Source organism: Sphaeramia orbicularis, chromosome 12, assembly GCF_902148855.1.
Source record: "Sphaeramia orbicularis chromosome 12, fSphaOr1.1, whole genome shotgun sequence".
Lineage (NCBI taxonomy): Eukaryota > Metazoa > Chordata > Actinopteri > Kurtiformes > Apogonidae > Sphaeramia > Sphaeramia orbicularis.
Window position 1 is genome coordinate 66,768,189 of NC_043968.1, and position 144,179 is coordinate 66,912,367.

Sequence of the window (144,179 nt, forward strand, 5' to 3'; positions counted from 1 at the left end):
AAAAAAAAATCACGATTATTTTAGCAGTAATTGAAATCACGATTATTAAAAACGATTATTTGTTAACCTTAAAGTTGTTTATTTTTTTCTTGCAAAACAATGTAAAATATACTCTTTAAACATAAATGAAGCTTTTAACCACTAAAACAAAGTATTTTCACTTTTGTACTAAACAAAAAAATGTTTGAAATCAAATAAGTGTATTGTAAATTCAAGTATGTTCCTTTTGTAAACAAATAGTGCACTGGAATTAAACTGCTATAGACTTGCCATAGAACTGTAGCAATAAAAAACACAAAAACTCACGTAAAGTGCAAATTATAAATTCAAGTATGTTCAGTGTAGTATGAAACAGTAAATTCAGTGGCGTGCTGTGAGGTTTCAGTTAAGGCCTTCTGTATACATCAGCCATCTACAGGGTGGTCCTATAAGTCTCCATACATAGGAGACATAATACATATGGTTCTAACATGTATTTCTTTATATTTCTTCTTTATAGTTCTTCAGCAGTGGAGGATACGCATTGAAATGTGTTCCCGACAAAATGGCAGTCATATAGATCATATTATAGAAATAAAAATGGTTTATGTCAAGAAACGTTTATTTTTCCTATGTATGGAGACTTATGGGACACCCTGTAGAATACGTACGTTAGGGTTATACGGGTTAGGTTAGGTTAATACGGGAGTTACAGCGTAAAGAGATTCAGAGACTGAAGATTGCATTGCGGATGAAGTTGTTTTTATGCGTTTTAGTTTTTCATAAGATAAAGAATATGATAAAGGTGGCGGTGGTTAAACTTTAAATGGTTAAAAAGGTTTGTTGTGTTAGCGGTCGGTGCGGACACAACTACGAAACACTTTTTGCACGTGATGTGTTTTTGCTCTTCGTCTTCTTCATCAAACCCAAAGTGATTCCATACAATTGAATTGGACTTGCCTTTTTTGTTTACCAAGCACTTCTGCTGTGATTCTCTTGCCGTTTTTCCAGACCGCTAGGTACAACTTTCCTCTTGGGGTGGACCTGCCGGCTAGCAGCAGCAGTAGGTTAGAGGGGGGCAGGGCAGAGCAGCTCATGGTAGCTTGCGTGCGCGTGAATTAAAACAACTCAAAATTAATAATCGTTTTTTCTCGATTACATAATTTTTGTAATTGTTGCGTGTAATAATCGAAATCGTAATTGAATTTCGATTAATTGCACAGCCCTAATGGACAGTGTTAATTAATACTGAGTACTGGTAGCAGTAATGGATAGTGAATTGTACAACAAATTATATTGCGCCTTATCAGTGTGTCATTATAATTATTTAAATATTCTCAACACAATGCATCTGGTGATGTTTATAAAATACAGAATTGTTATTTTAAAGTACTCATGTAAATAAATGTCATTAGATACCAGGGGTTTTTCTAGAAAAAATTAGTAAGAGGGAGCAGAGGTAGGCGAGGGAGCGAAGCGACAAGGGGGGGGGGGGGGGGGATGGTGCGCGATCTGAAAAGATGCCAATTCGTGCCATTTTGAACCGTCAGAACGGTCTACCTTCTATGTTTACGATAGTTTTGGAATAATTATATAATTTTTGATGACCAGGCACATTGTCATGTGTTTTTACTGTGGTAGTTTCACCTGGAAACGATCGTTTTTGGAAAGATTGTGTGTTGTGTAAGTACTGTGTCGCAGGGGTTTCAATAATTTTCAGTGTAGACGGTTATTTGTTAAAAGTAGGTGGCTCTTCCCAGATGGCAGGGTTGGGTCCAGGGGCAAGGGGTATATGGGGTGGGGGGTATACGGGGCGCGAAGCCAATATCCGATATATCGTCCGATAACAGATATATCGGCCAATATATGAAATAAGAGCATTGATATACACAGGAAATATACTGTACATGAACATAAATTCTTATAATACCCAAAATATGATTCAACACAAAGAAGCAGAAGACTACTAAATTAAGATAAGGAACTTTAATTAGTAACACTGTCAACATAAGGACTGTAAACCCACTGAAAAAGCAAACTGTAAACACAATGATAAATCAGTAAATTTGTAGTGTTCTTTGCTTTGCTGATGCCGGAGCCCTGGCTAACTCTTGCACTGCAGATGTTGCATCTAGCGCTCATGGAGTCTTTTGTGAAGTGGCTCCACACCTTACTCTTCCCCTCTGCCTGTGAAATGAAAATGTATACATTTAATGCACTTTGGTAATTAGCATAGAATTTGATTCCACAGTTGGCCATTTTAAAATAAAAACAAGTGGCTGCATTTTGCTGAAAGTGATAATACATAGGCTAATGTGAGGTGTTTTTAAGCTAATACATTGTGTTTTTAAAAGGCTTATTCACAAAAACATCTTACCAATATCAATTAGTCATATTTACTAGCTAATGAAAAGTTTCATCTGCAGCCACTGGGTATTTGCAAACCGCTCAAAAATAAATGCTGAAGCAAACATTACAAAGAGAAAAAAAGTTGTCTACAAACAAAATAAGAAATAATCAAAACATGCATCACATTATTAAACTTAATACAAGGGACTAAACTACATTTTATGTAACAATGTCGCTGCTTTCAAAACATGCAATACATAAAATTACAACTAAATACATTACTTGGAACCTTTTCAAAATTATTTTAATGAAGACGTTAACTTGTGAATTTATGAGCCCTGGAAAAACCTGCCTGACAGTATGAAGTGAAGTGGGATGTTGTATAGTAGTCTGATATTAATGATGGACATGGGAGTGAACAGTTGCATATATCTGTATTTCACAAAGATGCAACTTACATAACTTTAAAACACTGTGTAATAGTCTGATATAGGGCTGCTCGATTATAGGAAAAAAAAATAATCACGATTATTTTAGCAATAATTGAAATCACGATTATTAAAAACGATTATTTTTTAACTTTAAAGTTGTTTATTTTTTTCTTGCAAAGCAATGTAAAATATACTCTTTAAACATAAATGAAGCTTTTAACCACTAAAACAAGTATGTTCACTTTTGTATGAAACAAAAAAATCTTTGAATGCAAATAAGTATACTGTAAATTCAAGTATGTTTCCTTTTGTAAATAAATAGTGCACTGTAATTAAACTGCTATAGACTTGCCATAGAACTGTAGCAATAAAAAAAAAAAAAAACTCACGTAAAGTGCAAATTATAAATTCAAGTATGTTCAATGTAGTATGAAACATAATAAATTCAGTGGCGTGCCGTGAGGTTTCAGTTCAGGCCTTCTGTTTACATCAGCCATCAAGAATACGTACGTTAAGGTTATACGGGTTAGGGTTAGGTTAATACGGGAGTTACAGCATGAAGAGATTCGGAGACTGAAGACTGCATTGCGGACGAAGTTGTTTTTATGTGTTTTAGTTTTTCATAAGATTATGATAAAGGTGGCGGTGGTTAAACTTTAGATGGTTAAAAAGGTTTGTTGTGTTAGCGGTCGGTGCGGACACAACTACGAAACACTTTTTGCACGTGATGTGTTTTTGCTCTTCGTCTTCTTCATCAAACCCAAAGTGATTCCATACAATTGAATTGGACTTGCCTTTTTTGTTTACCAAGCACTTCTGCTGTGATTCTCCTGCCATTTGTCCAGACCTCTAGGTACAACTTTCCTCTTGGGGTGGACCTGCCGGCTAGCTGGCAGCAGTAGCTTAGAGGGGGGTGGGGCAGAGCAGCTCATGGTAGCTTGCGTGCGCGTGAATTAAAACAACTCAAAATTAATAATTGTTTTTTCTCGATTACATAGTTTTTGTAATCGTTGCGTGTAATAATCAAAATCGTAATTGAATTTCGATTAATTGCACAGCCCTAGTCTGATATTAGATAATGGTGGACATGTTGATTAACAGTTGCATCTGTGTTTATCTCACAAAGATAATTTACACACTTTAAAAATGCTGTGTAATTGTCTGATATTAGATAATAGTGACATGTTGATTAACAGTTGTATATGTCTTGTTTATTTCACAGAGATGCAACTTACATGACGTTAAAACGCTGTAATATGCGCTCTAAAACTTGCGTGAATAAAAACTAGAATGTTCTCCTTGGCGTACCCTGACAGCATGTTTCCACAAGGCAGTGCAGTGGAGCTGAAGATAAGAGGAATGGCACATTCTGTGGTCTTTAACACAGTGGAGTTCATTAAACCAAACAGAAGCGGTAGGTGGCAGTAATGAGCAATCAGTAATCAGTTACATACCTACAGCACCAGACGAGAAGAAGAAACTCTAACAGAAGCTCACACGTGCATCCAACATGTCTTCCTACTGTGTTGTTGTGCGGTCAACTTACTCCAGCTAGTTTTTTTTCTGCCGTTGTATTTATCGGTTTGTTAACTAAAGGTGTTGGTCGCAGTAGTAAGGAGCAGCTGAAGGGTCGGGATGGCCCAAAGAAAGAAAAAACTTACGAAGAAGAAGAGACACGCCGCTAACAGGGAGCCGGAGGCGGACTCTGGTGTTGGAGACTTTGAGATGGCAGCCGAAATAAAGGACGATGACGTGGTGAGACATGAAAATAGTAGCGCTCATATTCGCGATACTATGAATTCTGATAAATTCACAGTTTTTAGAAATGTCAGTTAATAATGTCATATATGTGGAAACACAGCTATTAAACAAAGCTATACTTAAATTGTGTAATTTAAGTATAGCTTTGTTAAGAAAAACCCTTGAGATACAACAGTGTGTCTTTTGTACCTCTGTTGTCAGATTTTTAAATAGTGGTCAAAAGTGTCACGTCAGAGATGTCCTATCAGAGATAATGACTTTTCACTCTCAACAGCCCATACTGCCAGAGAAAGTACAAAAACCTGGTGTATTTATGCTTTAATTACTTCTTAAGACTTAGACCAGGGGTCGGCAACCTGTGGCTCTTCAGCCTCCTTGTCGTGGCTCCCTTTACTGCGGTCAAGCCAACTGCGATTCTTCTCTGCATGGTCAAGCCAGCTGCTAGCATTTTTCTTGTGTGCTACTCATTCAACAGTTATGGTAGATGAGCTGCATGGAGCGAATGTGCCTTCTGGACAACAATGGTAAGGGCTCATTTATGCTCTACGTTAAAGACGCAGATGGATATGGACGGAGGGTTCTGTCCGTTCTTTGTATATTACTCACGTAGTTCTGTCTGTTTTTCTGGGAGCTTGCGGATGTGAACCAGACGGAGAATATAATATAATATAATACAACTGGGAACTGTGGAGGCAATGTTGAGTTTTGAAGAGATTCATTTCCATAAATAGCAATACTTTTCATAGAGCGACTGCATGAGTATGAGTACTTTTGGGGTAATCCTACAACCGATTCCCTTTCAAGCTACAAAAGTGTATTTTTTCATCTGAAATAGGCTTTAAGACTAAATTCAATGATGAATAAAATTATTTTTTCCAATAAGTACCTTGTGAATTTGGTATTTTTGGTATTAGTACTTCATATACTATTAGCACAAATACTATGAACTACTTTTACTTTGTACTTTTGGAGTAATCATACTCAAAAATCCCTTCCAAGCTCCAAAAGTGTTTGTTTTTTGGTCTGAAATAGGTTTTAAGACTAAATTCAATGATGAATAAAATAATTTTTTCCAATAAGTACCTCATGAATTTGGTATTTTTGGTATTAGTACTTCATATACTATTAGCACAAATACTACGAAATACTTCTACTGTGTACTTTTGGAGTAATCATACTCCAGAATCCATTCAACACCGCACTTCTGTTTGTTGTATTCAGTGGTTGTAACAGATAAAATGTAAAAAAAAGATTAAAACTTTCAAAAGTTTATAAGTTCTGTTATTTTTTGGGGGCTTCAGATGATTTTTTTTGGTGGAAAAGGGGCAAAATGGCTCTTTTGATAATAAAGGTTGCAGACCCTGACTTAGACCTTACAATATGAATTGCACAGGTATAGATTAATGAAATTCCAAAGGGAAATTTTAGTTTGAGTTTTAGCCTAAAATACCAGAGGCCAAAAATGTCCTGTCAGAGAGTGAACTGTAACTGATTGCCATTCCAACATTTATTTCAGTATAAAGTAGCTCCTCGTTTTGGATAATCCCTTATGGTCCAGCTAAAGCAAAAATGAATTTAAAAGTAAAAATGTGGGTCATTTAGCAATCTGTCGAATTGTCTCTAAAATGTCCTGTCATAGAGATTTCGAATACCGTGTTTTGACTCATATAGAGAATCTGTGGAGGTAGCTGAAGACCAGAGTGATGGATATAGAGCTGCAACAAGTACTCGAGTAATTCGAGTAGAAAAAATCCTTGAATCTTTTTTTTTTTTTTTTTTTTGCCTCAAGTATTTGTTTAGTTATTAATTTCGTTAAGCAGCTCCAGCTTGGACCGCTGTTCTCTGCTGGGTCCTGGTGCTTGGTGCCCCGAACGGACACGTTCTTCCCCAGCCACAGCACACACCGAAGCTGCACACCCGGACACACACCCTCCGTGTGAGTCAGAGGAATGAGCAGTGGACCTGGTGAGGAACCAGCTGTTCATCCATGCGAGTGTCATGGGTGAGTTTGAATATCAGTGGAGTCACAGTGTCCACCAGTCCACACCTGTCTGAAGGCTGCTGGCTTGTCCGTGCGGCACCGCTGCCACTGGGATAGCTGGTCATCAAACCAGATCGTGGCATGGATAGGTTAGTGTGGCTTTAGGGGCATGGTGGAGCAAAACGCAGACCAGTTCGTCTGTTTGTCCACATGGTGCGGGTTGCCTGGTTGTGGGAGTGGTACACTCCTGTGGCAGGAGGAGGACCAAATACTAGGCCTGTAACGGTACACAAAATTTTCGGTTCGGTACGTTTTTGGTTTTCAAAGCCACGGTTCATTTTTTTTTTTTTTTTTTTCGGTTCGGTACGGGAAGAAAGAAAACCCCTCAAAATGTCTATTAATGCATTTATGAATTTTTTGACATTTTTACCCCAATTTTTGGAAACAACAGAATATAGAAAAACATGAATAATTTAATTCTGCTGCTACAAATCAAATAGAAAGTAAAATAAATTTAGTAATGTTAATAATTTATTTTAAATATTAGTATTGCATTTTTCCCTGAAAGGTAGTTTCGAACAAATAAGAAAAATGTAATCCCAGTTCTGTCAGTTCACATTCTGCATAGAAATAACAAAAAAATTCCACATGAAGTGCAACATTAACAAGAGGGTAAACTGGTATTCTGTTTAAACAAACTGAAGAGAAACTTTGATGTCCCAAATTATCCCAAATTATTTATTTTAGGACAGAGAACAAACTGTTTAGGACACTGTGTGTATTTGTGTGTGCCTGTGTGCAGGGGGGATTTATTTTTTTTTTTGTCGGAGCCTGGGGATGGGGGGGTGCGCAGTTATATACCTGGGAGTGCGGTCCATAACTAACATTACGAACGCTGTCGCGAAACGAAAGTGAAATGTTGACATACTTTCAACCTTCTATTTATTCCTCTATTATACAGCATGTGTGATAGACAGACAGACAGACAGACAGACAGAGCTAGTCTAGGTGTTTTAGAACTACCGTAGTTCACAGGGGCCAAACAACGTCCGTCTTATTAACGTCTCTTTCCTCGTTGTCTTTCACCTGAACCCGAACTGATCCAGACTGGACTGTAATGATGGTGGAGGGTCTTCAGTCTCTTCTTTCCAGGTTCACATCATATTTGCTGTTTTTTTTTTTTTTCAACCTTATATCAGCTACTATTTCATATTTTGGGTCGATGTGTGCGTCCTTCAATATGTCCATGTGAAACTTGCAGGGATTTAAGGTTCCGGATCGAACGACGTCTTTCATTCCTTTTTCTTTTTCTCATCATACTGTGCCGTTTCGGTACAGTTGTGTACCGAACCAAACAGGTGCGTACCGAAACGGTTTGGTTCGGTACGTGTACTGTTACAGGCCTACCAAATATGTGCTCAAATGTGGGGTCGGTATTGGTCCGGTCCTGGACGGAGCATTTTCCCTGGAGGTTGGTATAGTCCACGGTCATCTGGACTATCTCATTAGTGAGATAAAAGTTGAAAAAAATCCTCCAGGCTCCTGATCTGGGCCACAAGTCTATAAGGTGGGTCCTGCAATCACCATAGCGGAGGGAGCGCACGGCATCTCCCCGCTCCTAGAGATCCATCACCTGCGTGAACCTCCTCAGTGCTGAAATCTCGCTCCATCGTGTCAGGTAGTGATACAAAGTAAGAAATGCCCATTTCTTCTAAACTGCACCTTTTCAGATCAACCTTTGCAAAGACATGGAGGTTTTCCTTATGTTCATGTGTCTTTCTGGTGCTGGTACATGACCCCTGTTCTTCTACCTCAGTGCTATGTAATACTTGTGTGTATGGGGCCCTCTGGAGGTTTGTGCAATGTGTGTTTCACAATAACAAAATAGCAGAGGGATTTTGATCTTTTGTTTAATAAAAAAAAAGAAAGATGATAATCTACACATGAAATGGAGTGACTGAACAACAGCACACTCTGAAGGCCTCATGTGCGTTTTTTACGCATGGGGCACAAAGTCATTTAATGTACACACCACGTAGGTGTGCATGCAATAGTATTGTTAACAAATGCAAAAAAAAAAAAAAATTAAAAAATCCAATTACTCGAATAATCGCTGAAATTTTCGGTAGAATACTCAACTTAAAGAATCAATAGCTGTAGCCCTAGATGGGTAGGAGACCATCCAACCTGACCCAGTTGGAAGCTTTGGCCTAGGAAGGGTGGACCAACATCCCACAGGAGACATAAGAGTGCTTGTGGACACTAACAGGAACCATCATCAAGAACAAAGGCTACTCTACTACCAAGTAAACCTAGGGTATGAATAATTTTGAACATGGCGTTTTTTGGAAATCAATTAACAAAATACTCCTGAAATGAAGTATTTCTTCAAGTATCATTTGCTGTTATTTCTTCACTTGTGTATCACATATAAGTCACAAACAAACTTGACGAAACTCATTCATTTTATCACAAAAACAAAAAGATCACAAAAAATGGCAGGGGTATGAATAATTTTGAGGATGACTGTATTTAAACCCCTTGTCCTTTATTAGTCTTTGTCCATTTTGTGAAACTCTACTAATCTACGTTTCATCTCCAGGCAGTAATAAGTATATGGTTAGAAATTACTAGTATAGATCCACAACTCCCCCCTTTGATCCCATCTACATGTGATCACTATCAGTAAGTCACAAAGCATTAACTTCCTCAAAAGGCGCAGGACGCTACCCATTTCAGCAGTCTGCAAACATGTACATATAGGATTCATTTAGAACAAAATAATCTTACATAAAACATAAATCATAGTAATGTCACTTGACATGAGTAACTTCCATTGTTAACTGATTATCCAAACCCTTGATTAGTCTCTTTTGCCCAAATCACATAATAAATCAAAACTTAGCATATCTTCTGATCTCAAAAGTATGAAGCCCGAAAGCCCACATGCAGTTCTTAGTGCCATGTCACAACTATATGTAATAGTTGGAAAGTTATTAATGTGGGAAAGACGACCTCATCACACTGCTGCACCCAACCATCAGCCACGTCCCATTAAGGAATCCCTTAACGGGCACCCTTGAGATCAGACCAGATTATGTGTGATTACAAACATATGTAAATGGATTAATTTTCAAAACCTCAAATATATTTAAAAAATTTCTAGTCTCTCATAAACAGATTCCAAATGGACATAAAGAACATAAAGGAGTGAATTGAAATCTTGGGGCCGATTCTCCGCAGTCATGTTATCACGACTTTCTTGGTGACAGGTAGAATTTGGCATCTCTTTATGTCCACGTGGCGATCCAGAGAGACACCAGAGGTCTACAGACAAACAGATCAGCATACATGTAATTTCTCATCATGTAAATCTAAGATATTCAAAACCATCATAATAGGCCATGGGCCAGGATGGTCCCTCGTGCACCCCCCCCACAGTCCTATAAATTTGGTATCATTGGATTCCTTGGGATGTCTAGATTACAAATATAATCAGTAACAATAAAAAAACTGGGACTCAATGTGACATATTAACAGTTTTATTGACCTACCATAAAAATACAAAATAGGGCATCTCAAAAATCACTTTTCTCTTCAGATCACAGTGTTATTTGAACCAGTTAATCTCCAACATGATAATGGCCCCCCCAAAAAAATTTCAGCAAAATCCGTCAATGTTTGACCCCCCCACACCGCAAAGTATGAAGGGCCCATCAAAAAACACCAAAAAATGCTGTTTTTAAATGCATTACCAAGCTTAATGGATACTAAATGGATACTAAAGTGCCTAAAGTAAAGACATCCATACTGCGTCATGTGTGGTACCTGACTGAGTCTCTTGTGGTACTAAGTCTCTTTGATAACTAAGTACCAATAGAAACCAAAGCAGCCATGGCAAGACAACTGCAGGCCAACCCCAAAGCTGCAGTATTCACATGGCATGGACAGCAGCCTGACCTGGATGACCTTGTGGGACCCCAGTCCTGGCTGATATTTGACCTTGTAGGCATGGATGGGGCATGGCTGGAAGCACCCACAGAGCAGTGGGAGGAAGAGCCACAGTACAGACAAATGAGGGCTACTGTCTCGGACATGATGGTGCAGTGGTTAGCACTGGTGCCTCACAGACTGAAGATCTTGGGTTCGATTCCAACAGCAGTCCATGGTGGGACCTTTCTGTGTGGAGTTTGCATGTTTTCCCCGTATCTGTGTGGGTTCTCGCTAGAGCCCGACCGATTAATCGGCTGGCCGATTAAAGCTATACCTACCGATGTGGCATTTCTCACAGCACTTAGTAAAAGTTTGAACATGAACAACCCGCCTCCCTCCAAAGCCCCGCCCCCTTCCCTCTGCCTGAGCACTGAGGCTCCTCCTCCTCTCTCCTCATCTCATCTGATGCGCGATGGAAACGGAGGAGGAAGCAGAGGCGGAGGTCCGGTCCGTTTTGGCGTGTCCGCGGACCCCTCCCTCAGTAATCAGATGCATCATCCACCTGCCGTGGACCCGCGGCTCCTGTTCCATCAGTAGACCTGGTCTGTGCAGTGCTGGGTCAGTGTCTTCACTGCAGTGCCCAGGGGATGGGCGCGTGCACTGTGAACGCGCGGCCTCCGCAAATTTTCCGTGGACATTTGAGGTTTCATAGTCCATACAATTATCATCCTACATCATCTTACGTTGTGTGACACCATGTACATGTACCTGTATGAGTCCCACCATCATAAAAGCTGACCTTTATGCAGACCTGTTCAGTCCAGCACAGCTGACTTCCAGACTTTTATCTCCATCTTTCATTCATCAGACTCCCGTTTGTGCCCCTCAGTTGTCGTTTCTGTTAATAAATTTTTTAAATTTTTTCCCTTCCACATGTGCATTTGAGTTCTATCCAAACACATCCTAGACTGTGGTCAGTGACAGGAGAAGCAGCACGAGTGAAGCGTCAGATTCAGAGGGACACATATCGGATGTGAGACGGTGATAATGGATCGGATGCTGGACTGCCGTAATGGATGATTGACAGGAGGCTCAGTCAGGTTCGGCCAATTATTTCATTCGGACCGACTAAAACGATTGGTCAGACTTTTATTAGAAATATATGAGAATTAAAAATTTTTGAGTTTCAATACCTGGTGGATTTCTTTTACATGTTAGTTTGACACATACTTATTAGGAGCATTTTAAGATGACAAAAGAAGAGTGTAAAAATGCCACATCATACGGTATAGCTTTAATCGGGCCGATTATAGCGTATCACCAATTAATCAACATCAGCCAATATGTAGCCGATATATTAACTTTTTTTTTTGCTGCACGGAGATTCTGTCACTCGCTGCTCCTGTGTGTGTGTGTGTGTGTATGTGTTGCCTGGAGAATAAGAGGAACTTTAAAGCAAGTTGATTTCACTTTCACTCCTGCTCGGACAATGACGCTATCACCCCCCCACACACAATCACATAATAACCCTCCTGACCGCTACCGCACGCTCTGACAAGGATGGACCGCTAATCCCCCCCCCCCGTCTTATGAAGTATTCACTCCCCGACACCACCCATGTCCGTGCACTTCCTTTCTACCTCACAGTTTAATTCTGCCAGCAGGCCTGGGTGTTAATAGTGTAGGGGAGACAGGGGACAGTTGTAACACGGGTCAGTTGTAACTCTTGCAATTGCTCCAATCAGGAACAACTTAGGACTCACCTAATTCACTCTGCACATGCTCAGTTTAGTCCTTAGTCCACATAAGAAGTTGTAGTGCTGTGAGGCAGACACATCAAAATTTGCGAGGGAAAATATAATTGTGTGGTAAGTAATATTTTTTGCTCTAATTATTTTTGTGATAGCATAGTTTGCATTTGAAAGTTGTGTAAATTATATTTGTGAGATAAACAAAGATTTATGCAACTGTTTATCTACCTGTCCACAATTATCTAATATAGATAATTATATCCTGTGTAGATCAAGTGTTCTTATTTCATATATCGGCCAATATATCGGTTATCGGCCGATATATCGGATATCGGCCGATATATCGGATATCGGCTTTTTTTAGCCCCCAATATCGGTATTGGCATCGGCCCCAAAAATCCCATATCGGTCGGGCTCTAGTTCTCGCCGGGTACTCCGGCTTCCTCCCACCATCCAAAGACATGCACTGATAAATTAATTGGTTAATCTAAATTGCCCATAGGTGTGAATGTGAGAGTGATTGTTTGTCTCTATATGTCAGCCCTGTGATGAACTGGCGACTTGTCTAGGGTGTACCCCGCCTTCGCCCTTATGTAGCTGGGATAGGCTCCAAGCAACCCCTGTGACCCTAGTGAGGATAAAGCGGGTTCAGATAATGAATGAATGTCTCGGAGCTACTTGTCGTTAACGATGCTGCGGAAAGAGGTGTTAAAATGTTAAAATTTATTTAAATACCTTAAAGGTGGGGTCTGAGATCTTGGAAAAATGGCTCGAGCTAGCTACATTTTGAAAATACTCAGTTCAAAAGTCCAAACCCCTTTCTTCAGACGACCCTCCTAAGCCACACCTCCAGAGTGGTGGCACGCGCAATGCTTGTTTCCGAGGGTTCACGAGCGCTGCACGGCATCAATTAGCCGTGAGGCTCTGCTCTGCTCCGTACCCGGGTTGGGCTCCAATGCCGTCTATGGTCCAGTTCGGTCCGGCCGAGCCGTCTCCGACACCGGCTGAAGCTCCGTCACCTGCTCCAGTCCCCTGCTCCGGTCCTGTATGCCTCGGGCTTCTACCCCGACTACGGCCCCGACTGAGCCTCCAGCTCACGTATCCATGCATACCTCATTCAGTTTCCTCTAACACCTCCACGCTCTTACAGAACAGCCCCAGTTCAGACCTATGTGACTAATGTTACATTTCCTAGTGGTTTATGTTAGTGACAAAACAGTTTGCAGGTGAACTTTCCATCCTAATATAACTAATATAGCCAAGCTCTGGCTACGCTTCCTGTACAAGGCTCCAGAGTTTGATAGACATATCACCGTTCAGTCATTTTGAGTGGGCGCTCAAAATGATTGGATGGTGTTTTTTCAGTCCTGCCCGTTCCACAGGTGACTGATTTTTAAAAAATTTTTTCGTTAGAGCTTTTAATTAATTAGTTGTAATCGGGGTGGGAAGGGGATTTTAAGGAATATAATAAAAAATTCTCCAGAAAAACATCTCAGACCCCACCTTTAAGTAAAATGTGACACTATCCCTCTGCTAAAAATGAAAATCAGTGTCAGGGTGATAACATCTGACTTTGAGCATCAAGTACTGAAATATTTTTGAGAAACAAATATTCAGTCCTTAGACACAAACATTTCTTGTCTTGGTCAGACTCAAAATATCACTGCAAATAAAAGATATCAATGGATAACATAGATGAAGAGCAACCCTAAACTGTTTTAGGTTTACTAATTGGACGTATTGAGACATATTAAACATTTCATATGGGTGAAAATTCTGGCAGAAGATATGTTCATATCAAAAGTTCTGGCCTGTTAACACCCAAAGCATGTGACATTTTAGTTTCATGTCAAGTTATATAACAAATAATTATGCAACCTTCAGTATTCATTTCTCCATTTTATCCATAACTCATTGAAACATATGCTATCTTTGCCAATATCTGTCCAACTGGATTACTTTTTGCAGGAGATGGAAGCTAAGACACTGAGCTTTCTTGCTGTATATATATTTTAACCAAATGTATGGAGAATTGTGAAGAACAAACATTTATTGAGGTCATGATCATGTATTGTGATATGGGTGTTTGTTTATACCATGGCATACTTTACTCTAGTACAGGGGTCAGCAACCCTGGTCCTAGAGAGCCACTATCCTGCATGTTTTAGATGTTTCCCTCTTCCAGCACACCTGATGGTCATTATCAGGCTTCTGCTGAGCTTGATGATAGGCTTATCATTTGAATCAGGTGCGTTGGAAGAGGGACACATCTAAAATAAACAGGATAGTGGCTCTCTAGGACCAGGGTTGGTGACCCCTGCTCTAGTATATCTCTAGACACAATAACGATAGATGCATTATTTAAAAAGTAAATGATATGACATACAAGTAGTTTTTACTTGGTGCTTTATATGTTCAATTATCTAAAAAGAAAATGAGGATTTTATGAGTTTTTGTATCAAATGGTAAAATTACAGATTTTCCATTTAGCCATTTTGTATGTTATATGGTAGGTCAATAAAACTGTTGATATGTCACAGTGAGTCCCAGTTTTTTAACTGTTACCAGTTATATTTGTAATCAAGACATCCCAAGGAATCCAATGATACCAAATTCATAGGATTGTGTGTGTGTGTGTGTGTGTGTGGGGTGTACGAGGGACCATCCTGGCTCGTGGCCTATTACAGTACTCCCCCGTTTTCCATTCTGCTGCTCTTGGGGGTTCTGGGTCGGGTGGCGGTGGACAGGACTCATCAGTCGACGCCTGTGCAATCCGTTGGGCTCCTTGGACTCTTGTGCGTTTGTCTCCCCGTTAGCAACATGTGTAGAGAGTAACAAGTGGTGCAGTTCACACTGTTCCTGATGTCCATAAGGACAAAAGCTGTGACCCAATCAAGTTTTGAAGTTTGCCAAACCTTAACCAGTTTTCTTTTCGTAGTTGCATTCATTCGTTCTACAACACCTTGGCTAACTGCATGGTAAATACTGCCTAACTTCTGTGAAATGTTAAGAGGTTTTAACACACCCTGTACCATTTTAGCTGTGAAATGACCACCATTATTAGATCCGATTTGAAACTGGACACCAAAATGCGGAATTGCACCACGCGCTAGTCAAGCGACAGGAGCCGGTTTCAAAGTCTGTGGAACTACTTGAGTTCCTTCAGTTGTAATTTTAGTGTAGCCTCTTGCATTTTACTTAAGTCGTCACTTTCTTTTTGTTTTTTCTTCTCGGAACTTGGCTGCATAGTGCTGACAATGTGCATCAAAGTCTTCTTCTGTTTTCGAGCACAAACCCACGACGTTGGCCAGGCGGGTTTGGACTGACTTAGGCATGCCTTTTACAAGAGTGATGAAGAAGAGGATGGTGCTACCGGTACCTTGATGTACAGGTTCTCCAGTGGTATCATGAAACAGGGCTTTTGCTCTTTGTTTGTAGGAGAAATAGTCTTTGCTGTTTTTCATCTGTAGAGCCATTAGAACTTCAGGAATGCATGTGGGTACATTTCTTTCATGACACATAAAAGCTGGGCCTTAATTGTGTCGAATGGTGTTGTAGTCTTAATTGGAAAGCCGATGCGTCTAGGCACTTCTGTGCGGGCTTTGTCTGTTGTGGCCTCATCTGTTGCTCTTGTGATCACTGCAGCGACATCTCCCCAACACAGTTTATCTTGAGTGGTCAATGAGGTCAGAGCTCTGAAGAATGCTGGCGCACCTTGGGTCAGTTGTGGCAATGTCAGCATCAAGCCCTCGATGTCTTTGAAGGCGAATGGCATGTAGACGGTTTTATTATCCGCAGTCATTCTGAGAGGGTATGCCCTCACAGCAGGTGCTTCTTCCATAGCAGTAGGACTGTCTTCATTGGGTAGTGCAGGTACAGGAAATGAGTTCAAGTCTCCACTCATAAATGCCTTATCGATCTGTTTCTCATCCACCATACCAGAAAACTCTCCTGCTATGAATTGGGGTGCTGCGGATCAGGGTGTTGATGTTGTTGTTCTTGGCCAAAAGGGGTTGAGGCCAGTGGCACTCATATAGTCGACTCCTCTTTGTATTTGGAGATCTTTTGTTGTGGGAATCTTTTGATTGTCTTTTGATTGCCTCTTTGCCTCTTTCTTCTGCATTTTCTTGATAACTTCTTGTTCCTTTACTTCCAATAGCTTTCGTGGCCTTTGCGTAGTCTCCGGGTCAGGGGATTCTGGGCTGACGTCATGTCCTGTTGCAGCCATGGATGTAGAACATGAAGGGAGCAGTTGGCCAGCTTGTGGTGGTACTGTTTGGTCCATCATGGAGACTGTACTATACCATCTGGAGACTGTACTGGTCAATGCCCCTACTTGTTCTTGCAGGTTCTTTATCTGCTGCTGGGTCGTATCCATTCCTGTCTGAACCATTGTCAGAGATCCACTGAGGGTGGCGTGTTGGACTGGCTCTTGGGATGTAGATGAACAGGGTCTTGACGGATCCATTGTTGTGTGTAGTGGAGGTGGCTGAAGTTGGATTGGAGTTGATGGGGCAGATACAGCGTGATCCTTTGCTGCCCTTTTTTAATCTCGTTTACCTCTGTGTAGGGTCCTTCTGTGTCAGATTGAGGATAGAACAGGCTTAGGTCAGGCATGGGTGGGAGAGATTTTCGATTCAGGGACTTTTGATTTTGATTCAATGACTTTGACCTTTGTCTTGTCTTCTTCGTCATCCTCTTCTTCTTCGTCAGCTTCATCCTCATCTGTGTCATACTCGTCGTTTCCTTTTGCTGTGTTAGCTTTATACTGGTGTCCAGAATGTAGACAGCCTGAGTGTCGTTGACCGAAAGTGACTGAAGGGCATTTGACGGATTTCTTTGCCGTCCTTTTGACACTGTTGAGGGGCATGACGTGTTGTTTCATATTCTTTTGGTTTTACTGCCAGCATGCTGGCGAGGTGTTTGCTTTCATATGTTGTCACGATAGAGCGTGCCATCTTGTGTAGTCTTTCAACAAACCATTTCATTTCTTCACTTCATCGTAGCTTCTGAACATCGGTGACCCTACCTTTAATCATCCACGTGGGGTTAGTCTGATAGCGCAGGACCTTTCCTCGGTGGTACTCCTTAATTGAGTACCATTGTTGTTCTGTAGGGGGCGATGCTTCTGGACCGGAGTGAACCAGCGTCTTCTATGCATATTTCTTGAATAAGTCTTTCATTAGCTGAACTTGTTTCTTCGCTGCTTTAGGATCGGGTTCACTTGTGAAAATACTGTTCTCCAGTTCTTTCATGAAAACATCCATTTTGAGGAAGGAGGAGGCCATTTTGTTGACAGGTAGAGTGTTCTGTAATGATCGAAACCGGGAAGTCACAATGAAGACACAACTCGTGTCAGCTTCCAATGTAGAGTACACAGTAGTAGAGGGCTTGTTGTATAATTGAGTTAATTAGCTCCCTTAGTAGTAGATTTCAGAGATGGCAAGATTACCCGAGGAAAAACAAACAAAAATTGAATATTTGCAACAGCCAATACCAATTTTTCAATAGTTATTTCTATTGAATTACTGAATAATAGTGGATAAATGATTCTGATTTAGAGAATAAGAGACATAAAAGTGAAAATAAGAAATGGAAAAAATTAAAATAAAGATAAAATGATCCAAAAATTAAAAGGATAAAAAATGTAAACGAAGTGCAATTGGAGACTCCATTTCAGAATTAAGATTAGCCTATCAGTGATCCTAAAAGAGCTCAAAACAGGATAATCAAAAATAGCTAATTCCAATTTGTACAATAATTGCCGACTACCAAATTACTGAACAAAGTGAATAAATAATTCAGATTTAGAGAATAAGAGACCTAAAAGTAAGAACAAGGAAAGGAAAAAAATAACTAAAAACTAGAAGCACTCGGAGAGCGCAGACCTCCACCAAGGCTGATCAGTGACCCCCCCCCCCCCCCGAGGGCCCCCCCACCCCCGATCATCACCAAAATTTAATCATTTCTTCCTTATCCCATTTCCAACAAACCCTGAAAATTTCATCCAAATCTGTCCATAACTTTTTGAGTTATGTTGCACACTAACGGACAGACAAACAAACAAACAAACAAACCCTGGCAAAAACATAACCTCCTTGGCGGAGGTAATGATCAGAAAATGAAAAGACAAAAAATGTTAATGAGCTACAGTTGGGGACTTCAATTCAAAATTAAAATTTGTGATACGGTTAAATAAGGTTTGGATTATCAATAAGCCTAAAAAATTAAAACTCAGCAACACCTAAGGTGAAAAAGAATTCTAAGAGTAGGCCTAAGGGCTATGAACAGTGATAAAACCTGATAAAACAAGATAACTGGCACGGTAGACAAAAAACTACCAGGAAGTCTCAAGGGGTTGGGAAGGAACAATAAAATCTGATAAAAAAATAATTATATAGCAAATGGCCAACCTTCAGCTGCAAATCAGTGCTTGTCTTCTAATCACTAGTGAGGCTAAAATGCTGTAAAACGACAGAAAAACAGCAATAGAATCGAAGTGAGCAGTCAAACAAAATTAAGGTAAAGATTAAATACCTCCAAATATTACATGGATCAGAATACAAATGACCAGTTGACACTAAAAATCAAGGAGAATAAAATGAGCATAAACCACACGTAGGCTTAGGAAGTCAAAACGGCAATAAAATCTGAGTGATTTAATCACCCAGTAAATAATTATTTCTAAATAGATGAGTTTCAATGTTTACTAACAACAGTGATGCGCGTGCACCTTGGAGGCAACAACACCAGTACCAGCTACCAGCCGGCTCACATACACCTCCAGGCTCTCCCCCGTAACTCGTGAATGAGCGAATATGTTAGCTCTAAAACTGTCCATTAACTGTTTCTGTCCAAAAGCCGATCCCGTCTTTTCTTTCATTCTCTTTTTCATCGGGATAGGCTGTCCCATAGTAGAAAAGCAGACTGTCACAGATTGGCGAGGAGCAGAGGTTGCGCTAGACATGTTTATAGTCCATCATTTTGATGGAGAGGATCGTAAAAATTCTGTCATAACATATTATTATCCGTCATTTCAAATTTTTATTTTTTAATGATAATGAGACATATTTAGTAGTATTTAATGTTCAAAAACATCTCAATGATGCAGCAGCTGTAGTTGCTGCTGGCTGATAAACCAACGTGATATCACGACTGGCATAATTCTATACGCCACTTTTAATTGGTGTGTTATCTGTAGACATTCTAAGCTTTCCTTGTGTTTGTTCACGCAGTGTCAATCCCATGCACTGAGGGTTAGGGTTCAGGTTCTGTGAACCAGAGATCTGGGCACAAACTGACATGCCACAACACATGAAAGGTAGAAAATGCGTACATATAGCACACAAAATGCCATCAGAACTGGCGTATAACTTTCTTGTCCATCATCCTTCACCGCATCAGTCCCTCTTTTTTCACCGTATTTATCAGTGCCATCACATTTACTGGGCTTTAAAAGAACTAAGGAGACTCGGCTGTCTTCACAGTTTGCGCTAGCAAAGTAGTGTCTAATTTTGGCTAAAGTTAGCTAAACAACAATTACCCTCAGTATTTTAATCTGTCAAAATGACGGACGGCCTTCAGAATTTTCCGTCATTTAAAAAAAAAATCTGTCAATGGCGGAATATTTTCGGTTAATGTGACCTCTTTATGGTAGATCTCCAGTACTTACCAGATCTGAAGTGTGCACTGCACAGACCAGCATTCTGAATTTCCTCCTCAGACCAGCTCTCCCGTCTTAATGCCTGCAACCATAACTTTCGCCGATTTTTCTGGAAGGGATGTTTGCCAGCAGGAATTCTGTAGAAGTTTAAATCCTTCTGTGTGTTCTTTCTGTTCTGACAACCCACAGCACAGTAAGACAACGGCATTATTCACACTGGCAGTCAGTGCTTTGCTACGAACTGGGCGTGCTTTCTGCCTCCAAGGTGCGCGAGCCGCATACGTCCTACGTCATCATGAAACTGATCTATACTAGAGAATTTTAACGGTCAATCAAACGCAAACAGTAAGTAAGGTTAACCTAAATCAAAGAGAAACGAGTAAGAAATTCTAAATATTAAAATTGGGAATACACAAACAACCAATAATCAATACTAAAGAATTCTATCTGCATAAATCAATACAGATCAATAACCGAAGATTCAAAAGTGCCTAAAGTGGCAACGATCTATAAATTGATTATAAAATGCGATTACTAGAATTGACTGAATCAAAGATCGATACTTAGAAAAGTAGGACAGTATAACAAATCGATCAACTTAAACAGATAAACCAATGCTAATCAAATCTATAAATCAATTATAAGTGCTTAGACAGCAATAGAACAATTAATAGGATTAACTGAATCAAGATTGATACTTAGGGAAATAATGCAGTATAAAGACAACCAATCAATCAATAAACTCAACAATAAAACCAATGCTAATCAAATCTATAAATCAATTATAAGTGAATCACGATAATCAATACTAAAGAAATCTATCTACATAAATTAATACAGATCAATAGCTGAGGATCCAAGGCCAAAGTGACAGCAAATCTATAAATTGATTATAAATGCATAGATAGCACAGATCAATTAATAAGATTAATTGAATCAAAGATCAGTGCTTAGAAAAGTAGGGCAGTATAACAAATCAGTCAGTGAACTTAAACAAATAAAACCAATACTTATCAAATCTATAGATCAATCATAAGTACATAGACAGCAACAAAACAGTCAATAGGATTGACTGAATCAAGATTAATGCTTAGAGAAGGTAAGGTAGTATAAAGACAACTGACCAATCAATAAATTCAAACAATAAAACCAATGCTAACCAAATCTATAAATCAACTATAAGTGCATAGACTGAAATAGAACAGTCAATAAGATTAACTAAATCAAGATTAATACTTAGGGAAATAACGTAGTATAAAGACAACTGATCAGTCAATAAAATCAAACAATAAAACCCCTGCTACTCAAATCTATATATCAATTATAAGTGCATAGACTGAAATAGAACAATCAATAAGATCAACTGAATCAAGATTAATACTTAGGGAAATAATATAGTATAAAGACTACTGAGCAATCAAATGAACCCAGACGAATAAGACCAATGATAATCAACTCAAAGCTGTTTACAAGTGATTATTAGGCCCGAGCCGAGTAAAGCCGGCGCAGGGCCTATTGAGTCTGCAGTGGGCGCATGGGGACAAAATCGCCAGTGGCGCGGTTGCCTTTCGCCACTGTCGCCACTCTCACACATATTCACATTCACGGCACTGAGACCTTTCCGACGATGTATATGACATGTGCACAAATCGCATATTTACACCTGCTCAGAATGAATGGGAGTCAATGGGACATGCCCAGTCGGGGTCAGTCATGTGGGTGTAAGTGCACGACACGTGACCTCTGACCCCACAGACATGTGGGGGACCTCGAGAGCTTTGACATAAGGCCAAATACGTGGTTGCCATAGAAACGGCTATATTGTTCTTGCTCAGATTCTTATTATTTTTCTTTATTTATTTATTAGGCCCGAGCTGAGTAAAGCCGGCGCAGGGCCTATTGAGTCTGCAGTGGGCGCATGGGGACGAAATCGCCAGTGACGCGGTCGCCTTTCGCCACTGTCGCCACTCTCACACATATTCACATTCACGGCACTGAGACCTTTCCGAAGATGTATATGACGTGCACAAATCGCATATTTACACCTGCTCAGAATGAATGGGAGTCAATGGGACACATCCAGTCGGGGTCAGTCACATGTGTTTAAGTGCACGACACGTGACATCTGACCCCACAGACATGTGGGGGAGCTCGAGAACTTTCAAATAAGGTCAAATACGTGGTTGCCACGGAAACGGCTATATTATTCTTGCTCAGATTATTATTATTATTTTTTTTTTTTAGGCCCGAGCCGAGTAAAGCTGGCACAGGGCCTATTGAGTCTGCAGTGGGCGCATGGGGACGAACTCGCCAGTGACGCGGTCGCCTTTCGCCACTGTTGCCACTCTCACACACATTCACATTCACCGCACTGAGACCTTTCCGACGATGTACATGACATGTGCAAAGGTCGCATATTTACACCTGCTCAGAATGAATGGGAGTCAATGGGACACGCCCACTCGGGGTCAGTCATGTGGGTGTAAGTGCACGACACGTGACATCTAACCCCACAGACATGTGGGGGACCTCGAGAGCTTTCACATAAGGCCAAATATGTGGTTGCCATAGAAACGGCTGTATTGTTCTTGCTCAGATTCTTATTATTTTTCTTTACTCTTTTTATTTTTTTTTTTAATTTATTTTTCTTCTCCTGCTCTTTGAGCTCAAATTTGACCCCCTGAACACTTACGAAAACTCACCAAATTTTGCCTAAAATTCAGAAGTGCGAGAAATTTAATTTACATATAGGTTTCGTAGATGTCGGTAAAGAAATGTTACCGCAGCGCCCCCTTGAAAAGTGGAAATGCATTACGCCAATGGGAGCATGTCCAACGTAAAGTTTGTTGTAGAGCCACGAAAATTGGTACACAGATTCATCATGACGAGACAAACAAAAAAATATTATTATGGCCACGCCCCAAAACCAACCCTTAGTCGGCCATATTGGATTGAAATTTCCAAAATGCTGAGTCAGCGTTTTTGCTGACGTCGTATTTTAACTATCTCCTCCTTGCCCGTTTGGCCAAATGAGCTCAAAATCGGTGTACAGTATCTAGAGAAGTGGGGCATCAAAAGTTAGCCGAATTTTTTGGATAGGTGTCACCGTTTTTGTGTGACGACGTCGCAAACTTTGTAAAGTTTCTTTGTGAATTTACCATTACAAAAATTGCTTCAGCTCAGACATACAAACACCAGTTTGGCTGAATTTAGACTCAGACGTCTATCTCCCAGGCCTACACCCATTTATTAAAAGAAATTGAAATTTCGCACTATAGCGCCCCCTACAAATGTACATTCACAAAAATGACATCAGTTCGGACATACGAACACTGATTTGGCTGAAGTTTGACTCAGACATCTGTCTCCCAGGCCTACACCTATTTATCAATAGAAACTGAAATTTTGCACTACAGCGCCCCCTACAAAAATTTTTCATATTTTTTTATTAAAATTGCTTCAGTTCGGACATGCAAACACTGATTTGGCTCAAATTTGACTCAGATGTCTATCTCCCAGGCCTACACCCATTTATCAGAAAAATTTGAAATTTGGTGCTATAGCGCCCCCTACAGATTTACCTTTACGAAAATTACTTCACTTCAGATATACGAACACCAATTTGGCTCAAATTTGAATCAGTTGTCAATCTCCCAGGCCTACATCCATTTATCAGAAGAAATTGCCATGTCGCTCAGTAACGCCCCCTACAAATTTACCTTCATGAAAATTGCATTAATTCAGACATATGAACACCGATTTGGCTCAAATTTGACTCAGTGGTACATCTCGCAGGTGTACACCCATTCAGCGGAAGAAATTTAATTTTAGCTGCATAGCGCCCCCTACAGATTTACTTATACAACAATTTCTCTAGTTTGGACATACGAACACTGATTTGTCTCAAATTTGAGTCAATTGTCAATCTCCCAGGCCTACGCCCATTCATCAGAATCAGTATCTAGAGAAGTGGGGCATCAAAAGTTATTTTTTGGATTGGTGTCACTGTTTTTGTGTGACGACGTCGCAAAATTTGCAAAGTTTCGTCACGAATTTACCATTACAAAAATTGCTTCAGCTCAGACATACAAACACCGATTTGGCTCAAATTTTACTCAGACGTCCATGTCCCAGGCCTACACCCATTTAATAAAAAAAATTGAAATTTCGCACTATAGCGCCCCCTACAAGTGTACATTTTTAAAAATGACATCAGTTCGGAGATACGATCACCAATTTGGCTCACTTTTGACTCAGACATCTGTCTCCCAGGCCTACACCTATTTGTCAAAAGAAACTGAAATTTCACAATACAGTGCCCCCTACAAGTTTTTTTTTTTAAATTTTTTTTAGTAAAATTGCTTCAGTTTGGACATACGAACACCAATTTGGCTCAAATTTGACTCAGATGTTGATCTCTCAGGCCTACACCCATACATCAGAAAAAATTGCAATTTGGCGCTATAGCGCCCCCTACAATTTTACCTTTACGAAAATTACTTTACTTCAGACATACAAACACCAATTTGGCTCAAATTTGACTCAGTGGTACATCTCGCAGGCCTACACCCATTCAATGGAACAAATTGAATTTTGGCTCCATAACGCCCCCTACAGATTTATTTATACAAAAATTTGTTCAGTTCGGACTTACAAACACTGATTTTTTTCAAATTTGAGTCAATTGTCAATCTAGCAGGCCTACACCCATTCATCAGAAGACATTGAAATTTGGTGCTAGAGCGCCACCTGCTGAACGATGAGCATACTTCTACTACTTCTTCTTCTACGGGACGTGCCCTTGGCGAGGGCCTTTAGATGCCGCTTGCGGCTTTAATTATACTTCTAACTTTTATGGCCAAAACTTAAGGAGTACGACTAGGGGACCCGGAAAGGCCCAAAGGTCAATGTTTTATTCCAAAAAGCCTCACCAGATGGAGCCAAAGCCTGCCTTGCACAAATGAGACTGTCTGCTGATTTCTGTCTGTCCTAACTTAACCGGATAGGTTTTGAGCTCAATACCTCAAGAATACACTTAAGAATGCTTCAAACAGAGGTACAGTAATCTGTTACGTCTGTTGATTCGTACCTTTGTATTACCCGTAATCACCTCTTAAACATAACCACAACAGCAATCTTTCAGCCGTTGAATTTACCAACAGCAATCTTTCAGCTGTTGGCCCAAAATACCTTAGTTCCCTTGAAAATACCCAACTAGCGTCTTTCACCTATTGGAATTGCAAACAGCAATCTTTCAGCTGTTGGCCCAAAATACCTTAGTTTCCTTTAAAACATAACCACAACACCAATCTTTCAGCTGTTGGCCTAAAATACCTTAGTTCCCTTTAAAACATAACCACAACAGCAATCTTTCAGCTGTTGGCCCAAAATACCTTAAAATTATCCAACTAGCGTCTTTCAGCTATTGGAATTGCAAACAGCATTCTTTCAGCTGTTGGCCCAAAATACCTTAAAATTAACCAACTAGCATCTTTCAACTCTTGGACCAGTTCCCTTTTTCAGAAAAACAAAAATACTTTAAACTCTAAACAAAAATAATAAAAACAAACAGCTCTTTCAGCTGTTGGCCAGTACCGTAGTTCCCTTTAAACAAAAATAATAAAAACAAACAACATATGAACAACGTAACTACACATACGTCCACTCCACACTCTGAATGCAAATATGCATGTAAGTTTTGGCAAACCTCAAAATTTAGAATAGTCAGTATGCAGAATTCAATTTAAACTGGTTCCTGCTTTCTCACCTACAGTCTTATACATAGACTCACTTAGAGACACTGTGGGGGCTTGTCAAACACAGAATTCTTCAGGTTTCTTCACGTTCTTCCTCCAGAGATGTTTTTCTGGGTTGTTTGTTTCTTCCTCTCATACTTCCTCTCTCTGACCTGTTACTGGGCACAATAATGCACCGTCAGCCAGACATCAGACAGAGTGATACGAGGAAAAGAAAAGGAAAAAACTGCTCTTCTCTTCTTCCTTCTCTATGAGGTGCCCGCATCCTCCACCAAACAGTCATATTTCACAAAGACCAAGTGAAATTAAAGCCGCAAGCGGCATCTAAAGGCCCTCGCCAAGGGCACGTCCAGTGGAAGTATGCCCATCGTTCAGCAGGTGGCGCTCTAGCACCAAATTTCAGTTTCTTCTGATGAATGGGTGTAGGCCTGGGAGATTGACAACTGATTCAAATTTGAGGGAAATCATTGCTCGTATGTCCGAAGTAAGGACATTTTTGTATAAGTAAATCTGTAGGGGGTGCTATGCAGCTAAAATTAAATTTCTTCCATTGAATGGTTGTAGGCCTGTGAGATGTACCACTGAGTCAAATTTGAGCCAAATTGGTGTTCGTATGTCTGAATTAATGCAATTTTCGTGAAGGTAAATTTGTAGGGGGCGCTACTGAGCGACATGGCAGTTTCTTCTGATAAATGGGTTTAGGCCTGGGAGATTGACAACTGATTCAAATTTGAGCCAAATTGGTGTTCGTATATCTGAAGTGAAGTAATTTTCGTAAAGGTAAATTTGTAGGGGGCGCTATGGCACCAAATTTCAAATTTTTCTGATAAATGGGTGTAGGCCTGGGAGATAGACATCTGAGTCAAATTTGAGCCAAATCGGTGTTCGTATGTCTGAACTGAAGCAATTTTAATAAAAAAATATAAAAAATTTTTGTAGGGGGCGCTGTAGTGCAAAATTTCAGTTTCTTTTGATAAATAGGTGTAGGCCTGGGAAACAGATGTCTGAGTCAAATTTCAGCCAAATCAGTGTTCGTATGTCCTAACTGATGTCATTTTTGTAAATGTACATTTGTAGGGGGCGCTATAGTGCAAAACTTCAATTTCTTTTAATAAATGGGTGTAGGCCTGGGAGATGGACGTCTGAGTCAAATTTCAGCCAAATCGGTGTTTGTATGTCTGAGCTGAAGCAATTTTTGTGATGGTAAATTTTCGAAAAAACTTCGCAAAGTTTGCAACCTCGTCGCACAAAAACGGTGACACTGATTCAAAAAATTCGGCTAACTTTTGATGCCCCACTTGTCTAGATACTGTACACTGATTTTGAGCTCATTTGGCCAAACGGCTTAGTAGGAGATAGTTAAAATACAACGTCAGCGAAAACGCTGACTCAGCATTTTGGAAATTTCAATCCAATATGGCCGACTAAGGGTGGGTTTAGGGGCGTGGCCATAATATTTTTTGTTTGTCTCCTCATGATGAATCTGTGTACCGATTTTCGTGGCTCTATGACAAACTTTATGTTGGACGTGCTCCCATTGGCGCAATGCATTTCCACTTTTCAAGGGGGCACTGCCGCAACATTTCTTTACCGACATCTACGAAACCTATATGTAAATTCAATTTCTCGCACTCCTGAATTTTCGGCAAAATTTGGTGAGTTTTCATAAATGTTCAGGGGGTCAAAATTGAGCTCAAAGAGCAGGAGAAGAAAAATAAATAAAAAAAAAAAAAATTAAAGCCGCAAGCGGCATCTAAAGGCCCTCGCCAAGGGCACGTCCAGTGGAAGTATGCCCATCGTTCAGCAGGTGGCGCTCTAGCACCAAATTTCAGTTTCTTCTTATGAATGGGTGTAGGCCTGGGAGATTTACAACTGATTCAAATTTGAGGGAAATCATTGCTCGTATGTCCGAAGTAAGGACATTTTTGTATAAGTAAATCTGTAGGGGGCGCTATGCAGCTAACATTAAATTTCTTCAATTGAATGGGTGTAGGCCTGCACGATGTACCACTGAGTCAAATTTGAGCCAAATCGGTGGTCGTATGTCCGAAGTAATGCAATTTTTGTGAAGGTAAATTTGTAGGGGGCGCTATTGAGCGACACGGCAATTTCTTCTGATAAATGGGTGTAGGCCTGGGAGATTGACAACTGATTCAAATTTGAGCCAACTTGGTGTTCGTATGTCTGAAGTGAAGTAATTTTCGTAAAAGTAAAATTGTAGGGGGCGCTATGGCACCAAATTTCAAATTTTTCATATAAATAGGTGTAGGCCTGGGAGATAGACATCTGAGTCAAATTTGAGCCAAATCGGTGTTCGTATGTTCGAACTGAAGCAATTTTAATAAAAAAAATAGTAAAAATTTTTGTAAGGGGCGCTGTATTGCAAAATTTCAGTTTCTTTTGATAAATAGGTGTAGGCCTGGGAGACAGATGTCTGAGTCAAATTTGAGCCAAATCGGTGTTCGTATGTCTGAGCTTAAGCAATTTTTGTGATGGCAAATTTACGAAAAAACTTTGCAAAGTTTGCAATGTCATCGCACAAAAACGATAACACTGATTCAAAGAATTCGGCTAACTTTTGATGCCCTACTTCTCTAGATACTGTACACCGATTTTGAGCTCATTTGGCAAAACGGCTTAGTAGGAGATAGTCAAAATACGTCAGCGAAAACGCTGACTCAGCATTTTGGAAATTTCAATCCAATATGGCCGACTAAGGGTTGGTTTTGGGGCGTGGCCATAATAATATAAAAAATAAGACAAAAAAAAATTAAAGCCGCAAGCGGCATCTAAAGGCCCTCGCCAAGGGCACGTCCAGTGGAAGTATGCTCATCGTTCAGCAGGTGGCGCTGTAGCCCCAAATTTTGTGTCTTCTAATGAATGGGTGTAGGCCTGGGACATTGACAATTGATTTGAGACAAATCAGTGTTCGTATGTCCGAACTGAACAAAATTGTGTATATATAAATCTGTAGGGGGCGCTATGAGCAAAAATTCAATTTGTTCCATTGAATGGGTGTAGGCCTGTGAGATGTACCACTGAGTCAAATTTGAGCCAAATCGGTGTTCGTATGTCTGAACTGATGCAATTTTCGTGAAGGTAAATTTGTAGGGGGCGCTACTGAGCAAAGTGGCAATTTGTTTTGATAAATGGGTGTAGGCCTGGGAGATTGACAACTGATTCAAATTTGAGCCAAATTGGTTTTCGCATGTCTAACGTGAAGTAATTTTCGTAAAGGTAACATTGTAGGGGGCGCTATGGTGCCAAATTTAAAATTTTTCTGATAAATGGGTGTAGGCCTGGGATATAGACGTCTGAGTCAAATTTGAGCCAAATTGGTGTTCGTATGTCCGAACTGAAGCAATTTTAATAAAAAATATTAAAAATTTTTTTAGGGGGTGCTGTAGTGCAAAATTTCAGTTTCTTTTGATAAATAGGTGTAGGCCTTTGAGACAGATGTCTGAGTCAAATTTGAGCCAAATCGGTGTTCGTATGTCCGAACTGATGTCATTTTTGTAAATGTACATTTGTAGGGGGCGCTATAGTGCGAAATTTCAATTTCTTTTAATAAATGGGTGTAGGCCAGGGAGATGGACGTCTGAGTCAAATTTCAGCCAAATTGCTGTTCGTATGTCTGAGCTGAAGCAATTTTTATGATGGTAAATTTTCGAAAAAACTTCGCAAAGTTTGCAACCTCGTCACACAAAAACGGTGATGCCGATTCAAAAAATTCGGCTAACTTTTGATGTCCCACTTCTCTAGATACTGTACACCGATTTTGAGCTCATTCGGCCAAACGGCTTAGTAGGAGATAGTTAAAATACAACTTCAGCGAAAACGCTGACTCAGCATTTTTGAAATTTCAATCCAATATGGCCGACTAAGGGTAGGTTTAGGGGCGTGGCCATAATAATATTTTTTGTTTGTCTCCTCATGATGAATCAGTCTACCGATTTTCGTGGCTCTACGACAAACTTTATGTTGGACGCGCTCCCATTGGCGCAATGCATTTCCACTTTTCAAGGGGGCGCTGCCGCAACATTTCTTTACCGACATCTATGAAACCTATATGTAAATTCAATTTCTCACACTTCTGAATTTTAGGCAAAATTTGGTGAGTTTTCGTGAATGTTCAGAGGGTCAAAATTGAGCTCAAAGCGCAGGAGAAAGAAAAATTAAAGCCGCAAGCAGCATCTAAAGGACCTCGCCAAGGGCACGTCCAGTGGAAGTATGCTCATCATTCAGCAGGTGGCGCTCTAGCCCCAAATTTTGTGTCTTCTGATGAATGGGTGTAGGCCTGGGACATTGACAATTGATTTGAGACAAATCAGTGTTCGTATGTCCGAACTGAACAAAATTTTGTATAAATAAATCTGTAGGGGGCGGTATAAGCCGAAATTCAATTTGTTCCATTGAATGGGTGTAGGCCTGTGAGATGTACCACTGAGTCAAATTTGAGCCAAATCGGTGTTCGTATGTCTGAACTGATGCAATTTTCGTGAAGGTAAATTTGTAGGGGGCGCTACTGAGCGAAGTGGCAATTTGTTTTGATAAATGGGTGTAGGCCTGGGAGATTGACAACTGATTCAAATTTGAGCCAAATTGGTGTTCACATGTCTAACATGAAGTAATTTTCGTAAAGGTAACATTGTAGGGGGTGCTATGGCGCCGAATTTAAATTTTTTCTAATAAATGGGTGTAAATGGGTCAAAATTGAGCTCAAAGCGCAGGAGAAAGAAAAATAAGACAAAAAAAAATAAAAATAAAAATAATAATAATCTGAGCAAGAACAATATAGCTGTTTCTATGGCAACCACGTATTTGCCCTTTTTTGAAAGTTCTCGAGGTCCCCCACATGTCTGTGGGGTCAGATGTCACGTGTCGTGCACTTACACCCACATGACTGACCGTGACTGGGCATGTCCCATTGACTCCCATTCATTCTGAGCAGGTGTAAATATGCGATTTGTGCACATGTCATATACATCGTCGGAAAGGTCTCAGTGCCGTGAATGTGAATATGTGTGAGAGTGGCGACAGTGGCGAAAGGCGACCGCGTCACTGGCAATTTCGTCCCCATGCGCCCACTGCAGACTCAATAGGCCCTGCGCTGGCTTTACTCGGCTCGGGCCTAATAAGACAAAAAAAAAAAAAAAAATAATAATAATCTGAGCAAGAACAATATAGCCGTTTCTATGGCAACCACGTATTTGCCCTTTTTTGAAAGTTCTCGAGGTCCCCCACGTGTCTGTGGGGTCAGATGTCACGTGTCGTGCACTTACACACACATGACTGACCCCGAGTGGGCGTGTCCCATTGACTCCCATTCGTTCTGAGCAGGTGTAAATATGCGATTTGTGCACATGTCATGTACATCGTCGGAAAGGTCTCAGTGCCGTGAATGTGAATATGTGTGAGAGTGGCGACAGTGGCAAAAGGCAACCGCGTCACTGGCGATTTCGTCCCCATGCGCCCACTGCAGACTCAATAGGCCCTGCGCCGGCTTTACTCGGCTCGGGCCTAATAATAATAAAAATAAAAATAATAATAATCTGAGCAAGAACAATATAGCCGTTTCTATGGCAACCACGTATTTGGCCTTATGTCAAAGTTCTCGAGGTCCCCCACATGTCTGTGGGGTCAGATGTCACGTGTCGTGCACTTACACCCACGTGACTGACCCCGAGTGGGCGTGTCCCATTGACTCCCATTCATTCTGAGCAGGTGTAAATATGCGATTTGTGCACGTCATATACATCGTCGCAAAGGTCTCAGTGCCGTGAATGTGAATATGTGTGAGAGTGGCGACAGTGGCGAAAGGCGACCGCGTCACTGGCGATTTCGTCCCCATGCGCCCACTGCAGACTCAATAGGCCCTGCGCCGGCTTTACTCGGCTCGGGCCTAATAAGACAAAAAAAAATAATAATAATAATAATCTGAGCAAGAACAATATAGCCGTTTCTATGCCAACCACGTATTTGCCCTTTTTTGAAAGTTCTCGAGGTCCCCCACATGTCTGTGGGGTCAGATGTCACGTGTCGTGCACTTACACACACATGACTGACCCCGAGTGGGCGTGTTCCATTGACTCCCATTCGTTCTGAGCAGGTGTAAATATGCGATTTGTGCACATGTCATGTACATCGTCGGAAAGGTCTCAGTGCCGTGAATGTGAATATGTGTGAGAGTGGCGACAGTGGCAAAAGGCAACCGCGTCACTGGCGATTTCGTCCCCATGCGCCCACTGCAGACTCAATAGGCCCTGCGCCGGCTTTACTCGGCTCGGACCTAATAATAATAAAAATAAAAATAATAATAATCTGAGCAAGAACAATATAGCCGTTTCTATGGCAACCACGTATTTGGCCTGATGTCAAAGCTCTCGAGGTCCCCCACATGTCTGTGGGGTCAGATGTCACGTGTCGTGCACTTACACCCACGTGACTGACCCCGAGTGGGCGTGTCCCATTGACTCCCATTCATTCTGAGCAGGTGTAAATATGCGATTTGTGCACATGCCATATACATCGTCGGAAAGGTCTCAGTGCCGTGAATGTGAATATGTGTGAGAGTGGCGACAGTGGCGAAAGGCGACCGCGTCACTGGCGATTTCGTCCCCATGCGCCCACTGCAGACTCAATAGGCCCTGCGCCGGCTTTACTCGGTTCGGGCCTAATAAAGGGATTGTCTCAAAAAAGAAGGATGTATTCGGCACACAGGGTAAAAACAAACACAGCAGTCAGTGTCCTGAATACCAAATGCCTCTCTGTAACCAGGCTTTTTCAAGGAATCATCCAAGTTGTACGCGTATGTGTTTGCGTAAATGGTACATAAGTCCATGTCTCAGCTGGCACCACTGCGTCCTTGAAGAAGCCTTGTCACTGTAAGATGGCTTTTCACAGCTTGTATGAACTTCATACAGAGTAAAAAGTATGTACAGAGTTCATCTACTGCATAGTATGGATGAATGTAAGAATATAGGTAAAAGAAAGTACTAGTATGGATCCACATGCTTCACCAGATTTAAAAATGACTATTCAATGGTATAGAATGGCTACAAATCTGATGCTGTATAAAATGACCACAAATATACATTTTTTCAGTCTCTGATACAATGTGGATATATGTGAAGTATGTACAGCAGGAAACAGAAGTTTCAGGGAAAAAACAGCTTCTATAAACCAAAGTGGTCATTTTTAGTGTGACCTCCTTTTTGCTCTTAACATGTCCTTACACTTTTCTTCAGACAGTGTGATATTTATTGGATTAATGATTATTATACCAGGTTTCATTCAACATATGTCAGATGTTTGTATTTTTGTGCTGCTTTTTTCATGGGGTCATGACTCTTTACCAGCTTTGTTATTAGATTTTTTTTTTTTTTTTTTAAATCTGGCTCAACTGGTGGAATAAATTTAGCTGCGAAACTTCCACATGAAGAAAACTATTCTTAATTTTTGAAAGCCTTGTGTAATATTCATTTGTTTTGTCCTCAGCCAGGGAAGAAGCTGCCAAGGTTCCCCGCCTCGTCTGACTGCCTCTCAGATGTGGAGCCTGACACCAGGGAGCTGGTCAGGGCTCAGAATAAGAAGAAAAAGAAGTCTGGAGGATTTCAGTCCATGGGTGAGAGGGCACTGGTCACGGACTATAAAACGTTTTGTACCATTTGTTGAGACATATCAAATTAAACAGGAAATCAAAATTAGGTGTTACAAGTTAAAATAACACTTTGAAAATTTCAGGTCTCAGTTTCCCAGTGTACAAAGGGGTAATGAAAAAAGGTTACAAAGTCCCGACTCCAATTCAGAGAAAGGTAAGCCACCTCAGAATTATGCCAATCAGGCACTCTGTGTCGGACTTCACTCCTCAGTTTCCTTTTCCTGTGTCTCAGACTGTCCCAGTCATTCTCGATGGTAAGGATGTGGTGGCCATGGCCAGGACGGGCAGCGGTAAAACGGCTGCCTTCCTCATTCCCATGTTTGAGAAGCTCAAGGCCCCTCAAGCCAAGACAGGGGCCAGGGCCCTCATTCTGTCTCCCACCAGAGAGTTGGCCCTGCAGACTATGAAGTTCACAAAAGAGGTTAGACCCGCACACCGAGCAGGAGTTCACAAACACCTGTCACATTTAAAGAACTTTACTAAGTTAATGTTTGAAATTATCTACATTTTTATTTGTATGAACAGGTAATGAAGCCACACCCATCATATCAGGGATTTGTTCCAGTAATATTTTTACTTTCAATATTATGTATTTAATTTCTAATACGTTATGATATAATTGTACATGTATATTTCTCTATTCTCATAATATTGTGATATTTGTTATTGAAATATTCGGATTTTATTGTTGTTGTTTTTCTTTTTAATATTATAACTTTATATTTGGACTTTCTTTGCTGAAAATATTCTAACTTCATTTTCATAATACAGAAAATGAAAATCTGAGATTAAATTCTTGCAATTTTTTGACCTTTTTCACCCAAAATAGATATAGTTTTTCTTATACAGACTTTTACCCCCCAATGCTACGACTTCCCCTAATTCTCCTATTATTCTGACCTAATTCTGGAAACTCTTTTCAATCGTTAGTGTGCCCAGATACTACCTGGTATTTGTTGCCTCTCTGTAGTGTTCATTCCCTGACCCTCTCCCTCTGTGTTTTGGTTTATAAAGTTGGGAAAATTCACTGGACTGAAGACAGCGTTGATCCTTGGTGGAGACAGGTATATAGCCTCTCTGCTGTTCTCTGCAGTAATACACAGTAGCTTTTCTCTTGATATAATATAAGGATGATGAAAATATCTCTTTTCCAGTATGGATGATCAGTTCGCTGCCCTGCATGAAAATCCAGATATGTAAGCACTCGCGGAGGCAATGTTTTGTTAAGAGCTGTATCTTTACAGAATGTTCATTAAGTGCTTATCTCATTCCTCTTCCGTCAGAATCATCGGTACTCCTGGTCGTCTCATGCACGTCGTCAAAGACATGAACCTGAAGCTGAACAATGTGGAGTATGTGGTGTTTGATGAAGCGGACAGGTGAGAGATGAATGTGAATGTCTTATATTTGCACTTCAGAGTATGGATTCACCTGTACATATATGTGACTGTGTCCATGTTCTCTCGTCCCTAAGGTTGTTTGAAATGGGTTTTGCTGAGCAGCTTCAGGAGATCATTCGGAGACTTCCAGACACTAGACAGACTCTGCTCTTCTCTGCCACATTACCTAAACTACTAGTGGAGTTTGCCAGAGCTGGTATGATCAGTAGGACTATTTTCCTTTCGATTTGAAACAAACCTCCATCCTGTTAAATGTCTCGGCTGCTTCAGATAAATCCTGCACAATGTAACATGCTCTGGAATATGTTCACATTACATTTTGAGAATCTATACAGATTTTAAATCATAATCAAAAGATTAAAATGAATTAATCCTCCAGTATCCTGCCCTGAGAGGTGTTGCCTGCGCAGTGCTAGAGTTATGTCAAATTGTTTTTCATACACTTTGTTTTTAACGTTTTAACATTTTTTTGCATTTCATCAACTTGAGCAGTAAACAAAAACATTGATTACTCAATAACTCCCATATTTTTAACCTTTTAAACGCCATGTTTGTAATGTAAACAAACCATATTTTTTGATGAATATACTACATAAAAATTAGATTATTTATTATTCTTTTAAATTTTTGCAGGCGGGCACATCTCAATGATTAACAGCAACATTGGTTAATTTGCATGATTATTTTTTGTGCTAGGTCAAATGTTAAATGCTAACATGTGTCAATGTGCATTTTTTTACTCACTTGGGAGAGGGTTTCTGGTGTTGTAATTTTCTGTTGTTTACAATGTGGTAATTTTAGTGGCTGGGTCAGAATTTTTAAAAAATTATGCAAAAATGAACAACTTTTGAATTCTGACCTAATACAAATTGTGAAAAATAATATTACCTTTTATAGCATGAAGTGCAAAGTGCACATAATCTGCTCAACCAGATACGGAAAGGTTAAGATAAAAATTATTTTAAGACACAACAAGACTAAATGACAACGGAAAACTCTAACAAGACGGAAGAAATAAAATTACAATTTTAGATACAAACAGGAATGCGGCACCTCTTTAAAATAAACAAAATGAGTCAATTATTCAGGAAGATTAAAGTGAAGTAAAAGTTAGTTATTTGTTGCTTCAACCTCTTGTTTATGGTCAAAATCAGACAGTATTTACCAAGCAGTAGGACATACCAGAAAATCTAACTTTCATATGCAATTACTATAAAGATAAAATGTTTGTTCAAGATCAAAGCATACAATAAAAAGAGATGAAGAAGAAAAATAACACATTTGGAAACATTCTTATCAAAGAATAAGAACCATATAAACCCTAAATGCAAAAGGAAGCTATATCATAATGACAGTTAAAGTTTTGTCCTCAGGGTTAGTCTGGAGTGTTTTTGTTGTAAATATTTTTATTCAGAAGTTAGTTACAAAAACATCTGTTATTACAATTTGTCCACATTTCGAGAAATACACACAGAGTGAGCAAACCAAAAGTACAACAAAGGAAAGCAAACATAACAAACACACAATTTAACAACCCTCATCCCCCACCCCACCCATCCCAGGACTTATGACATATCACACCGAGGGAGGCCACAATTTGTAACTATATTCAGGTTAAGTTATCAATATATTGTTGAAGGGGATGCCAAATCTGAATAAACTGGTGTAGTTTATTTAACAATGAGAACCGGATTCTCTCCAGGTGAGAGAGTTTAACCATTTCTTCCAGCCATAATTTAACTGAAGGAACTTCAGATTTTTTTTCCAGAAGAACAAAACAAGCTTTTTTGCTATAAGTGCATAAGATAGCAGTTAGAGGTGGTGTTTGTTAAGTTGTGAAAATTGATTAGAGGCTCCAAGTACAATCAAAAGCGGATCAGGTTTAAACTCAATATGAAGCATATCTGTTAGAGTTTTAAATATGTTAATCCAGTGTGGAATTAATTTAGGACACAAAACATAACTATGAAGAGTGGGTTCTTCAGTAAGGCGTTTGTCACATAATGGGGAGACAGTTGGAAAGAGTTTGTGTAACTTTGTCTTTGAGTAATGTAGTCTGTGGATGATCTTAAATTGGATAAAATGGTGGATAAGCTGGTGCCTTGAATTAGCAGAACATTTGTGAATATTCTCTAAAGCATTATCCCAAAGTTCATCATCTAACTCCATATTCATATCCTGTTCCCAGCATGTTTTTATACCTTGCACAGAGGGTGATATTCTGGATAATAGTGACTTGTAGAGTTGAGATAGTAAGTGCCCTTCCTTGCTTCCCAACTTAAAAAATTCATTGAGCTTAGAAGGTTTTATTCTCTCTAAGGTACGAACGTGGTCTCTAACATAATTCCTAATTTGCAAATATCTGAAATGGTTGTTTGTATGGAGGCCATATTTAGCCTGAAGTTGGTTGAAGGAAGCGAAGCTCTCATCTATTAATAGATCTCCAACAGTCCGAATTCCAAGTTCTATCCAATGTGTAAAAACCAAATCTAAAGTGGAGGGGACAAAGGAGGGATTCCTTGCTATTGGTAGGAATGTAGAAATTGGTTCAATGTCAAACTGAGATTTAATCTGGTTATAGATACATATGATGTTATGGGTAATGCAATTATTATTATATGCTGATTTGTCCAGTTTTATCAGTGATAAAATAAGAGCGCTAATCTCATGAGGGGTACAGTCATTCCTTTCCATCTTGATCCAGGTAGAATGAGTAAATGTATTATCAACCCACATTACAATAGTGCAAAGTGCACATACATAATAATCAAGGGAGAAATTTGGGAGAGCCATTCCCGCCTCTGATTTCGACTCACGGAAGTGATCTTTATTAATTCTGTGGGCTTTATAGTCCCATAAAAATGGGATAATTATTGAGTTGAGGTTCTTAAAGATTTTTTTTGGTAGAAAGATGGGAATATATTGAAATAGATAAAGGATTTGGGGGAGACATACTATTTTTACGTCTGGAGTGTTTCTGAGCAATATGAAGTTTAAAAGGATCATTTTAGTACACTAGACCCAGTCTAATACCATAAACGTTTTATATTTTTAGGACTCACGGAACCAGTGCTGATTCGTCTGGATGTGGATTCAAAACTCAGTGACCAGATCAAGGTAATAAACAATGCAAATACAATGCAATGCGTAAATAAATCCAGCCTGTTCCTTGCTAAATATTAGGCGAGTGTAATGTGTTGACCTTGTGCAAATTCAGGAAGATGCATCTAAAATGTGCTCTGTAGGAATTCAGTAAAATTTTACCTCAGACTTGGGCTGTCTGACTGCTAGAGGCCTCTTCAGAGCCAACTGGAGCTTCACACGTGGACAAAATTGTTGGTACCCCTCTGTTAATGACAGAAAAACCCACAATGATCACAGAAATAACTTGAATCTGACAAAAGTAATAATAAATAAAAATTTTATGAAAATTAACCAATGAAAATCAGACATTGCTTTTGAATTGTAGTTCAACAGAATTATTTTACAAAACAAACTCACGAAACAGGCCTGGACAAAAATGATGGTACCCTTAATTTAATATTTTGTTGCACAACCTTTTGGTTGGCAATCACTGCAATCAAATGATTTCTGTAACTTTCAATGAGACTTCTGCACCTCTCAGTGGGTATTTTGGCCCACTCCTCATGAGCAAACTGCTCCAGTTGTCTCAGGTTTGAAGGGTGCCTTCTCCAGATGGCATGTTTCAGCTCGTATCACAGATGTTCAATAGGCTTTAGATCGGGGCTCATAGAAGGCCACTTCAGAACAGTCCAGTGTTTTGCTCTTAGCCGTTCTTGGGCGTTTTTAGCTGTGTGTTTCGGGTCATTATCCTGTTGCAAGACCCATGACCTGCGACTGAGACCAAGCTTTCTGACACTGGGCAGCACATTTCTCTCTAGAATACCTTGATAGTCTTGAGATTTCATTGTACCCTGCACAGATTCAAGACACCCCGTGCCAGATGCAGCAAAGCAGCCCCAGAACATAACCGAGCCTCCTCCATGTTTCACAGAAGGGACAGTGTTCTTTTCCATGTATGCTTCATTTTTGCCTCTGTGAACATAGAGCTGATGTGCCTTGCCAAAAAGTTCCAGTTTTGTCTCGTCTGTCCATAGGACATTCTCCCAGAAGCTTTGTGGCTTGTCAACATGCAGTTTGGCAAATTCCAGTCTGGCTTTTTTATGATTTGTTTTCAACAGTGGTGTCCTCCTTGGTCGTCTCCCATGAAGTCCACTTTGGCTCAAACATCGACAGGTGGTGTGATCTGATACTGATGTACCTTGACCTGGGAGTTCACATTGAATTTCTTTGAAGGTTGTTCTGGGCTCTTTTGTTACCATTCGTGTTATCCGTCTCTTCAATTTGTCATCAATTTTCCTCCTGCGGCCACGTCCAGGGAGGTTGGCTACAGTCCTGTGAATCTTAAATTTCTGAATAATACAGACCTGATCAAAATCTTAAGACCAGTTGAAAAATAGCTAGAATTTACCTTTTGCACATTTGGATCTTAATGAGGTTTTAAGTAGAGCTACAATATACAAAAGCAAGAAGGGGGAGTGAGACAAAAAGCACTTTGAAAAAGTAATTTATTGAAAACAACAAGTAAACTGAAATCGGCTGTTTATCAGCTGATCAAAAGTTTAAGACCGCAGGCTATAAAAGCCAAAATCTGCTCAAAATTCTCATTTTCTGTCGGGCATTCACACGGTCATGCCCTCCTGATGGCTAAAGCTAATACGCTTTCTCTTCTTCAACATGGTCGGATCGTCGAGCTGCATAAGCAAGGCCTCTCGCAGCGTGCCATTGCTGCTGAGGTTGGATGCAGTAAGACAGTCATTCTAAATTTTTTGACAGATCCTGAGCATTATGGAACAAAAACGTCAAGTGGTAGACCCAAAAAAATTACACCTGCGCTGAGCCGGAGGATCCGATTGACTGTCTGTCAAGACACAGGGCGGTCCTCGACCCAAATTAAGGCCCTTACTGGTGCCGACTGCAGCGCAATAACCATCAGACGGCATCTGCGGGAAAAGGGTTTCAAAAACAAAAAGACCTCGTCTCCTACAACGCCACAAAACTGCCCGTTTAGACTTTGCCAGGGAGCATCAAACATGGGACACTGAAAGGTGGAAAAAAGTTTCTCTGATGAGAAAAAATTTAACCTTGACGGTCCAGATGGCTTCCAATGTTACTGGCATGACAAGGAGATCCCACCTGAGATGTTTTCTACCCGGCACAGTGGAGGGGGGTCCATCATGATCTGGGGTGCTTTTTCATTCAGTGGAACACTGGAGCTTCAGGTGGTGCAGGGTCGTCAAATGGCGGCTGGTTACATGCAGATGTTGCAGCGGGCATCCCTCATGACTGAGGGCCCTCGTCTGGGTGGTAACAGCTGGGTTTTTCAACAGGACAACGCTGCAGTTCACAATGCTCGCTTGACGAAGGACTTCTTCAGGGAGAATAACATCACTCTTTTGGACCATCCCGCATGTTCCCCTGATTTAAATCCCATAGAGAACATTTGGGGATGGATGGCAAGGGAAGTTTATAAAAATGGCCATCAGTTCCAGACAGTTGATGCCCTTCGTGAAGCCATCTTCACCACTTGGAGCAATGTTCCCACCAGCCTCCTGGAAACACTCGCATCAAGCATGCCCAAACGAATTTTTGAAGTGATTAACAAGAACGGTGGAGCTACTCATTACTGAGTCCTACTGAGAAAATTTTTTGTTCTGGTTTGGAGAGTTTTTTGTAATTTTTTGAGCGATGGTCTTAAACTTTTGATCAGCTGATAAACAGTCTATTTCAGTTTACTTGTTTTTAATAAATTACTTTTTCAAAGTGCTTTTTGTCTCACTCCCCCTTCTTGATTTGTATATTGTATAGCTCTACTTAAAACCTCATTAAGATCCAAATGTGCAAAAGGTAAATTCTAGCTATTTTTCAACTGGTCTTAAGATTTTGATCAGGTCTGTATGTACAGCTGTAGTCACAGGAACATCAAGCTGCTTGGAGATGGTCTTATGGCCTTTACCTTTAACATGCTTGTCTATAATTTTTTTTTCTAATCTCCTGAGACAACTCTCTCCTTCGCTTCTTCTGGTCCATGTTAAATGTGGTACACACCATGTCACCAAACAGCACAGTGACTACTTGTCACCCTTTAAATAGGCCAACTGACTGATTACAAGTTTGAAGACACCTGTGTTGTTAATTAGAGGACACACCTTGGTTGAACATGTCCTTATGGTTAAATTATTTTCAGTCTTTTCTAGGGGTACCGGCTAGACCTGTTTCGTGAGTTTGTTTTTTGAAATAATTCTGTTGAACTACAATTCAAAAGCAATGTCTGATTTTCATTGGTTAATTTTCATAAAATTTTTTATTTATTATTACTTTTGTCAGATTCAAGTTATTTCTGTCACCATTGTGGGTTTTTCTGTCATTAACAGAGGGGTACCAACAATTTTGTCCACGTGTTGTATCTGTTGGGCAAAACACAGGGAGGAGGTCTGTGTATTTATGTCAACAAAGGTTGGTTCATGAATAGTTTTCCCATCCAAAGCCACTGCTCTGAGGCTGTTGAATTCTTCGCCATCGGATGCAGACGCCACTATATTCCATGAGAACTCAGTGGCTGTTTACACACCTCGGAGCGCTAATGCTAACTCCTCGCTAGTGGACCTAAGCGACTATATTAGCTCTGTACAAAATAAACGCCCGGAGGCACTCTACATCATCATGGGTGATTTTAGCCATCTAAGTCTGATGGATGTTTTACCCAGTTTTTATCTGTATGTCACCATCCCAACCTGTGGTAAAAACACACTATTTAGACAAAGTTTACACAAGCATCAAGGACTCATACAGAGCCATCCCCGTCCCCATATTGGCCTCTCGGACCACTTCTCTGTCCTCATGGCCCCTACATACCAGCCTATCTTAAAAAATCAAAAAGCTGGTTCAGAAATCTGTCACTGTGCGGCCAGATGATGCTGCAGACATATTACAGGATTGTTTTGAATGCTCAGACTGACAGATTTTCAGGGAGGCAGCCACTCATGAGGGAGAAGTAGACCTGGAGGAGTATGCTGCATCAGTCACTGACTACATCAGGAAGTGCACTGAGGATGTCACCATCAGGAAGACTGTTACTGTCCAGGCTAACCAGAAGCCTTGGATGAATGCTGAGGTTTGGGCTCTACTAAGGACACATGACACAGCTTTCAGGTCCTGTGATGAGCAGCTACTCAGGGAAGCAAGCCTTCGGCCCCTAGCCCCCCACCCCCCCACCCCCGATTGCCACCAAAATTTAATCATTTCTTCCTTGTGCCAGTATCAACATTTCTTGAAAATTTCATGAAAATCCCTCCATAACTTTTTGAGTTCTCTTGCTAACAAACAAACACGGGAGGCAGATCTGTCTTGGTGGAAGTCTGCGCTCTCTGAGTGCTTTTCTTGTTTTATATCAAGTAAAGACATGAGGATCCTGTTAAGTAGTGGGCGCTAATTGGCTAATTTGCTAGCATCAAACTTACTTATTTTCTCATTTAATACTTGTAACTTCACTTATCAGTTCCATCCTCTGCCACTGTACTACATCATCACATGTGAAGTGATTGAATATTTCCATCAAAAACTGTGCTGTCCATCTGAGAATCTCCATTTTCGTGTTTCCCTCTGTTTACACGCAAACGTGAAAATGGAGATTTGCTGAAATCTCCACTTTGTCCGGAGTTTTTAGAAACCTTTGTATTTGGTGCATGTGCACGTTGTCATGTAAACAATAGGCACAAAGGCAGAGAGAAGTCTCTGTTTTCAAAAATACCCATCTACTTATAAATGATAGCATTTGTCATTAGTATGGACAACCTTAAGCCTCCACAGCCTCTCCTGTCTCTCCTCAGCTGTCATTCTTCCATCTGCGAATGGATGACAAGCCAGCACTGCTGCTTCACCTCCTGAGGAACGTGGCAAAGCCACAGGAGCAGACAGTGGTGTTTGCTGCCACCAAACACCATGTGGAGTACCTCAAAGAGGTAACACCCCTACATTTTATTCAGTCTCACCTTGGTATCGAGCTCTTTTTCAAACATGTGCTTTGTTTTTGGTGAACATCTATTTTTGTGTGCAGCTGTTGTCTTCTGAAGGTGTAGAGTGTGCATACATCTACAGCGCCCTTGACCAGACTGCCAGGAAGATCAACATAGGCAAATTTGTGCACAGGAAAGCGATGGTATTGCTTGTGACTGATGTTGCTGCTCGTGGTATAGACATCCCTCTGCTGGACAATGTCATCAACTACAACTTCCCCTCCAAGGCCAAGCTCTTCCTGCACAGAGTTGGTGAGTGGATTATTCTCAGAATGGGTTGTTTTATCAGAATTGAAATTTAGCATTTTAGCAAGATAATCCTTACCACTGGTGAATTCAAAATTACAAGTGTGTTGTGTTTAAGTGTTTTTGTTGTTGTAGCAACATGAAAAAAGGCTGACACAATTTATTGTGACCTGCTACTACTTGGGTAAAACTGTTTTGGATGTGTTAATTCATCTGCTACAGCATTTTTTTTACACATTGTACATACAATAAATATGCAAAATCATCAGCTGACAGCAGCAGAATGATAATAGAAGTATTGTTTATCATTCACGATAAATCCCTCATTGTTCTCTATCAGTGACGTGCGGTGATCTACAAATATATGAACCCAAAAGAGTGTCTTTTTCACCATTTGATTGACAACAGTTAACAGGTTATGTTTCATATCTCATATCAGCATTCTTTACACATGCATACATGACGCATATTTCATTTAAGGTCAGAATTAAATTTTCAATCAAATTATGTTGGATATGTAATCTTCCATTTTGAGATGAACCCATAAAGGCCCAAACATCCACTGGCAACCAAAATCATTTACTGATACAAAAAGTTCAGTACCTGTTGATCCACTAGTCCTATCAATACATGTAAATAATTGGTGTAAAATGCAGTCATCTTTTTATGGTCATCAGATATGACCCATTTGGACATTCAGAGGCTCCGTAGTGAATGTGGAAACACTATCACCTTCCACAACATTAGCGTCTTTTACACAGTACTTCTGTTGGGGGAATATTCCGCCTTTATTCCTGAATGACATCTGTGTAAACAAAATGGTAGGATTATTTGGTTCTACCTTTATCGCGGCTCAGTAACTCCTCTGGAGGTAGTAACAGAGCCATGATAAAGGTGGGATCATGATTCCGGAACGCTATGTAAAAGGCACACCTCTCGTTCCGCAACCAAGGTGTGACATTTAGATGATGGCAACCCCTGGCACGGGAGAGACAGCAGGTGTATGGAGGCACTGGCATGATTCTGGCCATGTGCCATTTTCACACAGGGCACGAAGCCAGTGGCACCGGACATGAAGCCAGGCTGGCACAAAGCCAGCGTCACTGGGCCACAGAATCCATGCCAGTGCCTCCAAATGCGCCCGCTGTCTCTCCCCTGACTGGGGGATTTAAAAATGAGCATTGCGTCACCGCCCTTTTGATTCTGGAAGGCAGGCTTCACTGTGTAAAAGTCCAGCCTGCCTCACCTCTGTTGCACCTTTGGCTTGGCTGTGTAAATCAGTCAATGGTGGAAAAAAGGTGGGATCACCATCTCACCTTTTTTGTTTGGAATCTCTGTGTAAAAGTGGCTGTTGATTCACCAGTAAATGGACCACCATCACCAATAATTTGTCAAACCCATGGAGTTTGACAAATGACAGTGGATGGAGACACTTGTTTTATGTTCAGTTAATGATATATTTTACTGAAAAGTCACTTTTTCTTCAGTTTTCTTTGTTTTTGATATATTTTAAAACTCAACTTTAATTTGAGCTTTTATGAATATCTACACGATTAATTAACTAAATATAGGAAAATACCTAATTTTCACTGAAAGATGCAAAATACAGAGGTTAAGATCAGAATAAATGTTGATAAACCACTTAAAGTGAAACTGTACGATGTGGCATTTTTACGCTTTTCTTTTGTAATCTTAAAATGCTCCTAATAAGCATGTGGTAAACTAAAATGTAAAAGAAATTCACCAGGTTTTGAAACTCAAAAATATTTAATTCTCATATTTCAAATGAAAGTCTGACCAATCATTTCATGTGATCCGAATAAAATAATTGGCTGAGCCTCCTGTCAGTCATCCGTTACCGCCGTCCCGCATCAGATACAGGTGCCTATGAATCTGATGTTTCACTCACACCTCTCCTACTGTCAAGGGATGTGAATGAATAGAACTCAAATGCATGGTGCTGATGGGAAAAAAAAGGATTTCTTAACAGAAACAACAACCAGGGGGAAGAAACAGCGAAACCCAATTGCAGCAGTCAGAGTCTGGTGAATGAAGGATGGTGATAAAGTCCAGGAATCAGGCGTACTTGACTTTGCAGACACATCCACACATAACTCAACTTTTACAACTAAGCAGACTCCGTGTACACATACTTGGTGTTACACAATGTAGAATGAGGTAGGATAATAAATGTATCAACTATGAAACCTCAAAAATGTCCACAGACAGTGCGTGGAGTCTGCGTGCTCACAGTACGGCACAGTTCACCCAACTGTGGAACGTTTATTGTAGGTGATGAGTGCAGTGAACACAATGATCTACAGACCAGACCCTTGAATACAGGGTCTCCTAATGATAAAGGAGCAGCAGGTGGATGATGGTTTATCTGATTGCTGAGGGTGGGGCCCTCGGCCACGCTGGAGCAGACCGCACCTCTGCCTCTACCTCCGCTCCCACTGTTATAGGTGTGTTATAGGTAAGAAGGGGAGCGTCAGAGCTCAGGCAGGGGTAAGTGGGCAGGGCTTTGAAGGGAGGTGGGTTGTTCATATACACATATTTACATGCTGTGCAACATGCCACATCAGTAGGTATAGCTTTAAGAAAGGCTAAAAATAGAGAAAAAAGACATTTGGGAACTGACATAAAAGTATCACTGGGTCTTTATGGGTCAAGGTGGGGAGAGAAGAAGAAAAAACCCAAATCGCTGCACTTCACTTGCGCAGTAGCAAGAAGAGCCTGTGGACGCACAAGTGCCCTCTGCCATGATGCAGGAGCACTGGCTGCCTCACCGTGTGTTTTATATATGCAGTTTTGTGATTAATCTGCAAGACTGAACAAGTTACACACATGCGTTTTATACATTATCCAGACAATGGAATGGCAGGGCATATAATCAGTGTTTGAAACTATTTTATTGGTGATATACAGAGAGACAGCAACACACTCTTAATTGGATGGCATGCCAGCACAGTTTGTGAAGGATTACGTGATGAGACGGAGCTTTCTGCTGCACTGTGTCTCTCTTCGATGTATTTGAACAGGAAATGCAGTAATTCTATAAAAATAATCAAAATCATTGGAATCACATGGAAAATAAGTTTATAGAACAGATCAGAAGACAAATATGAACATTCATTTTATTTTATCATTATTTATTTATTTTCATAATGACAGGTGGGGCACAATCTACCCTGGCTCCCCTGACCGCATATTACTGCTCTTCACCATGCTGAAAAGTTCAAAGGTTATTTTCATCAAAAAAAATCTTCCTAGTTCTCCGGTGGAAAATACGACGTGAGGGGGTGCTCATGAGCAATTTTCAAGTTTGTAACTAGTATTTACCAAAATTCCCATAGCACATGAAGACAGATGCCACTGTAGTTTATGACCTGTCAGATGAGTGGTCACATAAATTTAGGATTAACTTTTACCTCAATTCATAATCTAGTATGATATAGGTAATATAAGGATGTCATAAGTTTTTTTCATTTAATACACAAGTTTAATTATGCATTTGATCATTTTATCACTCAGTCAAATTGTATTTATATAGTGCCACATCACAACAAAAGTTATCACATGACATTTAGAGCTGGTCGAACCAGACTCTTAAGCTAATTCACAGACACCAACAGAATTCTCCAGGAGCAAACACTTGGTGACAATGGTGAGGAAAATCATCCTTTAACTGGCAGAAACCTGGTGCAGACTCCAGCTCTGGAGGATGGTTGTCGGCTTTGACCAGTTGGGCTTAAATAAAGAGCGTTAAAGAAAGAGAGCGATTGGGGGAGGGGGGAGAAGGGGGAGACTCATGGATGCACAGCAAACTGAACTTTAACTTTTAAAAACTATAATTGCTGTTATTAGTACAACTACGAATTTAAATAACTAATACAGTACAGTGTATGATTAAGGTTTTTTTTTTTTCCACAAAGTTCTACTGCTACAGTGGTTTATATGATCCAGACGTGTCATGTGTCATGCCTCTATTACACATCAAATTGCTGAAAAGATTGTTGAAAAGACCACAGCGCTAAAGCGGGGTACACACTTAAAGATAATCGGGCTGTTTTTGTCCAGATGTTCCCTCTTCCCAACCAAGGATGGCAAATGCCAGATTATCTTATGTCTTATAAGGTTATCCTAGAAGATTGTCCTGTGGTCTGAGGTGTGTTAACAGTGAATTTGTCCCGATAATTGTCTCTGCAACGGGTCGGGGTCGACAATCGTAAATATTAAACTTGTTCAATATTTATGATGAAAAATCTTCATGTGTATGGGGGAAGCTGACAACTCCTGAGCAGAGTCCTGCACGGGTCCACTTTTCCAAACCTGCACCCGCCCATACCCATGTATATTAGACTTATATATATGTATATGTATGTGTGTGTGTGTGTATGTATATATATATATATATATATATATATATACAGTACAGGCCAAAAGTTTGGGCACACCTTCTCATTCATCGCATTTTCTTTATTTTCATGACTATTTACATTGTAGATTCTCACTGAAGGCATCAAAACTATGAATGAACACATGTGGAATTATGTACTTAACAAAAAAGTGTGAAATAACTGAAAACATCTCTTATATTCTAGTTTCTTCAAAGTAGCCACCCTTTACTCTGATGACTGCCTTGCACACCCTTGGCATTCTCTTGATGAGCATCAAGAGGTAGTCACCTGAAATGGTTTTCACTTCATAGCTGTGCCTTGTCAGGGTTACTTAGTGGAATTTCTTGCCTTATTGATGGGGTTGGGACCATCAGTTGTGTTGTGCAGAAGTCAGGTTGATGCACAGCTGACAGCCCTATTGGACAACTGTTAGAATGCATATTATGGCGAGAACCAATCAGCTAAGTAAAGGCAAACGAGTGGCCATCATTACTTTAAGAAATGAAGGTCAGTCAGTCTAGAAAATTTCAAAAACTTTGAATGTGTCCCCAAGTGCAGTCGCAAAAACCATCAAGCGCTCCAACGAAACTGGCTCACATGAGGACCGCCCCAGGAAAGGAAGACCAAGAGTCACCTCTGATGCTGAAGATAAGTTCATCTGAGTCACCAGCCTCAGAAATCGCAAATTAACAGCAGCTCAGATTAGAGGCCAGATGAATACCACACAGAGCTCTAGCAGCAGCAGGGCTCAAAATTAACTTTTTGACCTAGGAGCACTGTGCTCCTAACCCTAAAAAGTTAGGAGCACAGGCTAAAATCTAGGCGCACCACTATTATATAAAAAATTTGGAGAACAAGCAAAACTCTTGGCCATACCAAGTAATATTCCTATATGTATTTAAGCAATGTTAACAACCTAGAATAAAGTATTTGAATAGAGTATGAAAGAAAAAGCTTACATTGACACAGGTGCAAAACAATTGTCAATGTGTGGTATATACTTTAGTTGGTTCTTGGAGAAGAAAGACGAATCACACCATTATTTGCAACAACCAACTTTTTTATTTCATGGCCTAAAGGCCCTTAGTCACTGTGGTCTACACCACGCCTGAAGTCAGGTCTCCTTGACCTGGTGCCCCTTAGTCACTGTGGTCTGCACTACGACGCCTGAAGTCAGGCCTCCTTGACCTGGTGCCAGAGTGTAGGTACTTCCTGACCGCTGGCAGTGCATCGAAGTCACGCAGTGTTGGACCATCCGCAGAGATGCGCACGCGAGGGGGCGGGGACTAGATTTTCCGCTTCAGTCAGCGGGGCGTGGAGCTTGTTTATTTTCAGCTGACGAGTTACTTCTGCAGCCATTATTCTAGGCGCACGTATTAATTTTCGCTCATTTTAATATTGGCGCACCGTGCGATCGTAATCTCAAAAACAGTCGCACTACTGAAATTCTCAGGCGCATGCGACCGTAATTCAGTCGCAGTCACGAGCCCTGAGCAGACACATCTCTACAACAACTGTTAAGAGGAGACTGCGTGAATCAGGCCTTCATGGTCAAATAGCTGCTAGGAAACCACTGCTCAGGAGAGGCAACAAACAGAAGAGATTTATTTGGGCCAAGAAACCCAAGGAATGGACATTAGACCAGTGGAAATCTGTGCTTTGGTCTGATGAGTCCAAATTTGAGATCTTTGGATCCAACCGCCGTGTCTTTGTGCGACGCAGAAAAGGTGAACGGATGGATGCTACATGCCTGGTTCCCACCGTGAAGCATGGAGGGGGAGGTGTGATGGTGTGGGGGTGCTTTGCTGGTGACGCTGTTGGGGATTTATTCAAGATTGAAGGCAACCTGAATCAGCATGGCTACCACAGCATCCTGCAGCGACATGCCATTCCATCCGGTTTGCGTTTAGTTGGACCATCATTTATGTTTCAACAGGACAATGACCCCAAACACACCTCCAGGCTGTGTGAGGGATATTTGACCAAGAAGGAGAGTGATGGAGTGCTGCGCCAGATAACCTGGCCTCCACAGTCACCGGACCTGAACCCAATCGAGATGGTTTGGGGTGAGCTGGACCGCAGAGTGAAGGCAAAAGGGCCAACAAGTGCTAAGCATCTCTGGGAACTTCTTCAAGACTGTTAGGAAACCATTTCAGGTGACTACCTCTTGAAGCTCATCAAGAGAATGCCAAGAGTGTGCAAAACAGTCATCAGAGCTAAGGGTGGCTACTTTGAAGAAACTAGAATATAAGATATGTTTTCAGTTATTTCACACTTTTTTGTTAAGTACATAATTCCACGTGTTCATTCATAGTTTTGATGCCTTCAGTGAGAATCTACAATGTAAATAGTCATGAAAATAAAGAAAATGCAAAGAATGAGAAGGTGTGTCCAAATTTTTGGCCTGTACTGTGTATGTATATATATATATATATATATATATATATATATATATATATATATATAATATGATGCTTTTTCTTGGTAACTTTTCTTACGCATTTTCCCCTTCTGTTTGTGTTTCTAAGATGGGCAATAAACAAAGTCAATTTCTCATTATATGTGTGTCTGAAAAATGGCATTTTAATTTCAGAATGTTCTGTGGATACATGGCTTATGGAAAGTTTATCACGGTATATATTTGGGTGACAATATCAAATGTGCGCAGGGTCAGGACTGCACAGAATCCATGTTAGACAAATAGAACTGTCTTGTTATTGAACTGTCTTTGGTATTTGCTGTATGGAATTTTCTTTGCAGTGTCTTTTTGTTTTAGCACCAACAAGTTTAGTACACAGTCAGCTAGTTCTGTTTTTACCCAGTTTGATAAAAAAAAAAAAGTGCTACAAGTAATTTTAATAATGACATGTCTGACATGTTAATCGTACCTCTGTGACCATCTGTCTTTTCCCATCAGGCCGTGTGGGACGTGCGGGGCGCAGTGGTACTGCATACAGTATGGTTTGTCCTGATGAGATGCCTTATGTTTATGACCTTCACCTCTTTCTTGGAAGACCTGTTCAACTCGCCACATCTGAACACACACAAGGTAGGCTTGTTTTGGAGAATTTGTTAAAGAAAGAAACATTCACAAAGGAACAGTCAAGGTTCTCATGTCCATGAAAAATCTGTAAAAGTCATGAAATTTCATTTTTGGGTGATTCTTCGACTATGGGCACTTTTATGTTCTTTGGTCATATTTTTAAAAATACACATAATTTTTTTACGAATTCCACTTTCTTTGTCAAACTAACAATAAAACCACCTTCAGAAAATGTACCCCCTTTCTATTATGATTTTTCATACTTTTCAACATCCTTAGACATGTCAAAATGACAGTTTTCTCCTTGTCGCACACCCAGACTTTTGAACTTCAACAAAGAAAATTTAAAAAAAATGTAATTTATTTGAAAACTACTGATGTAGCTGAATTAAGTGTCAGTAAAATAATTCAAATATAATATTGTGTTTAATGTGAGACAGCCATCAATATTATTTTTTCATCCAAAATATAGCTGTCGCACAGTTTCACAGTCATTTCCACCACAGCACCGTATTAAAAAAAAAAAAAAAAAAAAAAATATATATATATATATATATATATATATATTTATATATATATATATATATATATATATATATATATATATATATATATATATATATATATATATATATTTTTTTTTTTATATATATATTTATTTATATTATATATATATATATTTATTTATATTATATATATATATATATTTATTTATATTTATATATATATATATTTATTTATATTTATATTTATATTTATATATATATAGATTGGGCCTGTAACAGTACACGTACCGAACCGTTTCGGTACGCACCTGTTCGGTTTGGTGCACAGCTGTACTGAAATGGCACAGTATGGTGAGAAAAAGGAATGAAAGACGTCGTTTGATGCGGAACTTTAAATCCGTGCAAGTTTCACACGGACTTAATAAAGGAGCACACATTGACCCGAAATATGAAATAGCAGCTGATATAAGGTTAAAACAAAACAACAAATATGTGAACCTGGAAGGAAGAGACTGAAGACCCTCCACCATCATTACAGTCCAGTTTGGATCAGTTCAGGTTCAGGTGAAAGACAACAGCGAGGAAAGAGACAGTGATAAGACAGATGTTGTTTGGCCCCTAGGAACTATGGTAATTCTAAAACACTGACACTAGCTCTGTCTGTCTGTCTGTCTATCACGCACGCTGTATAGTAGAGGAATAAATAGAAGGTTGAAAGTATGTAAAGTTTCACTTTTGTTTCACGACAGTGTTCGTTACGTTAGTTATGGACCGCACCCCCAGGTATATAACTGCGTGCCCCCCCACCCCCCGGCTCCGACAAAAAAAAAAAAAATCCCCCGTGCACACAGTGGCACACACAAATACACACAGTGTCCTAAACAGTTTGTTCTCTGTCCTAAAATAAATAATTTGGTTCATTGTGTTGTCAAAGTTTCTCTTCAGTTTGTTTAAACAGAATACCAGTTTACCCTCTTGTTAATGTTGCACTTCATGTGGAATTTTTTTGTTATTTTTATGCAGAATGTGAACTGACAGAACTGTGATTAGATTTTTCTTGTTTGTTTGAAACTACCTTTCAGGGAAAAGTGCAATACTAATGTTTAGAATACATTTAGTAATATTAATAATTTATTTTATTTTCTATTTGATTTATAGCAGCAGAGTTACTAGGGGGCCAAGCCCGCTGGAACTGTGGAACGGGGGACGCGTATGTCAGCATACGCGTTCCACAGTTCCAGCGGTGCTGTGGAACCCTATTGTTTTTGTACGGATTTTTATTATTCATCATCTTCTTTTTATTTTTCTCCCGCTAAAACTGTTACTGCAGCCTAAACCGTACATGGTATGGTGGTGATATTTGGAGGGTTGGTCCAGACCCCTGCACGTAACTGAGATGCAAAAATGCACATATATCCACCAATAGGGGGCGCTATAATCAAGGATACTGCGTTTTGGTCTATAACTCCCACACCGTATGTCACACATTCAAAAACCTTACATCCTTGGATTCCCTGAATAGTACTGAATCACGTGAGCTAGGCCACGCCCGTTTCCGCCACGACTTCTTTCGCACAAAATTGCGAAAACTGTAAAACCTACTTTTTTGAACTCCGACTTGGGATTTTGTCCGATCTGCATGAATTTTGGCACATACACTCTTCTCATGGGCCTGATCCAAAGTTATCACAAGAATTTTGTTTGGTTGCAAAATGCGCATATAATTAAAGAACAAATTTCTGTAGCTAGCTAAAAAAATGCTAACCCTTACATATCTCAGTCAAAGTAAATGCTATCAACACCGAATCTTAGATCCTTGGTTCTCATGTGACTGTGAGGGTATGAGCCTGATTTGGTGAATGTTGGCCACTATGGGGTGCTGCAAATGTGGAAAATTTATATCTCCTAAACAGCAGCACCGATTTCTACGAAATTTGGTGGGTATGATGAAGGGCCTTTCCTGAGGCCATATCTCTAAGGTGGGCATGGCTGAACAATGTGGGCGTGGCTTATTGCAAGTTAAACAACAAACATTTCCTACAGCTGAACTGTTCTGCTGAGGGCTGTGAAATTTCTATGGACCCTATAGAATAGGACACAGATCTACCAGAGCAAAAACTGTGGATGTACTCCACTAGGTGGCGCTATAACGGACAAATACGCGTTCTTGCCTCTAACTTCCACATTTTAAATGACACATTCATAAACTTTACATCTTTGTATTCCTTGGATAGAGATGAGTCTTCTGACATAGGCCACACCCACTTCCTCTTCATATTTTTCTTTCTAAGTCGCTACATATTGAAAACATACTTTTTCGAACTCCTACTAGGGTTTAAGCCCCATTGGCTTCAAACTTTGCACATACAATCTCCAGAGGCTTCTGATCTAAAGTTATTACAATCAGTTTGCTGTTGTAAAAAATTTGCTAGGTATAAATGAACAAATTTTTTTGCTAGCGAAAAAACACATATTGTTGCATATCTTTGTCAAAATAAATGCTATCCACATCAAAGTTAATATACTTGTTTTAGAGGTCAACCAGAGCCTCTGTACCAAATTTGGTACAAATCAGAAAAAAGGGGGCGCTATAAAAAGAGAAATATCAAATCTCAAAAACGTTGGTCCGATTCGCACAAAAATTTGTGAGTAGGATGGGGGGTCACTCCTGAGACCAGCTGTAAAGTTTGGTAATGATTGGTCAACGTGGGTGTAATTTATTACAACAAATCCCAGTCCCACACATTCCTCCTTTTGCATTCCTAATGCATTGGTCCCATTCGAGTGAATGCAGGGAATCCGGCTCAAACTGTTCCTGCAGCTTAAAGCGTACATGGTAGAGCGCTGACATTTGGAGGGTTGGTCCAGACCCCTGCACGGAACTGAGACGCAAACAATTATATATGTCCACCAGCAGGGGGCGATATAACCAAGGTATATGCATTTTGGTCTATAACTTACACACCGTAAGTGGCACATTAAAAATCCTCATATCTTCAGATTTCCTGAATAGGGTTGAATCATGTAGGCATGGTTAGGCAGACTTGGGGGATATTTTTTTTTCCATCAAAATTGTGAAAACTGGAAAACCTACTTTTTCAAACTCCTACTTGAGATTTTTCCGATCTGTGTGAATCTTGGCATGTGCGCTCTTCTCATAGACATGATACTAAGTTATCAAAAGGATTTTGTTCGGTCAAAAAATGTTAAAATTATTAATGAATAAATTTCTGTAGCAAGCTAAAAAAAATGTTAACTATTACATATCTCAGACAAATTAAATGCTATCAACACCAAATATTAGATACTTGGTTGACATGTCACTGTGAGGGTATGAGCTGAATTTGATGAATGTTAGCCTCTATTGGGCGCTGCAAATATGTAAAAATTTTTTCTCTGAAACACCTTTACAGATTTCAATGAAATTTGGTGAGTATGATGTGGAGTCACTCCTGAGACCAGCTGTAAAGTTTAGTAATGATTGGTCAACGTGAGTGTACCACACATTCCTCCTTCCACTCTACTGGTGCATTTGTCCCATTCCAGTGAATACAGCGGCTCAGACGGTGGAATACTAACTACAACTGTAAACCCTTATGAACGGGGCCCAGCCTCCACCAGCTCAGCCCCAGACCCACGTCCTTCGGGGCTGACTTCCGTGGGCTCTGTGGGGCCTGGGGTCCGAGTGGGCGGGGAGGCTTGGCCCCCGTTCATAACTGCTCGCAGTTCTAGTATTATTCCTGTTTTTCTATATTCTGTTGTCTCCAAAAATTGGGGGAAAAATGTTTAAAAAATTCATAAATGCATTAATAGACATTTTGAGGGGTTTTCTTTCTTCCCGTACCGAACCGAAAAAAAATGAACCGTGGCTTTGAAAACCGAAAACGTACCGAACCGAAAATTTTGTGTACCGATACAGGCCTATAATATATATCTTAGAGCTGGGCAAGTTAATGCGTTATCACTGTGTTAACGCATTCATTAAATAACGCCAACCATTTTTTCATCTCCCGTTAATGCTGTTCTGCCTTTCAAGCAAGTCTTAGTTCATTTATACATACGGACTCTTATTTTGAAAGTCATGATTTTATTTTGGCGCTCCACACGCACCAAGCCCTGGTGCCGGTGTAGCTGAGAGGAGAAAAGTGAGCGAACTTTCCAAGTAATGCTGAATCAAACTTTAACTCCTGCAGAAGCAACGCCTGTATGTATCAATCATTCTGTTGTTTACTAAATAATTTCACATGCAAACGTACCGTTAGAAACATGTTTATGACGTTATTTTTGATGTGTTTATTACAATGTGTTGTTAACATGTTTGAGCTAATTCGTTTATGCTAGCAGTCAGAGATGGGTTGCTAATTTTTTATGCAGGCTCATGTTAAGTTTATGTAAATTCATTGGTTGTGTTTAGGTATAATATGACAGCCTTTGAACTAACCTTTACTTATTTACGATGTGATTGTTGTATTAGCAGCAGAGGTCGTGTTAACCAAAAATATTTTTGGTTAACACGATGGATTTTTTTTTTAAATGACGGAAAATTCTGGAGGCCATCCGTCATTTTGACAGATTAAAATACCGAGGGTAATCTACTGTCAACCTTTCCTGCTCGGCTCGTCTGACCATAGTCAGCGAGCACAGGGGAGATTTCCTCCAGGGCCGATGTCGGGGTTAACTCCCTTGCCAGTAGTTGAAGACAGCAGCTTTTATTTTATGCACAGTATATCGATGTTTGTACACTTTTTCCTTTTGTCCCTCGTACACACTCATACTCAAAACTGCCGCTCCCTCACCTTGCTCAACCACTCACACCATATGCACGCGCCACACACCGCTCTCGCACTTAAAGGAACACACACACACACACACACACACACACACACACACACACACACACACACACCAATCTCATAACACTACCAAAGAAAGTTTTCACACAACAATGTGAACAGATCCTGTTCACAGAATCGCTGGTCTGTCTCTCTCTTAACAAGGCGTCCAACAGTCCATAACAGTATCCTACCTGTATAGAACCCAACAGCACCACTGTTCACAACTATACTGAATACAACAGTGGTACTTCAGTCTCATGACTCATCGTTAGTTCACCTTTAGTAGACCCCCTGTCCAGTTGATGGTGAGTATGAATATTAATCAGTCAGTGTCAAGTCTTGTGTCGTTTTGCTGACTTTAGCCACAATTACATGCTACTTTTCTAGCGCAAAATGTGAAGACAGCGGAGTCTCCTTATTTTGAAAAGCCAGTAAATATGATGGCATTGATAAACACGGTGAAAAAAGAGGGACTGATGCGGTGAAGGATGACGGACAAGCAAGGAATACGCCAGTTCTTATGGCATTTGATGTGCTATATATACGCATTTTCTACCTTTCATGTGTTATTTGATGGCATGTAAATTTGTGCGTAGACCTCTGGTTCACATAACCTGAACTCTAACCCTCAGTGGATGATAACACACCAATTTAAAGTGGCGTATATAATTATGTGAGTCTTGATATCACATTGGTTTATCAGCCAGCAGAAACTACAGTTGCTGCATCATTGAGATGTTTTTGAACATTAAATACTTCTAAATATATCTCTTTATCATTAAAAAATAAAAATTTGAAATGACAGATAATAATATGTTACGACGGAATTTTTACGACCCTGTCCGTCAGAATGACGGACAATAAAAATGTCTACCGCAACCTCTGATTAGCAGTCAGTTTAAGTTTATAATAAGTACATCTATGCATTCTCCGTGAATATGCATATCATTAATAGACATAACTAATTGAATTATATTGTCTATTTTATAGTTTCACTCTGTCAATCTGCATGATGTCAAGTATGTACATTAAAGCTGCAAACTTCAAATAGGACATATCTTGCATCGTCAATTCAGAGTTTAGCTCACTGTCTAGCTCAGACTAAGTACAGACATCTTAGCGAGGACAGTACACTCCTATTCTTCTGCCCCTGCTTGTGTGCGTGTAGCGATTAGCTCGGCAGATAGACAGCAGGTTTCCCAAGAAAAGCTGGACGCCCAAAACTTCTGTCCAAATCTTTTACTTGAGACTCACTGTAAAACTGCAACATACATACAAAATATGTCTCAGTTATGTTCATTGCCTTAGTACATTTACACGGCATTATACATTTAAATGAATGGGAAAAAGATTGCTAGCTCGATGCTAACTTGAATGGGAAAATCCATAGACACGCTAACAGTTAGCATTTACAGATTAATTTGATTTACAACGTCTTTTTATCCAGCAACAAAGGTTCACATCAGAGATATTTAATACTATTCATTCTTACAACATCTGAAAATAAAATACTCTCAGGCAAACATTTTTGGGGCCATACAAACAGAGTGAAAGAAACGTGTCTGTTAGTTCCTTCTTATTGTCCGCACTGACTACGGGAACATCGCAAGGACAAAACATACATTAGTGCAACTTATTCCGACCACTAGAGGGCCCCCTTCGCTTGCTTTTAACAACTGAACATCACATATTATTGGGCTTATTAGTATTAGTACTTATTAGTGGGCTTAAGACTCCTGTCAATCACTCACAAGTGGAAATAAACTGGTGGGGACATAAACATGGAAAAAAGTACTGGTCTTTTCCATGGACATTTTCATTTTAAATGTCTTCAGAGGGTGGGTTTGAGAAGGACAAAGTTGTTTGGAAGCACTGCAATGTGGAATTATTTTTTATCACTGGATTACTTCAAGTCTGAAATATCACTGAAAGGAAATACACGCTGTTGATGCTGGCAAACCCCCCCCCATATAACTATGCGATTAGTCACAGAAATCCACACGATTAATCGCGATTAAAAAATTTAATCACTGCCCAGCACTAATATATCTATATATATCTACATATCTATCTATCTATCTATCTATCTATATATCTATGTATATATATATATATATATATATATATGTGTGTATATATATATATATATATGTGTGTATATATATATGAGATTGTATGGATGGTTTCTGTGTTAGTCTACAGTGACATCAGAGCACATGTTGGACATGGAGGGAATTTTCAGTTTCATCAGCAACTTTTAAATAAAAATCAAGGTACAGTACAGGCCAAAAGTTTGGACACACCTTCTCATTCTTTGCATTTTCTTTATTTTCATGACTATTTACATTGTAGATTCTCACTGAAGGCATCAAAACTATGAATGAACACATGAGGAATTATGTACTTAACAAAAAAGTGTGAAATAACTGAAAACATATCTTATATTCTAGTTTCTTCAAAGTAGCCACCCTTAGCTCTGATGACTGCTTTGCACACTCTTGGCATTCTCTTGATGAGCATCAAGAGGTAGTCACCTGAAATGGTTTCCTAACAGTCTTGAAGAAGTTCCCAGAGATGCTTAGCACTTGTTGGCCCTTTTGCCTTCACTCTGCGGTCCAGCTCACCCCAAACCATCTCGATTGGGTTCAGGTCCGGTGACTGTGGAGGCCAGGTCATCTGGCGCAGCACTCCATCACTCTCCTTCTTGGTCAGATATCCCTCACACAGCCTGGAGGTGTGTTTGGGGTCATTGTCCTGTTGAAACATAAATGATGGTCCAACTAAACGCAAACCGGATGGAATGGCATGTCGCTGCAGGATGCTGTGGTAGCCATGCTGATTCAGGTTGCCTTCAATCTTGAATAAATCCCCAACAGCGTCACCAGCAAAGCACCCCCACACCATCACACCTCCCCCTCCATGCTTCACGGTGGGAACCAGGCATGTAGCATCCATCCATTCACCTTTTCTGCGTCGCACAAAGACACGGCGATTGGATCCAAAGATCTCAAATTTGGACTCATCAGACCAAAGCACAGATTTCCACTGGTCTAATGTCCATTCCTTGGGTTTCTTGGCCCAAATAAATCTCTTCTGTTTGTTGCCTCTCCTGAGCAGTGGTTTCCTAGCAGCTATTTGACCATGAAGGCCTGATTCACGCAGTCTCCTCTTAACAGTTGTTGTAGAGATGTGTCTGCTGCTAGAGCTCTGTGTGGTATTCATCTGGTCTCTAATCTGAGCTGCTGTTAATTTGTGATTTCTGAGGCTGGTGACTCAGATGAACTTATCTTCAGCATCAGAGGTGACTCTTGGTCTTCCTTTCCTGGGGCGGTCCTCATGTGAGCCAGTTTCGTTGGAGCGCTTGATGGTTTTTGCGACTGCACTTGGGGACACATTCAAAGTTTTTGAAATTTTCTAGACTGACTGACCTTCATTTCTTAAAGTAATGATGGCCACTCGTTTGTCTTTACTTAGCTGATTGGTTCTCGCCATAATATGTATTCTAACAGTTGTCCAATAGGGCTGTCAGCTGTGCATCAACCTGACTTCTGCACAACACAACTGATGGTCCCAACCCCATCAATAAGGCAAGAAATTCCACTAAGTAACCCTGACAAGGCACACCTATGAAGTGAAAACCATTTCAGGTGACTACCCCTTGATGCTCATCAAGAGAATGCCAAGGGTGTGCAAGGCAGTCATCAGAGCTAAGGGTGGCTACTTTGAAGAAACTAGAATATAAGAGATGTTTTCAGTTATTTCACACTTTTTTGTTAAGTACATAATTCCACATGTGTTCATTCATAGTTTTGATGCCTTCAGTGAGAATCTACAATGTACTTCATGTAGTCATGAAAATAAAGAAAATGCGAAGAATGAGAAGGTGTCCAAACTTTTGGCCTGTACTGTAAATATTGCTTGATCAGGTCATAAATTTATTGCATGTAATTTCCAAACATGTTGTACCTTCATAGGTGTTTTCAAAAAAAAAATTTTTTTTAATTGAATAAATGTGTTTTGCATGTATGAAATGCTAGTATCAATTCAAAGCTAATCAGCTAAGATAGGCTGGATTTTTTCACAAAATACTGTTGAAATGGCATTTTCACCACTGTCATTTCTTCCACATTTTCTTGTGGTGGAAATGACATTTAAGGTCCAAGTGATATGGATTGTGAGAGTAGATGTGGTATACTTTTTAATGTTACACATTAAATTAACTTTAATAACACATTAATAACATAGTTATATGTTATATTCATATATCAGTTAAAGTTTTTAAAAAGATGCCACGTAAGACAACAGCAGAAAGGTCACAGGACTATAAGGACAAAATAAAAGCCGACCACATCAAGAGAGACTAAAAAGACAGATAAAGAGAGACACTTGAAGCACTGTTGTCACCATTATTTGAGAAATGTACAAATAAATACTGTTTCTCTACATTCACATTAATTATTTGTCATTTCCACAACACTGTAATTTCCACCACAACAAACATTTTTTAAATATATTGTAAAGATTCACACCACACCTAAAAAAATCTGACAGTTTATAAGGTCATGATCCACTTCACATAATAATTCAAGTTATTTATTCTCTATGAAGCACCTATCCAAGCAATCTTAAATTTTAGATGGTAGCAGGTGTACAATTCAACAGTTGATCTTTAAGAGATTTAATTTATTTCATTCATAAATGTATGATTATTGTACATTATGGAAAAACTGATAAAAAAAATGTTACAAAAACGGGTCTTAGACAATTCTAGAGTAGTTTGTTATTTATAATCAAATAACAGTTTTATATTGAGATGTGGTGGAAATGACATTTGTTCAACGCAGGTCAGAAAAAATTTACAAAATTAACAATTTGTCTTTTAAGTTTGTCCTCTCACAGATCTTAAAATTGCAGTCTATTTAAACTTATAAGTCTGAGTTAGGTGAGCTTTGAACATTTTTTTTTTTTTTTATTCAAGTTCACAAAGGTAAAAGTGCACCTAATTGAAGAAATGCCCTTTTACATTTGAAAGCAGCAGACAGTTGCTGTATGAAAATCTTTTGTTCTATTGCTCAATCCAGAAACGCTGGACTCACACTCACAGGGACACTGATTTTTGCCTCATAAAGCTGTGAGTTGGAAAGGTTAATTATATGATTAAACTCGATTTCAGGGATATAATGGTTTTACCCCGACCACCGCCTCTTTGATCCGCTTGATTATTCTGCCACTATTAGGTTGATGTAGCTCAAACTGAGTTCATACTGATTGTCTAACAATTGTCATGGTTAGATTTAGATGTAGCAGAGGATTGGGGGGATTTCGGGGATATACCCTTGCTGTCGGCCCTGACAGTATAAGCCTCGTTTGTCTGTTGTTTTAGTTTAAAAGCACTTTAGGGTTTCACTTCTTCATGGAAAATAACTGTTTTCGACTAGAAGAATAGTAGTGAAAATATAAGGTACACATAAATAGATATTGATTATTAGGTGGTAGGGATGTGCGATATGACGATATTAGATTGTGAAGGATTAGAACGTATCGACGATCTGACAAAACAGAGAGATTGTGGAATCGGAGGGGGTGGGGGTGGTTATACGGGGTTGTGTTCCGTGCCGCATGTACCCCACAATGAGTACGCGCAGTGAAAGTGAAACTTAAAATGGCAGGACAAGTCTATCCCACAGATTCAGATGTACTTGACTCCGTGGATGTTAGTGCAACCTGTTTTAAATATGAAATTGGTACGCTCAATTATGAAACCTCAAACGTGCAGAGTCCACACAGTACGTGCATAATATACCCCACCTGAGTCCTCCACATGTGGGTCCGTCCTGTTATACTCTTAGAATAATGTATGTCAACACTACGACAATCAATCAGCTGAGGAGACAGCATCCCAAACAGTAAGAGTCAAACTGGACTGGTTCTTGGCACATGTTGGCAAAATTGCACAAACTAAATTAGAAATGTTCTGGAAGGTTCTTTGGGCTAAATTATTTCTTTTCTTTTAGGGCTGTGTTTTACATAGGGAAATTGTTTGGTTGCACTGTTCAAAAACTTGCGAATTAGTCCAAACTAGAAAAGCACTCAAAAAGCACAGACCTCCGCCAAGGCAGATCAGTGACACCCCCCCACGACCACCACCAAAATTTTATCATTTGTTCCTTGTGTCAGTATCAACATTTCTTGAAATTTTCATCCAAATCCGTCCATAACTTTTTGAGTTATCTTGCACACAGACAAACAGACAAACCAACCCCGGCAAAAACATAACCTCCTTGGCAGAGGTAAAAATCGTGATAAATTCGAGATCGTGATTTTATTTTTTTAAAATTGTGATGATTTTCTTGCCATATTGCCCACTTCTATTAAGTGGTAAAACCATGACAAAACCTACTACCAGGGTGTAAAATTAACACCTGCCAAGCGGGTGAAAAAATAGTTGGCTGTGTAAAATAAAAATGCACACCCGCCAGTGGCTGATGGAGAATTTTTAAATTGCATGTGAGTTTTTGTTTTAATACATTTGATCATTTCTGCTGGATCGTCATAAATAGGTTGCTGACACAGACTCACACATGTCTGACTCAGGCTGGTGATTACCTAAGCCAGAGTCAGTGATACTATAACCTGTGGCTGAGTGTGCATCCAAGTTAATATTCCTAAAATGACCGGCTTCCACTACCCACCTTGGAGAGTGTCCACAACCAGACGGGCCAATTTCTGTGCAACACAGGCTTGACTATGAGGCCGGGAGGACCTCCCACAGAGGGGTTTTCCCCACCCTTCCTCCGCGGAACTGGTGCGAGTGAGTTTGAGATGCTCCAGCTCCCACCGGGGCCCACAAGACGGACCTCAGCGGTACTCTGTTCTGGTACTCGCAGTCCCTGCTCTGAAAAATCTCTCTCATCCACTATTACTTGATAACACAAAATTAAAAGAAAATCAATCAAATGGCTTTTTTTTTTTTTTTTTTACCAACCCTAGTATTCATATAGCATTCTAGAAAAATATGTAAGGTCTGTGAAGTTAGTTTCATTTAGACTCAATCCCAGTTGATGTTTTTTTTTTATTATTATTTTCCCTTTTCCTGGGGGTTAAATAGAATGTTCCTGTTAATGCTGTCAGACAGACATTTGACTCAATGTCAAAGGTTGCACTTTTGAATATTTTTAATACATGCTGATTGATGTAGCAGTCATCTTGAAAGGAAATATAACCTCATAAAATAGCAATAATCAAATTTTATCCGTACATAACTGTATTCTTTAAGTGATACTTAAGCGTGATTTTCATAATAACGTATGGTACATATTTTAAGTCAAATAAGGGATAATTTTTTAATTTGGCCTGTGAAAAATATTTTTGGCCGGTAAATTTTTGGAGGTCACTAGCCAACGGCAGATAGGTACAAAGTTAATTTCCCGCCCTGCCTACTACTATTCTAAAATACTACTACTTTAGAAGAGTAACCACTGTGAAAATAGAGTTTTGTTTTTCCAACTGTGATTTTTGGGCTCTCTCTGGGCTATCTCTTGGTGGATTGTCTTGTTTTGTTACATTTGCTGAACCATTGTGGAAATATGATAATAATAAGATATAATATGATCATTAATATTTATTTTACATGTTAAAAGTAACTCTGAATATACTTTAGTAGCTGTTAATACAGTTGGTTGACCCAGTTAATAATTACATGTGGGGAAATTCTGGCTTTATTCCATGTGTCTCAATATAATGGTATCCTTTCCTCCAGACTCAGATGGGGTGTTGGGACGCGTGCCTCAAAATGTCCTGGATGACGAGGGCTCTCATCTGATCACATCCCACGAAAATTCCCTGGACCTGCAGAACCTCCATCGAGTCTCTGAGAACGCCTATAAGCAGTACCTCAAATCCCGGCCGAATCCTTCCCCGGAGTCCATCAGACGGGTCAAAAACACAGACCTGTCCAGCTTGGCTGTCCATCCCTTACTGGGTCAGTTTGAACAAAAGTGAACTATGATTCTTACACTTATGGTCAGATAGTGGTTTACAATGGCATGTACATGTTCTTATTTTAGGGTCAGGATTGGAGAAGATGGAAGTACAGCGCCTTCAGATTGTTGATGCCATCAAGGGCTACAAATCAAAATCAGTGAGTTATAGTAGACGAGAGTGACACTAACAATGCACTTAACACATGATCAGACTAATATGATTTACATATTAGAGCGCAATTTATGATTAATAATTCTTACGTGTGGCAAGAATAGGATACCAAATTATTTATTAATTGAGTGTTGATTTATTGATTAATTTAATTATAGATTTATAACCAAACTTAAACTTAAATCAACTCAAAACAATAATTTGGAAATCTTGCATAGGTGATAGTTCGTTGACTGCACAGTGAACCCATGTGTGAATAATAGTACACAAAGCACAACTGAGGCAATGGATTTATATACATATAAATACTTTATTAACTAAACTAAGACACACAAATAACATAAAGACAAGAGACAAATACAACCAAAGGAGCAGGAGATTATGGACAGGAGAATATGTAAATTAAGTTGGCAGATAGCTATATTCAAGAGATTATAATGTTAGTGAGGTTACGTTGAGGTAAACCTACTTAACTTGGAATAACACCAACTCAGATAAATCAGGAGCAAGTTTTCTTACAAGTTGTTGCGGTGCGGATGCAGCAACTGGCACGGCCTTGACGGCGGATGGATGAAGTCTTCTGACGTAGTTCGAAGCAGGAACAGGCTGTGAAGCGACGTGCTTGCGCTGGAGGCCTGAAGGTCTGGAGTTCTGAAGTTCTGCTGGCTGGAGGAGGTTCACAGCTGGCTCTGGCGGCTGGTTCTGGAAAGCTCACCAGGAGAAGTGGAGAACAGCGAAGATGATAAAGCTCTTTGGAGAGCTTAGAGGATAGAACAGCTCTGAGAGCCAAGGAGATGGTCAAGACTCCTTGGAGAAAGCTCTCTGCTCTTAGGTGAGAGCCTAGAAGATGGACAGGACTCTCTGTGTAGGTGAGAGCTCAGAAAAGGTAGAGAAAGCTCTTTGCGTAGGTGAGAGCAGCAAGGGTGGAAAAAGCTCTGGAGAAAAGTTGGTTTCATTCACTTTTATAGTTCTGTCCAAAAACCAACCCGGAACGCCTTCCTCATGAATATAGATGAGTCATCGATGCCTTGGGGCGTTGTCTTCTTTGTCTGTTTTGAGCGGGAAACCGCCTCCTTTTGAATATTCAAAAATATCACGTTTCTCTTCCCTCTTGGGAAGACAGAGGGGGAGAGGACTGTGGCTTAGCCTTGTAAGAAAACTTTGCATCCTCAAATAAGATCCTCAAATAAGATCACTTAAACTTTATACATCACCTGTAACCTCACTTAAGCATCAGTAAAATAATAGCATGATTATTCAGACATGCTATAAGCAGTGATACTCTTACTTTCACATAATTCACCGTGAACATGATCAGGATACACACATGTGAAACCACAGGTCAGGCAAATGGCTTAAGTATTACATGCATAAAAGAGTTAACGTGCTGAGTTAATCAACATTAACACATAATGTAATACATTATTAACATGGCACATATAGTGATTTTTGTCATTCAGTCCTTTGTTCGTTTCTGGGTTCATCTTCACCTCGGGATAAGCAACATGATGAAAACAGATGTTGAGAGGACAAAGTCGACCAGTTGTAAACACCAGTTTATGAGTCCTCAATTTACAATGGCCGAGGAAATGGCTCTTGATGAAGAACAGATGACAATAGCTGAGGAAGTATTTTTTTAAGTCCATTAGGCTCATTCCTTACGATCATCTGTCTTCGTAAATGTCATTTGCAAAGGATGTCCGGGCATTGACCTGCTAAACAACCAATCAGCATGGTTGTTCAGGAATTTGGTTTGACACGGAGAGGAAGATAATATAATTTATAATTCTGTTTTTGAGTCTGTTCACTCACTCCACCGTCATCCGGCTACATCCCCCCTTTTCGACACGATGGTCCCGCGTCCGGGGAGTGTCGTGGCGAAGTCCAAAGTCTGACGGGAGTTGAGGTGAACAGGTGCACTTGGGTCCAGATGTAGTGGAGACAGGAAGGGTCGATGCAGATGCACCATGGGGCAGGAGCACCTGAAACAGTGGAAAACAGACACCACAGGACAGGAGCAGGTGTCCTCTGAGACGGCAGGAACCAGGAGTCCGGTGAGCCAGGAACTGGTGGATCTGGAACCGCAGCACACTCGACAACCGTGCTTCTGACGGTACCTGAGTTGGTGTGTTTTCCTGTACTATTGGTACATAATTCTGGACGTTTGAATTAGTGGGTTAGTGTCACAGACACAGACAGGAAGAAAAACATACACCTTCGGTGACAGAACACACACACTCTAATTTACCTAAGTAATTAGTAATGTCAGAAAAAGCAAAAAAAAAACAAAGGTGTCTAGGTTGGACACGCGAGGGTAAAATTTAGCATAAGGAACAGAGGTTTGGTTAAAACATAGAAACATAGGTTAAATTGTGAGTATTATTTTCTCTGTTTCATGACTTAATTATCTGATTTATACAAGATTGTCTTTTAAGTCAAAAATATCTTGGACTGGTTTCCTCGCGGCTGGGGACTCGGATGTCCCTGTTGTTTTACGGCAGAAGATTCGGGGGTACCGTAATTTGAACTTGGTTATGCTTTGTTTAAGTAGATAGGTTTTCTTACGATGAAGGTAAGTTAATTTGAAGGACAGTAAATATGCTAGGCTGATGAGCATGTGAGAGGAGTTTCTGATATGTTAGTATCAGTATTACTTACATGCAGGGTAGCGTCTACGGTGGTAAGGTCAACGGTCTGAGTTCCCTCGAACTGAAGCTGTTGTTGAAATTTCGGGTCCACTTTGAATTTATATTGATTGAAGAATTGGGACACTTCAATTTTGCTTTCACAAGCTTCAGATGGTATATGATACTTAGGCGGAGCTTCAGCTCTACACCGAGCATTATCTGACATGGGTTTTTAAACCGCAAATCCCCTCCGTAACATCTCTAATGAACGGCTTGCTGGGGCACAGATAATGAATGTCTCTTGTCAGAGTACACATATGTAGGTTAGGAGCCAAATACGGCTAGGGTTGCTATCATGGTATGCAACCACCAATGGGATATTAATCCACACATAGATGTCTTTCCTGCCAAGTGCCAACATTTACCACATCTTTTAAGCGATAAATGTTGCGGAAATTGATGAGAGGCAGGGTGACTAAAAAGTCTACTTCATGGAACTCAGGGTTAACATATAACACCGTAGCGCTAACAAGAGAGTAAGCCAAGTGGGCTTGGATAGGACTGACTGAACCAGATAGGGCGTTTTTCAAAACACCCTCGACCATGTAGAGAGGTACTAGGTAAGGGAAAATTCTTCCCATAGCTAGACTGTCTACTGAAAAACTGATTTCACGCAGCATGTCGTTCGTGAGCATGGAGACGACCTGCGTGTGAGCGTAGTCATTTTGTACTACGGAAAGAAAAGCATTCACAGTGCGCCTGCTTTGATTAAGGGTTACACTGTGGGTGTTAACCAGATAGATAGTGCCTCTAAGGGTTTTACTTAAATCTTAACGATTAATAGTTTGTTTTAGCATGCCTTGGCGGATGAGGGGAATTACGGCTTGTAATTCAGTGATTTGTTATTTAACAGTGTTAAGGCTAACAGCATTAACAGTTGATGCCAAATGATAAACAGGAAGCCTAAGGCAGTGGTAGCACCATCATTCTCTGAGGACACAATACAGAGCATGATTAATTTTGTAAGTGGGTTACGAGTTACCTGTGATTGAGGCTAACTCTATAACGAACATTTATATGAGAACCTGAATCATAATTGTATAAGGATTGGTTTTAAGCTGTCATAGATTTTGTGTAAGGGAGAAAAAAAACTGACAGTTTACATGATACAGGTTGTTTTGGATGAGATTAGCTTCACCCCCCTTTAGTTACACTGACTAGTTTCGTCGAGTCGTTATGTCTTTTGATTTGGTTTTGGTCATATGCCACCACATCGTTGTGTATGTGTGGCCAGTAAACGATCCGCCGCAGGGCGTCGGATGTTGCTTTGACACCTCGGTGTTTCACGCAAGGTGCGTCATGAGCATATGCTACCATTACCCCCCTTTGGCTACGAGGAACCACGGACCGAGAAGGGGTGTGGTTCTCGGAGACACACACGAGCTGGTCTTTGACCAGACGCAGCTTGTGGTGAAGCGACATGAGGTCGTCGAGGTCAGGGTCAGATGTCAGATAGTCAGGTGAACTCGGATTGGCCGTAGCATCAGAGAGTCACCGGATGACGTCTGAAAGGGTGGGTTGGGAGGGAAGTTACAAGTCATGAAATTGTCATGGCTAGGCCAGGGGTGCATGAATGGCCCTGGACCTTTTTTGGTGGACCAAAATCAAAGTTGCTTTGGAAGCATCAAGAAGAGGCGTGGCCTCTAAGGACAACCCAAGATTGTAATTGTCTGGCGAGGGTTGGAAAAAAGGCATGAAAATGCGGTGCCACCCGGCATGAGTGAATGTCGAGCCGGATGGGAATGTTTTAGTTGATGCTGGAGCAATAGCATAATCTTCACTTATGATATGGACTGGTTAGCCTGACATCAGGTTTTTTCGGGTCTAGGGGGCATGCATGGCGTTTAGCCCCTGTAAAGGACCAAGGTGAGATGGTTTCCTTGAAGATTCAAGCTGCACACGCCTCTGGCGGTGCTAAAGTAGGAAGACTCAGTGTTTAATGGAAAACGGAACGACTTAGGGATTCGCTAGAGGTCGTTTTGTTTCCGTTGAATGGTTCTCAAAGAAAGCAGAACTGATGGCTTGACTTGTCAGCCTAAAGTGTGAGGACAGCGTCCTCAGTTGTCACATTTTGAAGTAGGACTCCCCCCTTCGACCAGTGGATCATCTGGTGAATGGTGGGGGTGACAGATTAATTTGGTTCAGGGTGTAACCCTGAACCGAAGACTGTGAAGACGAAAGTGCTGGGAGAGGTCGTCGGACCTGTGCCCAGATTTGGAACCGTTGATAAACGATCAATGGCTCGAAACAGTTTAGTAGGTCTTGGCCTATAAGAAGTGGAATTAACTCCACAGAGAATATGTAGACTGGATGGACCAGTTGCATGGGACCGATGGTCCAATGTAGTAAAACCACTGAATTTAAGAAAGTGGCGTAAGGGAGAAAATTTGTTCCCAAAGAATAGCGTTGCAAGTGAAATGTGCAACCAGCTTCCTGAGTCAAGGTTTGAAGCTGAAGGAATAATGTACTTGACATGACTGAAACGTCTACTGCGGTGTCAACCAAGGCTTCATAGGTTAACATACTTGGCAGTGAATGCGCCAAGAAGTTGTTGAAAAGAAGGACGATTATTAATGGCAGAAATGCCAATGCAGGTAGGTGAAGTGTTGGGGTTTTCCCAAACTACCAAGACGGTAATGTCGGGCACCGACAAAAAGCTGTTAATTAATGTTGTGTTGGTCTAGAGTGGTCATTGCGTGAGTCATTTGTCTGGGCCATGCCTAGTCATAATGATGGCTTCGGCCTTTTTTGTCATAGCCATGGTCACAAAGGACTTGGGCAATTATATCGCGTAGTTCATCGTCTCTTCTGGAGGAAACGTCTGGAGTGATTGATTTCGTCCAAGGTTTCTCCGTGGGAGAGAATTTGTTTCTCTCTTTGTCAGGTCGGTTAAAAGAATTTGGGTAGTCCCGACGCTGGTTAGTCTTTTGTTTTGACCGTGGTTGTAACCTTGGTTGGTTGCCTCGATACGGTCCGTTCTGAAATGGTCGTCTTTGGTCAGACGGAAAAGAAGTCTGTCCCTTGTTTTTAGGGAAAGGTCTGGACTCCGGTCGTTGACCGTTGTTTAGATATGTTTGTGGACCCCCCTTAGGCTCTATGGCTGCATGGCGGGTCAAGTTAAACACAGCCGGATCGGAAGGTCGGTGTGCGGACTTTTTCAGTTTAGCAAAACCTTTGGCCGCTAAGTCACGTAGTTGTGAGCTGTTTAGCGTTTTGGGACAGGCCGCTACACCTAGTTGATGGCTTGTGTTTGGATGGAGGTTCTCTACAAACAAGGCTTTAAAGCTTGGGTCTTCCTCCATTTCAGGCTCATTGCGAGCTCCGAAATATGCTTTTCTCAACCGCGTATAATACGCTTGAGGAGGTTCTTGTCTGCCCTGTTTAACTCGTCTGCTTGTTGTTGGTTTTGTTGTTGCAGCTGATCGATGCTATCTTGAGCTGCTAACAACTGGGATTTGAGACTTACTATTTGGCTCAAATCTTGGGTTCGCTCTTGGTGGAATTGATTCACTTTATCATCAAGTTTTTGGATTTTAATGTGAGCTTGTTCCAACAGGGAGTTTGCTCTGTTGTGGTCCAGTTGGAGTTTAAGAAACTCTTCTAAAGGAGGTTGCGCAGCGACGTCAGCTAAGGTTATTTCTAGCTCGTCTATTTTTAAAGTGGCTGCTTGTAGTTCTACATCCTTGTCGAGGATGGCTTTCTGATTTGCTTTAAAAGTTATTAGTTTATGGATTTCTCTGCTGGTTGCAGTACCATGTAGGGAAGGAGTGAAACTCCTTAAGTCTGGTTCAGGCTGGGCAGAGGAAGGTCTTACTTCTTCTCCAGGCAGCTGACCTGACAGATATCTCAGTCGTGACTCAGCGTCGGTGCGCTGAGCTTGGACGTCGAGCAGTTGTGCTTCCACTTTTTGGAGACGCTCAGTTACTTGAGTTAGCTGAGCTTTCAGTTGTGTTTGGTTGCTTTGTTCAGTGATTCGCTGTGCTTTCACTCTATCATAATCTTGGTCTATGATCTTTAATTGGGTAACCACATTGAAAAACATAGGTAGGAAATCTTCAGTTAGGGTATTGATGACTTGGGTCAAAGTACCAATATTGCCATACTGGCTTGGACTCTCGGCGTATTTTGCCATTTTGAGAATTGAAGGCTTATTTGATTTTATTATTTGCTGGATGGCCTTTGGAAAGTATAAGTAGTTAATGCGAAAAGGAAAAAAAACAATAAAACACAAAAACAAAAAATGTAAAATGATTAAAAACTTTTTTTTTAATATGAGAAAAAAAAAAGAAATTCCTTTTATAAAATAACTACTTATAAATTGTTCTTGTACTTAAAGTACTTCTTTATAAAACGTGTTATTGCTAATCTAAACCTTTGTGTCAGTTGGTTTTATTTTGGGATTTAGATTTGAATTGTAATTAAGCTTAATTTAATTAAGCTATTGTTGTAAGCCCTATAAAATATGATTAAAATTGAGAATGTTAAATAGTTAACGAATTTGTAAATATAAAGGTGAAAGCACACAAAAGTCCAAATTGTTTTGATTTTGAATTTAAAAGAAAATTGTGTAAATTTGTAAAAAGTTAATTAATTAATGAATCAATTAATTAATTAATTTCGTTTTAAATGTTGATTAAAGAGATTAAATGCATTAAGTTGCAGTTCATTAATGATTGTTAATCTGTTTGGCTCACTGCAGACTGTCGTTTATTTTTGTAATTCCACTTTGCGAACATTAGGGGCGCTGTTAAATTGTGACCACAGAGAAGAGTTCTGGCTACTTGGTTAGCCACAGGAAGTTAGCCTTACTGGGGTTCCAGAGGCTTTGCCTCAACCAAGATGGCGGGGGTACGTCACCGGAAATGACAAGGCTCTATGTCAGCGATTACGTCACTAACAAAAATGGCGGCTTACGCCCAACAAAGTTTACGCTAACGCTGTTAGCTTCAACAAACACGTTTGAAACAGTGTTTAACAATGCACAAAAGTACGGTCGGGGTGTCGACACGTTACTTTACCACTCAGCACACACGTGCACGCCCTGTCTTGTGCCGCGGACACAAAGACATGCGTTTTACACGCACAACAAAGGAGTAGCTCGAGGCTACCAGTTAGCAAGAGCTAAAAACAAACCCTACTTTACTTCAGGCTTTACAAAGGAATCTCACAGGCTTTACAAAGGAATCTCACAGTTTGTACAACTATTCCAACACTAGTATACAGTGACTGGGATTCGTTCCGACGCAGTATTTAACGTGCGCGGATATTTTAATCAACCTCCGTTGTGTTGGACAACGTTTGAAACTTTCTGGTTAGCTACTCCGAAAGTTCAAAGAGGTTATGTCAAAAGTTAGTTTCCGACTAGAATTCATAGTCTGGAATAACCTTTGACTTCAAGGCCTTTAACAGATGTGATGCGGAGAAATTCGTCCGCCACCACGCATGCAAAAACAAACAGCAGCTTGTTCCCTTGAGACACAAGCTATTACACACACGGTCAGAGCCGTGAATATGCCGACATACAATTAGCTAACGTTAACTCCGGCTAGAATTCGTAGCACAGGCTAACTCAGACTTCAGGATCCTTTATACACATACGGTACAGAGAATTCGTCTGTTACCCAGTGTAATGCAAAAACAAACAGCAGCTTGTTCCCTTAAGATACAAGCTATTACACACACGGTCAGAGCCGTGAATAGGCCGACACACAATTATCTAACGTTAACTCCGGCTAGAATTCGTAGCACGGGCTAACTCAGACTTCAGGATCCTTTACACACATACGGTACAGAGAATTCGTCTGTTACCCTGTGTAATGCAAAACAAATAGCAGCTTTTCAGCAAAGGCACAAGCGCTATCACACACACACGGTCGGAACCGTGGGTAGGTCAACACACTTATTTAAACTCCGGTTACAACCGGGGCGTTACAAACTCCGTAAAAGAAGTTACAGATCTGTTTAGCTGTTTAGAAGTGTGTATCAGCTGTTCAGTAGCCTAGCAACGGCACCACAAACAAAGAACCACGTGGTCGGAGCACACGCACACAGACTCACAGCAGCAGCAGACAGAGAGGGAGGGGGGAGAGCGGCTTCGAACGATCGTCAGAGAACACAACAATAAACCTCAATACTTGTGTACTGTTTTTCACCACAGGTTATGAATTGTCAGCCTACCCAGGGACGCCAAAACTGTGGCAAGAATAGGATACCAAATTATTTATTAATTGAGTGTTGATTTATTGATTAATTTAATTATAGATTTATAACCAAACTTAAACTTAAATCAACTCAAAACAATAATTTGGAAATCTTGCATAGGTGATAGTTCGTTGACTGCACAGTGAACCCATGTGTGAATAATAGTACACAAAGCACAACTGAGGCAATGGATTTATATACATATAAATACTTTATTAACTAAACTAAGACACACAAATAACATAAAGACAAGAGACAAATACAACCAAAGGAGCAGGAGATTATGGACAGGAGAATATGTAAATTAAGTTGGCAGATAGCTATATTCAAGAGATTATAATGTTAGTGAGGTTACGTTGAGGTAAACCTACTTAACTTGGAATAACACCAACTCAGATAAATCAGGAGCAAGTTTTCTTACAAGTTGTTGCGGTGCGGATGCAGCAACTGGCACGGCCTTGACGGCGGATGGATGAAGTCTTCTGACGTAGTTCGAAGCAGGAACAGGCTGTGAAGCGACGTGCTTGCGCTGGAGGCCTGAAGGTCTGGAGTTCTGAAGTTCTGCTGGCTGGAGGAGGTTCACAGCTGGCTCTGGCGGCTGGTTCTGGAAAGCTCACCAGGAGAAGTGGAGAACAGCGAAGATGATAAAGCTCTTTGGAGAGCTTAGAGGATAGAACAGCTCTGAGAGCTAGGGAGATGGTCAAGACTCCTTGGAGAAAGCTCTCTGCTCTTAGGTGAGAGCCCAGAAGATGGACAGGACTCTCTGTGTAGGTGAGAGCTCAGAAAAGGTGGAGAAAGCTCTTTGCGTAGGTGAGAGCAGCAAGGGTGGAAAAAGCTCTGGAGAAAAGTTGGTTTCATTCACTTTTATAGTTCTGTCCAAAAACCAACCCGGAACGCCTTCCTCATGAATATAGATGAGTCATCGATGCCTTGGAGCGTTGCCTTCTTTGTCTGTTTTGAGCGGGAAACCGCCTCCTTTTGAATATTCAAAAATATCACGTTTCTCTTCCCTCTTGGGAAGACAGAGGGGGAGAGGACTGTGGCTTAGCCTAGTAAGAAAACTCTGCATCCTCAAATAAGATCCTCAAATAAGATCACTTAAACTTTATACATCACCTGTAACCTCACTTAAGCATCAGTAAAATAATAGCATGATTATTCAGACATGCTATAAGCAGTGATACTCTTACTTTCACATAATTCACCGTGAACATGATCAGGATACACACATGTGAAACCACAGGTCAGGCAAATGGCTTAAGTATTACATGCATAAAAGAGTTAACGTGCTGAGTTAATCAACATTAACACATAATGTAATACATTATTAACATGGCACATATAGTGATTTTTGTCATTCAGTCCTTTGTTCGTTTCTGGGTTCATCTTCACCTCGGGATAAGCAACATGATGAAAACAGATGTTGAGAGGACAAAGTCGACTAGTTGTAAACACCAGTTTATGAGTCCTCAATTTACTATGGCCGAGGAAATGGCTCTTGATGAAGAACAGATGACAATAGCTGAGGAAGTATTTTTTTAAGTCCATTAGGCTCATTCCTTACGATCATCTGTAAATGTCATTTGCAAAGGATGTCCGGGCATTGACCTGCTAAACAACCAATCAGCATGGTTGTTCAGGAATTTGGTTTGACACGGAGAGGAAGATAATATAATTTATAATTCTGTTTTTGAGTCTGTTCACTCACTCCACCGTCATCCGGCTACATACGTATTTAACTCGTAACAGCCCAGTGCTGCTTTTGTGGCAGTTCCAAAATTAAATTTTCCCTCTATTTAACCTTAAGTGATTTCTCATCATTTATTATAATATTATCCTCTATATTTTTGTGTTTTTTCAGTTAATATCAGGTATTTTCCTATGCTGATCATGTAGATTTTCATAAAAATTAAATTAAATTTGAGGGTTATTATATCAGAAACAGAGAAAACTGAAGAAAAAGTGACTTTTCCAGCAAAGATATCAATAACTGAATGTAAAAACAAGTGTCTCTATCTACTGTCATTTATCAAACTCCATGGATTTTACTGGTGAATCAGTGTTGTAGAAAATGACAGTGTTTCCACTGTCACTATGGACTAGGGATGGGAATCATTAAGAATTTATTGATTCCGATTCCATTATCGATATTGCTTATCAATCCGATTCTCTTATCGATTCTCATTGGGTGAGGGAATAAAAGAGTACAAACGGGTGTGTTTGCATTAACTGTCTTTTATATTTCCATGTCTGCACAGAAAATATAATGTATACAGTATGTACAAATAATAACAGATGACGCCGGGCATACAGTGAAAGTGAAACTAAAGACGCTTTACTAATTCCTCTATTGCTGCATTTCTACTACGTGGAACCAGTTCCACTCGGCTCGGCTTGTCTCTCCTGTCTCTCGCACCTCATTTCCTTTCCCTTCTTACCTTCGGAAACTTGTATTTGAGGAGTTACGACGTTTGTTGCCCACACCGGGACCGGCCCGGCGTTCACTCTACCGCTACATTCACAAGCGCTGCTCAGTAGAGTATCAAATACGTTACATTCCTGTAAATGATTCACATGCTGTGGCAAAATGTTTGAGGGTATTGGAGGGATTCCACCCTTTTGAAGACATGGAAGGTTTGCAAGTGTTCCAAGTAAGTGGACCTGATGTCATTTTAGACCGTTTCTGCCTCAACGCCATGTTGGCCACGTTCTGACCAAAACAATGCAACATACATGTGACGTCATTGCGCATGCACAACGAAGGCAGAATCGATAAGCAGAATCGTTAGGCAGGCAAACATCCAAGGAAATCGAGCTACTGGGAACCGGTTCTCAAAAAGAACCAGTTCTCGATTCCCATACCTACTATGGACCCTCTGAATGTCCAAATGGCTCATATCTGATGACCATGAAAATATGACAAACTGCATTTCATACAAATTATTTACATGTATTGATAGGATTAGTGGAACAACAGGTATTAAATATTTTACATCAGTTGATGATTTTGGTTGCCAGTGGATGTTTGGGTCTTTATGGGTTAAATATTACGCTGGGGGTCCTGGCATTAAAAACTATTCACAAAAGACAGATGCAAGTACAGATGCAAATGCTTTAATCAAATTTCTTTTATAAATACATTGACAATTAGACAATTATTTTATCTTCTAGACGCAATTTCTCATTACACTGGTTCAATGTGTGATCCTCTTCCTCCTAGACCATCTTTGAAATCAACTCCAATAGTAAGACACATGCAAGTGTGGTAATGAGAACCAAACGCTCCAAAGACGCACAGTTGGTGAACAAATTCAACAAGCAGAAAGAGGACATGGCTGCAGAGAGTCGCCAACAGCAACAGCATGTCATCCCCAACACCACTATGATGGCTGACGATGATTCCTTTAACACAGAAGATAAGGAGGATGAGACTCTTAAGGTAAGAAACTAAAACATATCGTGCTTCCAAGATAGGATTTTCTCTGAGACATGAATATACTGCAGAGCCATGGGGTTCTATGGTGCCTAAAGTGATGTCAGGATTGAATGTGGTTTAGACATTGGTATGTCACTCAGGGAAGAGGAACGGCTGATGAAATGTCACAATGATGCCTGTTAGTTGGTGGTCGTGTCCTTCATAGTCCAGGCAGGAGTCCTTGTACCAATCAGTACATTCTTGAGTGGATCTATGTATGTGTAGGTTGTGTCATTTAAAAAGGTCCCATCCCCTACTTGTGGTTCAGTACTACTATCTGTCTCAGATATTGAGATCGGAAATCCTGTGCCTTCTACTTAATAAGGTCCCCTGATGGGACCTTATTATCAATTTAAAATTAGGGCTGTCAAAATTAACGCGTTATTGCGGATTAATCCATCATCATAATTAATCTGATTAGAAATTTTAATGCTGTTAACCCATCTGCAGTGCAGAATGGGTATGGTTACATGATGTTTTTTGAATCCGATTTACTTTTCCAGAAGAAATTAATCCGGAAGTAAAGTACTTTCTCTTCTGTTTACATGGAAATGTTAAACCCGAATAAAGGTTTACATGAGAAATGTTTATTCTGTTCTCGCAGCCCTTCTGTTAGCTTAGTTTAGCATAGTCACTGCATTTCCATAGTCACACGTAGCCAGTTTTTAAAGGTGATTTGCAGTCTTTTGTAAGTGATTTGTGAAATCTGACTCTCCCTAATTATTTCTTTAGATCCGTGACTTACTGCACTCATATAATGTTGGGACTGTTGTGTTGACGGAAGTTGGAAAATCTTTTTGTTGGAAGGGATGCATGCGCTAAATTAGCTTTGCTTTACCGTTTTAACTTTGCATTAGTTTTTATTTCCTAAGATTTTGTTGCTGCAGTAAGTCACATTGCTATGATTTGAGCCTCAATTTGTGATCACATTGACCCCACCGGACCAAAGTAATGATTAGGGAGAATTTCACAAAATCACTCACAAAATACTACAAATCACCTATAAAAGCCCGGCTATGTCTGACCGTAGGAATGAAGCGATTATGCTAAGCTAGGCTAAGCTAACGGAAGGGCTGCGAGAACAAGGCAATCGGTGCACTGCAGTGCAAATTGTTTTGCCCACTTATCTAACTCATTAGTGCATGGCAAATGAATTAATAAAAAACAAGTGGTGAACTATTTCTTCAGGGTATGGACAGGACAAGACAGTGAGCATGTACAGAATGGCAGGAATAAAGTCCAAACGGAATAAAGGGTTTACATGTCCGAGGAATAATTTAGACCGGATTCAAAAGTGGATTAAACCAGTGACTTTAATAGGGTTTAAATTTTATCCGAACTTTTCTTTTTCAACTGGAATGAGGTGTTTACATGGGCATCTTAGATAGGATCTAACCTTTAATCAGTTTAAACCAGGAATAAAAGTATAAATGCACGAAGTGACTCTGAACCAAGGTTATAATCGTTAACGAAAACGAACAAAATGACAAAAACTAATATTGAAAAAACATTTTTGTTAACTGAAAAACTCTAATTAAAAGAAAAAAAGCGATAACTGAACTATTGTGAGCTTACAAAACTAACTTAAACGTATAAAAATTATGGATAAAATTCCCTTCGTTTTCATCTTTGTCAATGTCGGATTGATATCAAATTGATTTATTTCGCTACAGCAATTTGAGCTGGCAGCACCATAGGACACTACACAGTCCGTCATGTCTGGCCACTTGTGGTTTCCAGTCGTCTTCTGGTCCCCACTCTACCTGGAACATACAGACTAAAGCTGGGACAAAGCAGTAAGTGCTGTATGAGATTTACTTTAGTAATGTGTGGGTCGTTTTTTTTTTTTTTTTTTGCGTTCACAGTGTGTGCGTGAGTGACAGAGACAGAGTGGAGCTGAATGACAGACAGTGTCAGACAGGTATTTGAACTAAGCATCCAGGTGAAGGTTGGAGAGTTTATCACCATGAAAAGGCCTTCCAAGCCCTTAGCTGCACAGTTTAGAAGAGGAGAAAAGAGGAGGATGAAAACTAATCCAATTACAGAGGTGTGTAACCTGTTATACTGTTAAAAAACGTTTGATGTTACTAGCTACAGCTAGCTGAATTGAAATGAAGCAAAGTTGGCTAATAATGGAACTGGAGATGATTAACTTATGAGATATCTGCAAAGGTGTGGTTTACTGCTGCTGAACTGGGTTATATATGTCTCTATGCGGTTTAACTGCTGGTTAGCTGGTTTATATATGTTTCTATCTGGTTTAACTGCTGGTTAGCTGGGTTATGTATGTTTCTATCTGGTTTAACTGCTGGTTAGCTGGTTTATATATGTTTCTATCTGGTTTAACTGCTGGTTAACTGGTTTATATATGTTTCTATCTGGTTTAACTGCTGATTAGCTGGGTTATGTATGTTTCTATCTGGTTAAACTGCTGGCTGCTTTGTGCTTCTCCTCTCACGCTTTGCACATCTTCGCATTGTTTTCACGTAAGTGACGTTGTGTATGGATCGTACCCCCACCCCCCCAACCTGCTATAGGGAATTTATACATCATAATGTACATGTGTTTGTGTCTCTGCTCAGTCAATGAGCCGCCCTAACCTGACCCCTAAATAAAGTGTCCAGGGTAACCCACTGATTTGCGCCTTGTTGAGCCGCATTATGTAATAAATTCCCATTATGTAATAAAAGTTAAAAATGTAATAAAAATGTCACGTCATCTTGTAATAAAGCCGCAATATGTAATAAACTGATGCATTTTGTAATAAACTACCTCAGTGCATTATGTAGTAAATTTTTTCGCATTTTGTAGTAAGTTATCACAATTTGAGAAATTTATTACAAAATGCACTTGACACATTTTTATTTTCAGGAAAATGTAATAACATGGTTCATTATGTAATAACGACACTCAAGTAGATTTTTTTGCCCTCTTTAATTGAAGTAGCCCTGCAGATTAGTAGCTGTAGTAGTGGTAATGATAGCCTACCTATTACCATTACATTCGCAATTAGTCCACACACTCCAACATGCACACACAAAGTAGAAAATGCTGATGTTGAACAATAAATGGATTTATTTCTAAACAAAACTTTTTTAAGGCAAATTAAAATATTTTGATCAATATAAGGTTTCTATGCCAGTTGAAGAAAAAAAAAAAAAACTCAGGAAAGTGTCTTTAACAATGTAAACAACATTTCTGGATATAAAAAAGAGCTAAACTGTCACACCTTTGGTGGCTAACTTGTAACTAAAATGTATTTTGCCGATAAACACACAAATCAGTGTCAAACACATGTCTAAATTACTACTACTACTATTACTTTCCAAAAGACGTCTTTAATTTTAAATTGTCTATGACTAGTATGCTTGATTAACAGCCATGCCATAATCTACTTGGAATTCTTTGCTAAACAGCCCCTTAAGTCTTATTGCCACACCACTGGAGCATCCTGCTGCTTTGTACAGTTTTTGTACACTAATTGTGTGGTCTCCAGTGTATTCCAATTCAATGCTTATATTTAACGTTTCCCTTAGATAGATGTATAGATGGAATTGAGCCACAAGGTGCTTGAAAAGATCAGACACTCTGTTGAAGGTGCCAAACATTGACATGTCATCTTCAAGGGTCATTTGGATTATTGTCGTCAAAATTTCTGTTGGCACAACAGGTTGATTGAATTAATGAGGCTGGACAGACTGGGCGTGCAGGTTAGGAGAGACAGGAAAAACAGGTGGGAGAGGTATGTTCTGCAATATAGTCACAGATTGTGGGTGATCTGGGTGACAGTTCTCTTGATAATTATCATGGTGGTCCACATCCTGATTACTTAACTGGTTTGGTTCAAGGTCTTCTGATGAATCTAGCTGGACACTTTGAAGCTGAATCTTATTGATGTTAATTTTCTTATTTGTTTGGTTGTTTCTACTCAATGGAAAAATCCTCTCTGCCTGAACGGTCAAAATGTTTTCAGTAAAGGATGAGACAGGACCCTTCAGTCTCAAATAGTGCTCTCTATGCCCTTCTGCTATGTGCCCAAGGACTAACGATGGACTGCTGTCAGAATACATGTTGGATGGAGATATAATGGTGGCAGTATTGATACCCAGTGAGGAAACAATTAGAAACTGAACATTAAACATTTCAGCAGCTCTTAGCAGTGTTATGTGGTCACCATAGGTTCCATTTTGTGCCATTCTATCCAAATATCTATCCAAGTCATTTCCATCAACAAAGTTTGACAAAGGTGTTCCATTTTCAGTGTGAGGATTATACCTGAGATCCACGTATTCTGACAGCAGTCCGTTGTTAGTCCTTGGGCGCATAGCAGAAGAAACACAGAAAATCGACATTTCTATCAGTTTCCTCGAGCCAGGACCACTTGTACTTATTTTTGATTGGTCATATTCACTAATCTTTGAAGGCTCACTGAAAATGTTGTGTTAAGGCGGCCATACACTGTGTGATTATTTCGATCGTTGCACGCAGCTCCATCTCAAACTGTGCGAATCAGTCGTATAATCAGGCTCACGATTCATGTTCTCACACTGCACGGACCGACGCTCGTATGCGACCTGACTGCTCCCACTGTAGGACTATACGCCAGAGGACGCACGACACGTTTGAGTGTTGTATCCGGAAATACAACGTTAAAATACCAAGGAATCCGTAAAAGTGCATAGACGATTGTGCATTGGCGTGAGTCACGAAATGGTAGTGCTAAACAAAAACCAACGAGCCACTTTGGTAATATGTGCCATTATCTGCGGGGAATCAAAAAAGAAGAAAAGACAACGATGTGTTTGGTGCAGGAGTTGGTTGTCCAGACGTGGACAGTATAGGCTGTCATCCTACAGCAAAGAGAACTAGAGGTAAGCTGCAACAGCCAAACTGCACTAGGACAATAGCCAGCTACTGTTAGCTTGTACACTACTGTACGCGTCTGTGTTTGTGCATGCACAGTGTGAGAATTTGAGGCACACCGGTTCGTGGCACTGCTTTGACAGTACGATACACTCACGAGGAGCGAGCAGGATTTCAAACAGCTCCGTTTTCCTTGCGAACACACGATTGCTGGTCGTGAGGTGCTAATCGCTTCTCTTTACCCCATGTACACTGCACGAAGCACGACACACGATTAGAAGCACGTCGGACCCGATCCCAGAAAGAGTAGCACGAGTGAGAAATAGTCTCTAAACTCGCACAGTGTAAGGCCGCCTTTAGGAGTATGTGAACACTGAATACATCAGAAGAAAGAACAGAACTTCAACTTTTAAACACAAAAAACAATTTTATTCTATATTCATTCATTCGTGAGATGTACACATTAGAATATTTGTCATTTTCAGGAAAAAAAAATTAATTTTGAGCAAAAAACTGAGAAAATTGCGTTGTTTTTTTTTTTTTCAAAGACATTGATTTTCAAGATAAAACTGATTTCCTTTTTACATTTTTGACTCGTTCTTACTTACAAACAGTAACACCATATTCAAAATCACAAAATAAAATAATACTAACAACAATAATAATAACGAACAGCTCTAAGATATCCCAATATTCTATAAAATGTTAGGGGAATCCACACCAAATTTTAGACAAAACATCTTCTAAAGCACCAGGTTCCTTATAAACTTTACACATTTACATACATCAGTTATAAGTCTTCCACATATTAGTTTAGCTTTTTGATATAAACACTTCAGTATTCCTTATTTTCAAGAAAAAAAAGAAACAAATGCACTAAATACTGTAGATTTCTGGCCTTTCCTTGGCTGCACCACGTCCTCCTGTTGGACCACCGGCTATGTTTGATCTGTAAATAATTATATGGACATCTAGTTATTTTTCGATATATGAATATATGCATTTATTTATTTCATACAAAAGGCAAATAAAACAGTGTCTTACCTGTGTCCCCGCTGGCATTATGGAGCTTAATATGGTTGGTGTCCACAGTGTGAATCTGAACTCACTCTGTCTCACAGATGAACACTAGCTGTCCTTTGTTTGTCCTACCTCTGCTTGTCTGTCTTCTCCTTGAATGTCCACTATAAATGTCTCTTTTCTCTTCCTCCTGTCTGTCATTGTCTCCGTGTTGCTCCCCTCCCCCTCTTCCTCATCTCTGTGTCGGACCTGAGCCGATCCGTGTTTTCCGTGTCTGTCTCCCTCACCTTCTATTTCTCCGTTCCTGTCTCTAAAAGGTTCTTCTGTAGCTCCATCACATATTGAATTGTCAGACTCTGTCTCCATAATCATGTTTAAGGCTTTTGAAACTGCGTGCGGTTCCTGCAAAGTCGGCATTTCCTCATTCAAAGTGACTGGCGTTGTATGTGTTGCTATATGGGATACCGTGATTCGAAAACTACAACTATAACAGTGAAAACATGGATTGACGGAAAATCTCGTCATTGGCGAAGAAAGAGTTAATTTACCGAAATATATGCTCAGTTTTCGGAAAAAAACTGATTTTGGTAAGGGGGTGCTAGCCAAAAGTATGACAACGCAGCGCCCCTGTTCCCCGGGTGAAAAAAAAAAACCCTGGACACTTCATATTGATTGAAATATATTCAGCATAATACATTTTAGTTGCAAGTTAGCCACCAAAGGTGTGACGGTTTAGCTCTTTTTTTTATATCCAGAAATGTTGTTTACATTGTTAAAGACACTTTCCTGAGTTTTTGTTTTCAACTGGCATAGACACCTGTAACAAGAATTGGATACCAAATTATTTATTAATTGAGTGTTGATTTATTGATTAATTTAATTATAGATTTATAACCAAACTTAAACTTAAATCAACTCAAAACAATAATTTGGAAATCTTACATAGGTGATAGTTCGTGGACTGCACAGTGAACCCATGTGTGAATAATAGTACACAAAGCACAACTGAGGCAATGGATTTATATACATATAAATACTTTATTAACTAAACTAAGACACACAAATAACATAAAGACAAGAGACAAATACAACCAAAGGAGCAGGAGATTATGGACAGGAGAATATGTAAATTAAGTTGGCAGATAGCTATATTCAAGAGATTATAATGTTAGTGAGGTTACGTTGAGGTAAACCTACTTAACTTGGAATAACACCAACTCAGATAAATCAGGAGCAAGTTTTCTTACAAGTTGTTGCGGTGCGGATGCAGCAACTGGCACGGCCTTGACGGCGGATGGATGAAGTCTTCTGACGTAGTTCGAAGCAGGAACAGGCTGTGAAGCGACGTGCTTGCGCTGGAGGCCTGAAGGTCTGGAGTTCTGAAGTTCTGCTGGCTGGAGGAGGTTCACAGCTGGCTCTGGCGGCTGGTTCTGGAAAGCTCGCCAGGAGAAGATGGAACAGCTCTGAGAGCCAAGGAGATGGTCAAGACTCCTTGGAGAAAGCTCTTTGTTCTTAGGTGAGAGCTCAGAAGAGGTGGAGAAAGCTCTTTGCGTAGGTGAGAGCAGCAAAGGTGGAAAGAGCTCTTCTCTTTGCGTAGGTGAGAGCAGCCAGGGTGGAAAAAGCTCTGCTCTGTGAGAGCCTGGGAGAGGTGGAAAAGACTCCCGAGATGGAAAAGACTCCCGAGATGGAAAAGACTCCCGAGAGGGAAAAGACTCTTCCGAGAAGTTGGTTTCATTCATTTTTATAGTTCTGTCCAAAAACCAGCTTGCCACGCCTTCCTCGTACATATAGATGAGTTATCGATGCCTTGGGGCGTTGCCTTCTTTGTCTGTTTTCGGCGGGAAAACGCCTCCTCGTGAATATTCAAAAATATCACGTTTCTCTTCCCTCTTGGGAAGACAGAGGGGGAGAGGACTGTGGCTTAGCCTTGTAAGAAAACTTTGCATCCTCAAATAAGATCCTCTTAAACTTTATACATCACCTGTAACCTCACTTGAGCATCAGTAAAATAATAGCATGATTATTCAGACATGCTATAAGCAGTGATACTCTTACTTTCACATAATTCACCGTGAACATGATCAGGATACACATATGTGAAACCACAGGTCAGGCAAATGGCTTAAGTATTACATGCATACAAGAGTTAACGTGCTGAGTTAATCAACATTAACACATAATGTAATACATTATTAACATCGCACATATAGGGATTTTATCATTCAGTCCTTTGTTCGTTTCTGGGTTCATCTTCACCTCTGGATAAGCAAGAATAATGGGACACAGATGTTGAGAGGCAAAAGGTCAGCTTAGTGTCAAAACCGAGTCCATTAGGCTCATTCTTTAAGATCATCTGTCATTATAAATGTCATTTGCAAAGGATGTCCCAGTACTGACCTGGTGACGGACCAATCAGCATGGTTGTTTAGGAATTTGGTTTGACACGGAGAGGAAGATAATATAATTTATACTTCTGTTTTTGAGTCTGTTCACTCACTCCACCGTCATCCGGCTACACACCTTATATTGATCAAAATATTTTAATTTGCCTTAAAAAAGTTCTGTTTAGAAATAAATCCATTTATTGTTCAACTTCAGCATTTTCTACTTTGTGTGTGCATGTTGGAGTGTGTGGACTAATTGCGAATGTAATGGTAATAGGTAGGCTATCATTACCACTACTACAGCTACTAATCTGCAGGGCTACTTCAATTAAAGAGGGCAAAAAAATCTACCTGAGTGTCGTTATTACCTCCGCCAAGGAGGTTATGTTTTTGCCAGGGTTTGTTTGTTTGTTTGTTTGTCTGTTTGTTTGTTTGTCTGTCCGTTAGTGTGCAACATAACTCAAAAAGTTATGGACAGATTTGGATGAAATTTTCAGGGTTTGTTGGAAATTGGATAAGGAAGAAATGATTAAATTTTGGTGGCGGTGGTGGGGGGGGCACTGATCGTTAGTGTGCAACATAACTCAAAAAGTTATGGACAGATTTGGATGAAATTTTCAGGGTTTGTTGGAAATGGGATAAGGAAGAAATTATTACATTTTGGTGGTGATTGGGGGTGGGGGGGCCCACGGGGGGGGGGCCACTGATCGTTAGTGTGCAACATAACTCAAGAAGTTATGGACAGATTTGGATGAAATTTTCAGGGTTTGTTGGAAATGGGATAAGGAAGAAATGATTAAATTTTGGTGGTGATCGGGGGTGGGGGGGCCCACGGGGGGGCCCACTGATCAGCCTTGGCGGAGGTCTGCGCTCTCCGAGTGCTTCTAGTTACATAATGAACCATGTTATTACATTTTCCTGAAAATAAAAATGTGTCAAGTGCATTTTGTAATAAATTTCTCAAATTGTAATAACTTACTACAAAATGCAAAAAAGTTTACTATATAATGCACTGAGGTAGTTTATTACAAAATGCGTCAGTTTATTACATAATGCGGCTTTATTACAAGATGACGTGACATTTTTATTACATTTTTAACTTTTATTACATAATGGGAATTTATTACATAATGCGGCTCAACATGCCTCACTAATTTCTTTGAATAGGATGGTGAGGAAAATAAAATATATGAAATAACTAAAACTAATACTAAAACTAAACTAAAACTAAGCATTCAGAAAAAAATGATAACTAATAAAAACTAGCAAACGTGCTCTAAAAACTAATTAAAAGTAACTGAATTAGAGAAAAAAAAGTCAAAACTAAATAAAACGTAACTATAATTAAAAATCCAAAACTATTATAACCTTGCTCTGAACGTCTCTGGCAATGCATTTTGGGCCGTTTGGCACAACATGTCAGCCATCTTGTGACAAACACATTAAGTGCATATATATTCCCTTCTTTTTTGAGTCTGTTTGCTTATGCAAAATGAAACGCAATTAATGTAGATTAAAAATGAATGATATTCAATCATGATTTGTCAAAATTAATCCACAGTAACCTTGTGATTAATCTGCTTAAAATGTTTCATTTGACAGCGCTACTTAAAATAGAATTATATAAGTTCAGAAAATCACGGTTTGAACAAGGTGAATGTGTTGAGGTAACAGTGTTAACATGAAAGAGGGGTGCAGACTACAGAGCTGTTTGTTACAAAACTAGATATTTCTTTATTGTGTGTACCACATAATGCAACTATTCTGGCTTGTAAAATTAATTTTTTAATTGACAAAATAATAATTTAAAAAAATTTAAAAAATTATAGATTTTTAAAATGTTCTTACATACATACATTTTCAGACACAACATCACATAGCAGAAAAAGAAAGAAAAAGGAATCCATCCCCCTTCCTCCTCCCCTCACCCCTGAGCAAATAAAACGGAGGACAACAACAAAGTTACAATAACAACAGATCTATCTTCTCTTATAGGATACAAAAGAAACATATGAGAATGGCAGTTGAGCTAATAGGACTTGGTATTACAATCCCTAATTGATCAGCACTTGGTGATGAGTGGGGTAGGGGTAAAAGCTTCACTGGGGTCTTCAGGTGGGCCCCCTGCTTCGTTGATGCTTCGTTGATTGGCCCACAATGGTGGTTTGGATCGATGGCGACTACTTACCTGGCTTGATGGCAGTTTGGGTTGATTGGGTTGATGGAGAATACTTACCTGCCTTGATGGCGGTTTGGGTCGATGGCGCTGTAAAGGGGGGAGAAAAAAAAAAAAAAAGGTACGCCGGCGGTTAGATCTGTTGAGCACATAGGACTTGGTATTACAATCCCTGATTGAACGGCACTTGGTGATGAGTGGGGTAGGGGTAAACACTTCACTGGGGTCTTCAGGTGGGCATCCTGCTTCATTGATGTTTCGCTGATAGGCCCACTACATCTCCACAGGGCTCAACGGCGACACCAAGCGTCCCTGGTGTGGCCCCCTCAGCTTTTACCCCCGGTGGTCACTTTGCAGCCCAGATGGGGTCCTTCCTCTTTATCCATAGCCAGCTGCTGCTGCGCTCAGCAGCTTCCGACAGTGATCTGATGGCTTGCTGAAGGGCCTGTCCTCACACTCCCATCCCCTTCAGAAGCTTGGTTGTGGATCCAGCGACAAAGCCTCTGCATCCGACCTCCATGGGAAGCACATGGGCACACCAGCCACGTTGTTCTGCCTTTGCTGTTATGTCAGAGTATTTCAGGCGTTTGCATTCGTATGCTTCACTGACTGCAGCCTTCCATGGTACAGTCAGTTCTACGATGAGCAGTCACTTCTGCGATGTTGACCATAAGACCACGTCTGGTCTGAGATTAGTTGTAATTATCTCAGGTGGAAAGATGAGCTTCTGGTCTAGATCAACCTGCATTTTCCAATCCCAAAGTCTTTGAGGCTCTCATTGTACCAGCGCCCTAAGCTCTTAATGGGTAGCTCTGACACCAAAGGGATGGGTGTATCCTTGATGTAGAACCTCTGGTCCACAAGTTTCCCTTTGCTGATGGATATGCTCCTGGATTTGCTAGGTTTCAGCGTCATCCTTGCCCATGTGATGTTGTCCTGAAGTTTCTCAAGCAGCCGTTTCGTACATGCAACGGTAGATGTTACGGTCGTCATGTCATCCATGTAGGCGCAAATGGGAGGTAGACACTGTCCACACTGCAGACATTCTCCTCCAACCACCCACTTGGACGCTCGAATGATCGCCTCCATTGCCATTGTGAAGGCTAGTGGGGAGATGGTACATCCTGCCATTATTCCTACCTGTAGTGACTGCCATGATGTTATATATTTTGTTGTTTTGACACAGAACTGCAGGTCTTTGAAGTAGTTTTTGACCAGGTTTGTGATGGTATTTGGGATGTGGAAAAAATTAAAGGCTGTCCAGATGAGGGAATGGGGGACTGATCCAAAAGCATTGGCCAGGTCTAGGAATAGCACATGCAGGTCTCTTCCTTCCCTTTTGGCAGATTGGAGCTGGTGCCATATCATGCTCATATGTTCTAAGCATCCTGAGAAACCGGGTATGCCAGCTTTCTGGACCGACGTGTCAATCAAGTTGTTTTGTTTTAGGTAGATTGTCATCCTTTGAACAACAATGCTAAAGAAGACCTTCCCTCCGACAACAGATCGATCTTCTCTTATAGGATACAAAAGAAACATATGAGAATGGCACAATCAGCACCATCTTTTCTTTTTTTTTTTTTAACTTAGTTTTTATTACATTTTCTCTTTTTTCAGTACAGTACAATGTATACAAATAAAGTACGATTCCATTAGTTTCGTTTCCCCCTTCACAGCCATAATTGTATTCCAACACACCTCCACAGACAACACGGGATGGAAATTAAAGAAAACAATAACAATTAGAGCAAACGGACAATGTCCACTTCTAAATATAAGGCTGTAGATATAAATCTTCGTCAGAGGCAGAATGATAATACCCTGATTAACAACATGAAGTTTTGCATCGTCAATAAATATTATTGCAACAACAAGGGTAACATAGGTTCCCATCTTTTAGTAAATATGGTTTTCTGAAGCCTGAGCAAATATGTGATCTGCTTCATCTGGTAAATATCCCAAATTTTTTGAATCCATGTATTATATGAGGGAGGTTCTGGTTTCATTCAACTGATGGTTATAGACTTTAAGGCAGCGGTGAATAATATATTCAAAAGGTATTTATCTGCCTTTCTATCCAGACCTTCAGGTATTACTCCCAGTACTGCCACTGTGAAGTTTTGTGGGATGTTCATGTTAAAACCATCCTTCAGGGTGTTGAAAACCTCCCTCCAAAACACCCTTAACTTAGGACAAAGCCAAAATATGTGGGTGTGATTAGCTATATGGGCTCCGCAGTTCCTCCAGCATGAACTGGGATGTTGGGGACCCATCTTAGACACTATTTCTGGTGTTCTGAAATATCTAGTAATTAGTTTCCATTTAAATTCCCTCCATGTGTTAGAATTTGTAACCAGATGTGTCTCAGTGCATATATCGCGCCAGTCATCCTCGGATATGTCCACATTTGCCTCTGCCTCCCATCTACCTCTTATCTGTGAGGAGTTATTTTGATTCATAAATAAGAGAATACCGTACAATTTAGAAATTTTTTTCTTTTCTCCATCTCCAGTTTGTAACTCTATCAGATACTTTTCTAGGGGGTGTAGGTTTTGTGAATTTATCCCATCCCTTGTGAGTCGTCAGAAAGGTTCTAAGTTGCAAATAGCCCAAAAAATTTGCACTGGGGAGATTAAAGTAATTTTTCAGCTGCTCAAATGTTTTAAGTATACCACCATCAAACAGCTGATGCAGGTAAATCAATCCCTTTTCTGACCATTTTTTAAAGCTGTTATCTAGATTATTGGGTGTAAAAGACTTCATATAGCCAATATTTATCAAAGGTGAAATTAACTTTGGGAACTTAAACGCACACTTTATTTTACTCCATATTTTAAAAGTGACCCTGGTCCAGTCTGACATCTCTCCAGTGGGAGCATCTAGAAAGGGCATGCTTTGTAAGGGATCTTAACATTGTTGTTTTTCAGTTGTAGTGTAGAAGTCTCAATAAACATAAACAAAAGTAAAATGTTGGGCGCCAGACAGGAGAGGGGTTAAATTACCTTCAACCTGTCAAATTTATTACATATTTAACTTAAATTTGAAAGAAACAAAAAAAAAAAAAAAACAGCTGCTCACTTCATTGCTACAAAAGACATATCAGACAACAGCATGAAATTAAAGTTTCTTAATTTCCTCAATCAACATCATCAAAATATTTCAGATTATTCATCAACTCAAGTTTTAAATCACAAATTAAACAGTAAATTAAACAGACATTAAATTAAACTCAGGTAGTTAGTCCCAGAAAAAAAAAAAAAAAAAAAAAAAAAAATTTAACTCATGTAGGTAAAGAGGGAGGATGAGTGTGTAGGAGTGTATGTATGTAGAGTGAGTCTTCAGGGTCCTTCAGTTCTTTCCAGGGGATGATGGTGAATATGGAGATGAGTTCAGTTCAGTTCATAGGGTGTGAGTGTCTGTGTGTGAGAAGGGGGAAAAGATGAATGGGGTCCATTTCAGGGCAGGTTGGAGGTTAGGGGCATATGTGTGTTGAGTAGGGGGAGAGAGAGAACAGGGGTATCTTCAGGCCAGACGGGAGAAGCCAGGAGAGTTTGGGGAAAAAAGGGGAACTTATCTGCTTGTAGGTGTCCTCCGAGATAGAGTAACCACTGAGTCGAGCAGAACAGGTCCGCCTGCTCCAGGGATTCAGATGCTCTTCTAAAGACTCCTGGGTAGTGATGTTACGCTTGAAGCAGACGCTCGACTCCGTGTCGGTGTTTCACACAGCAGAAGTATTGCGACAAGATGTTTTGAAGCCTCGCTTCACCAGGTGAAAAATCACGTGACTCCCCAAATGAAGCTTCATTACATCACACGCGTATCGGCAACGTGTCACGCCAGCTTTGAATGAAGGGCGGGTTGTCAAACTCCAAATGCTTATAAATGGGCACAATCCCTCAGAAGGTTGTGGGTTTTTGAGAGGAGGAGTTTTGCTTGTGTTGCACAGTTTCAGTGATTTAGAACGAGGGAGGGTGAGGTTTACGGTGAGATTAGTAGAATATCAGATTAACTTGCATTGGGACATGGTTACACACATAGCTACACACATACATACACATACATACACACGTGCACACATACATACATACATACATACACACATACACATACATACATACATACATACACACACACACACACACACACACACATACATACACACACATATACATACACACATGCATACATACACACATGCAGACAAACATTAGTTTGTGTGTTTGTTTGTTTGTATGTGTTTATGTGGGTTTGTTTGTTTGTGAATGTGTGAAAGTGAGTGTAAAGTGAGTGTGTGAGCATTAACTGTTTATCTAATTGTTTGAGGGTGAGGAAAGGACAGATAGGGAGAATGGAGGAAAGGCCACCTAAAAGGGCTAGGTCATATGTGTGGGGGCACTTTGACCTTATTACCCCTAAAAAGGTCAAGTGTCTGATCTGTGCTCAAGAGTTGGTCTTTAGTAATAACACCTCTTCTATGCTGAGGCACCTGCGCTCAAGCCACCCAGAAACTACACCCAATCCAGTTGCTCCTGCTGCTCCAGCTGCTCCTGGAGTAACCGGACAAGGTAAGCCTACGCAACAACTGACACAACAGTGGAGGTTCAGCGATATTTGTCTGAGCCCTACCTCTCCAGAGGAGAAGACCCCTTAAAATACTGGCATTCGAGGGCAGCAGTTTATCCAAATCTCTTCAAGCTTGGTCAACAGTATTTACATGTGCCTGCAAGTTCAGTGCCATGCGAAAGGGTCTTCTCCAAAGCTGAAGAAGTCATCTCAAAGAAGAGGAACAGACTGAAACCAAACACAGCTGAAATGATTTTGTTTTTAAATGAAAATCTTTGAAACACCCAAATCCCCTTCCCAATGTCACAAGCATTTCATACAACTACTGTCATCACAGTCCCTTGTTGCACAAGCATTTCACTCTTTTTATTTTGTAAACATATTTCTGTATTTCTATCACTTTCAAAAACATATATCTAAAACATATAGTATTATATGATGGCACAATCACACAAGTATATTATTTTCTATAAAAGAAAATAATCACTCATTTCAAGCTGCACATTCTATTGATCCTTTACTGTTAAACAAACACAACAGTGCCTTACTGTTTCATGACCCTTTGCCCTTTGTTTAACCCTTAATAGGTAACCATGGTGCCCCCCATAGCTACGGTACTTTATTGCTTATAGTATGAAAGGATAGCAATGAAACGAAAAAAATATAACAAAATTGTGCTTTATTTTCCAAATAAATTCTCCTTTACTGCGTGAAGTACAATTCTCCTTTACTGCGTGAAAACATAAAAAATTAAAAACGTGGGGTCTGCTGGGACCCCAGGTTACCTATTAAGGGTTAATGTGAATGCAGTGAGTAATTTTATCCAGCAGATGTCACTACACTTAATTGTATCAAATGCTTCGAAGCACTGAACCATTTCAACACAATTGCTTCAGATTGATTCAGTGGTTCAGAAAGCTTCAGTTTCTCCATCACTACTCCTGGGTCCACACCGGTCCATTTTCAGATTCTTCAGTTAAAGTCACATTAAGGTTTTCTTTTTTGTTTTTGTTTTTTTCCTCCTTTCCTTTTCAGTCTCACTTCTCCATTAGGTCTGACCTCCCTCCAGCCTCTCCTTTGTTTGAGTTTCCCTCCACACACAGCTCTCAGGTGTGTCTCATTTATAAGTTTCCCTTCCCCCTCCTTACCAGCGATGTCACTTCCTACTTCCTGCTACACAATATTAACCCATCGCGTCTTTGTGTTATCTTGAAACCATTCTATCAAGGGTTTCATTTTTGCAGCCCAGAAATAGAATTTTAAATTTGGTAGATTTAGGCCTCCATTGGACTTCGACAGTTGTAGGGTTTTAAGTCTAATTCTAGGACACTTATTTTGCCATGTGAATTTTGACAACATTTTATCTAAGTTGTCGAGCACAAGCTTAGGAATATCTATGGGTAACATTTAAAATAAATAGAGACGTCGGTGCAGAACATTCATGTGGATGCTTTCAGTATGTCCCAGAAGAGAGAGAGGGAGCACAGACCAGCGATCCAGGTCACCTTTTATGCATGGAATTATTTTGGCATAATTAGCATCATATAGGTTTTGTAGGGATAGGGGAATGAATATACCGAGATATTTAATACCATCACTAGGTCATTAAACCCAGTCTGAAGTTTTACGTTTTGGGGTAGCTTGCCATTGATGTCCATAGCCTCTGTTTTATCTATATTTACCTTATATCCTGAGTAGTATCCAAATTCACTGATTAAAGTCTTAAAGGTGCGGGAGACTTGCATGACCAATTTTTCATCAAATCTATAAAACCTCAGTCATAGCTCAAGTGTCACGAATCTGTAAGTCTTTCTGTGATTACTTAGAATAGAATAGACTTTATTTGCCATTTGCACAGATACATAGCAGTATAGGCGCATTGGAATTCTTGTGCGTTTCCCTGAGTCAGAAAAGGGAGCGTGAAGAAAAAGTAAAAGACAGATACAAAACATAAACACAACTAAAACATACTAAAAAAAAAACAGATATTGCACATACAGCTCATTTTTTGAATTTGTAAAAAATAGAGTATTATGAAAAAGAGTAATAGTAATAATAATAAGAGTCCTGAGAGGTAGCAAACAAGTTTTTGCACATTTGAATTAAAAGTACTGTGACATGTAGCAGGTTATTGCACATTTAATTTAAAGTATTAGGAGGTAGAGCAGTTTATTGCATGTTCAATTAAAATACTGTGAGGTAGAGCAGGTTATTGCACATTCAGTTAAGAGCATGGTATTTGTAAGTATCTGTGTCAATGTGGTGGACTCGTGTCCTGGGGTACTTCCTACCCTCCTTAATGTCTTGTGCCACGAGTCTGACTGTGGTTGGGAAGAAGCTGATGCTCACTGGCCAGCGGTGTCTGAGATTGTAACCCGACTCCACCCAATGGAACAGAGCATGAGCTGGATGAAGATGGTCCCTGAGGATGCTCTGTGCTTTTTTCCAGCAGTGCTGTTTGTAAATTGTGTCCAAGCCAATGACCCTCTCTGCAGTCTTAATGACTCGCTGCAGCATTTTCCTCTCAGCCAGCGTGGTGTTGCCATACCACACTGTCATGGTGCTGGTGAGGATGCTCTCAACGAGTCCTTTGTAGGCTTGGATGAGGGGCCGACGTCCAAGCCCCACCTTCCTCAGCATCCTTATAAAGTACAGCCTCTGCTGAGCTCTTTTCACTGTTTTAATAGTGTTTTTGGCCCAGCTGAGGCTTTCTGTGATGTGAAGGCCGAGGAACTTAGGGCCGGCCGTCCTCTCCACCACAGTCCCTTTGATGGTGAGTGGCTGCAGAGGGAGGGCTCGTCTCCTGAAGTCTACTGTAAGTTCTTCTGTTTTGTCTGTGTTGAGGATGAGGTGGTTCTCCTACCCATATCTGGTGGTCTTCTGAACCAGGTCCCTGTATGCAGACTCATCCCCTCCTTTGATGAGGCCGAGGATGGTTGTGTCGTCTGCATACTTTATGATAATGTTATTGTCCTGGGAGGATGTACAGTCATGGGTGTACAGTGCAAAGAGTTTAGGGCTGAGGCAGCAGCCCTGTGGAGTTCCTGTGCTCACCGTGAGCTCAGCAGAGACCTTCTCCCCCATCTTCACCACTTGTGGTCTGTCTGTGAAGAAGTCCAAGGTCCAGTTACATGTGGCTGTTGGTACTCCCAGGTCTGCCAGCTTTGCAATGAGCTTCATTGGTCTGACTGAGTTAAAGGTAGAACTGTAGTCCAGGAAGAGGAGCCAAGTATATGTGTTTGGATTCTCCAGGTGTTGCAGGATGTGGTGAAGTGTCAGGGCCACTGCATCGTCCACTGACCTGTTTGAGCAGTAGGCGAACTGGAGGGGGTCCACTGTGTCTGGAACCGTGGAGTTGATGTGTTTTAAGATCAGCTTTTCCAGACACTTCATGGCGACTGATGTGAGTGCCACAGGTCTTAAGTCATTTGTTGTGGTTATTTTTGCCTTTTTTGGGACTGGCACAGTAACAGTGGATTTAAAGATGCGTGGGACTGTTTGCTGTGAGAGAGATGTGTTGAAGATGTCTGTATAGACCTCCGCCAGCTGTTCTGCACAGGCCTTTAGGACCCTTCGTGCCACATGGTCCAGTCCTACAGCCTTGAGGGGATTCACCTGCCTCAGTGAGCTGAGGACCTGTGTATATGTCACCTGAAACAGGGTCTCTTCTGAGATGTGGGGGGCCTTTAAGGGGATGTCTGTGTTGTGTTTGTCGAATCTGTCATAGAAGCTGTTAAAGTGGTCTGGTGGGGGGGTATTTGGATTGCGGTTCTTTCTGCATCTTTCCTGTAAAACTTGCTTGGGGTAGATTGTAACACTTTCTAAAATGTCACAACCTAGTCCAAGCTAAAATTCAACAGTTTTTCCAGAATTTCATGACCATGGGAACCCTGCAACTTTTTTTTTCTTTAGTTTTAACATGCCTAGGTCCCAGAAGAGAAAGACGGACAGGGGGGTGCCTCTGGACATCCACTGATGTAAAGGTCCACATAAAGTCAGTCAGATCTGTGGCAAAATTATATGCCATGTCACTCTATATAGATTCTGCAAAGGGAGGAAGAAGTTAAAAGATCAAGCAAACTTCCACGAGTAGGCTACAACTCTGCAACAAAGGTGTTCGCTGATGAACGAAAATGGATTATGACAGAGTATCTGAAAGGTGCTGCTAATACATACTATGGACTGTGTCCCCGAGAGATAAGCACATAAGAACTGAGGATAAGTCAGGCTGAATTTATGAAAGTTATACTGGTGGCAGTATATAAAATATATATTGAATAGGGAATTTTTATTTTTATTTTTTTTTTTATATGTTTAACATTACAGGTAAGAGAACTTGCATATCAGCTTGCAGAAAAATATGGCTGCAAACATCCAAAGTCACGGAATGAGACTTCAACTGCTGGTTATGAAACGAAACCCAACTCTTTCCATTAGTCAGTCAATATCTTAACTCATTGTCATTGTTCTGATTTTATAATTTTGCATTTTACCCCAAGGTATGTTACAGCTGACCCAGACTATGGGGTCAATTGTAACATTTCACTCCTTGTGTTTGAGATTAAGTCATGCAATTTCTATTTGTGTTGCACAGACATTTTCTAGGTCATTTATTAGCAGACACTTGAAGCTAGTTTACATAGCAGTTTGAAGACACTGGGTGAAAAGAGCTCAAAGTTAGAGACAGAAATTTCAAAAATTTTTACAACTGTCCCCGGTCTCCCGTACTATCAAAACTGTTTATACCTGATTTTTTTTTTTTGTCTTCATATGTGGGGTCTATACCAGATAAAAAATCTCTTCAGATTGCGAAAATCCTTAGGTGTGTACCCCGCCTTAATCTGTCTCCGATGATCTTGGAACATGTTTTTACAATGGCATGCAGGCTGTTCTTGTCTTTCAGGGTTAAACCATTGAACCAACAGATAAAAGAGAATGTTAAAAGGAATTCAATGAACGAACAATAAAAATTCCTTAAGTTCTTGTCGCTGACATCAAAAGAGTTCAGTCTCCTTATCAGATGGATTCTCCATTGGCCTCTCCTAACCACAGATTCAGTATTGGCATCAAACCTGAGCTTACAATCAAAAATAGTGCCGAGATATTTGTATGAATGCACAATCTTCAATATGGATCACACTCACTTTGTGGTCATCATTGTTGTGTCAAAAATCAATGATCATGTCTTTACTTTTTGAGACATTCAAGTCCAGATGATTGTCATCACACCAGCTGACAAAATTTGTTAGGGAAGGACCATGATCGGACTCTGACCCCTGAAGGAGGGATAAAAGGATGGTGTCATCAGAAAACTTCACAATAAACCTGCCATCTAAAGGAGTTCTACAGCTGTCAGTGTCCATGATAAACAGAAGTGGTGACAATACACAACCTTGAGGTGAACCAGTGTTTAAAAGTGTTGTCCTGGACATTTGTTCATTCACAAAAACTCAATTCAAGGGCAGAATATCTTAAGGTCCAGTAGGTTGAATTTAAATACCAAAAAATCGTAGAATGTCCAATAATTATTTCCAAAGCTGTAATGTTCTCTTGTATTATGTATTTGTATAATATTTCTCAGTATTTCTGCCTATTATTGTTTTAGCAGTTTGTTTTCCTTTTGCTATGACTACAGATTACACTGGCAAAGCTGTCAGTTCCTTGTTGTTTAGAAGCTTTTTTAATACACCCCTGCACAGGAGCGTGGGTGCTTACAGCAACCACACAAGAATCCTTGAAAAATCTCAGAAGGAAAGACTCAGTCCTTAGCTGGATTATGAATATTGGAACAGTCCTTGAAGCCTTGAAGGATCCTTCACTGACTGAAACACCTATGTCAGAACAGCATCAAGACCTCTGCCAGGTTTTGGTTTTCACTACTAGTTTGTCATAGCTGTATATATGTGATTTGTCCACCAGGGGGTATTTTCAGAGGTTGTCGGTGGGAAGAAGAGAGGGTTCCAAGAAGAAGTAGAGGAAAGGCCAAAATCCAAAAAAAGCAGACAGGCGGGCAGAGATGAGGAACATTACATCCCGTACAGACCCAAAGACTTTAACTCTGAGAGAGGGTGAGTACACACATCAGACTCGGCTTTATTGTCATTCAGTCTCAGGCATGATCAGAATGAGATACAGTTACCTAGGTAAGTAAAACAGATAAGAGCTAAATAGAATAGATTAAAAACTACCATAAAATCTGCCATAAAATATAATAAAACAAACCTCTGAATATGTACGCATCTGAGAATGCTCAGCACACCCCTTGCAGTGAGCAGTGAGACCGACGTGCTAAAAAATAGTCTGAGTTGTTTTTTTTAATACACCATTTTCCTTGTCATTTATTGTTTTTACTGTTGTTCACAGTGTTGTCATGATTTTCCTTTTTTTTTCTTTTTTTTTTTTTTTACTGTGTTTTTACCAGGTTTGACGGTGTAACTGGACTGATATAGAATAAGAGCCCCAAAACAAAAACTACTGGGCCAAAATTTAAATACTTGATGTTCAGTGTGTTACAGTTTATGTTAAACATCCCAAATCTCTTATTCATATACATTGTGATTGACTTATTTAGTAAAAACCTGTAAAACTTCAAATTTTCTCTTTGTCTTTTTTTGTTATTCCACCCTGTTTTGACCCTAAAACACACAATATAGCTAAACGACTGAAAAAAGAAACACAAGCACATACTTACAGCAGCTTTTATGACAATTCTGCAGCCGCAAATGCCAAGCAGCCTATTTCACTGAAATAATGTCTCGGTGTTAAAGGGTTAAGGTTGTGGTGCATGTACAGCATTAACAGTTTAAAGGTGGAAATAAAGTGACAATAGGGACTGTAATATAGCAGCATCATGACCTGTTGTTAAAGTGCAAGGTGATCAGTGTGTGGAGGGTGGAGCAGTTCACATGTCATCAAGTCAGTTCTGTTATTTTATATACCTGAAGGAAAAGAAATCCCATTGGACATGAATGCAGTGTATCAGCTTGTGTGTTCTATGTGGTTTCAGATTGAGTCTAGGTGCAGAGGGCAGTGCTTTTGAACAGCAGGCCTCCTCTGCAGTCCTGGACCTGATGGGAGATGAAGGAGAACAGCTCAACCAACACAAAAAAATTCTGAGATGGTAAAAAAAAAAAAGTTACTTACTCTGTTTTATTTTGCCATTTCTATCACACTTTCAGCATACCTTAAACCCCGGCTGCTGATTTTGGCAATGGAGACTATAATTTGTCTGTGTCATTTATAGGGACCGCAAGAGGAAGCGGTTTGTCAAAGAAACAGGAAAGGAAGACCAGAAGAAGATCAGAACAGAAAGTGGGCAGCTGGTCGACAAGAAGAAGAAGAAGAACTTGTATCCTTGTAAAGAAAATTTCTTTTTGCATATTTGATTTTTCTTATATGGACTGTTTGTTCTCCACACTTTGTTCCACATTTTGTTTATCTGTATGGGTTTTGGTTTTGTTGTTTGGCCTTGACAAGCTTGCAGTTATGAGGAGTGGAAGAAAAAATACAAAGTGGATGATATGGGATCCGGTTCAGATGGAGAAACGGGAGGAGGGAGGAAACCAGGAGGTAGGAGGGCATCTTTAATCTGTACCTCATTTTGTATTATTGTACCTGTCATACATGATAAATGGCTGTGGTACATACAGAAAAAAAAGCAATACAGTCCGAGAGATAAACAGTGTGTAATTTGATTTAGTCTTAGTCATGGTCTTTTGGCTAAAATATCACATTGTTAGTCACATTTTTGTCACTTGACCTGTTTTAAGTCAGCAAAATATCATTGTGATTGAAGTCTTTGGCCATTTAGTTGATTAAATTTACAGTAGGGCTGCACGATAAATGGAATCATATTCACAATACTATCCTGTGCAAATATATAATCACAAAAGACTGCAATTAAGACAAAACTTCTGTTGTCTAGTGATATTTTGGAGACTTAACAGAGGGTTAGTATGTAAAACATGCAAAGTGAAGGTCACATTTCTGTTTTTGACTATGAAATCTTGTATTTGCCTAAGCGGTATTGCCAATTTCCCCCCAAATCGTACAGCATTAGTTACGTTGTATTTCTAGATTTCAGTGTTCCTGGGATCATCATAAGTCAGACACTTTATGTGTGAGTTACCAACTTCATTTAATGTGTTCACTTGCATGACTTTTTTTTCCTTCAGGGACTCGCACAGTTCACAAAAGTATTGTTTTTCTTTTTTTGGAGCAGAACAGGAGAATAGGTCAATATTATTTTACCGAATCACTTACAATTTTTCAGTTGTGTTTATATGGTATTCTTTTGTCCATTCATCTGCACTTTGTTTCTGTAGCAAAAAATCATTTGATATTTTTCAGTAAACTACTCAAGAATCTACTCAACTCCTCTGCTGTCACTTGGCAAATCAAATTAAACAAGTGGTGCCAGGCACAACAAAACCCACCCCTCGCACGCATTGTAGCTTATTTTGGCATTGATCCAGCTGATGTCATCATGTCTATGTGTGTGCTGATGTCTGCATAGACATAGACAGCATAGTGTTTATTTTATAGTACCATAGATGTTCAAGTTCAGCTTGCTGTGCATCAATTGCATCCATGTATCTCCCCCTACTCCCTTCTCCCCCGCCTCTCTCTTTTTCTGTTCCTTGTCCCTCTCTCTTTAACCCCAACTGGTCAAGGCAGAGGGCCGTCCTCCAGCAATCAGGGTCTGCTCAAGGTTTCTACCGGTTGAAAGGAAGTTTTTCCTCGCCACTATCACAAGTCACAAGTGCATGCTCCTGGAGGATTCTGTTGGGTTTCTGTAAATTGGCTTGAGAGTCTGGTTTTGATGAGCTCTGCATGTGAAGTGTCATGAGATAACTCTTGTTAGACCCGAGCCGAGGAACGCCGGCGCAGGGCTTATTGAGTCTGCAGTGGGTGCATGGGGACGAAATTGTCAGTGACGCGGTCACTTTTTGCCACTGTCGCCACTCTCACACATACTCACATTCACGGCAGTGAGACCTTTAAGAACATGTACATGACATGTACACAAACCGCATATTTACACCTGCTCGGAATGAATGGGAGTCAATGGGACACTCCCAGTCGGGGTCAGTCATATGTGTGTGTAAGTGCACAACACGTGACATCTGACCCCACAGACATGTGGGGGATCTCGAGAGCTTTCAAATAAGGCCAAATATGTGGTTGCCATAGAAATGGCTATATTGTTCTTGCTCAGATTATTATTAGGCCCGAGCCGAGTAAAGCCGGCGTAGGGCCTATTGAGTCTGCAGTGGGCGCATGGGGATGAAATGGCCAGTGACGCGGTCGCCTTTCTCCACTGTCGCCACTCTCACACATATTCACATTCACGGCAGTGAGACCTTTCCGAACATGTACATGACATAGACAGAAATCGCATATTTACACCTGCTTGGAATGAATGGGAGTCAATTGCAAACATGTGGTTGCCATGGAAACGGCTAGATTGTTCTTGCTCAGATTATTATTACTATTTAGGTCCGAGCCAAGGAAAGCCGGCGCAGGGCCTATTGAGTCTGCAGTGGGCGCATGGGGACAAAATCGCCAGTGATGCGGTCGCCTTTTGCCACTGTCGCCACTCTCACACATATTCACATTCACGGCACTGAGACCTTTCCAAAGATGTACATGACGTGCACAAATCGTATATTTACACCTGCTCGGAATGAATGGGAGTTAATGGGCCACGCCCACTTGGGGTCAGTCGTGTGTGTAAGTGCACGACACGTGACATCTGACCCCACAGACATGTGGGGGACCTCGAGAGCTTTCAAATAAGGCCAAATACGTGGTTGCCACAGAAACGGCTATATTGTTCTTGCTCAGATTATTAGGGACCGAGCCGAGAGGGCAGGTAGGGCCAGAAGGCAAGGCCCCTATTGTTTTTCGTTCGTTTTTTATTATTTTCTGTCCGCCGCTTTGAACTGGATTTTGACCCCCTAAACATGCTCAAAAACTCACCAAATTTGGCACGTATGTCAGGTCCGGCGAAAAATTTGATAAAATGCAAAAATTAACCCCGTAGGTGCCAAAATGGGCTCTCTAGCGCCACCTATGTCAAAAAACACAGAAACCGCCATAGCAGCCAGCAGGAATATCCGAGAGACATGAAACCAATGCCAAAATGTTCCTTACATCGAGCACTACAAATGTTCCAGTGGGCGCTGAGTGCTAACTCCAACAGGAAGTCAGCAAATTGCCTTTCAAAGTAAAACCCTCAACTTAAAACTAGTATAAGCCAGTTTGTCATATTGGCTTCTAAATAGCACCAAAAGATAGAGTGAACCCTTCTCAAAAAACTATCTTCACAAATTTCTAATTAATGTCTCAGTTATTTTTTTATAAGTTCGGAAAAATGCGATGTTTAGGACAAATTTTTCAATTCCGACTTTTCCCCACATGTTATATATCCATACATTCAGAAAAATCACCCCAACTCTCCCATGCAAAAATTTTTGAGATAGGATGTACAGTTATGGATTTATAAAATATTGTTAGTTTTTATGCTTTTTTGGCTTTAACTTGCCATTTGACCCCCTCAACATGCTCAGAAACTCACCAAACTTTGCACATATGTCATGTCTGGTGAATACTTTCATACAATATCAAAATTAACCCCTTAGGTGCCAAAATGGACTCTGTAGCGCCATCTAAGCATACAAAATTGCCCCTAGTGGCCAGTAGGAATGTCATACAGACATGAAACCAGCGCCAAAATGTTGGTCTCATCGAGCCCAAAAAATCATATACTCACACTCATGAGCTAAATCCAACAGGAAGTTGGCAATCTGCCTCAGCATGTATTCCATTTTCCAGGAATTACAAAGACCAGGTGCTTTCCACCATCACTGCTTATTCAGTTCTGTCTCTTATGACTAATATTATTCATTAAATAAGCTCAGGAGTCTATGTGCTTGCTTCTAGTCCAATAATTTTTCAGATTGGATGTACCGTTATGGATAAATCGCAGTTTGTTTCTGCAAATTCTGGCAGACTCCTTCTGCCACAGACTGAGCTTTGTCTCTGTTTCGTAATTCGACACCAAAGAGGAGACTGACAGGGAAACAAAAGGTGAAAGCTGATTGGCTGAATCTTTTCCTGTGGAATGCATACAATGAAACCACCAGGTGGTGCTGTAAGACCATGAACAGACAGTCAGATTCCTTGTGTGACTAAAAACATGACAAGAAACTTCACTGATAAACTGTCTGCACACAAGAACATTTGAACAATAGAGAAGAAACATGAAAATTACATAAGAAATATATGAATGTATGTCCAAAATTATATATGAATAAAAGCTGAATAAAAATGAAGACCTGATAAAAATGTAAATGGTAAACACACGCACACACAAAATAAAGTTTTAGCCAGAAGGCAAGGCCCCTATTGTTCTTCGTTCATTTTTAGGGACCGAGCCGAAAGGTAAGGCCCTCTCACACAGTGAGAGGCCTTGCCTGCAAGCAAGGCCCTATTGTTATTCGTTCGTTATGATATTATTAGGGACCGAGCCGAAAGGTAAGGCCCTCTCACACAGTGAGAGGCCTTGCCTGCAAGCAAGGCCCTATTGTTATTCGTTCGTTTTTATATTCTTTTTCCGTGACGCTTTAAAGTGGATTTTGACCCCCGGAACATGCTCAAAAACTCACCAAATTTGGCACACATGTCAGGTCTGGCGAAAAATTTGAAAAAATGAAAAAAATAACCCCATAAGTGCCAAAATGAGCTCTCTAGCGCCCCCTACATACACAAAATCGGCCCTAGCGCCCAGTAGGAATGTCGTAGAAACATGAAACCAACGCCAAAATTTTTGTCTCATCGAGCCCGACAAATTTCGCATGGGTACTTATGACCTAACTCCAACAGGAAGTTCAGAATTTGCCTTTCAAATTAAAATGCTCAAATTGCAAACTTCCAGTAGGAATGTCGTAGACACACGAAACCAACGCCAAAACATTCGTTTAATCAAGCCCAACAAATCACGTGCTGACACCTATGAGCGATCTCCAACAGGAAGTTCGCAATATGCCTTTCAAAATAAAATTTTTAAAACTAACTTGTATGACACCGTTTGTCGTCCTGACTTCTAAATAGCACCGAAAGATAGAGGGAACCCTCCTCAAAAATGTGATCTTGTACTTTTTCCAGAACTGCCTTAGTTTTTTTTTTTTACAAGCCGCAAAGTTGCCATGTTTGGAACTCATTTTTCACTTTGGAGTTTTTCCCCACATGTGACATATCTACACGTTCACAGGACTCAGCACAATGCTCACATGCATACATTTTTGATATATGATGTACAGTTATTGATTTATAACAATTTGTTTATTTTTATACTTTTTCCACTTTAGACTGCCATTTGACCCCCTTAACATGCTCCAAAACTCACCAAATTTGCCATGTATGTCATGGCTGGTGAACACTTTAATTCAATATCAAAATTAACCCCTTGGGTGCCAAAATGGACTCTGTAGCACCACCTTTGTACTAAAAAACACACAAAATCTGCCCTAGCGGCCAGTAGGAATGTCACAGAAACATGAAACAAATGCCAAAATGTTGGTCTGATTGAGCCCGACAAATCATACACTGAAACTCATGAGCTAACTCCAACAGGAAGTTGGCAATCTGCCTTTGAAAGTTACTCTACGTTTCTGCAATTACTGCTTATTCATTTCAGGGATTTGACAAAAAAAAGTTATACCTCATTAAATTCCCACAAGTCTGCAGAATCCAAAAGTGAAAGAATTTTTCAGATACGACGTACGGTTATGGAATAATTGCGATTTTTTGAAGAGTATGTTTACTTTCACTTTTCACAATGTCAAAATCCGTATATAAGGATTACCAGTGCATTCCACTTTGTGTCTGACAATAGACCAGTGGTTAGAGCAGTGATCTACTATGTGGGAGGTGTGGGTTAAAACCAGGGCAGTGACTTTTTTTTTTTTTTTCCCCTCACATTTTAAAGCAGGTTTTGCTGCGTTGTATTGTGGATATTGGACATTTTGCACACATTACAAAGAACACAGAGTACATTTTTTCAAAATAAAACCCCTATTCAAAATAATACATAATGTCTATTATATAACTTCTTTTCATTTTTCTGACCAAACGCTCAACTGTTTGTACAGTGTTTCTTCATTCAAAAGTACTCTTTCTCACAGACACTCATGCTCACACAATAGGGTTTTTCCAAAATAATAGCCTTAAAGGTGATAAATCATCACTTTTATGCTCAGTTATTCATACAATTTCAATTTATTTTTCAAACTGATTCTTTCTGTCATATACAAAACAAATGCACATACACACAGTAGGGTTTTCAAAATAAAAGTCTCATTTAAAGGTGATGGTGGTTTCAGCAGAGGGTCGCTGGTGTTCTGTAGAGATGTAAGGAGGACAGGCACTAAAGGGTGGGAACTGGTATCGGGATGGAGAGGTGTGAGTGGAGCTGAGGTGTCGACGGTCACGGGAGGTGGATCGCACAGGAGGCGGATCGCGGGGGAGGCGGAATGCCCGGTGCGAGGTCCCGCCCAATGCTGCTTGCAGCTTTAATTTATTATTATTTTATTTTCCGTCTGCCACTTTGAACTGGATTTTGACCCCCTAAACATGCTCAAAAACTCACCAAATTTGGCACATATGTCAGGTCCGGTGAGAAATTTGATAAAATGCAAAAATTAACCCAGTAGGTGCCAAAATGGGCTCTTTAGCACCGCCTATGTCAAAAAAAATGGAAACCGCCATAGCAGCCAGCAGGAATGTCTGAGAGACATGAAAACAATGCCAAAATGTTCCTTACATCAAGCACTACAAAAAATATAGGAGGACGCTATGAGGTCTCTTGAAGAGGAAGTAGGAAAATTCCCTTTCAAATTAAAACCCTCAGTTTATATATATATATGGGAGGCAGAACTCATGGGAGGTGGAATGTATGGGAGGCGGAACACACGGGAGGCGGAATGCATGGGAAGCAGAACGCACGGGAGGCGGAATGCATGGGAGGCAGAACGCACGGGAGGCAGAATGCACAGGAGGCGGATCGCCCAGTGCGAGGTCCCGCCCAATGCTGCTTGCAGCTTTAATTATTATTAGGCCCAAGCCGAGTAAAGACGGCGCAGTGCCTATTGAGTCTGCAGTGGGCGCATGGGGATGAAATCGCCAGTGATGCGGTCACGTTTCGCCACTGTCGCCACTGTCACACAAATTTGCATCAGACATCTATCTCCCAGGCCTACAGCCATTTATTGAAAGAAATTGAAATTTTGCACTATAGCGCCCCCTACAAATGTATATTTACAAAAATGACATCAGTTCAGCTGTACCAACACCAATTTGGCTCAAATTTGACTCAGACATCTGTCTCCTAGGCCTACACCTATTTGTTAAAAGAAATTGAAATTTCGCACTACAGCGCCCCCTACAATTTTTAAAACTTTTTTTTTTTTATTAAAATTGCTTCAGTTCGGACATATGAACACCGATTTGGCTCAAATTTGACTCAGACGTCTATCTCCCAGACCTACACCCATTTATCAGAAAAAATTGAAATTTGGTGCTATACCGACCCCTACAACTTTACCTTTACGATAATTGCTTCAGTTTGGACATACGAACACTGGTTTGACTCAAATTTGAATCAGTTGTCAATCTCCCAGGCCTACACCCATTTGTCAGAAGACACTGAAAATTTACACAATACAATTTACCTTTATGAAAATTGGATCAGTTCAGACATACAAACACCGATTTGGCTCAAATTTGACTCAGTGGTACATCTCCCAGGCCAACACCCATTCAATGGAAGAAATTGAATTTTGGCTGCATAGCGCCCCCTAAAGATTTACTTATACAAAAATTTCTTTATTTTGTACATATGAACACCGATTTACCTCAAATTTGAGTCAATTTTCAATCTCCCATCCTTACACCCATTCATCAGAAGACATTAAAATTTTGTGCTAGAATGCCACCTGCTGAACGATGGACATACTTGTACTGGACGTGCACGTGGTGAGGGCCTTTAGATGCCGCTTAATTTTTATTTATTTATTTATTTATTTTTTCCTTCTCCTACGCTTTGAGCTCAAATTTGACCCCTTGAACCTTTACGAAAACTCACCAAATTTTGCCCAAAATTCAGAAGTGCAAGAAATTGAATTTAGTTACAGGTTTCGTAGATGTCAGTAAAGACATGCTATGGCAGCGCCCCCTTGAAAAGTGGAAATACATTACGCCAATGGGAACACGTCCAACGTAAAGTTTGTCGTAGAGCCACAAAAATTGGCACACAGATTCTTTGACAGGAGACAAACAAAAAATATTATGGCCACGCCCCAAAACCAACCCTTAGTCGGCCATATTGGATTGAAATTTCCAAAATGCTGAGTCAGCATTTTCGCTGACGTCGTATTTTAACTATCTCCTCCTTGGGTGTTTGGCTGAATGAGCTCAAATTTAGTGTACACTATCTAGAGGAGTGGGGCATCAAAAGTTAGCCAAATTTTTGGGATCAGTGTCACCGTTTTTGTGTGACGACGTCACAAACTTTGTGAAGTTTCTTCGCAAATTTACCATTACAAAAATTGCTTCAGCTCAGACATATGAACACCGATTTGGCTCAAATTTGAATCAGACATCTATCTCCCAGGCCTACAGCCATTTATTGAAAGAAATTGAAATTTCGCACTATAGCGCCCCCTACAAATGTGCATTTAGAAAAATAACGTCAGTTTGGACATACGAACACCGATTTGGCTCAGATTTGACTCAGACATCTGTCTCCCATACCTACACCTGTTGTTTCATGGGAGTGCACAGTATCTAGAGAAGTGGGGCATCAAAAGTTAGCCGAATTTTTGGAATCGGTGTCACAGTTTTTTTGCGATGAGGTTATAAACTTTGCAAAGTTTTCTCGAAAATTAACCATTGTTGCTTCAGCTCAGACATACCAACACCGATTTGGCTCAAATTTGAATCAGATGTGTATCTCCCAGGCCTACACCCATTTATGAAAAGAAATTGAAACTTTGCACTATAGCGCCCCCTACAAGTTATTTTTTTATTAAAACTGCTTCAGTTCAGACATACCAACACCAATTTAGCTCAAATTTGTCTCAGACATCTGTCTCCCAGGTCTACACCCATTTATCAGAAAAAATTTATATTTGGCACTATAGCGCCTCCTGCAACTTTACCTTTACAAAAATTGCTTCAGTTCAGACATACAAACACTGATTTGGCTCAAATTTGAATCAGGTGTCAACCTCCCAGTCCTACACCCATTTATTGAAAGAAATTGCCATTTTGCTCTTTAGCACCCCCTACAAATTTATCTGTATGAAAATTGCATCAGATTTGGACATACGAATCCTGATTTGTCTCAAATTCTACTCAGTGGTACATCTCCCAGGCCTACACCTATTCAAGGAAAGAAATTGAACTTTGGCTCTATAGCACCCCCTACAGATTTACTTATCCAAAAATTTTTTCAGTTCCGACATACGAACACCGATTTGCGTCAAATTTGAGTCAATTGCCAATCTCCCAGTCCTACACCCATTCATCAGAAGAAATTGAATTTTGGCTGCATAGTGCCCCCTACAAATTTACCTTTACAAAAATTGTCTCAGTTCGAACAAATGAACACAGATTTGCCTCAAATTTGAATCAGTTGTCAATCTCACAGGCCTACACCCATTCATCAGAAGACATAAAATTTTGTGCTAGAGCGCCACCTACTGAATGACGGACATACTTGTACTGGACATGCCTGTGGCGAGGGCCTTTCAATGCCACTTCCAGCTTTAATTATGATTTGGTGCTATATAAATAAAATTTGATTCATTGATTGACACAATTCAGCAAATAAAAGATTTAAAAAAAAAATTAACTTTGACCTACTTTTCCCAAAATGTAGCCACATCTATTCTGGGTCACTTGCTATTTATAAACCTAATTTGGTATGTGTTCAACCCATAGTTTTGCTGCTGAAGTGTTAAACAAGAAACGAACTAAACCCAAAACAGTACTTCTTGTCTTCCCTTAGGTTGGCAGGGTAATTAACATCACTATCAAGTATCATTTTTATTTTTGGGGGGGCAGGGGGTAAATTTAATTTTTTGAACAAATATATTTTAAAGAAGAAATGAACACTGATGGAAAATTAAAAATAATGCTTCATTTGTGTATTGTTTTTTCATGTAAGTGAATTTTTTCCATCTATTGCATCCCCAGGTCGCGGCCGTGGTCAAGGTCACCATGGCCCTCAGGTCAAAAGCTCTTTGGCTCCTCAGCAGACTGCCGGTGGGCGCAGAATTCGCTCTGAGCTGAAGACAAGCCAACAGATTTTGAAGCAGCGCAAGAAAAAGCAGAAGCACCAGTTCCTGCAGAGTGGAGGCCTCAAGAAGCTCCGCGCCAAGAACAAGCAGTGGGTCAGGGAAATTAAGAAGTCAGGGTTTGGACGAGGCGGACAGAAGAAGGGCAAGATGAGGAAGAAACTTTAAGGACGCCGCTGAGATACATGGCGCCTCACCACTTACTGGACTTGATGTCTAAGACAGAGTATGTATGCCATTTATACATTCTCATACCTGGATTTCATCATCTAAGGAGTGTTAGATTAATACAGATTTGTCTGCATAAAAGCTTTTGAGTAATGAAATGTCTTTACATTGTAAACTAATGGGTAAATACAGATGTGAATGGCAATTTTCTGTGTCATGTCTTCATTTTCATTAGATGTAGACTGAAAACCGATTATTCAGATGTTTTACTCACTATCAGCACAAGTAGCTACTGTTAGTGACTGACTGTAAATACAAGGGGGCTTCAAAAAATTGGAGGGAAAAGAATATAGCTTTGACATGGCTTAAATCGTATGGCCCTCAGTTTTACACAAACAGACTTAAAGGCTGGTATCAATGCTTGCAGAGGTATATTGACGTAGATGTAGCATAATAAACATAGCTTAAACCGTTTTTTGCAACTGTCCTTTTTCCACAAATTTTTTTGATGCCACCTCGTACTGGGCAGCTCCACTGGAAGTACTGCCTGTGAGGGAAAATACGGACTTTTGTTTAATTCTCAGTTCCATTTATTGAAAACATTGGGTTAAATATCCAGTGATTCAGATTTATTTATTTAGGCATTTATTACTTAAGATGAAATGTGCAGTTCAACACCTACCTGTTTCAAATGTTACTAATTAATTAACTTTAGACATGCAAAATATGTTTTCAGTGCAGAAACACCCCGTTTTCTATAGACGTGCACAGTGCATTGTGTGGGTTTGGTGCAGGTTGACACACAGCCCGTTTCCAGCGATACTGGAACAGTGTGATACAAATGGCTGCACTGAGGAAAAGGTCACATTTCTGTTCAGAAGTGCATCTGTGGTCTCACAGTACGACGGAGGAGAATTGGTTTTAAATATGAGTAAATATCTAAAATCAACCATTTTTAGGAGTTATTTGACGGAATTAAAAAGGCAGCCGAAATCACATATTGTAACATCTGCCACCAGTGAAAACACCCTATTACACCCTGTTAGGGACATTTACATATAGACTACAAATAGCTAAGCATGTAAATGTTGATCAATAATGACTTTTTCTGAGAAAGAGTATGTCCCTTTTGCTAAAAGAGTATGTTTTATTCTTTTTATTTATTTAACAGATCATTTAATTACACACATTGTAGATTTATACAAAAAACATTTTTTTTTACCCATTTTTAATGACAGCATGGAATATACTGGCAGTTTTAAAAAAAAACATACATCTATGCAGGGTGCGATTTGTCAAAAAACAACTGCGGTCAAACCAGCGGACATTCGTTTTTCTGTGGTCAAACCAGCAGACACTAAAATTAGCGCACCCACGTATCCTAAGCTTTGAGGTAAATGCATTCAAACGATCTCGGACGAGTGAATAGGCAGTATGACTTCCGGTTTTCAAAGTAAGATGTTAGAAGCAGTAAATGAAGAATTTGTGATATCCAAATGCTATGACAATACACGTGACTGACCCATAATTTCTGGCAATGCTTAATGTACGTGAGTAGAAGACATCTCTGACTACTCACACACTCAGAATTATTTATTTTTACTGTACCAATATTGAGAAATTTCACATTAACAGTCCTACATTTGTACTTTGAGATGGTTACATTTCTCACTTTTGTGATACTGTAAATCCAGATTGCTCCATAATTTCTGGCAATGATTGATATACATGAGTAGAGGCCATCTCTGACTACTCACACACTCGGAATTATTAATTTTTACGTTTCAATATTGAGAAATTTCACATTAAAAGGCCTACATGAGTACTTTGAAAGTGTTATATTTCTCATTTTTCTGACACTGTAAAAGCAAATTGCTCCATAATTTCTGGCAATGCTTGATGTATCTGGGTGGAGGACATTTCTGACTACTCACACTCAGAATTATTTATTTTTACTGTACCAATATTGAGAAATTTCACATTAATAGTCCTACATTTATACCTTGAGATGGTTACATTTCTCACATTTGTGATACTGTAAATCCAGATTGCTCCATAATTTCTGGCAATGATTGATGTACATGAGTAGAGGACGTCTCTGACTACTCACACACTCAGAATTATTAATTTTTACTCTATCAATATTGAGAAATTTCACATTAAAAGTCCTACATGTGTACTTTGACATAGTTACATTTCTCAATTTTGTGATACTGTAAATCCAGATTGCTCCATAATTTCTGGCAATGCTTGATGTGCATTCGTAGAGGACATCTCTGACTACTCACACTCTCAGAAATAGTAATTTTTACTGTACCAATATTAAGAAATTTCACATTAAAAGTCATACATTTGTACCTTGAGATGGTTACATTTCTCACTTTTGTGCTACTGTAAATCCAGGTTGCTCCATAATTTCTGGCAATGCTTGATGCATCTGAATAGAGGAAATCTCTGACTACTCATACACTCAGAATTATTAATTTTTACTGTACCAATATTAAGAAAATTCACATTTAAAGGCCTACATTTGTACCTTGAGATGGTTACATTTCTCATGTTTCTCACACTGTAAAAGAAAATTGCTCCATTATTTCTGGCAATGATTGATGTAGCTGGATAGAGGACATCTCTGACTATTCACACACTCAGAATTATTTTTTTTTACTATATCATTATTAAGAAATTTCACATTAAAAGTCTTACATTTGTACCTTGAGATAGTTACATTTCTCATATTTCTGACACTGTGAATCCAGATTGCGCCATAATTTCTGGCAATGATTGATGTATCTGCGTAGAGTACATCTCTTTACTACTCACACGCTGAGAATTATTCATTTTTACTGTGTCAATTTTGAGAAATTTCACATTAAAAGTCATACGTGTGTACCTTGAGATGGTTACATTTCTCTTTTTTCTGACACTGTAAAAGCAAATTGCTCCATAATTTCTGGCAATGCTTCATGTACATGAGTAGAGGACAGTCATTTTCAACCTAAAGTTAAATTCAAAAATATGCACATAAGAAAACCACTTGCCTATACAAACTGTGCTGACTTCCTGTCGATAAAATGTCAAGAAATTCAAAAAACAAAATTTAAAAAAAAAATTAAAAAAGGTTTCAAGCATCCCTTTCAGGTGATAGTTGCCCTTACAAGCTATTGCACTATTATAACAAAAAAAAATGCTTAAAACAGCTGGAATAATTAGTCAATGGAACAAAAGAGGTATATAATTTATGTACTTTCAATGTGAAATTTCTCAATAATGATACAGTAAAAATAAATTATTCTGTGTGTGGGAGTAGTCAGAGAGGTCCTCTACTCATGTACATCAATCATTGCCAGAAATTATGGAGCAATATGGATTTACAACATCACAAACGTGAGAATTGTAAACATCTCAAGGTACAAATGTATGAATTTTAATCTGAAATTTCTCAAAATTGATATAGTAAAATGAATAATTCTGAGTGTGTGAGTAGTCAGAGATGTCCTCTACGCAGATACATCAAGTATTGCCGGAAATTATGGAGCAATCTGGATTTACAGTATCACAAATGTGAGAGATGTAAACATCTCAAGGTACAAATGTAGGACTTTTGATGTAAAATTTCTCAATAATGGTACTGTAAAAATGAATAATTCTGTGTTTGTGGGTAGTCAGAGATGTCCTCTACTCATTTACATCAATCATTGCCAGAAATTACGGATCAATCTGGATTTACAGTATCACAAATGTGAGATATGTAACCATTTCAAGGTACAAATGTATGAGTTCTAATGTGAAATTTCTCAATAATGGTACAGTAAAAATTAGTAATTCTGTGTTTTTGGGTAGTCAGAGATGTCCTCTACGCAGATACATCAAGTATTGCCAGAAATTATGGAGCAATTTGCTTTTACAGTGTCAGAAAAATAAGAAATGTAACCATCTCAAGGTACAAATGTATGACTTTTAATGTGAAATTTCTCAAAATTGATATCGGAAAAATGAATAATTCTGAGTATGTGAGTAGTCAGAGATGTTCTCTACACAGATACATCAAGTATTGCCAGAAATTATGGAGCAATCTGGATTTACAGTATCACAAATGTGAGAGATGTAAACATCTCAAAGTACAAATGTAGGACTTTTAATGTGACATTTCTCCAAATTGATACAGTAAAAATGAATAATTCTGTGTTTGTGGGTAGTCAGAGATGGCCTCTACTGATGTACATCAATCATTGCCAGAAATGATGTAGCAATCTGGATTTACAGTATCACAAATGTGAGATATATAACCATCTCAAGGTACAAATGTATGATTTCTAATGTGAAATTTCTCAATAATTGTACACTAAAAATTAATAATTCTGTGTTTTTGGGTATTTAGAGACGTCCTCTATGCAGATAAATCAATCATTGCCAGAAATTATGGAGCAATTTGCTTTTACAGTGTCAGAAAAATGAGAAATGTAAACATCTCAAGGTACAAATGTATGACATTTAATTTGAAATTTCTTAATGTTTGTACAGTAAAAATTAATAATTCTGAGTTTGTGAGTAGTCAGAGATGTCCTCTACAAATGTACATCAAGCATTGCCAGAAATTATGGAGGAATTTCTTTTACAGTGTGAGAAAAATGAGAAATGTAACCCTCTGAAGGTACAAATGTATGAAATTCAATGTGAAATTTCTCAAAATTGATTCAGTAAAAATAAATAATTCTGAGTGTATGAGTAGTCAGTGATGTACTCTACTCAGATATATCAAGCATTGCCAGAAATTATGGAGCAATCTGGATTTACAGTATTACAAATGTGAGAAATGTAAACATCGCAGGGTACAAATGTAGGCTTTTAATGTGAAATTTCTTAATGATGCATTAAAAATTAATAATTCTGAATGTATGAGTAGTCAGAGATGTCCTCTACTCATGTACATCAATCATTGCCAGAAATTATGGAGCAATCTGGATTTACAGTATCACAAAAGTGAGAAATGTAACCATCTCAAGGTACATATGTAAGACATTTAATGTGAAATGTATTAGTAATGATACAGTAAAAATGAATAATTCTGAGTGTGTGAGTAGTCAGAGATGTCCTCTACCCAGATACATCAAGGATTACCAGAAATTATGGAACAATTTGCTTGTGCAGTGTCAGAAAGATGAGAAATGTAACAATTTCAAAGTACAAACAGGACTTTTAATGTGAAATTTCTTAATAATGATACAGTAACAATAAACAATTTTGAGTGTGTGAGTAGTCAGACGTGTGCTACGCAGATACATCAATCATTGGCAGAAATTATGGAGCAGTTTGGATTTACATTATCACAAAAGTGAGAAATGTAACCATCTAAAGGTACAAATGTAGGACTATTTATGTGAAATTTCTCCAAGTCACTACAGTAAAAATGAATAATTCTGAGTGTGTGAATAGTCAGAGACGTCCTCTACTCATGTACATTAATCATTGCCAGAAATTATGGACCAATCTGGATTTACAGAGTCACAAAATTGAGAAATGTAACTATCTCAAGGTTCAAATGTAGGCTTTTTAATGTGAAATTTCTCAATATTGATAAGGTAAAAATTAATAATTCTGAGTGTATGAGTAGTCAGAGATGCACTCTACTCAGATATATCAAGCATTGGCAGAAATTATGGAGCAATCTGGATTTACAGTATCACCAAAGTGAGAAATGTAAACATCACAAGGTACAAATGTAGGCCTTTTAATGTGAAATTCCTTAATAATGATATAGTAAAAATGAATATTTCTCATTGTATGAGTAGTCAGAGATGTCCGCTACCAAGATACATCAAGCATTGCCAGAAATTATGGAGCAATTTGCTTTTACTGTGTCAGAAAGATGAGAAATGTAACCATCTCAAGGTACAAATGTATGACTTTCAATGTGATATTTTTTAATAATGATACAGTAAAAAATGTGTATGAGTAGTCAGAGATGTCCTCTACGAATGTACATCAAGCATTTCCAGAAATTATGGAGCAATCTGGATTTACAGTATCACAAAAGTGAGAAATGTAACTATGTCAAAGTACACGTAGGAGTTTTAATTTGAAATTTCTCAATATTGATACAGTAAAAATTAATAATTCTTAGTGTGTGAGTAGTCAGAGTCATCCTCTACTCATGTACATCAATCATTGCCAGAAATTATGGAGCAATCTGTATTTACAGTATCACAAATGTGAGAAATGTAAACATCTCAAGGTACAAATGTAGGTCTTTTAATGTGAAATTCCTTAATAATGATACAGTAAAAATTAATAATTCTGAGTGTGTGAGTGGTCAGAGATGTCCTCTACTCAGATACATCAAGCATTGCCCGAAATTATGGAGCAATCTGGATTTAAAGTATCACAAATGTGAGAAATGTAACCATCTCAAAGTACAAATGTAGGTCTATTAATGTGAAATTTCTCAATATTGGTACAGTAAAAAAAAATAATTCTGAGTGTGTGAGTAGTCAGAGATGTCCTCTACCCAAGATACATCAAGCATTGCCAGAAATTAGGGAGCAATTTGCTTTTACGGTGTCAGAAAGATGAGACATGCAACGATGTCAAAGTACAAATGTGGGACTTTTAATGTGAAATTTCTTAGTAATGATACAGTAAAAATTAATAATTCCGAGTGTGTGAGTCGTCAGAGATGTCTTCTACTCTCGTACATTAAGCATTGCCAGAAATTATGGGTCAGTCACATGTATTGTCATAGCATTTAGATTTCACATATTCTTCATTTATTGCTTCTAACATCTTATTTTGAAAACCGGAAGTCATACTACCTGTTCGCTCGTTCGGGATCTTTTGAATGCATTTCCCATAAAGCTTAGGATACGTGGGTGCACCAATTTTAGTGTCCGCTGGTTTGACCACGGAAAAGTGAATGCCTGCTGGCTTGACCGCAGTCAGGTAGAGGATTTAAGGCAAACGGACAACTCAGTCAGACTGTAAAACATAACATAAAACCTAATCAATTAAGATGTATTTTAACATGTTACAGTGGCACCTGCAGTAGTTGTGAGGCTTGTGCATACCTGAGAGAGAGTGGTACATCAGGGTACTTATGGACAACTCCCTCCCCCGCTCTTATGAATTATCCACCCATTTTATTCATCTCCCCCCAGCCCCCCATCTTATAAGTGTCTTAAATTTCACTTTCAGTACGGCACGGACCGCAACCCCGTCTGTGGATCCGTGCTTACCTCTGAATTCAGGTCTGCAGGTTTGCCTGTTATATTGCCGGGAGAGATAGGTAAGGTGCACAATGCATTTACGTGTATGGGGACATTCGCGAATTCCAAGACTGCTGACAGTTTGGTTCAGGTGAAAGTTAGTGCCAGCAAAGTAGGCTATGGATGTAAAGGTGAAGGACACACCAATCCGACTGCCGATCGTCACCAGAAAAGGTAGCCCAACTAATCAGTCGGCTCCCGTCTCCCTGACACGGTCAAATGGCCTAACTGTTCACTTCATGGAATGAATGAAGTCCATAGGCAACACTGACTGGCACTCATGAGGATGAAATTCATTCAGTAGAAGTAGGGATGTAAAAACCAGAGGGGGGGTTGATCCCCCCCATTCCCCCCAAAATATTGCGTACTGCATATTATGTGCATTTAATGTTACTGACTTCCCAATATGGCACCAAAATTTTCACAAGACTTAATGATTCTGTTAAATTACTTAAAAAACATTTTTCCTAACAGGGTGGAATGGAAAATAACAGGGTGAACAGACTATAACAGGGTGGAAAATCAGTATTTCCTATTTTAAAATCTGTGTCATTTTCTTAACTTCTACAGTTCATCTTTACTTGTTCTATATTTGTTCATTAAAAATGTGACATACACACATCAGAGACAAGAAACCTGAAAAATCAGTAACAAAAAACATGTAACATGCAATCAGTTATTGATGCTGAAAGTCAGCATTCGTTAGGTTTCACAATAACTAGTGTCTTGTGACACCATTGGGTTATGTTCATGTGATTTTAAAATTACTGTTAGTTCTTCCTCCTTCAACTACTCCAACTATCATATTGTACAAAATGACTACGATTGTTCTTGACTTTCATTATTATCATCACTGATGGTTATGGTAGTGGTCATAATAATAACTATTAATGTTGTAATGTCATTACTGTTTTTTTTATCACTAATGATAAGGATAGCACCATGGATGAATGTTATAGAGGAACATGCTTGTGTTTACACACATATAGACATGCCTACATTTGCGTGTGCGTGCGCATGCACACACACACACACAGAGAAAGTACAGTACAAAACCACACAGGGTTATTTAACATTCACAGTCAGAACTGTTTCATCAATACCAACAACTTATTTTGTCATACTGCTTTGCGCTTGTGTTATCTTTCTCCCCACATCACCCTCTCCCTATGTGTAATTGGTAATGGTTATTTGTCACATGTCAATATTTGCACTTTGCCATTAAGACAAAAAGTACAAGGGGCTAAAATCTGCTTTTTCTCCCATGTACAGTAAATGACTGAGATCTGTTTTATCAGAACAGTGTAAATCACACTAAGCACAGGTAATCACAATAATGTAATTCTACTATTAGTGTAACATTTGTATGTGGTACTAAACAAGATACAGGTCTTACTTTTTGTCCCATGCAGCCTCAGTCTGAAATGTCAGACTCCATTAGACTTTAACATGTTTAAAAACTGTAGCTCAACATTCGCCAATTGTATTTTTGGTGGAGTCATTCTGTGAAGTAGAGGAACAGTGAATTGTTTGACCTCTTTATATATTCATATATATAAAGCTAACAATAATCATTTTTGCTCTCTCTATACAATTTCCACCGTTAGGTTCCCTGTTATGTTTATGAACCTAAGAGGGTGGAATGCGAAAGGGTAGAAATTTTTTAGCTAATCTAGCTGTAGCTCTTTAACCGATCAACATTTAGCTAACTATCCTTCACTAGATTAACACACCTTTAATAACTAAATCTAATTTTTTTTTTTTTTTTTAATTCTACTGAATTAACATTTCCCATAATTTATCATAACAGGGTGGAACTTTAAGAGTGAGACATACAGGTGTAACATGTTTAAGATTAAAAAAAAGTAAAGTGAGAGTTACAGTTGAAGCCTACCTCAGTTTCCACAGACGAATTCCCACCAAAAACAAATTATGTCTCTTCCTGTAAATGGTTTTCATGGAATTGTAGTGTTTTTTGTTTTGTTTTGTTTTTAGCACAATTAAGCACATTATAACAGGGTGGAAAATTACTTCTGGGACATGTACAATATGAAGAAGATAGTAAATAAAAAATACAGTTTCACCAGATTCAATTCCATAATAAAATAAAGTTTAGTCTATCAAATTATTAAAGAAAAAAAAAGTTGTACAATTTTATGACTTATACTTCTAGAAGAAGTTGATTACATGGCACTGTGGGACACAAAGAAATTGAGCGTGTCTGTCACCAAAAAGGTGTGTAAAATTCTAAATAATTTTTGAAATGCATTTGATTTATGTTTAAATGATGGCAAATACTTAAACACATAATTAAATTACTTCCTTGTAAATATTTGGCACATTTTAGAAAAATCAGGGTAAGTGAAACATGTGGACATGAAATGTTGCTGCAAAAAGAGAATCATCCAAAAGCAAGAAACAAAATGCAGAAATTAAAAAATTAGAGAAACAAATAAAATCTTTGGAAATAGATATAAATAACGAAGACGACCCTAAAAAACAAAAACTGTTTCTAATTCTAAGAACGGAATACAGTAAATTAACATCAGATAAAGAAGCTAAAATTTTACTGTGGCTGAACCGGGCCTTTTCATGATCAGAGAGAAAAGGCTGGCAAACTGTTAGCAAGGAGAATTAAACAAATACAATCTGAAAGAGCCATTAATGGCATAACTACACAATCAGGAGAGATGTGACACAATCCTCAAGATATTATAATAATACATTTAAGGAATTTTATCAATCATTGCACAGATCAGAATGCTCCTCCACCTCTTCTTTTAGAGATACCTTTCTTAATCATCTCCAATTTAAAACACTCACAGAAGAGGTGAAAGAGAACCTGAACAAAGACATAACAATGGAAGAGCCAAATAGTGGTTTCTGCTATAAATTTCAAACAAATTTTGCAGCATGCATTGTGGGAAGCGGAGCTCCCCGCAGCTGCAGTAGCAAGAGGCAATGAAGCAGCCGCTGCAGCCATAATGGGGGTATGTGAAGCTCTGCTTCTCACAATGCATGTCGCGGCAAATTTCCGAAAATGCCAGAGTAACCTATAGGCTCTGTTTGTAAACAAATGGATTGATTATGGTGGAGTGCACTTTGAAATTGTTCACCATGAGGGAAGAGATTCAGGTGCGTAATTACAGAAAGACGTATGGATTTGTGATGTTTAGGCTATGGCTCAGGTTTAACAGATTTGATGAAAAATTGGTGACGAAAGTCATACGCAGCTTTAAAGCTCACAGACATATTTGTGACACACCCCCTATTTCTCAATTTTCACCCATTTGGGATAGTGCGCAGTTCACTCCTGGCAGAGCAGATGGTGGTTATTAGGTTTGGGCCGACGGGGGTGCAAAAAATTGGAGACTTGTATATATGTTCAGGGTAATTTACTATCACTTAACAACCTTTGTTTGAAATATTTAATTCCAAAGAAATACTTTTTAAAATATTTACAACTGAAACATTTTATCTCATCAAAGCACCGCCAGGCTACACATGAACCACCGCTGTCCTGCCTTGAGGGTATTGTGTACACATGCATGGGAAACGGCAAATTTCTATACTATATGCAGCCCTTGTCTCGCACGACAAGGAATCTAGTCATAATACAGGGAGGGCATGGAGTTTAGATATAAAGGAAGATGTTGGAGAAGATGAGTGGGCAACAGCTTGTTTCAAAGCTCAATCACAAACTATCAATACTGGAATGAAACAACTGCAACATAAGTGGCTAATGAGGACATACGTAACCCCTGAGAAACTCAATAAATGGTCTCCTGACATTCCAGATACATGTGTGAAATGTTTGACTGAAAAAGGTACTTTAATTAATTGTGTATGGGAATGTCCTAAGCTGGTAGCTTTTTGGAAAATGGTTGTCTACACTCTAAGTAAAATCACAAGTACCCAGGTACCCTGCTAAGCAAAACTTAGTATTTTAGGGATATATCCAGATAACATTTCTGTCAACGCTAAGTGTAAGACTGATCAACACTGGTCTCCTGCAGGCCAGTAGAATGGTTGCTCTATCTTGGAGAGAGACTGAAGTCTCCTCTACACCAGGGGTCACCAACCTTGGTCCTCAAGATCTACTATCCTGCATGTTTTAGATGGTTCCCTTTTCCTGTACACCTGATGTTCATTATCAGGCTTCTGCAGGGCTTGATGATAGGCTTATCATTTGAATCAGGTGTGTTGGGAGAGGGATACATCTAAAACATTCAAGATAGAAATCTCGAGGACCAGGGTTGGTGACCCCTGCTCTCCACAGTCCTGGATTAGAGAGATGGTAGTGTGTCACATTAGGAAAGTTAACCTATGTAATTAGGGATTAAACACAAGAATTCAAAAAGATGTGGACACCCTTAATGGACTCTCTCAAGCAACAATAGATTATACTCATCTGTAAGGCTATTGAGTGTGACAGCTTCCTTTTTTCCCTTTGTTTCAAGTTTCAACATTAAAATACCCAATTCAGACAAGCATGGGAGAAACAGAGACCCCAGTTTACATAAAAGAGAAGTATAATCTCAACCCAGTAATATCCTTTACACTGGATGTATGGTACTCCACGGTGATCCAACTAAAAATAGGAAAGGAAATTGGACTGTTAAAATGGATTTCATTTGATGATAAATTCACACCAATTTGATGATAGATTTAAAAATTGGACAGATAAGGGAATTACAGCCATATGCACAATTATTACAAAAGGAGAAATGAAAAGCTCCCTGGAGCTAAAAAATGCATATAGGTTAACTAATCAGGACTTCTTTAGATACCTGCAAATGAGGGACTATTACAGCAAAGATATTAAAACAAGTGATGATAAAATACATCCTATCATAAAGCTACTTATATGAGCTTATGGTAATGCTGTCCCAAAAACTGCGCCAGTTTTGTATTGTTGTTTGATGGACTAAATGATTCAACATTATATGTTAAAACCAAATGGGAAAGAGCTGGGTGAGGAGATCCTAGAGGGGATATGGTGTGATATCTGGCAAACACACCAATCAACATCACAGTCATCTAAATGGAGAGAATTTAATTGGAACAAGAAAAGCGCTTGGAGAGCATAGACCTCTGCCAAGACAGACACCCCCCCCGATCACCACCAAAATTTAATTATTTCTTCCTTGTGCCAGTATCAACTTTTCCTGAAAATTTCATGAAAATCCGTCCATAACTTATTGAGTTATCTTGCAAACAAACAAACAAACACGCAAACAAACACGCAAACACACAAAGCAAAGTGAGCACAATACCTCCTGGCGGAGGAAAAAATCTAATTCTTTATTTCATCACACCTAAAATTAAAAGTAAACAAATGAATACTCAACAGCCATGTTAGAGACTTTGTAATCACATGGATCCAGATCTCACACACATTTTAAAAATGTGCAAATATTCTACCCCTCTGTGGGAAGGTTCACTCAGCCCTCTGTGATGTGGGATATGCATTCCCAAATTCTTGTCTGGTTCAATACCTCGGACATTTGGAAGAATCGGTGCATAAAGAAGACAGATGTCTTGTCAAGATCCTCTCTGTGGACGGGAAGAAGGCCATAACAAAGAACTGGCTTAAGACTGATGCTCCGTCTTGAAAAATGGCTTCAATCATAGATGGTATACTTATCATGGAACATTTTACATATAAACTAAAGTTAAAAGAAAATCTTTTTATGAAAAACTGGGGAAAAGGGCTGACATCCAGGGACAAATCTGTCTATTAAGGGACGTTAAATATTCTGACACCAACACAGGCTGTTCAATCAATCAATCAATCAATCAAATTTTATTTATATAATGCCAAATCATGACGAAAGTTATCTCATGACACTTTACATATCGAGTTGGTCGAAACCAGACTGTTCTTTTTATTTGTTTGTTTTTTCTTTTCTTTTGTTACTTTTCCTGCTCCTCAACCTGAGGAGATTTTATTGTACAAATAAAAATGTGAAATAAATAAAAATTGCAAAACAATTTGTACTTATTGTTCTTAAAGGAGTGATATTTTGCTTTTTTAAAAATGGAATTATGCATTTTAAAACATTTCCCTGTGGTCTATATAAACTGTAAATACTAAACTTGGGTCTGAATTCTTCATTAATTAAACTCCACAGGCCCATCTTCAACCCTATTTATGGGTAATGACACCAGAAAGGTTGTTTTGAGCGCTGGCCCTTTAAATGCACATGAGCCACTTCCCGCCCCACCCCTCCAGGTTGTTCGCCATGCTGCTCTGTCCCGTTCAACCAACAGCTGAACATTTTAGGTAATCGGCTCGAAGTTTGGACATATTTTCAGTATGGACTACAACCGCTGCTGCTGACAAACAATTATGGTGTATTCGGAGAAATGTTCATAGGAAGTCTTGAGCTTATATGTGCAAATGTTGTGATGTAACTAGTTATAGATGTAACAAATTAAGCTGGAATTAAAATGGGTTGTACAAATCCATTTGATTTTTGCCTAAATGAATATAAAGATAGCTTTGCAACACCTGGAGGGTTCACATTCAAACTTTTTGAACTATTAGGGTCCCCAAATACACAAATAAATGTACCAAAGACTAGTAAAATTGGGTTTAGAAACATATGATCCTGTTAAGAAATTTCAGGTTGTTTGTGATTGTTTATGTTATTCACATTTTTTTGGGGATACGTTGTAGATAGAAACATTTTCATCATGTAATTTTCCTTTTTTCACTGCTATTATTGACTGGTCTGACCCACTAGAGGTCATATTCGGGTGTATGTGGCTGCTGAACTAAAATGACTTTGACACCCCTGTTCTATATACCTCTCAGTTCTGCTTTTTAATGAGATGAATTACCCACTTCATCTGCTTTTCTGGTTTACCAGAAAAGGATGAAGAGAATTTCCAAGATGCCCTCCACCTTACTCAGTGTGTATCTCTCCACCACAGTCCCCAGTGTGTCCAGCTTCTCTCCAAAAACAGAAACAGCTTTTTTCACTACTTTGTCTGGCTATTTTGTGTCCTTTTGTCTGACACTACCTCTCTAGACTTCCTTTCATTCTTTGACAATTCAACATTCTTTGTCTGTTTGTTAACACTCCTGCAGCAAAACTATTGGTTGAATTCATACCAAATTGGGTTTATAGATTTTTTATTATTTTATTTTATTTAACCAGGAAAAAAGATCCCAGATTGAGATTGAGATTAAGAACCTCTTTTCCAAGGGAGTCCTGGCCAAGAGGCAGCATGAAATACAACACATAGTTAGATCATACAATTACAACATTCAATAATTTACAGGACAAGTCAACCTATGAAAAACCAGTGTAAGTTATTGAATTATTCTCTAGCACTTTGAGTTTGGATTTAAAAGCATTCAAGGAGATCAATTCAGTCAGTTTCCACTCTTTTAGCAACATATTCCATGTGCAAGGAGCAGAGTAGATAAATGCCCTTTTATCCAGCTCTGTATTGCCAGTCAGAATACATCTGATTACACTGTGGAAAAAATAGGTCAAAGTTCAAATTTTTTATTATTATTTTTTTCCCCATTTACTTATAATGGGCAAAATTTCAAATGTCTATAAAAACATCAATTTTGTTTCAATTTACTTCAAATTTGGCACATACAGTATATAGAGGCAATTGATATGCTGACATCAGCTGGACTGATGATTTGTTTATCATTTATTTCATTCGCTTGATAAAATGAATACTTACGGTTTTTGTACTTCTATGTAATTAGTAGAAATAGGTAAATAATAATAGTAAATCGGCTAAAATTTGCTTAGAGGTCTTATTTACGTCTTTGTGCATAAGAAATCAATATAAGTGAATCCCCAAAGGAACTTTGTGTTGGTAAATGCAAGTTATGCAAATTTACAGGATTTCAGTTCTGTTCCAACATGTTGATGGTCATATGAACTATATTTTCATGTCAGAAATGGGCAAGTTATATTTTAACTGAATTTACCTGAAAAACAAATATTCTATTCTTTTAGATTCCCCAGTTTTTCTTACAAGATTTTCTACCACATATCACGTTTTATTTTTACAGGTTGCAATATGGAGTATCGTGCTGATCCATCCTGCTTATGTTACGCGAATTCATACATAAAGAATGTCACACGTCACTTTTTAAATCAACAGTTTTCTAATAATAAGCATTTTTATAAAGAAATAACTATTGTTATTTACTCTTTAGTATGATGATAAACTATACAATAAATAATTATGATACTAGTTTTTGCACAGGGATCATTTCTGGAAACGGTGACATGGCTGCCAAGCATCAGTATGATGGGATCTGTAACAACCATGTCACATCCGTCCACTGCCACATTTTGTGTTTTTGTTAAGCTGTTATTGTTTTAGATCCACAATACTAACATTTATGAATAAGGGGATAAGTAGCAATAGTAATTGGAATTGCCTTTATTGTCATTTGACAGTACAAAGTACATCAAACGAAATTGAGTTCGATGATTAGGGACATCGGGCCGCTGCTCCTACTAGAGCGCTGCCACAAACCCTTTTCTTTGAAAAAAGAATTACAGAGGAGATAATGCAAGCACATACATCACATACATAAGACATAAGACATTATAAACACAGTACACGTGGTCACGTGATGGAACTTTTTCAATGGATTTGGTTGTGGGAGGGGGACAGGAAGAGAAGAAGAATGTTGTGAGGCAGACGGAGATGGGGGGGGGGGTGTTAAATGCTTGTATGTGGTGAGTCCTTGAAAGTCTGTTTGTGTATGAAAAAATAAGAGACTCAGACTTCTGTCCTTTATCAGTTCATTCAGTCCTGAATCTTGGCCTTGGAAGGATGTTTTGACTGCAAAGGAACAGATTAGACCAGAGTGGCTCCAACTGCTTTACCGGCTCCCAGGAGAAACAGAATTAAATGGGGAAAAAAATGATTTGATTTTTGCTTAATTTAGTTACTTAATTTTTGTTATAACTGGGCCTCAGCATTACTCATCACTTCAGAGCAGGTAGATCCTGCACAGTTCGTCTTTTACTCACAGTCCCACGATTTGCTGGAGCACATCCACGGTCTGTCCAGCGATGTAATCCAACTTTTGTGTGAGTCCACAGGTCATGCAATCCTCCGACTGTGTCACCATCCGCTTCACGTTGTCACTAACCGCTCCAAAGTGCTCCTTAATTTCGATTGACAGCTGCAGGGTCTCTATGTGTGCTGCTGTCTTTCCAACTTTGCGATAAACCAGGGCAACTCCAAGACCAATTAGAAGGTGTCCTGTTATCAAAAATCCAATCAGGTAAATATCATATCCTCCACCGACAGAACTGACAGCCATACTACCTCCACTTGTTCCAAGCGTCGATCGCATACTGTAAAAGTTCTGTCAGGGCAGGCGGGCTCCTCGCGATGCCTTTGTTCCTGGGTGAAAAAATCTTGTCAATTGCGCTGAGTGTCCAGTTGATTAATTCCATAATTTAGTTGTTCGGGAGTACAGCAAGCAGGGGATCCAAAGACAAAAACAGACGAGACGCAGAGGCAAAAGCAGGAGAAAAAAGAGGAAGGCAAGGACAGCTCAGAAACACGTCTGCTCTCGACAGAGGACAGGAAGGAGTAAGTATATAAATTTATTACTAATACAGTACTGGTACTGACCAGATCATCATGGGTAACGTCTCGTCCATCCACTGTCACGTCTGTCCACCAGCAAAAGTTTTCACATACATGTGCTATTCAAAATCCAGTATTTCTGAAAATATAGCTTCCACTGTCAAATATTATCTGTAGTCTGTGCACGAATGTATTAGCATTATTTCAACACAGTTCTATGCATTTCTTACTACTTTTTTTTTTTTTGACAAAAATGGCCACTCATTTGACCCCCTAAGTAAATTTGACCCAAAATAGAATTTAATTGTCTCTGTTACTTTGACAGAATCTTGACATGGTCCCACACCTCACTCTTTTGGCATAAAGGGTTATTATTAATTAAGGAAAAATAATGTGTGTCCCCAGTTTTCAGATCAGTTTTGTACTCATTTCTGCTTATAGTAGAGAAGACAGAGTGAATCAAGCCAGCATGCATAGATAAACTCAAATCTATTGTCAAATGATTATGTAATTTATTTTCTGCATATGATACAATAGTCAATCATTCTGCAAAATAGAATTCACTCATATCTTTAGCAGCTGGGAAGGTGCAAAACATGAGCACATGGTCGGCAGCCTGGGGGTAAAGGAGACTCTGTACGCCATTGAACGTCAAGGTGATCAGCTGCTCCACACATCTGGATGTGGTTACAGTGCTTTTTTTGATGATATGTGTATGCTATCATGGGCTATCATGGGTAATTCATGACCTCAGTTACTCATGGGCTGAGAGGGGGGGGGGGTCCTTCATGAAGATTTGTAGCTTCCAGTTGTCTGTGGGAATGCTGCTAAAGATGGAAGAAATGGGTGGTAGATGTATTTGACGTATTTGATCCAAACAGCACAGTCACCATGGAGACTGTCACGAGACACACAACAGAGTACTGTCATATTTCATGGTGGAGGGGTATCTTTCAAATAACATCCACTCATAAAAGAAACACATTTATGCTTCAAGTGTGTGTTTACTGTGAATCTTCATACAAACCAAGACTGTATTAATAGGGCTAGTCTTCATGGAAAATGGAACATTTTTTTGATAATCTTGATAATTTTAAATACTACATTATTTTGGAGCAGGAGAATAACTGTCCACTTACTATATACATGATCAAATATATTACTAGTAGTCATTACTATAGAAATATGTTCATACCAAGGCTAATCTGAACATGTACAATATACAGATGAATCAAATGACCTGTCATACACAGAAAGTGAAAGCAATAAATAAACTATGGAAATGGAATATACTATGAAAAAAATATTTTGCTATGTGAGTTTATTCCAGGACATGACTTACTGCATGCCGACTGTTATTTGTATAAATCTTTTTTTTTTTTTTTTTTTTTTTAGCGATTTCAGGAATTAATATAAGCTGTTTCTTAATGTCCAGGATCCTTAACTGGGTTATTCCATATTGATTCCTTCTACTGATCAATATATCCACAATGGGAGTAGTTCAGTAGTGGATGAACAATGTCTTTGGAAAGGTTCTGCCTCCAGTTTTGTATCAGTAACAAATATATTTTACACAGGTGAGAATGAAAATACAAATGAACATGAAAACTACAGGCTGGTCTGTAGTCATTTATTGCATGACAAAAGCATTTAGTAGAGTCCTAATGATACATTTACAATGATAATAATCAAGGTAAAGCAGTGTTTAACTGTTCTACTCTACTGCTCTACATGGACAAACCTAGCTCAAATTTGCCACAAATGTATAGCTTTAAATCTAGTATGATACAATCCTCTGTTCATGTGTCTATGATTGATATTTTTAACTAAGACAAATTATAATTCTGGAGTATTGTATGTTTGTTATTACTTTTTTTTATTATTTAATTGTATGACTGACTTTTAACATGATCGTATGCCCCATGATTCTTTTCTTAATATTTCTTTCTTTTTCTCTTTTTCTTATATTTTCCTCTGGGCACCCTATCTAAATATGTGTGTTATGTATAAGCACACATTGTCTCTGTGTATTAAATGCAAAAATGCTGAAAATAAACTCGCCTTCCTTGCCTAATAAGATAGCCTACTTATATTTTAATGCATATTGCACTGGTGAAGCCCACATTTTTTTTTTTTTTTTTTAAATTGTGCTGTGTATGCTGAAGGAGCATTTTTATAAAGATCTGCTTCAGAGATAAAATGTGCTAAATCTTACATACTTTGATGAGATGAATTATAAAACAAATGACAGCCCTGGCTGGATGATGTTTTCAAGATGAAGTGTTATTACACATATACATAGGTTTATGTACATGTATGTCATAGATTTATGAATCATACACCATAAAGAATGTGAAAAGTGACTGTACAGTACATGTGCAGACAATGCTATGAAGTGGAACTAGAGATCAGAGACAAGCATTTCGTTTGAATAAAATTCATTGTCTCATTAATATAGAGAATTTCACATTTTGACCCAATGCTATAGCTAATTACCACTATTTCTTCCTCATTTTTTATTAGTGGCACAGATTTGGTCAAGATTGACTAGTTTTATTCTTGAAGCATTTGCTTGTAGACCAGATTACTGATGTACACACACTGAAAGTATGTGTGTTTTTACACTCAAACACTCATTGCAGCGTATACTTTAAAGATCAAATGCACTTTTTATTTTCACATCATCACTGGTTTGTGTCAATGTGTCTTTCACATCAAGCCTAATTGTTACTAGAAATAAAAGATATTCGTGGAGAATAACATCAGGACAGAGCACTTGTACTGTCTGTCCCTTAACCATCTGGGAACAGAAGAGGCTGGAGTGAAGGAGGGTCTTTTGCTTCTGTTATCGGTTAATCCTCTTGTATAGATACTGAGCCACAGTCTGTCTTACCCTGTACCTTGTCCGCTGTGAGACCATCCCTCACTCTCCTTGTTTATCTGATGGCCCCTCCCCCCATCCTGGTGCTCTCCAGTGCTACAGCAGCTCTCCAATCATTGCATACAGTTGCTTTATCTTTACCTAGGGTTCCCAGGACGGAAACAACATCCACTTGAGATATGCCAAAGAGGCTGAGCATCAGAGTACTGCTGCTGATCCCAGAATGGTGGGAAAGGCAAGACTGTAGTTACAATTATGACCACATTTCCCACAAACTTTAAATGAAATAGTTCACAGTGTTGTATATGTAAGATAAATGTATGTGTGGTTCAAATTTCTGGGTTATCAAAAATAAACCAAAATTTTTTCATACCACATATAAATTTGGTTTATGTGTCCACCCTGTCATCTCTATATTTTAAATAATAATTCGACCATGCTATATATATATATATATATATATATATATATATATATATCTTTATCTATAATTCAGTATGTTCTATAGCTAAATGTGAGGCAATGTCATAGTTTTTGCTCAATTAAAAAAGGTGTAAATTGTATGTTTCTTAAAAAAAGATGGTTTACACAAAATATTTAATTTATTCACCCAAGTTTGTGGGACCATACCTTTCAGAAAATGTCATTTGCATCTTAATAACATAGTAAAATATATTTAAAAATAATAGACATTACGGTTGGGCAATAGTTATCAAAAATAGGTGTGGGAACTCAGCTGACAACTTTTTGTACATAATGAATAAATACTATTTATTATGTAACTACATTAAGAACATCTTTGAATTTTGAGAGGGTTGAAAGAGATGATACTGATTTTATTTTTATTTTTTTGTAATTTTTTATACAAAATTCAGTGTCATAGGTTCAGATATGTAGGGAAAATTAGAGATGAAGTTGCAGATTTCAAAGTATTGAATTCCCTCACCCTCCTTTTTCTTGGATACACAAAACACACAGCTTTATTTTTGGAGTTAGTGTTTATTTATTCTGGGCTTTTTGGTGAAAGGGGATATTAATTCTGTTCTGGATGCCTACTGTTTTAAACCTGACAAAAGAAGAAGAGGAAGTCATTTCAGATCATGCATACCAAAGTAGATAGGAAGTCTCTGTTACAAAGTATAGTGCTGACTGTTTCAAATTCACTGCCATCTTACTGAGAGACAACAACTCACTAAGACTTGAATGAAAACCTTCACAGCTGTCGATTCTTCATCGACAGGATCTTTCCCCTTTTGAATTCAAAATAATGAGTGTGTTTTGTTCAAGTGCTTTTGTTGTCTTAGTGAAATGAAAAATGGCTGACACACAATTTACCAGTTATTCACAATTTAACAGTTTTGGATGTGTTAATTCAACTGGTACAGCACTTTTTTCTTGCAAATTGGTTGTACTTTAAGGGCCAGATCTACTAAAGGTTTATGTGCAAACTCAGTGCACATGCAAAAAAAAATGTGCAAACTCATTTACTAACACTGTGCACTAATAGTTGTGTCTTTCAAAGGTGCAAAATAGTGCGTCTGCATCCAGTTAGTACGTTTACGGCAATGAATATGCAATATGGGGTGTTTACACACAATTGTGCCTGTGCTGGGAGGAGAAAATGTAAATATTTTAATTTAGCACATGCAAAGTGATTTATCAAACCCGAAAGCAAGTTTACTCATAGAAATGGTGTCTATATTTAACAGTTCTCAAAGGGAGGTGCAAACGGTTTGTATGTGTAATTGCGCACACATGACTGCAGTTATTGTCGCAAGGAGACATTGAAACAATGGCAGAAAACTGAGAATGCATTTTAGAACTTCTAGATGAACAAGGGGATGATTTGGGGCCAGTCACAAGGAGGAGTCATGCAATACCTTCTATGACTAAACTCCTCTGACATTACATTTCCTTGCTTCTGGATCGTTTTAGCGCACTGTTGGTATTAGTGCTGGTGCATCCCAGAGCAGTTTTTCATTGTCTCCATGATGACAATGAGTAGTGCACACAAAATCCTAATTTAAATAGGGCAGTCTTAAAGACTTTGCACCTGTTGTCATTTGGGAACGCAACCTTAGTAAATCACCCGCAAACCACAGGTCAACCCCACATGCAAAATTCTAGATTGCGCACACAAATCAGTACACGCAAATCGGGATCTTTGTAGATCCAGCCTTAAATGTACAAAATTATCAGCTAACAGCATCAGAACATTCATAAAAGCATTGTTTATTATTTGTGATGAATCCCTCATTACTCTCTGCCATGTTGAAAAGGTCAAAGGTTATTTTCATCACACCAGCTCTTGCATCACCCCCCCCCCCCCTCCCCCAAGTTCTCCAGTGGAAAACAAGACGTGAGGGGGCATTCATGTACAAGTTTCAAGTTCGTCATTAATATTTACCATAATTGCCGTAGCACATGAAGACTGGATTATTCTAAACCAGAAAGTATTACAAGCCTATAAGTAGTGGCCTTTACAGGTGTCTCCCCAACAACAGCCGGTATTGAAAGGCTTACATAAATGAAATGGATAAAATACAAAATACAGTGAAATACCCTATAGGAGTGATAGATATGGTGATGCAGGGTGTGGTAAAATTTTACACCTTTGCATTCCTAGTCCCCAAACCATGTGGGTTTCCTTTGCTTTTAAAAACATGTTTGCTCGGTTCATTATCCTCTCTTGACCACGATGCTGACATAGATCAAGAGTTGGTCCATAGGTTCCTTCAGTGGCACTACTCCATCTCTCCACTATGGGCCAGATCTGTAAGGTCCCAATTTGCGTGTACTAATTTGTGCAATCTAGAATTTTGCATGTGGGGTATAACTGCGGTTTGTGGGTGATTTACAAAGACTGCTTGCACAAATGTCAACAGGTGCAAAGTCTTGGAGACCGCCCTATTTAAATGAGGATGCATTCTCTGCATTTTGTTTCATCATTTCAATGTTTCCTTGTGACAATAACCGCAGCCATGTGTGTGCAATGATGCATACAAACTGTTTGCACCTCCCTTTGAGACACGTTGAGTATAGACGCAGTTTCTATTTGCAAAGTTGCTTTCAAGTCTGATAAATCACTTTGCATGTGCTAAATTAATATATTTATATTTTCTCCTCTCAGCACACACACAATTGGGTGTAAACACCCCATTTTGCATATTCAGTGCAGCAAACGTACTAACTGGATACAGATACGCTATTTTGCATCTTTGAAAGACATAACCATTAGTGCGCACTGTTAGTAAATGAGTTTGTACATTTTTTTGCGTGTGCTATCAGTTTGCACACTTTTCTATGTATGCAAACCTTTAGCAGATCCAGCCCTAAGATGGGCTAAATGCAGAGGTTCTATTTCCCTACAGGGATGATAAATGTGAATCAAATAGATTTTTCTTAATCAAAACTGACAGAAGACATTTCACATCTCCAATTCAAAATGTACGGTTCTGAGAAACAGAAACATGGTGCTGTAACACAGTGTACTCCATAAACATCAAATCATCAATTTTCATTTATGTGACTGCAAAATAATGACTTTTTAAAAATGAATTATTGATTGTGGAACCTCAGATTAATTATAATTGTTTTTATTCTTGTAGTTATTAATAAGTGATGTGCACTTGAGCAAGGCACTTAAACCCCCATTTGCTCCCTGAGCCCCTGATATAGCAAGCCCACTTCTCATAGTATGCAGTGTGTGATGCATGCATGCGTGATCTAATAATGGGTTAAAGGCAGAGGATAAATTTTGGTGTGGTGCATGTTTACGTATGTGAACCTAATGACAAAATGAAGACTCTTCTTCTTCTTCTTCTTCTTCTTCTTCTTCTTCTTCTTCTTCTTCTTCTTCTTCTTCTTCTTCTTCTTCTTCTTCTTCTTCTTCTTCTTCTTCTTCTTCTTCTTCTTCTTCTTCTTCTTCTTCTCCTTCTCCTTCTTATTCTCCTTCACCTTCTCCGTCTTCTTATTGTAAATATTGAATATAAACTCTTGAAATATTACAAATGCTGTCTAAGTGGATAATATAACCCTAAATTTAGGAACAGAAAAGACTATGTTGTGTATGTTGTGGAAGAGCCCAACCGGGGACTGGAGCTGAGAATTAGCATCAGCTGCAACTATCTTTGGCTGCATTGTCCCTGTCAAATAAATAAATAATAAATAAAAAAGTAAACTAGATGTAACTTAACATTCTACACTGGCCACCTATGTTTTCCTTACAGACAGTGTATTGACCTTTTCCCATTGTAATTATCTTAATTCATTATCAAAACAATTATCCCTTCCCAGATATATGTCTGTGGTAGTGTGTTGATTTCTTTCCTGGTCAGCGGTCCCTGCAGTCTTCCTATCCTTCCCTCTCCTCTTGGTTCACTGTCCTGGATGATAAGACTGCTGCCTTTTCTCAGGCTATCACTTATGAGGCAAAAGGCCACTTGAGGAATGACAGGGCCAACATGACTGGCATTATCCGCTCTTGCCTCAAATTTTTCTCCTTGTGGAAAACTGCTGACATCTCATTAGTGCTTGAATATCTTCATTGGAGCATTTCCTTTTTGTTGTAGTTTTTTTTTTTTTTTTTTTTTTTTTTTTATAATGTGCTGCTCACTCAGCTGGGTGTCGCTGAGATGTTGTTGGGTCAACTGCTGGTTAACTTGGTTTATTGTCATATTATAATTACAGTGCTGTGGTTTTGTTTTGGAAACAGGCAGCTCATGAAAATGTTTGTAACAACCTGCAATGCAGATGCTTAACCCTTAAATTAGCTGGATCACAAAGAAAAGGCATGAGTTGTTGGGACTGTCTCAGTGCCAACTAGTTCCTAATTAGAAACAGAAATGTCGATTGGGTTTTAGCTCAGAAAACACAGCTAAAATTAAATTGAGTAGAAACCAGTTTGGAGAAAATTATTAAAAAGCATAATGTTTTAGAATTTTGTCTTGAACAGAAGAGAGATGGTCTAAATAGTTAAGATGTGTTTTTAATTTTCAAAGACCACTGTCAAGAGTAGTTAACCTTGAAGCATCCACTCTTTTCATGGAATTTCAACCCTAACTAGGAGTCAATATGCATATTTTAGATTTAGAAACGCAACATGTTCTGGTTTCTGTGTGTAACGTGGCTGAAAAGCAACTTGAACCACAGTAACGTGACATAAATACCACCAGATCCCTGTTCTAAAAAAGCCACAAACAACTTCACATTTAGCATATTTATTTATTATCCGTGTTTTACAATTTTGCGAGACTCATTTAGCCCTTACAAGTACTCTATTATATTTTCAATTTTACACCCCCTTTATTTACCCATTTTGTTTGTGGATTCTCCTGTCTCATGATTATAGCACTTATTTATCATTTTCACACCTATCTAATTTTCTCCATGGTTTCTATTTATTTAACTTTTAGAATCTCAAATTTGTTTGTACCTATGCTCAATTAAACATATTCTACATTTGTTACATTTGTCCAAAAATAAGGAACTTTGTCAGTGTTACTGTTCTCTTTACCTATATTTTGGAATGCAGAATTTTCAGGCGTTGCTTTAATTACTGGTGTGTGTGTTTTTTTTTGTTTTGTTTTGTTTTTTTTTTATCATCACCACAGTTAATTTTTTTAACTTTGTGTTTTGGTCTATTTAACAATCTATTTAATGTAATGAATAAATAAGCCCTAAACCCATTCTACCTAAGCCTAACCCTGACCCTTAATTGTTTAGGAGGGTCAGCCTAATAATTGAGTGACTAGGGGTGCAAATGCCTTGAGCAATGAATCCAGGGTTTGATTCCCCATCAACTGGAACATTTGCAGCATGTCATTCCTGTACTCTCTATACTGCATCTCCTCTCTCTCTTTCCAGTTTAGTCAAATAAAGGAAGAAAATATCACAGAATATCTAAATAAACATATATTTCTTTATAGACATAAATATTCTGCTGTCTCTTAATACATTTTCAAACTACCAATCCCCCTTTCTGATTAACAGGAAGAACACATGTAGTCCAAAACCACCACCTGCCACATGTAATGTAAAGAATATTTATCATTACCAGGGAGCTGTGTCTTTGTTATGATCTGTTTCTGCTGTCAAACTATTATTTTGGATTCACCCTCTGAGAAAGAAAAGTGACCTCCCAGCAGGGACTGTTACTTCTAAGGAAAGCTGCAAGACAGTGTTTCCACTGCTCTAGTGCCTGCCATGAAAGTGAAATACAGCCAGCATGCAAAGGCCTTTTCTTCTGTATTGCACCTCTTTTTTCTTTCTTCCTTTGTTTCTAAATGACAATATCCATATTCTGTGTCATTCTGACTGCTAACTCTGGAATTAGAGGTTTCCATTGGCATTGTGATATGTTTTCTAAAGCTGGCAAATGGATGCACTATTTGATTGAGTCAGAATTTACTCTTCATGATTTTCTTTTCCTGACCCATAATTACGAAAACTTGGTGTAAATGAACAGTTGGACTGAAAAGAGACTGTCGTATGTTGTATGAGGGAAAACATGTTGGCCCACAGCCCATTGGATTAGGATTCAAAGGCGGTTATTTTTGGTTTGATGTTCAGGTGCTTGGGGCCTAGGCAGAAAGCCCTTATAGAGAGGTGCTCTCGGGGATGGTGGAAACTGGGTTATCAGCTTGACTGTCGCTCCTCGATGGGGCCAGCTCGTTTGCATCTAGTCAACACCTTCCTCCCTTTTCTCTGGCACAGACCTGACCCTGGCTTCCTAAGACGACCACTGCCCGAGCAATATGAACGCACATGCACACTTTTTACCGTTTTTCACATTATATACCAATCAGCTACTTTTATACCACATAATAGAACACAGGTTTTGTCATCAAAGGGAAATTGCCGCATGAAAAATATCCCTACAAGCCTCATCTGCCCCTTTTTTACATTACTGATGAGCAGCAAGAGTGGAGCATTGTTAAGTACTTTGACAGTATAATAATGTCCCCTCAGATTTAATGGCAATTTAGAGGTAGGCTGAGCAAAGATCAATGTACTGAGTGGGATATATACTTTCAGTTTCATGTCAGTCATTTAAATAGATACACAATAAAATTCTGTTGATAATTCAACTAATACAATGTTAATTCATCTTAACCAACATATAGGCCTATACAATTTTCATTCATATTGTACAACAATGAATGTATTTTTCAGAAGGTGATTACCACATCCTTCCATTCTGATTCTTTTTTAAACTCCACTTTCCTTTTTGAAGTAATGTTTTCTCAGACTCTCTTTTCACCCTCTATGACCACTTTGTCTCTTTGTGGTTATGCACTTCATTTGTCTCCCCCCCCCGGGATCAGAGCATCACAGAAAATCAAAATAATCACTGGACATTGAAGTAGGTGAGCACTAAAGATATAACCCTGGGTAACAAGATGACGCAGGCTGTTAAGGGTGCTCTCCACAGAAAATTGTGACTTCATGCAATTCTTCACATGTGAAACCTTTATTTCAGGGAGGTCTGCCAACTTTTAATGCACTATTTTAACATCAACAATTCTTACAGATATTGATAGTATTTGTAATAATAATTTGCGAAGTAATTGTAGGCTGATCATTTATAAATATCAACGTGATGTTATCTTTTAAAAACACTCTTAGATTTCAGCGCATCATCATGAACTAAATTTCTGACTCTTTGCATTATTTTCAGCTTATTAATTGTCAAAAAAGAATATTAATGAAGTATTTAAAATTATTCAGTAAGTTCATTTGAGCATTTTCAATTTCTAACATTATGTATATTGCTGTAGTCAGTTTATTTCCCAATTCATTTCTGAATTCATATGAGCCACGTAAAACATCAGGTTTTAAATGTAACACTGGAATTTAGACTTTTCACATTGTTGTTGTGTATACTTTTATATGGTTGTTGTTTATGTTCTTTCCTATTATTATCCTATTGTTCTAAAAGTGTCAGCCCATACAAAATCCTATTTGAAAGCTTTCTCGTCTTCCTGCACTTCATTCAGTTGCCAAAAGATGGAGCTATAGTCATTGGTCAAAGTCAGACAGGGAGCTGACTTACTGTCAGTTGAGAGCTGCTGAGCCTGTCTGGGCCTTGTATCATAGTTTGAGTTCTGCTTGTTTGCATCTGGATTTCACATGATTTTTTAGTATCATGTCCTGAAAAACTGTCCAGTGCAGTTCACCATGAGCGCAGTCCACTTGAAGTTGATAGTACTGCATACACAGCACCGCTCGGTCTCATTTGGATTGTGACTGTGGCTGAATGGTTAAAGAGGTTACAAATATATGTATGTCAAGCCAGGTGCAGAGCTAACAGGTTATATGCTTGGCATCTGCTGTGTTAAGTAATATTTATGTGAAAGACAGAATGACCTACAATTACAGTTAGGGTGACTGGAGACAGGAAAAGGAAGTGTATGATAACTTTAAGGAGAATAAGAAGAATAAGAATAAGAAGAATAAGGAGAATTTGAGGTTATGATTGGCTGAGGACCAACAATCCCTCTTCCTCCCTCCCCCTTATGTTTCCGTCCCTCCCCTGCACACCAGACCCTGGATGGCACGCAAGGCCCTGACCACCAGTGCAGGGTGGCGCCAAGGGGGTGCAAAGCATGTGTGTGTATGGGTCAGTCCGTTTTGGACAGCAGAGACCCCGGATATGTTGTGGAAGTGTGCTGTGGACAGGGGCCAGACAAGATGTGACCTTTGAGAGGAAGCTTAGCCAGCATTATAGGCCCAATAGATATCAATCAACACCCTCTGTCCTGCTCCCCAACTAACCACTTCAAACACAGGAGGATTAGGCTAACCACTTGGTCATTTTATTTTTCTTTAATATAAATGAACTAGAGATATCACAGTTACTGAGTAGTCTGTATAAACAAAACCGTTTCTCACTGACAATATAAAATGAGTCGATTTACTTTATGATTTGCTATGATGTGTGCATTGGTACAGAGTCTTCTACTGATAACAATTTTGAATTTAACACACTTGTAGGAAAGTCAGAATGCCTTTTACAGAATAACAAAATAACACCAATTGTTTTCAGCATGAATAAGTAATGTTAGCTGCAGGGTACAAAACACAATTACCAACTTACAGTGAAATAAAGTAGAAACAATTCAAATGCAGCTCTACAGCAAAAACTGACTGACCTTTCCAGTGACAAAACATTGTGTCTAACATGTACTTTTCCATACTTTTCCTTTTTGTTGCACGTTCCAGATTGTTTGTGTCTTGTGTTTTTTATGTTGGTTTTGTTAAGTCTTTTAAGACTGAAGCCTCTCCTCCATATTTCAGATGGCTTTGGTGAGGTCAATGCTTATAAAAACTTCAAGAGAACGCTCATTAACTGTTTTAAAAAAGTAGTTCATATATCATATTAATATGTATTTTACCCTCCTTGCTGGTGAGTCAGTAAAGAAAAGTTTTGAAACCCATTTTCGGTGTCAACCCTGAGTTATGGAAAGTAGTTTTGCATCACTGCTACTGTTAAAATTGGATTATTTTTAGGTACTATAGACTACTTTTATGTGTGTTCATACTTTTGTGATGTACATTTTTATAATGTAGACACAATAAAGACAAGAAATCATTGTGATAGAAGGTAATAAGATCCAAATAAATGAATAAATAAACAGTATAAATAGATACTGTATATTTGAATACAGGAATATTAATGGTGGTTATCTGTGATGCAGCAGTATTGGCTGATCCAACAAAAGTCATTCTTTCTCCTTTAATGCTGATGTGACCTAGATTTGTGCCAGTCACCTGTATCTACTGGATGTGATAATTTATTAGTCTTTGAAACCCCACTGTAATTTAGCAGGAGGACTTTCATGCCTCCCAACTCAAAGTAACAACAGATCAAAGCTCTGGCTTGATTCTCCTCCTCTGCAGGCTGTTCAGAGTCTAACCTGTGTTCTGGACAAATGACCAACAGATCAGGATTTCAGTTCCGATGAGGGTAGAGGCCACGGGCCTGGGATTGACCCTAGACTGATGCCACTATGTTGTAACATGTGTCTTATAATGTCCAATTCCAGGTTAAGCACTCAAACTGATTTCTCATCTTCTATTCAGTGGAGCTCTAGCAACTGCTAATAATGAGATGATGGATTTATGATGATTTATGATGAACACATTTATAGTTTTTAGACAATCTTTTTTGCAAAATTTTAGTGTCTGGATTGTATCATATTCACTTTTACTGATCCGGGTAAACAGTAATCATATCTTTGCTCAAGTCAAAATTAGACGAATTGCAAATATTTTTCCATGTATTGTCATCTTTTTCTTTTGCTTTGGGAGCTGTAACAAACATCTGGAGGTAATGAAAAGTTCACTTCAAGTTTGCCACAGAACTATTTTCACTAAGTGTTGCTATGTGCTGTAACTAAAAATCTTTTCAATCTATCGGTCAGATTCTTACTTGAAACTTTTGATGTCATTTTCCGCTAATTTGCTGCATTTTTGCATCACAAAATATCAAAGAAATGCGAAGTGGGTTCAACAAGCTAAAGATGTGGGAAAAGGGGTAAGAGTTAATAGATATACGCATGTCTTAGTCTGTGTCTGGAAAAAAGGTCTAAAGGTGCTAATTAACAAAGCTGTCAGTGGTTCCTTGAAGTGAAGTGAACTTGCCGATAAGCAGAGTGGCTGGTAGAGGAAGAGTGACGGGGCCCCTAAGCCATCTGGACCTTGTTCTCCCAGAGCGAGGGACTATGGCACAAACTTGGCTATCGAACTTAAAGCCTATGGAGGAATATGCAAAAGAAATTCATTTCTTGTTCATAAATAAGGAAATAGTTGTACATTAGTTATGGATGTAGGCTTACTCAAAATTTCAACCACAAAAACTAGAAGATGCTCCCTTTAATGTTAGGTTTAATACACACATTTGTGGTTTACATGTCTTCTGTTGTAACCCTAATCCTAATGCTAATCTTTGGGTTAGGTAGTTTAGATTGCTTTTCAACCACAATTTAAACACAGAAACTAGATGATATTCTCTTTCAAATGAAGTCTAATACATGCATATTTGGTTCTTTTTACTAACTTTTCTTACCCTAAGCCTAAACTTAACCCCAACCCTATAATACATAACTGGTAACATGTTAAGAAATTAGATATAGCACAAATGTAACCTTAACCTCACCCACAACCTTAACACTAAAATGAGTTGCCTGTTGTATTAAATATGATAATTTTTGCATTGCATTCCAAGTCTTCTTCAAGTCTGTTAGTAAAACAACCAAAAAATTTATACCTAAAATAATAGTTGCTGATGGTATTACTAGTTACGGTTCAGTAATGGCTTTTTTCCCTCTGTCTTTCTCAGCCAGAGTCACTGAAGCGCAATCCGGTGACTCTAGAGGGCCAGCAGAGCTCATCTTCTGCAGGTAATCAACCATCATTCTTTCATGAGGCTGTGAGTGTTCAGGAGAGACTCTGCAATCTCCCCTGCTGCTTCTGCCAGCAATACATCCTGCTACACGTTGGGGAACATGACAACTGCACTCCCTCCCAACTCATTGCACCTGAACACACTTCTCTATCTCATGACATGATTGGCCAATCACATCTCTCACTGCTCTGGCTCAGCTTCAAGAGGGCTTGAGATAGAAATGGTAATAGATTAATGATTTCTATCAAAGTGCACCTCACACATAAGCAGTATCTTGAATCTTTTGCATGTTTTTAACCATTCAAGTAATTGGAACTGTGTTATTTGAACCCTAACTGGTTTTAAGCGGTAATTTGTGATGGCAGGTTTTAAGATGCTTCAAAGTCTCAAAGTAAATACATGTTGTTGAGGTTAACACAAGTGGTATGAATGGGATTGTCCCGTTGTGGTGGGTGACAGAGACAAAATGCCATTTCACTATTTTAGAATGAAATGTTTTTTATTTCACATGACTTAATAAAGGTATGTAGTTAAATGTTATTAAGGCACAAAACTGGACGAACAATTTTTACTTCCACAATACATAAAAATGAACAAGAAATATACACAATTAAATAATTTATAAAAAAGTTAATGATGCATTAAAATGACTACAACATAAACTCCAACATGAATATTTTAAGTAAATTTTAATAATTAAATAATAGCACACTGCAGAAACCCACGATTCATACTTTCTGAGTGCAATTTACATTTTTGCTAAATATTTCTAATTTCATCATTTTAAGCTGTTCCATACCTTTTGCTGCTATTAACACCTTTTAGTCACAGACACTGCATTGCATTTACCTCACAGTAAAAAGGGGCAAAAGCCACAATCAAAAAAATTGATTACAGTCACGATTCATGCACCATTTACTCAGTGGTATTTCTCCCATGCGACAGCATTAATTATATTAACAAGATCTAAACATTTTGCATGAAGGAAACTCAATATTTTACTACAGCATGTTATGAGGTGTCAAAAATGAAAATTTTTTTGAATGATTTTTTATTTAGTTACTTATTAGTTGGGTTCTTTACTGCATTCAGATTTTGGTTCAGGTGTCTTAAACAGACTTGGAAGTTGTTTTAAACCCTCTTGTTAGGTGCATATATCAGCAACAGGAGTAATATATCTTAACGTCTGGGTGGCCCAGCATATGTTCAGTTGTTTAAAAAAATCCAAGATTAGACACCAATTTTGTGCATCACTTTGTGTCTTTTTTCAGTTTATGGTGCAAATGCCATAATTTTTTTATAATACAGGGGTGCACCAGACTTTTTCAGCTGGAGACCGACATTTTAATTTGTCCCAGATTCTTATTAACTGCCAGGACATCTTCTTTTAAACTACTGGTGAATAAACAGCAAATCACGGATTCCAGTTATTTTAATGTATCTTATTATAAAAGTATATCATAGCCATAATTGCAGTAGTACAAGAATAGCCTGCATCTCTCACTAACCACTAACAAACCGTTACTGAAAAATTACCTAATGTCTGAAAATTCACCATTTCAAAATATGCATATTATTCATAGAACAGTACAGATCTCTCCAACCCCAAAACATTTGCCTCCACCTTCTCTTCATTGCCAAATTGACCTGTTCACTTCATTCAGAGATTTGGGTTGAAAATTAACTGCACAATGCAGTGTTTAGAATGCTTATAGCTGAAATAAACACAAATGATGCAGATACGAGCAACACAAATATATAGTGTCATACCTTGGGATGAATATATTGTATAGGAATGTGGGATTGCAAATGCATGAAATATACCAAAGCAATGGATTAAAACACTTAACCTGTTTTTAAACATTAGAAATGATCAGTATAAGTGTCAACATCAGGAAAAAGGAGAAAATGGTACGTCGAGCTGTCACAAAAATACACTTCATTTGCCAGTACAATAATTTCTAGACAGTTATCTGATGCTTCTGATGCTTTGTAGGACACAAATCAAATAAATAGCTTTCAAGGATACCAATTCATCCATCATATTGTATGTAGGGAAAGTATAAAATGCACTGTGTTCATCCAATCTATCAGAAAGTATACTTTGATCCTCTGTGTTAGTTACTATTGAATGCCTTCCATCTTGTGGTGTTGGCAAGCTTTTCCATACATACATGAAAATGTATTTGCTAAGGTTAGATGCTCAAAAGCCAACAGCATATGCAATAGTATGTGGACACTTCTTAACGAATTTTATGTATGTGTTCCAAGATACTCATGTACAGAATTGTACTCTTGATACTTAGGTGTGTATAAAACCTATTTTTCTTTTGCACTGACTTGATCTCACAGTCATTCCATCTTTTTTTTAAGAGCATGTGCTCCTGCATGTGTGTTTGTCTTTACGCTCCCATCATCTGCACGCTCGTGTTCGTGAGACATTGTATTATCAGTGTGGTTCACTGGTTCAACAAAAAACAGTCCAAATGATATCCAGAGCCCAGACATCAAACACTGGAGGCCTGTTGAGTTATGGTGCATCGATCGACTGCAAGAACAAAGGCGGTGATGGTTAAGGGGATGGAAATCGAGGAAGAAAGAGATAGATGAAGCAGACAGAAGACAAGCAGCCCGGGGTCTGCAGCAAATTCTGTTTGGGGTCTGAGGCTCCGGGCTTCATGTCAGTCAGGATCGGGGGGAAATGTTGCTCCCTTGAGAAAAAGAATGGAGAGGGGAAAAAAAAGAGAGAGGGATGCAAGGGGATGTGTTTGGGGCACTAAGTGTCTGGATGAAAGGTGACATTAACCAGGTGCCCTCATGGTTCAGCTGTCAATCCATTGCTTTCCCTTCTGCTCTGCTAAAGTAGATCTCTGGGAGTGGTTATTTAAAAAAAAAAAAAAAAAAAAAATCCAAAGTCAGGTGCTGTTTTCGAGTATCCATGGCTGGTGGGTTTTTGTCTGTGTGTGTCAGTTGTGCATGGGCACATGTCTGAATAGAGATGAATAACCAGACCCTCCTTGGTTATCTCGACTTCCTTTAGAGTTTCAGCCAGAGCCAGATGTAGCTATTCATCTTAATTTTTCCTCTCATTTAGTCTAGATTCCGTTGGAGGCCTTTTCACTTTTCATTACATTATAGAAAGATGCATCTTTTTTCTCGGAAAACAATCTGGATGTGTTGAGTTCATGGCTGTTGATAATTGCATATAAAATAGCCAGTTTAACTGAAGAAGTCAGCACAGTCAGTGGTAGCTCTGACCTGAAATAATCTAGACACTGTATAACAAAAGATGTGTGGCCCCTGGAAGCTTCCACTCATATGCATACAGGTTTCATTTCATGTAGTCATAATCACGCTAATGCATTAGAGATGTACTTGAATAAAGAGCCTTTGAAACATAGACCCTATGAGTGTGAAGTCAAAGGAGATGGACTCTTCACACCGGTGTAAATGTCATGCTAGGTTATACCTCAGAAGATAAAATATTTACAACATTTCACATTGTATGCATCTGTAGTTGACTGAGTTTAAACTGCAGTATGTTTGCAGCAAAGCTGGTGAATATAGTTTACAATATTTACATTAAATTTTTCTGTATTTGTCACTGATAAATGGCATGAACACAAAATTGAATTTGTCACCCAAATAACCACAACATATATTTTCAGACAAGGCCTCAGATCCAGCAAGATGTCATTAATTCATGTCTTGTGCCAGCAGACTGACAGCATGCACACGTGTGTTTACAATTAACACATTTAAAACAGTGTCATCGTCAGTGATGACAGACCACAAACCATGAAGCTCCTGTCAAACTGTGGGAAGGAACAGCATGCTGGGCTTTTTCTATATGACAGAATGACCTGTCCTCTTAAATTAAAGAGTGGGGGAAACAACTTGCGTGAGCAGTGTCATTATATGAGTTTCCTTGTTTTAATAATCTTAAGAGATTATTGACTCAGCATACGTGTAATTGGTACTTCAGTCTGCTTTGATGCCAGCAAAAACAGTTGTGCCTGTTATGATGCTGCTGTGTTGTTTTAATAAGAAAAAAAGCTTGTAATATCCTCTGCAATTATTTAGAGAGTTAAACAGAGTAAACAATTCGATCAGATTGGCTAGGTGGAGCTGAATGATATGACTTCATCAATGCAATTTGTGTTTTTATGGTGTCTTCAGGGTTTATTTTGTACATGT

The 144,179-nt window shown here is 39.2% G+C and overlaps 1 protein-coding gene across 1 annotated transcript; it reads left to right on the forward strand.

Annotated features, from left to right (window-relative positions):
• Positions 1-4,241: 4,241 nt before the first annotated feature.
• Positions 4,242-109,046, forward strand: ddx54 (DEAD (Asp-Glu-Ala-Asp) box polypeptide 54). Its single transcript, XM_030149865.1, has 20 exons — positions 4,242-4,514; positions 33,102-33,228; positions 33,348-33,418; positions 33,497-33,685; positions 34,279-34,328; positions 34,419-34,460; positions 34,548-34,643; positions 34,739-34,860; positions 37,720-37,781; positions 42,575-42,706; positions 42,802-43,012; positions 50,324-50,455; positions 63,550-63,771; positions 63,857-63,930; positions 76,053-76,271; positions 97,233-97,381; positions 98,320-98,433; positions 98,557-98,661; positions 98,797-98,882; positions 108,573-109,046. Exons 1-20 carry the CDS (start codon positions 4,395-4,397, stop codon positions 108,839-108,841), a joined length of 2,592 nt encoding a protein of 863 aa, XP_030005725.1. The 5' UTR covers positions 4,242-4,394; the 3' UTR covers positions 108,842-109,046.
• The last annotated feature ends 35,133 nt before the right edge of the window (positions 109,047-144,179 follow it).

Bases quoted from the DNA above. Each gene is read 5' to 3' on its own strand.
- ddx54 (XM_030149865.1), top strand. From the start codon at position 4,395: ATGGCCCAAAGAAAGAAAAAACTTACGAAGAAGAAGAGACACGCCGCT. The intron at 34,461-34,547 runs GTAAGCACTCGC...CTCTTCCGTCAG, and splicing joins CTGCATGAAAATCCAGATAT to AATCATCGGTACTCCTGGTC. The intron at 63,931-76,052 runs GTGAGTTATAGT...TCTTCCTCCTAG, and splicing joins AGGGCTACAAATCAAAATCA to ACCATCTTTGAAATCAACTC.